Genomic DNA, 134,341 nt, shown 5'->3' on the forward strand with positions numbered 1-134,341 from the left:
TTGCAAAGGGTGTGTTAATGGGATGTTACAATACTGGAGTAGTTGCAGTTTAGAAGTTTTCCAGTAAAGTTAAAGTTATAGTAATTCTTTCTTTTGTTTGCACTTTAACTGTATGGTGAGAATAAAGTGTGTTTTGCTTGAAGCCAAGTAGTGTGACCAATTGAAATACATCTGGAACACAGTATATTACACTATAAATAAAATAAAAGCTAAGGTCTTAGACTGTCTCCTTAATATAGTTGAAGCAAGTTTGGTCTGGTCCATAACATCAGTTATTGAGCTTTTAGGGGACCTGATAGCAGCAACATTATGACTGGGTCTGATCATGCTAGAAAGGATGGATCCTCATTTCTGTGAATGGATCTTCATTTCTGTGCATTTCTTAATAACTAGGTCAAAGTACACATACGCAGATAGTAAGCTACCTCCATTCTTCAGCTGCCTCACTCCCATCCTCTTGAACACCATCTCCAGACCACAAGGCCCCTCCATCTTGTTCTCCACTAATCTCCTCCAATCTCAATCTATGCAAACAACTGAATTTCCTTTCCATTACCTAACATTAATTTTCTCAGCTCGGGGAAGCCCTGATGGAGCATCAAAGATCCCTGTGCAAATACATATTTTTTTAACTTCACTCGTGGGATGTGAGGGTCACTGGCTGGGCTAGCCTTTATTGCCTATACCTAGTTGACCTTGAGAAGATGGTGGTGAGCTGCCTTCTTGAACCTCTGCAGTTCATGTGCTATAGATGGACCCACAATACTGTTAGGGAGGGAATTCTAGGATTTTGACCCAGTGACACTGAAGGAACGGTGATTTATTTCCAAGTTAGTGTGGTGAGGGGTTTGAAGAGGAACTTACAGGTGGTAGTGATGTTCCTTTGTATCTGCTGCCCTCATCCTTCTAGATGGAAGTGTTTATGGGTTTGAAAGATGCTGTGTGAGGCTGTGTGCCTCTTATAGTGATAATCACTGCTGCTGCAAAGCATCAGTGGTGGAAAGAGTAGATGTTTGCAGATGTGGTGACAGTCAAACCAAGTACCTGCATAGATGGTGTAAAGCTGCTTGCATATTGTTAGAGCTACCCTCATCCAGGCAAGTGGAAAGTATTCTATCACACTCCTGACTTGTGCCTTGTAGATAGTGACAAACTTTTGGGAGTAAGAAGGTGAGCTACTCAATGCAGGATTCCTAGCCTCTGACCTGCTTTTGTGGCCATTACATTTATATGGCTAGGCCCATTCAGTTTATGGTCGATGGTTACCCCCAGGATCCTATTACTGGGGAATTCAGTGATGGTAACATTGAATGTCATGGGGTAAAGGTTAGATTGTTTCTTGTTGGAGATGGTCATTGCCTGGGACTTGTGTGGCATGAATATTACTTGCCACATTTCAACCCTAATTACATAGGGTTGAAACCCACACTAATTACATAGATAAATAAATAATAACTAATAACTAACTAAAAAAAGGATGTCATGACAATAATAATAACTGATAACACAGCTCAACAAAGCAATAGCCCATGACCATCAAGCGCATAAATTTATAAATATTCATATGTTCGTAGTTCCTCCACTCTGGATACCAGAGTCATTTAACAGAATTGCTATGGCTATTCAAAGGCTCTTATTGATATGGCAGACAGGTCTGTACCCAAGTGCTCCAAAAGGGGTGCCACATCTTATAAAAATTCTCAGTTTTATGGTGCACCATACTCGTAAGAAAGTCTAAGGGGATGTGTTCCATGATTAGCTTACACCAACCCACCAGCCCCGGGGATTTTCAGACACCCACTCTAATAGAATGTTCTTTCTTGTACAAAACATGAGTATAATGAAAAGCCTTTGTGTGAATCTAATAGAAGTGAACTAATAAGGCAAAAAAAAAGAAGAGATACCGTGTCCATCTCCACCTCCACCTCCATCCCCAAAGCCTTCTCTATTTTGCCTACCACAGTGCTTCAGTATTCCCGCAGCCTGTGGCAGGACCAGAGACAATGACTGAGTGTGCCCTTACTCAGTCTGCATTTTGGACACATTGGAGATGCTCCCACTTTAAATTTAGCGAGGCAGTCTGGGGCCAAATGGACCCTGTGGAGAATCTTCAACTGCAAGGCATGGGTTCTGTTGCAAATCGAGATCCTTCTTGCATTTTTCCAGATATCCCCCCATACTTCAGAAGAGATCTCAACATCCAACTCCCTCTCCCATACCTTAGAGAGCCATTCAGATTTGTTCGAGAGACCTTCTCCCAGTAGGTGACGAAAATTGCTAACAGAAAGCGTACCCTCAGGGCTCAGCACCCTCTTCTCCATGTCAGACCTATAAAAATCAGTTAGAAATGTGGATTCTTTTTGTATGAAATTTCTAATTTGAAAAAAAACGGAAGAGGTCCCTACTGGGCAATTCATATCTCCAAGCCAACTGGTCAAAGGTCATCAGTGTGTCCCCTTCAGGCACATCCTTAGCTGCCCATAGTTTAAACCTCGGGTCCACCATCCCTGGCTAAAACCCCGGCATACCCACTATGGGTGTCAAAAATGATGGTTTGGCAATATTGCTCTCATTCTGACACATTGGCCACCACACCTTGACAGTATTAATAACTATTGGGCTGTGATAATACTCCTTAACTGGTCTCATTTTGTCCAAGAACAGCAGGCTAGTAAGGGGGCATCTTGCCTGAGCTGCTTCAATGTCCAACCAAAGTGATTAGGGTCTCCCCAGGCTCAGTCACTCATGTAGGATAGCAACGGGTTTAATTGATAGCTTTTGATATCTGGGAGGTCCACTCCTCCCAGCGTGTAAGGAAACTGCAGTCGAGTCAGTTTAATTAAGGGCCGCTTGCGATAACAGATAAAGGGACTGAACCAGCCGTTCAGTCTTCTGAATATTTACTTCATAAAAAGGCTCAGGAAGCATTCACATAGGATACAACAGACGGGGCAGAATGTTCATTTTAATGAGAGCTATCCAACCTAACCAAGATTTCGGAAGCGCCTCCCATCTACGAAATTCCTCTCAAATAAATTGGTTTTAAATAGCCAATCTAAGACAGGGGTAATAAATATAATTAAGTAGAGAAAGCCCTCCTGCAACCAGCTAAAGGGAGATCGAGGTTCGCCCTCAGGATCAGGCAATCTCGGAAGACCATCCGCAGGCATGGCGTCTGATTTCACAAAATTGATCTTATAACCTGAAAAGACGCCGAACAGATTGATGCATTGTATCAGGAGCAGCACTGAAACTGTCGGGTTTGATAAAAACGCAAGGACACCATCTGCATACAATGCAATCTTATGTGACTTTGTCCCCACTTCTGGAGCAGATATATTGGGATGCCTACATATTGCCTCTGCCAACGTTCGAACAACAATGTAAAAAGCATGAGGGACAGCCTTGTCGACTGCCTCTACAAATATTGAAACTGCTTGGCCATACACCATTGGTGAGGACCGCAGCAAGAGGGTTACTGTACAAACCGTCCACCTACCTGATGAAGGTTCTTTAAAGTATAAAAAAGATATGGCCACTTGACCCGGTCAAATGCCTTTTCTGTGTCTAAAGAGATCACAAATCCTTGTACCGATTACTGTTGACAAACATGGTAAGTAAGTTCCTGGCATTATTCAACAATCTGCAACCTGTTATGAATCCCGTCTGGTCCTCCTTAATGCTGGAGGCCAGTACAGTTTCTAGTCTTGGAACCAAAGCCTTAGATAGGGCTTTGGAATTGACATTCAGGAGTGAAATGGGTCTATAGGAAGCACAGTCCTCCAGGGCCTTCCATTTTTTTAAGAATGAGAGAGATGTTCACCTCTCTTAGTGATGGTGGGAGGAGGCCACGACTATGTGAGTCATTAAACATACTAAGCATCGGTCCTGACGATATAAATATATAGAACTCACTGGAGAGGCCGTCAGAACCCGGCGCCTTTCCATTCTGGGGCTGCCTCACAGCCTGTTGCACCTCTTGCTCTGACAACGGGGCATTGAGGAGAGATTCTTGTTCAGGTGCCACTCCCGGAAGGTCCAACTTCTTCAATAAAGTCTCCATCCTAACCCACCCATCCTCACAACTTTCAGATTAAAATAGTTCAGAGTAAAATTTCTGAAATACTTCATTAAGCCTGTTAGAATCATGGGTTAAATTTCCAGTGTCCTGATCGAGGTAATGGCTTGGGGAGCACTCCTTTTCCTGGCAAGATATGCTAAGTACTTGCCCAGCTTATCCCCATGCTCAAACAGCCTTTGGTTTGCAAATGTAAGCACCCTCTTAGCTGTCTGTGTGAGCAGGGAGTTCAGTGTGGACCAAAGTGCTGCAATGCTCTGCAGTTTATCCAGCGGAAACCTTTTCAACTACTTTCAGACACGTTCTGAGCAAGTGTTACTGTTTACCTGCCTGCCGTTTCTTACTGGCTGAACAGGAAATAATTAACCCCATAGCATAGGCTTTAGCAGTTTCCCAAAGAATGGGTGGGCTACTGGCCAAGCCTGAATTAATGTCCTAAAAAGTCCTGAATTCAGTAGACAAGAATTCAATAAACTTACTATCCTGGAGAAGGAAGGAGTCCAATGGCCAATGCCTCAAAATTACCATAGTATCCTTATTCTTGACTATTAAATACACTGGGGCATGATCAGAAATAGTGATATTGCCAATTGTACTTGACACCACTGAGCCCAGATGTGCTGCAGGGGTAAAAAAAAAATCAATTCTGGTGTGGCATTTATGTGGATTCGGGAAGAACATGAATTCCTTACCAGTAAGGTGAAAGTGCCTCCAAACATCTGCCAATCCCAGTTCAGCACACAAATCCCTTAATTGCTTAGATCATGAAAAAGATATCGGAGTGCCTTTGGGCAATCTGTCCCACTGCAGGATCGATTAGACAATTGAAATCCCCCCCCCCGCCCCGCCCACAATAATATGCTGTGATGCAAGGTTAACAAGTCTAGAAAGTGCACCTGTCAAGAACTTACGGGGGTGGGCAGGGGGACAGTAAGCATTTAAGATCCTGTATTCTTCCCCATGTATCAGAACTTTAAGGATTACAAATCTCCCATGTGTGTCTTTAATACATTCCAACAAATGGGAGATTCTTTCTAACTAGAATGGCCACCCTTCTACTCCTTGTATTGAAAGATGAGAAGTAAATCCTGTCATACCGATTCTGTTGCAGTTTCAAATGCTCTGCATCATCTAGGTGTGTTTTTTGCAATAAGGCAACATCCACCCTCTCCCTTCCAAGACTGGGTGGGAGTCTCTTGACTGGTGAGTGACTCCCCTTAATGTTCCAGGTGCACCACTTGAACACATCCTTAGCTATAACCTTCTCTAGCACCATTTAAACTTCAGAAAAGGGGAACTCGAACTATAGATCATGGAGCTTCAATGCAAGAAAACCCACAAAACCCAAAAGCTACACAAACTAAAATAGCTACAGCCAACAAATCTACAGAACTTACAAAAACTACATCCACCAAAAACAAAAAAAAAATAATCACCAAAAGCACTGATTAGAACTTACCCCCCATTCAGAGGGGTAACTTCCCAACCATCCTCTCAACTCCTACCAGCTCGGGCTATGTCACATACACTGGTAACCCGGTAGGAAAAAAACCCACAAAAACAAAATTTGTACTGTTAGCAATTAAGTTAAAAATAAATACGTCACCCATCCCTTGGTATAACTTAGTTTAGAGATTAAAGGTAAATAATCTATCCATCCCGAGCACAATTTAACACAACTTATTACCAACAGAAAGGAGACTCCACCAAGCCCTCTTTAAAGAAGAACAAACCCGAACAGCTCTGTCCTCTGCCTATTCAATTAACTGATTTAAGTCAGTGTGTCCACAAAATTCCTCTCTTTCTCTGGTGAGTCGAATCAATGTATAGATCCATTAAGATTGATCCGAAGGACCGCTGGATATCTTAAAGAATACTGGATCCCAAGCTCTCTCAATCTCTTCTTGACGCCATCATAGGACTTCCTTCTCTGGATCACCACCGCCAAGAAGTCGTGAAAGAACATAATCCTGGAGCCCTCACACACCAGTGCTGTTGGATCCCTCCCCTGGGCTCTGGAAGCTTCCAGAACTCTCTGCTTGTCTTTATAATGATGGAACCTTTCCAGAACAGGGCAGCGGCACTGGTCCATGCCTGGCTTTCATGCCGCGACTTGGTGGGCTCTCTCAATCTTTAACCTTCCCTTTTCAGTCTCCAAACTAAGGAATTCCGGAAACCACTTCTCGAAGAACTCCACTGGTCACTCACCTTCTGTCCCCTCTAGTATGCCAACAACACACAGATTATTTCTTCTGCCCCTGTTTCCGAGATCATCCATCAGATCCAACAGACCATGAACTTGCATTCCAGGGTTTCAATCTGGCTCTTGGAGGAGTCAGTCTCTGCCTCTACCCCTGCAGCCCAGTGCTCAAGCTCATTGGTCCTTTTTCCCCAGCAGCATAGCTGATACAGGAGCCAGCTTCTCCATGATTTTTTTCTTTGATCTGCTTCCCCAGGACCTCATGAGATTTGGCCAGCTCCTCAACCAGGGTCTGATGAGTAAGCAAGCCCACTGCTTCAGTGGCCCTGGCCCTGGGCGAGCTTCCTCTGTTATTCTGCGTTCTCCTGCAGTAAAATCAAAGGTAAGTAACTTTTTCAGGTTCTCTAGCTCTTTCCCTGTGCTTTTACTCACATTAACATAGATGGGACAGGTTACAGCACTGTCGTGTTGACGTTGTGGCGTGGAGCCCAGCAAACACGATCCTAGCAGGACACCCACCACCTTGGATCCCCAAAAGGGGGCTTTTTAACCCCATGAAGTCGGTGTTGCCTTGAGTGGATAAATTGATTCCTTCTCAGAATTCCTTTTAAGCTAGGTCCCCATCACAGGAATCATCTCCAAATCACAGTTGGAAATACGTCGCTATTCAACTATTGGGTTAAAATCCCCCAGAACTCCCTCCTCGTCAGTAAGACAAAGGCACCTTCACTGCGTGGGACTGGAGCAATTCAAGAAGGCAGCTCATCACCACCACTATCTTCTCTAGGGTAACAAGTGACTTCCCCACCCGCTCCAAAATCAGACAATTAACTTTTAAAACGCTTAGAGATCCATAGACGGAACTCACAAGTCTCAAAGTTTTCAGGAAATTACTTTGGGCAGAGATTTTCTTGCTCTGCTGAGCAATTAATTCCACTCTTACTTTGAAACACAGAGTGAAAGGAGGCAGCAGCTGGGACCCAGTACGCACACCTGCCTCCCAGCCAAGCTTCCCCCTCACTGCCAGAACCCTTGAACACATGCCTGCCTTTTGCCATGCTTGAGCCAAAATAAGCACTGAAAGGTCCCACGTGATTAATTCACTGGACCCCATGCGACAGATGTCCGTCCCTCTGCCTCTCCATCCCTTTGTTTACTCAGGCTGAACAGAAAGTGGAAATGTTGGAATCGAAATCTCAAATGGGCGCAGGCCCAAGAACAGTCATTAGTCAGTGCCAAACTGAGTTGAGGAGACCTGAGACATTTTCCCCCCAAATCATTTCCTAGTGCTTTAGAAATGCGGCAGTGCAGTAATCCTACATAGAAACCTAGCCACTCAGAGCAGCAGCAGGCTATTCAGCCCTTTGAGCTTGCTCTATCATTCAATATGATCATGGTTGATCATCCAACTCAGTAATCTGTCCTTGCTTTCTCTCCATACCCTTTGATCCCTTTAGCCATAAGAACTATACTGAACTCCTTTTTGAAAATGTTTTGGCCTTAACCAAGAATTCCACAGGCTCTCCACTCTCTGAGTGAAGAAATTTCCCATCATCTTAGCCCGACATGGTCTACTCTGTATCCTTAAACTGTAACCCTTGCTTCTGGAGTCCCACGTCATCAACATTTCCTTCCTGCATTTAGCCTGCCTAGTCCTGTTAAAATCTTAGAGGTTTCTATGAGAGATCCCTCAACTTCTAAACTTGAGTGGTTATAGTCCTAATTGATCCAATCTCTCTTCATACATCAGTCGTACTATCTGTCCTATCCAAATACCTCATGCACTTCACTCTGTGAGTCATTTGGAAGTGCAGTGATTATGTTTTCCAACAATCGCAGTAAAGTCATTTTGTTTCTGTGGTTCAGTTGATGACACTCACCTTCTGAACCACATGGTCCCAAGTCTCACTTGAAACCCAGGCATTGCAACCAAGGCTGGCACTCCAGTAGTTGAGGAGCTGCTGCACTGTTAGAGGTGCCATCTTTCAGATGAGACCTTAAGCTTTCTACTTGTTCAGATGGATGTAAAAAAGTCCAATGGCACCATTACAAAGATGAACAGGGGGAGTTATTCTCCAGTGCCCTGACCAATGTCTAACCCTCGATCAACATCTCAAAGCAGATCATATGGTCATCATTGCATTCTTAATAAAGCAAAAATATATGGCGGTGGAGTATGGATGCTAGTCTGAGATGTCAACCAAAGCAGAGGAAGCAGATCGTACAATAAACAAGGCTCCTTAGATAGCACCTTCCAAACCCCAAAAACTCTCACACAAGAGTGGCAGATACAAGGGAACACCACCAAATGTAAGTTTCCCTCCAAGCCACACACCATCCTGACTTGGAAATATATCACAGTTCCTTCAGTCAAAGGAACTGGGTCAAATTCTTGGAACTCCATCCATATCAGCATTATGTAACTACTTACACCTGATATACTTCAGTGGTTCAAGAAGGCAGCTCACCATCACCTTCTCCAGGGCAGTTAGGGATAGGTAATAAATGTAGATCAGTGACGCCCAGATCCCATGAATGGATATTTTAAAAATCAGCAATAGTCAAGGGACGTGATTTATTTGGGTGATGAGAGTTGGTTAGGATGCAAGGAGCACTTCATCTCTGAAGGTCAGTGCTTCCCACAATGCACCATTCCCTCAGTACTGTTTTGAAAAGCCACTTTAAATTCCAAGGGTCAACTTTGATCTGTGCAGTGTCTGCAACTTTAAGGAAGCTTGTATCTGTTGTGCTATTTTATAGTTTGTCCATCCATAATATACAGTGTTGGCAAAATTAGTATTTGATTGGGTTATTTTATACCATTTACATAATAAATATATATAAAGGTTATTAAATGGCTGTTCTGATTAGATCCTTTGGCTCTGATTAAACCTTGAGACTATAATGCCATGAGGGCCCTCCTGTGGTACAATAGTAGTGTCCCTACCACTGGACTGGGAGGACCAGAAGGCCTGGGTTCAAATCCCACTTGCTCCAGAGGTGTACAATAATCTCTGAATAGGTTAAAAAAGATCACTTCACCATAAGGGCCCTCTTGTGGCGCAGAGGTAGTGTCCCTATCCTTGGACTGGGAGGCCCAAGTTCAATTCCCCCCCCCCCCCCCCCACCCCAGGAGGTGTGTAATAATATCTCTGAACAGATTGATTAGAAAGATAGGTTAAAATAACCACTTTGCTTATTCATACAACAGCAAGCTACATTAGCACAAATCAATGGCCATTGCCACCAAACCTTTCTGGATTAGTAGTGCTGGAAAAGCACAGCAGTTCAGGCAGCGTCCGAGGAGCAGTAAAATTGATGTTTCGGGCAGAAGTCCTCCAAACCTTTCCTCTCTGCTTCACAGCCCTCTGCACTCAAACTGCTGTTATGCCATACTCTCTCCCCCAGCAACACGTTGCAACTCATAGAATGAACATCACCCAGGGCAATCCTCACTCCAAGTTTTAAATGTCCCAGCAGGTTTGAATATTTCACCTTCAAATATAGCCCCCCAGGAAATCTGACAGAATTCAATCTTCTGCTGGGGCAGTAGGATTGGCGACTTACAGTCTTATCTCTGTCATCTGAATCATTCTATGTGCTTGATGTGTGGATGCCAGTCACCCCTTGGTATCTCACCCAATGAAATGTGTGTTGACCTTAAGAGAATGGAGGAGGTGAGCTGGTCCAACATGGGCACTGATTCTGCCCTTGGCTGATGTCCACACACAGGCCCCTATGGAGGTGTTACTGATGATTCAATTGTGGGAGCCACATGCTCCTTAATCCGAGACCAACTCACTCAGCATCCAACAGTGATCAAACCTGGCCTGTATGACTCAGACTCACACCAGCTGCCATTCAGTATCATTGTTGTGGTATTTTGTGCAAAACATGCTACAGTTCTATCCAGGTAGTGTAATTACTAGGCAGCGCCTCTACCTTGCTAGTTATTACACTTCGTAGAATTGTTTCTGTCATTCATTGTTGGAATGTTTCTAGTATTTATCAAGCAAATACACACCTTTCCAAAGCTACATAATGTCCAACCCGTCCAAATGACTAATTACTTCCTTTGTGGCTGTGGGCAGTATCCCTACCTCTGAGCCAGAAGGTCCAGGCTCAAGTCTCACTCCAGGACTGAATGGCCAAAGATGGTGCATTAACAATGCAGCCAAACAGATTGAGAATCAACTTGCAAATCCTTCTGATACAAGTAGCAGGAGAGCTCTTCCTCAGCCAGAACCATGTGGTAGCTGCAGTGCAACAGCCTCCCCCACATGAAAAGACTCCATCCACAGATACCTGCCAGGGGGCCACGTGCTGTGGCAAGTGTTCTCCTTGCTTTGAGTGGCTGCCAGTAAGAGAGAAACTTCCCTGAGGTAACCTAAAGAATAAAGCTTAACTTTTCATTAATTTCCAAATACACTTCCATTAATATCTGCATTTGCTCCATAGCACGATAAGCTGAAAGAACAAGGAATCCAAAAGTCGATTTATCCCACCTAGTTTCTCATCCAAACACTTCAGCCTTGCATCTCTGCAAAAACGGGTAATCTTACCATCAACTCAGTTGCACTTTCTCAACATAAGAAATAGGAATGGGCCATTTAGCCCCTCAAGCCTGTTCCACCATTCAAGGTGGATCATGGCCTCAACTCTGCTCGTGTGGCTATCCCTACCCAACCTTTGGTTCTTTTAGAGATCATGACTTTTGAATATATTCAATTACCTAAACTCTACTGCTCCCTGAGGCAGAGAATTCCAAAATCCTCCTCATCTCTGTTTTAAACACAAAGATTCCTTAAAGGGAAGGAAAATGAGGGGAGATTTGACAAAGTTGGACAAGATCGCAACAGTTTCAGTTAAAGTAACACAACATGACAACAACAGTGGAACAAAAACCGGCGAACAGAACACCAATTTAAGATCTTGCATAAGGGATGCAGGAGGAACGTGGAGAAGAATCTTTTTATATGGCAAGTGCTAATGAGCAATGATCGTACTGAAAGACATGGCAGTTTCAATGGGCTGAATGGCCTGGCCCTGTTCCTATGGGCTGTCCATGAGGGTGGTGGAAGCAGAGACAGTGAATGAGTTCAAAAGGAAATTGGATGGCCTCAAGAAGAAAATGAACTGGCAAAGTTATGGAGATAGGGAGGGGAGATGCAACTGACTGGAATGGTCTACAGAGGGCGAGAATGAACTCAATGGGCAGAGTGATGGCCTCCAGCTCTGCTGTAATGACTCGGTGTTCTCTGAAAGCTTCACAATGCTTCACAGCCTTTGATGTACTTTCCTGAATTGTGGTTGCTCTTGTAAAGTCGGAAATGTGATGTCCTGTTTGTGCATAGGAAGATCCCACAGCAACACTATGTTAATAGCCAGCCAGCCAGCCTTAATGATATTAATTCAGGGACGAATACTGGCCCAGACAAAAACTCCCCAACCTTTCTATGATACGATACTGTAGAAGCTTTCTTATCAACCCTGGAGGCCTGACAGATCTCCATTTATTATCGCATCTGTAACAGCACCTCACATATTGTAGCAATCTCTCAGTACTGCTCTGGGTGTGGAGGAGAGTGGGATTGTTAGCATTTCTCTGCTAACAATGTGAAGAAGGTTGGTTACACAAAACCTGGAGTACTGTATGTAGTTTCAATCTCCTTATCTCTAGAAAAATATCATTGCCATGCTTGGGAGCTCAACAAAGGTTAATCAGACTTGATCCAGGGTGGTGGACCTGTCCTAGGAAGAGAGATCAGGCAACCTGAGCCTGTATTCTCTAGTGTTTTGAAGAATGAGAGGTGATCTCATTGACACATACAAAACACTTAAAGGGATTGACTGGGTAAATGTGGGTAAAATGTTTCCCCTAGCTGGGGTAGTAAAGAACCAGGGGGGCACAGCTTAAAAACAAGGGGGTGCCACTTAGATCGTACACTTTGGGAATTCTCTACCGACTGTTTAGGCTCAGCCTTTGAATTGAATTGAATTAGATTTATTGTCACTGCTTGAGGTAGAGATTGATAGGTTTCTGATTAGCAGTAGCGTACAGGGTTAGATTCCCTACATTATGGGAACAGGCCCTTCTGCCCAACAAGTCCACCTGGCCCGCCAAAGAGTAATCCACCGAGACCCATTCCCCTAACCTATATTTTCCCCGACTAATTCACCTAGCACTAGGGGCAATTCGCCTGACCTGCACATCTTTGAATTGTGGGAGGAAACCGGAGCACTCGGAGGAAACCTGTGCAAACACGGGGAGAATGTGCAAACTCCACCCAGACAGTCACCCAAGGTGGGAATTGAACTTGGCTCCCTGGCACTGTAAGGCAGTAGTGGTAACCACTGAGCCACCATGCCACCCACTAAAGGCATTGAAGTGTTCAATCAGCCATGATTGTATGGAATAGCAGGACATGTGAACAGACTGAATGATCCAGTTCTGTTTCTATGTTCCTAACTTCCTGAGGTGGGATTTGGGCTACAGCCTTTCTGACATAGAGTCACATGTGGGTACCACTAACATTTCCAAGGCCCCTCTCTACCTGATGATAATCAACCCAACTTCTTTTCTCCTCCTGCTTGACGCCTGCCTGGAACAAAAGCTTGGCAAAGCAAATGTCTCAGTTTTTAGTTGAAACTTCCTTTGTGTCACAAACGCAACACGCATGGTAAGTGTTTGTTAGGGGAGGAAAATAAATCAACTAGAGCCAAGACAAGTGACAAGGACCAAGAATTTGCATAATTGTGAATATAACAATGAATTAATTATGCTGACAGTTCTTTCTCTTTGTGTGTGTTTGTGAAATTTTTCTGTCACCAGTGGGTGATGTTATAATTGGTATTTGTTTAAGGAACTAACCTGCATAAATAGGCTTTTAGTTCTATTTCATCGGTGGCTAAGCGGGTTGGGACATTTGCCTCTCAAACTGAAACATTGCAGAGTTACTGGTGAAGGGGTTCAAAAATGTTTGTTTGTGTAAAGAAAGCCAGGTTCAAGATGTGTATTGCAAATTATTGCTCTGGCTGATAATGGACTAGGTTGCTTAAAAATCTGAGACACCCTTAAAAATTGCTGAAACACTGCCAAATCTAGATTAGATTAGATTCCTACAGTGTGGAAACAGGCCCATCAGCCCAACAAATCCACACCGACCCTCCGAAGAGTAACCCGCCCAGACCCATTTCCCTCTGACTAATGCACCTAACACTATGGGCAGTTTAGCATGGCCAATCTACCTGACCTGCACATCTTTGGACTGTGGGAGGAAACTGGAGCACCCAGAGGAAACCCACGCAGACACAGGGAGAGTGTGCAAACTCCGCACAGACCGTTGCCCGAGGCTGGAGTCGAACCCTACTGTGAAGCTGCAGTGCTAACCACTGAGCCACCATGCTGCCCTGTCAACGGATGAATCAAGAACTAGTTGCCACGGAAGTTCAACTTGAAAAACCTGGGGGTCTTTGAAATAAAAATGGATGCATGCAGTGGGTTAGAACAGACTGCAACACCATCACAGTGAATGGCCCCAAAGATGTGCAGGTTAGGTGAATTGGCCATGCTAAATTGCCCGTAGTGTTAGGTGAAGGGGTAAATATAGGGGAATGGGTCTGGGTGGGTTGATCTTCGGAGGGTCGGTGTGGACTTGTTGGGCCAAAGGGCCTGTTTCCACACTGTATGTAATCTAATCTAATCTAATCTAATCATTATACCCCGTGTCATTGGCACCTTATAGAGTCATAGAGGTCTACAGAGTGGAAACAGGCCCTTCAGCCTGTCTTGCCCATGCTGCCCAGTTTTCACAATTTAAACTAGTCCGATGTGTCTGTGTTTGGTGCATAACCCTTCATACCTATCACATCCATGTACCCCTCTAAATGTTTCTAAAATTACAAAATTATACTCACCTCCACCACTCCCTCTGGCAGCCCATTCCAGACCCTCACCACCCTCATTGTGATAAGACGGCCCCTCTGGACCTAGGTGTATCTCTTCCCTCTCTCCTTAAACCTATGCCCTCTAGTTTTAGACTCCCCTACCATAGGGAAAAGCTGTCAGCTGTCTACCTTATCAATGTCTCTCATGATGTTATAAACCTCTATCAGGTCACTCCTCAGTCTCCCATGCTCCAGGTGAAAAGAGTCCCGGACAATCCAGCCTCTCCTTAAGACTCAAACCTTCCAGTCAAGGTAACATCCTAATATTTCTTTTCTGTATTCTTTTTAGTTTAATGATATCCTCCTCCTTTTTTTCCTTTGTGAGAAGCACTCACCCTTTCTGGGAAACCTTTCCTTACCTCCCTCTGAGACAAGCTATCTTAAACCCTCTGGAAATATCCCAACAGGTATCAAGTCCCGTTCACCTGTCACCCCTGGTCTACATGATCTCCCTTTCCCGCAAGATCTCATTACTGAAGTTCTCATCATTCTTTCCACATTCTTGCATGGCCCCACCATTCCATTTCGTTTTACTCTCCTGCAGCCTGACATCTCTGCCAGATCTCTGCACTTCTCCAGTTCTAGTTTCCTGACATATCCCTGATTTTAATCTTGGTCTTCAGCTGACTATGCTCAATGCTCTGTAATTCACTCCCTGAAACTTTCCTTCACTCTTTGTCTTCCTTTAACCTTTCTCCTGCCATCATGTTCCCTCATTTGACCCAAGTCAAAATTCTGTTGGATACTAATGTCCTGTAGGGAGCAAAACTGCCATCCCTACTTGGTCTTGCCTACGTGTGATACCAGACCCAAACAATGTGGTCAACATTTAACTGCCCTCTAGGCAAATAGGGATGGACAATAAATGCTGGCCCTGATCTGATACATTAATGAAAAAAAAAGCTAACCCTCACCTGGAGCATCTTGAGGCATTTTTACTAGGTTAAACAAGTTATACAAATGAAAATTGTGCCAGTTTCCCCTCCCCCCACCTTGTCTCAGTCGATTCCCTCGAACTCAGCACCGCCCTCCTAACCTGCAATCTTCTTCCTGACCTCTCCGCCCCACCCCACTCCAGCCTATCACCCTCACCTTGACCTCCTTCCACCTATCGCATCTCCATCACCCCTCCCCCAAGTCCCTCCTCCCTACCTTTTATCTTAGCCTGCTGGACACACTTTCCTCATTCCTGATGAAGGGCTTATGCCCGAAATGTCGAATTTCCTGTTCCTTGGATGCTGCCTGACCTGCTGCGCTTTAACCAGCAACACATTTTCAGCTCTGATCTGCAGACCTCACTTTTTACTCCAGTTTTACAGAAGGCAACTGTTACATCATGTGCAAATCCAGCTATGTGGCAAGCTATGAGGAGTATATCTGAAGCTGAGAAGGGAAAAGGGAGACAGGGACTTTTCTGAACAGAAGTTTCTCTGATAGTACTTACAGAATACTGTAACAAAAAAAGACATGTACCAATGGTGAAGTAAGGCTGGAAGGTCCATCCACTGTAGTCAACTTTAATATGAAAGAAATGTGAGAGACCTTGAGTGTGCCTTTCAATCAGGTTTCTCAATTTAAGTCAATTTTTGCATCCAGAATTATAACATCCTGTGGAAGCAGGCCATTCAGCCCATCGAGTCCACACTGACCCTCGATAAAGCAGCACACCCAGCCCCACATTTCCCATGGCTAATTAAACTCGTGGCACATTCCTGGACAATTTCCGATGGCCAATCCACCTAACCTGCACATCTTTGGACTGTGGGGGGAATCTGGAGCACACAGTGGAAGTCCACGCAGACACGGGGAGAATGTGCAAACTCCACACAGACAGTCACCCGGGGCTGGAATTGAACCTGGGTCCCTGGTACTAAAAGGCAGCAGTACTAACCACTGAGCCACTGTCTGCCCAGAATGTATCAGGTCTCTCCACGGGCATTTGTGTAGCTTGTCCAAAACCAGTGCTAATAGGAGTACACTTGTATCTTTGAAAGAAGCTTTGCTTCTGTTTGCCGTGAATGGGATGCAGAGGTTTGTTGGTTTTGGGTGCACAGCCAGTGTGATAGCACAGACAGAATGCCAATAACAAGCTCCAGAGACTCCACAGTCACAGCTTTCCCTCTCACTGCAGTTTCATTATGAACTCTGATAGGGCTCAGCAGTTACTCTTTCACAGCTGCTGCAAGTGTTTTAAGGCACGTAATGCTAATCAGTTTTCACACACACACAAAAATAAATTCTAATTTGGTTGGTTTGGCTAGATTAGTCATTCTGGCTATTAACAAGACAACAGCATATGTGGCTATTGAACAATTTCACAATATTAATGATACATGTTAAAGTACAGACAATGAATGATGTAAGTTTTCAAATTGGGAATCCCAGATGCTAGCAAGTCCAATTGAGGAGCCCAGTAGTTTTGCAATGTCTTGCTTCTATTCAACTATCAAAAATCTCCCCAATTCTTGACTTGCAATTTCCTTGATGCTTTTATGATATTAATGAAGTGAGTGTTTTCTACAATGAAAACCTTCTGCAACTAAAACTGTCTTTGAGAAGTTGGGCAAATTATTTGCCCTGAGATATAACAAGGTGTGACAGAGTGGGTAGAGGAAGGGTGTTGCTGTAGTCCCTGGCATTGTTTCAACACTGCAAGAGCATTTCCCCCACACAGGTTGGGAACCCTACTTAAAAGAGTCCGTAAACCATTGATGCATTCACATGTTTAATTCACTTTGGGCGCATCATGTTTCGGTCAAGGTTAATTGAGTAGCTCTCTGCTTCTGAATCACAGGGTTATGCATTATGCTCCAGGACTAGAGAACATCTGGCACTCCAGTGCAGTGGCCAGGGAGTGCTGTACTGTCAGGGGTGTTGTGCTTCAGATGGATAAGCTAGGGTCCATTTACCGATTAGGGTGAACATAAAAGATCCTATGGGGCTATTTTGAAGAGCAGGAGGGATTGTTATCGCTCAACCAACATTGATGATAAAAAGATAATGTGGTCATCATCACATTGCCATTTGTAGGAGCCTGCTGTGTGCACCATGAGTGCATTTTCTACTTTACAACCATGAGTGCACTTCAAAAGCAGTCCATTGGCTCTAAAGCACTTTGAAATGTGTAGCAGCTGTGAAAAGTGCTATGCAAATGTAAGTCTTTATTTTTATTTCTGATGGAAAATGGGATTAGAATTATTAGGTACTAGTCTTTGATCACTGTAGAATTGATGGACTGAAGGTGCTTTTCTTGTGCTGTAGACTGCTATGACTCTATAACAATGACATGATCAATCTTAAGATTTACTCTCTCACTCAAAATGGGGAAATTCACAACATTGAGATCATAGAATCATAATGTTCCTACTATGTGGAAACAGGCCACACGAACCCTTCGAAGTGCATCCCATCCAGACTCAACCCTATCCCTGTAACCCTGCATTTCCCATGGCCAATTCACCTAACCTGCACATCTTTGGACTGTGGGAGGAAACCCACGCAGACACAGGGAGAATGTGCAAGCTTTCTAGTCAGTCACCCAAGGCTGGAATCTAACCCAGGCTTGGTTCTGTGAGGCAGCAGTGCTAACCACTGAGCCACCGTGCCATGCCAGATCTAGCAGAGTAATTGTAGAGAAGATGTAAGTGTGCCTTGAAGGAGGGTTAGCTAGAAGCTTTCAGATTTATTCACAACAATGGTTTCTTCTGTACAGTCTTGACCTATTCTAAATGAAAGCAATGGTTCCTCTAAGGCAAAAGGTAGTGGACTCAAGTTATGCTCTTCATTAGCAGCCAGCTGGCTGGGTATGAATGGATTCAGTCAGAGTTCTGACTGGTTTCTATGAGTCAGTTCAATATCCGGTAGTCCGCTTTTTAAACCAAAGATTTACTATAGTCCTGAGAAAGGGATATGCCCGAAATGTTGACTCTGTTGCTCCTGACGTGCTGTGCATTTTCCAACGCCACACTTTATCGATCCTGACTCTCCAGTATGTGCGGTCCTCACTAGCTCCTATTTACTATAATTCCAATCAAGTGTATTTATTTCTATTTCAGATTACCAGTAGATTCATGAAGATAAGTGCTTAAATGATGCACCATAAAGTACAAAATGTCACTGTGACACCCCCAATAATATCTATTGAAGTAGAGAATAAAATGAAGAACTGGTATTAATATACTGCCTTCATGACCTCAAGACATTCCAAAGTTCATTGTAATTATTATTCACTTTAGAAATTTAGTCACTGTCGTAATGTGAAAAAAAGGTGACTGCCAATTTGCACACAGCAAGCTCCCAAAGACAAATAAGTGACTGGATAATCTGTGTTAGTGGTGTTGCTCAGCACTATAGTCACCCAGGGAACTAAGAAGAAAAAAAATGCAAACAGAAATCGCTGGAAAAGCTCAGCAAGCCTGGCAGCATCAGTGGAGAGAAATCACAGTTAAGGTTTTGGATCTAGTGACCCTTCTTCAGAGCTTAGCAAAATGTCCCCCTCTTCAAAACAAATCCACAGAATTTTATTATCTCCACATAGGAGCACAGGCAGAGCTTCAGTTTTATAACTCAAAGGCGAGCTGTGCCCCCTACTCCCCTCCCCCAGCAATGTAACATTCCCTCAGCACCGCACTGCAGCACCAGTCTTCATTTCTGTGCTCGAGTCTCTGGGAGGGAAGTGGGATGGTAAACTTGAAATCACAACTTCCAACATACGAGAAAACACAGCTCCGAACTCAGGCACAGCCAAAAGGAAGGTAAAAAGAAGACAGACGTCAACACCGAATCTATTTAATTAGCAAATATCTACTTATATATTCCATTATTGATTGCTGGTGAGCTACTGCCCAGAGAAGTGCTTTCCAACTGCTTCAAGGAAACCTACATTTAAAATTCAAGTGCCTTTCCCTTGAGAGAGATTTAAACACAGAACAAAATACTGTTGAACTGGCTCACTGGACCATTGCTTATTTGTTACTGGCAGATTTCCTGTGGCACTGCTCATGATCCAATGGATGAAACTCTGCTTTAGGACGGTTGGGGCATCATAACAAATACTTATCTACCTGATTATCTGTTAATATGAAATCTCATCAAATCTCCAGCTTCTTTCTTCTCCATCAAAAGTAATTCTGGAAACAAGATGATACCCAGTGTCCTCAATCACAGGGTGAATGGATTGTACAGCACAGAAGGAGGCCATTCAGCCCATCTTTGAGAAATCCACTGCCCAATTCTTTCCCAATAGCCCAACATCTTTCCCCTGCAGGTCCACATTGAATAGATGTTTTGAAAGTTCACTAAACAACCTGCTCCAAATATCCCTTCAGCCAGTGGCATCTGGATGGGTATATGAATAGAAAGGGTTTGGAGGGCTATGGGCCAGGTGCTGGCAGGTGGGACTAGATTGGGTTGGGATATCTGGTCGGCATGGACAGGTTGGACCGAAGGGTCTGTTTCCATGCTGTACATCTCTATGACTCTATGACTCCTGAGGTTCCCCTCCAAGCCACACACCATCGTGACTTGAAATGATATCAACAATTCATTCACTGTCACTAGTTAAAAACCCTGCAACCCTCTCCCTACAGTGGGCATTCCGACCCTCCCTGGACTGCAGCCGTTCAGGAAGGCAGTTCACTCACCTTCTCTGGGGCAGTTTGGAATGAGCAATAAATGCTGACCAGACTAGCAATACCCACATCCTATGAATGCATAAAGAAAACTCATTGTTCATAAAAAATACTCATAATTTCCTCTCTGGTTCTTTAGCTGATTACTGTTAATCTGTGCCCTCTGGTTATCAATCCTCTTGCCAGTGGAAAGATTTTGTCTTTACTTACTTTAACAAAACCCTGAGTTACTGCCATTGCCTCTATTAAATTGACTTTCCCATTTAACTCCGTTCACTTGACCATCTAGTCCGTACTCCCTCATATGTTTATCAACGCTTCCCTTACGTGTGTCATTCACTTAAACCACTTTTTACGATCATGAATTTTAAATTCTCACGATGCTATAGATGAGAATATTTATCCAGAATTCTAAAATTTTCTTTTTATTATTTAATTATTATATTTTTATTATTTATATTAACTTATATTCAAGTTAAATAGTAATTGTTAATCACAGACTGAGGAAGCAAGTCAAGAGCAGATCTTATCCTGTACCAACACACCCCACTCCATCTCCCAACCTCAATCCCACCCTCGCTCTCCCCTTCTGCTGAATCTTCTGTAACCGACTCTTGGTCACAGGAGGTATTTGATGTGTGAGTGCGGCTGTCAGAAAACTCAAGTTGTTTAATGAATGACAGACTTTCTCACAAAGCAGCAGCTTTCAGTCCCTGAGATATTTGCTGAGGGTACCTTTAGAAGCTATCAAAATGATCACCAGTTAAGACAGGACTTGAGTGAAATAATCTAGTGTGGGAGCAGTTGCATAGTGGCAATGCTATGGACTCATAATACAGTGGTTTTGAGTCATAAATTCAATTCTCACCAATCCACCTAATGGCTTTTTTTAAATTCAATATCTCTGGACCTCGGAGTGTCTAAGAAAAATAAACAAACAGCAAAATTACCTTACAGAGATTTATAAAATCATAAGGGGCATGGATAGGATAAAAAGACAAGGTCCTTTCTCTGGGGTGGGGGAGTCGAGAACTAGAGGGCATAGGTTTAGGGTGAAAGAGGAAAAATTTAAAAGGACCTAAGGGGCAACTTTTTCACACACAGGGTGAGTGTATGGAATCAGCTGCCAGAGGGAGTGGTGGATGCTGATACAATTACAGCATTTAAAAGATAACTGGATGGGTACATGATCAGGAAGCGTTTGGAGGGATATGGGCCAAGTGCTGGCAAATGGGACTGTATCAGCTTAGGGTATCTGGTCAGCATGGACGAGTTGCACCAAAAGACCTGTTTCTGTGACTCTATGACGGTATGATATGGGCATCGCTGGGTAGGCCAGCATTTATTAGCCATCCCTAATTGCCCAGAGGGCAGTTAAGCATCAACCACATTGCTGTGATTACGGAGTCACACATAGGCCAGACCAGGGAGTATGGCAGTTTCCTTCCCTAAAGGACATTAGTGAACCAGACGGGTTTTTCCGACAGTTGTTAATGGTTTTTTTGTGGTCACCATTAGATTCCTAATTCCTGATTTTTGACAATTGAATTCACATTTGACCATCTGCCATGGCAGCATTCAAACCCAGGTCTGCAGAACATTAGCAGGATCTCTGGATTAAATAGTTTAGCGATAATGTCACCAGGCCATTGCTGTTTAGTCGTGCAGAATTACAGTGCTGCTATAAAATAACACATTTTGTTGACGTTTTTCGTCTTGCACCCGTTAGGATAATTTAAAGAATGCCAACGTGAAGGTTTATTCCTTAGGGCAATGCCTTGACTAATCAGAGTCAATCTGCCTGGTTTAAGTTTAATTAAAGCTTGACAGTTAGGTGGAGATGATGGTTTCATGGTATTATTGCTAGATTACTTATCCAGTGATTCAGGTAATATTCTGGTGAACCAAGGTTCAAATCTTATTACAATAGAACAAAGAATTTGAATTCAATAAAAATCTGGGTTTCAGGGTCTAATGAAGATCATTGCCCCTTTCTCCTGGGGAAAATCCTGATTCATTAATGTCTTATAGGAAATATAACTGCTGTCTTTACCTGGTCTACATCCAACCCCAGAACAATGCAACTGTCTGTTAGCTACCCTCTGGGCAATAAGGAATGAGCAGTAAATGCTTGCTTTGCTAGTGATGCCCATATTCCATAAATTAATCACTAATTGTCAGCTATCATCTGACTGATACATTCCTCATGGCAAAGCATCTGACAAACAGAGTTCTGAGGAAGGGTCACTCGACCTGAAACGTTAACTCTGATTTCTCTCCTCAGGTGCTGCCAGACCTGCTGAGCTTTTCTAGCAATTTATGTTGTTGTTTCTAATTTACAGCATCCTCAGTTCTTTCAGCTTTAATCAATCAGAGCCCATTTGCCAAAAGATGACCATGCTCTCCTCATGCACTGCAAAGATCTTGTTCCCCTTTACATTGCTATTCTTGCGAATTGTCCTGATGAGTGCAAAATGGAATACTTTCATAAAATGTGCCTTTGTTCAGTAATAATGAATCTAAAATAAAATGCTGGCCTTATTAATTATGATCATGAAATTACCAGATTATTGTGTAAACAAAGACATCTGGTTCACTGAGCAGAAAAATAAACCAAAAAACTGTGGATGTCGGAAGTTTCTAAACCGAAACAAAAACACAACTGTTCTTAAGAAGAGTCACTGGACCTGAAATGTTAACTTTACTTCTTCATCACAGATGTTGCCAGATCTGCTGAGTTTCTACAGCAATTTCTGTTTTTGTTTCTGTTTTGGTTCAATGATGTTCTTTAGGGACATTCTTAACCTAACCCTGTCTGGCCTACATGCGAGCGCAGACACACAGCAATGCAATTGACTCTTAACTGATCTCTGAAATGACCTAGCAAGCTACTCAGTTGTATCAATCAGTACATAGAAAGCATTGTGAGCAGACAATGGGTTCACTATGACCTTCCCAAGGGCACTTAGGATGGGAAGCAAATGCTGGCTCCTGCCAGAAGTGCTTACATCCCAAAAATGAATAGGAAACAAATATGACAGGGCACACTATCCCCTTGTCAAGTAATACCAAATATTAGCTGTTACATACTGAGGTGCAACTGAAGCATATTTATTAAGAGTTTTCCAGAAAGTAATCTATTTATGGTGAATTTTGATACCTCAGTTTTTAGAAATAAGTATGTTTCATCACTTTCTCCTGCAATCTATTTGTTCCCAAATTCAAAGCTTGCTATCAGTTGAGAGTTACCTCTCTCCAGATCATTTCATCTTTGATCTACAAAATGAGCCCTAGGCTTCCTAATAACAGAAAAGCAGAAATGAAAGACTTGTACTTACATAATGTTCTTCATAACTTCAAGAGATTGCAAACCTTACTTCTTCTTGAACTCCCAAGATAGAGTTACTGTTGCAGAGTGGCAACTGGTTTGTGCACAGCAAGATCCCACAAACTGCAGAGTGATAAGGACCAGACAATGTGTTTAATTGATCCTGGTTGAGGACTGGGTTGCTCTGAACTTTTCATTTCTCAATCTTCTGATTTATTCCTGTGATCGGTATTGCTGGTTCTTATTTCTTTACTTTTCTAATTCTTTATCCTAAGAATTTGTACTGAAGAATCTGTACCTAGGCACCTCGTTCCGAAGATAGCACCTGAAGTGGCAACTTCTAAAGTTTTCACTGCACAGTCAGTTCTGCTATAACACATTAATTCTGTTCTCATGCAATCTCATGGATAAGAAAATCATGTAACAGCAGTACCATTTAAACTAATGGGACCAGGAAATCATGTTATAACCAATACACACTTTAAAATTTTGCGCTTTAGAAACAGTGTCCCCAATTAATCAATTGTGTTATAGCGAAATTGTGTTAACAAAATGCGCATTATAGCAGAATGGCCTGTACTCATTTGAGCACATGTGACAATAAAGCTAATTTAGTGTTAAAACTAATGATGGGACATTGGGGAGAACTCACCTACCTTTCTTGGATATAGCTGCATAGAGACAATTACTTCTACCTGACAATGCAAACAGGACATTGGGTTAACATTTCATCTGAAAAAATAACACATCTGATGGTACAGAGCTCCCTTAGCACTGCATTGGAGTGTTAGTATATTTAATGCACATTTGATGATGATCGTTACGATGATTAATGTCAGTGTCAAGCAGTCCTGGATCAGGACTAGAACCAAGTTAAGATACTTTAGTTAAAACTTTAGTTAGGCTGCATTTGAAATATTGCATGCAGTTCTGATCACCACACTACCAGAAGGATGCTGATGCTTTTGAGAGGGTGCAAAGCAGGTTTATCTGGATGTTGCCTGGTCTGGAGGGTTTTTGTTATGAGGAGAAGTTGGATAAACTCTGACTGTTCTTTCTGAAACGACGGAGGCTGAGGGGTGACCTGATAAAAGTCTACAAAATTATGAGAGGCACAGATAAGGTGGAAAGTCAAAGGTTTTCTTTTCCCCAGGAGGGAAAGGTCAACTACAAGAAGGCACAAGTTCAAGGTGAGGGGGGAAAAGTTTAGGGGAGAAGTGTGGGGAAAATGTTTCACCCAGAAGGTGGTGGGGGCCTGGGACACACTGTTAATGGAGGTGATGGATGCAGGCATGTTAGCAACATTTAAAGTGTATCTTGATAGACACATGAAGGGGAGGTGAACAGAAGGTTACAAACCACACATATGCAATAAGTAGCAGATCTAAATAAGGGTTAGGAATCAGCACAGGCTTTGTGGACCAAAGAGCCTGTGCCTATGCTGTGTTGTATTGCACTGCGTATTGTATTAGATGTACTGCAGTCTGAGATAAATACAGAAAGTGTTGGAGAAAATTATCAGGCATGGCAGTATCTGTGAAGTAAGAGAAACAGAGTTGATAGTTCCAGTCCAGCGTCATTCTTCACAGAGTGGTTACAGTACAGAATAATATCATTTAGCCTTTGTTTCTGGGTCAGCTCTCCAAATCAGCAAGCCTTCTGTAAGTGTTGAAGGTTTGCAGCTTTTATGGTGGGTCTGAGAGGAACATAGAACGCAGACAGTACAACTCAGGAATTGGTCTTTCGGCCCATCATAACTGTTCCGATCATGTTGCCATTCTAAACTAATCCCACGTGCCTACACAGGGTCTGAATCCCTCAGTTCCCTGCCTATTCATGTGTCTGTATAAATTAGATTAGATACTTACAGTGTGGAAACAGGCCCTTCGGCCCAACAAGTCCACACCGACCCGCCGAAGCGCAACCCACCCATACTTTTACCCCTTTACCTAACACTATGGGCAATTTAGCATGGCCAATTCACCTGACCTGCACATCTTTGTGACTGTGGGAGGAAACCAGAGCACCTGGAGGAAACCCACGCAGACACGGGGAGAATGTGCAAACTCCACACAGTCAGTCGCCTGAGTCAGGAATTGAACCCGGGTCTCTGGTGCTGTGAGGCAGCAGTGCTATCCACTATGCCACCGTGCCGCCCTAATGTTGCTATTGTATCTGATTCTACCACCTCCCCCAGCAGCATGTTCCAGGCATTTACCACCCACTGTGTAAAAGACTTACCTCGCACATTTCCCCCTCTCATCCTTAAAACTATGCCCCCTGGTATTTGACATCTCCATCCTGGGAAAAAGACACCGACTATCCATTCTATCCAAGCCCCTCATAATTACACATACTTCAATCAGGTCACCCCTCAGTTTTCAGTGCAGTCACAAAAGCAAACCAAGTTTGTCCTTATAGTTAATACACTCCAATCCAGGCATCATCCAGGTAAACCTCTTTTTGCACCATCTCCATGGCCTCCACATTCTTCCTATAGTCTGGCAGCCAGAACTGCACACAATACTCCAAATGTGGCATAACTAAAGTTGTATACAGCCGCAACTTGCCAACTTTTATACTCAGTGGCCTGACCGATGAAGGCAAGCATGCTGTATACCTTTTTTTAACCATTTGTACCACCTTATCCATTTGTGTTGCCACTTTCGTAGAGCTATGGATTTGCATCCCAAGATCCCTCTGTATATCAATGCTCCTAAGCATTCTGCCATTTACTGTGTAGTTACCTCTTGCTTTTGACCTCCCAAGTTGCATCACCTCACACTTGTCCAGGTTAACTCCGTCCGCCATGTTTCTGCTCAACTTTCCAACTGATCTAAATTCTGCTGTATCCTATGACAAACTTCCTCACTATCCACAACTCCACCAATCTTTGTGATGTCTTCAAACTTATTAATTCAAATAATTGATACGTATTACAAAAAACAGAGGTCCCAGCACTGATCCTTGTGAAACACCATTGGTTACAGACTTTCAATTGGAAAACAACCCCTCCACAACTACCCTCTGTCTGCTTTGACCTAGCCAATTTTGTATCCAACTTGCCAAGTAATCATGGATCCCGAACAACTTAATCTTCTGAACCGGCCTCCCATGAGGGACCTTGTCAATTGATTTATTAAAGTCCATGTAGAATATATCCAAAGCCCTACTGTCATCAATCATGTCATCACTTCCTCAAAGAAACTCAATCTAATTTGTGAGACAAAATCTCTCTCCACAAAGTCTATCCCTAATACACCCATTTTTTTCTAAATGTGAGTAAATCCTGTCCCTAAGAATCTTCTTCAATAATTTCCCTACCACTGAGGTGAGGTTCACTGGCCTATAACTACTTGGATTATGCCTGTTCACCTTCATCCACAAAGGAACAACATTGGCAATTCTCCAGTCTTCTGAGACATCTCCTGTAGCTAAAGAGGATACAAAAGTTTCTGTCAAAGTTCCAGCAATCTCCTCCCTTGCCTCCCTCAGTATCATGAGACAGATCCCATCAGATTTTGGGGACTCATCTAGAGTCATATAGTCATACAGCACAGAAATAGATCCTTTGGTCCAACCAGTCCATACTGAACATAATCCCAAGCTAAACTAGTCCCACCTGCCTGCTCCTGCCCCATATCCCTCCAAAACTTACTTCAATGTTTTTCATTACCAGTTGTTTGCACTAATCTTAACATAAAGAAGGGGAAGGTTTAGGGTTATCAGGGTGAACAGACAAATGAGATATCCTATTTTCCAGTAGGGCAAAGAGTCCTTTCACACAAACAATTAGTGAATCTGGGCCAATTGCAGTTTGAAAAGGAACTGGATAGGAAAAGGAAAGATTAGATTACTTACAGCGTGGAAACAGGCCCTTCGGCCCAACAAGTCCACACCGACCCGCCAAAGCCCAACACACCCATACCCCTACATATACCCCTTACCTAACACTACAGGCAATTTAGCATGGCCAATTCACCTGACCTGCACATCTTTGGACTGTGGGAGGAAACCGGAGCACCCGGAGGAAACCCACGCAGACACGGGGAGAACGTGCAAACTCCACACAGTCAGTCGCCTAATTGAACCCGGGTCTTTGGCGCTGTGAGGCAGTAGTGCTAACCACTGTGCCACTGTGCCACCCACAGTGTGGAGAAAGTGGGGAGAAGTTGGGATTGGAATAGATACCCCAATGCCTCGTGCCCACATGGGGTAAACAAAATGGCTCCCTTCTGGAACAGAAATTTCTCCAGTTCTGGGAAATTACTGCGTTGGACCTAACTCAGGGACAACACTCCCCTGATGCAGGATCCTGGTCCAGAGGTCGCATATTGGGTCCACCAGGAAAAACATCTCTTTGGCAAGAGGAATCTTTCAAGTAAGCACAGGTCCAACCAGACTAACCACCCTATCTGATTAAAGAATGGAATTGGATGTTGAATTTCAAAATGACAGAGGGGGAAATCAATATTAAGTGGAATTTCATCCTAATTAATGATTCTATTGATTATGAAAGCAATGGGTCATGTAATAATGACTTTCTACCTTTAGTTGAAGCTAATGATTTTATCAATATTAATCAGCCTGGAATATTTATAATCACATGCTTGTGACCTCTAGAGGCAGGATAAGACTGTTGATGAATCTCTTCACTCTTTCGGACACTATAGTTATTGACCTACCCATTCCCTTGTGCGCTATTTTCACACAGTCATTAACCCAGTCAAAACAAATAACAGAAAAACCTGCATTCATATAGCATCCTTCAAAACCTCATGACATGACTAAGCATTTTACAGGAAATGAAGTACTTTTGAAATTTGTCATTGATCGCATGCAGGAAATGCAGCAGCCAATTTGTGCACTGAAAGATCCCATAAACAGGCATAAGAGATTGACTAAATTATTTATTTCAGGCATATCAGTGAAGGAATAAATATAAGCCAGGAGATGGGGAGAACTCCTTTGCTTTTCTTTGAAATAGTGCACTCGTATATTTCATACCCCTCTGATAGGACCGACCCTTGGTCTGGAGGTGGCAGATTTCAAGGACTTGAGCACATCATCGAGGCTGATGGTCCAGTGCAGTACTGAAGGTGTGCAGCACTGCCAGAGGGTCAGTCCTGAGGGAATGCTGCACTGTCAGAAGGTCAGTATTGAGGGAGTGTCGCACTGTTGAAGGGTCAACACTGAGGGAACGCTGCACTGTCAGAAGGTCAGTACTGAGCGAGTGCAGCACTGTCAGAAGGTCAGCGCTGAGGAAGTGCCGCACTGTCCAAGAGTCAGTACTGAGCGAGTGTCGCACTGCCCGAGGGTAAGTGCTGAGGGAATGCAGCACTGTCAGAGGGTCAATATTGAGAGAGTGTTGCACTGTCGAAGGGTCAGTGCTGAGGGAGTGCAGCACTGTTGGAGAGTCAATACTGAATTAATGCAGCAATGTCAGAGGGTCAGTACTGAGGGAGTGCAGCACTGTCGGAGGGTCAGTACTGAGGGAGTGCAGCACTGTCAGAGGGTATTTCAGATATTACACCTCTCAAATGGCCGTAATAATATTGCAACACTGTTCAAAGAGGAGATTCCCTCCATCTAGCCCTGGCCAATATTTATTGCTCGACCAAAGCAGCGCCTGAGACCCGGGTTCAATTCCCGACTTAGGCGACTGACTGTGTGGAGTTTGCACGTTCTCCCCGTGTCTGCATGGGTTTCCTCCGGGTGCTCCGGTTTCCTCCCACAGTCCAAAGATGTGCGGGTCAGGTGAATTGGCTATGCTAAATTGCCCATAGTGTTAGGTAAGGGGTAAATGTAGGGATATGGGTGGGTTTCGCTTCGGCGGGTCGGTGTGGACTTGTGGGGCTGAAGGGCCTGTTTCCACACTGTAAGTAATCTAATCTAATCAAAGTAGGTTATCCAGTCATTATCACATTGCTGTCTATGGGAGCTTGCTATGCACAAATTGACTTGTGTTTTGCTGCCTAACCTGCTGTGCTTTGACCAGCAACACATTTGCAGCTGTGATCTCCAGCATCTGCAGACCTCATTTTTTACTTGTGTTTCATACATAACAACAGCATCGAGAGGCAGCATGGTGGCTCATAGCACCAAGTACCTGGGTTCAATTCCACCCTCGGGCAATCGTCTGGGTGGAGTTTTCACATTCCCTCCCTGTGTCTGTGTGGGTTCCTCCGGGTACTCCAGTTTTCTCCCGCAGTCTAAAAATGTGTATGTTCGGTGGATTGGCCATGGGAAATTACCTATAGTGTCAAGACATGTGCAGGCTAGGTGAGTTAGCCATGAGAAATGTAGGGTGATAGGGTTGGTCTGGGTGGAACGCTTTTCCGAGGGTCAGTGTGGACTCAATGAGCTGAATGGCCTGCTTCAACATTGTAGGGATTCTATGATTCTAACTAAGCTTCAAAAAGTTGCTGCAAAGCACTATGAGATGTGCTGTGAAAGGTGCTATGGAAATGCAATTCTTCTTTCTCAATCGCTTTAGTGTGGTGATGGTGAGAAGGATCCGCACAGTCAGTGGGTGAGTTTGCAATTGTAAATCTATTTTGTGAAATTGAGACCTTTCTTGCCACTGATTTACATGTCTGAAGCTGCTGATATAAAATCATTGCAGCATTCTCATATTGATTTGGCCACTTCATCCTACTCTACCCCCTCTCGACTCGCTATCCCCCCCACCCCTCCAGTCAGACAGCGGCAACATTGAGAACAGCTTTTTCCAGGTCTCTGTGCATTGAGGTTCCAACTGGGAAAAGCAGAGAGTTGGAGAAAGAACAAGTGAGTGAAGATTAAGAGGCTTGGAGCTAAAAGGGTTCAGCCTGTAGCCTACTGGCCCCATCGCATTAGTCATTTGATTAGAACTTCCTTCGGAGATCTGAAAGAGTTTTGTTGCTCAGAGGGGAAGAAAAAATACATTGCACTCAGAGGGAGAGAGCCTTTCATAATAACATCAGGGCATTCTAGAGCACTTTACATCCAGGAAGGTGCATCTTATTAGAACTGCAATCACTTTTACAGCATAGGGAAGCCAGCAATGTGTGCACAGTGAGATCCCACAGCAGAAAAAAAAAGAATATTTATGTGGGATAGTTACTGTGTATTTAGGTAAAGCCACCCTAGTCCCATCCCGGCAGAAGAGAGAGACAACTAGCAGTCGTTTAAGCTGAGGGACACCACACCTCAGGCAAGGGGAGAGGGAACCTGCACAGTTATCATCACGCTGCATTGCAATCCAGCTGTCCAGCCAACTGAGCAAACCAACCCCCTACCACATGGTTACTCTTGCATGCAATGTTGAGGGGGTACATCACTGGCAAGGGCAGCATTTATTTCCCTTCCTTAAATTGCCCTTAAACTGAGTGGCTTGTCGCTCAGCTGTTTCAGAGGTTAGTTAACCACATTGCTAGGCCAGACCAGGAAAGGGTGGAGATTTCTGTTCTTAAAGGGCATTAGCGAAGCAGACATAGTTTTAACAACAAGCAAAGACAGTTTCATCATCACTGTCACTAGCTTTCAATTCCAGATAGAATTGCATTTAAGTTTCACCAACTGCTGTAGTTCATTGGTCAGACCATTGAATACAGGAATTGGGACATTGTGTTACAGCTGTACAAGACATCTCTAAGGCCACATTTGGACTACTGCATACGATTCTGTTCACCCTGCTACAGGAAGGATGTTATTAAATCAGAAAGGGTGCAAAAAGATTTACAAGAATGCTGCTGGGACCGGAGGGTTTGAGTTATAAGGAAGGGCTGGATAGGTTCGGACACTTTCCTCTGGAGCGTAGGAGGCTGAGGGATGACTTTATAGAGGTTAAGAACATTACAGCGCAGTACAGGCCCTTCGGCCCTCGATGTTGCGCCGGCCTGTCATACCAATCTGAAGCTCATCTAACCTACACTATTTCATGTATGTCCATATGCTTGTCCAATGATGACTTAAATGTACTTAAAGTTGGCGAATCTACTACCAATGCAGGCAAAACATTCCATACCCTTACTACTCTGAGTAAAGAAACTACCTCTGACATCTGTCCTATATCTATCACCCCTCAACTTAAAGCTATGCCCCCGCGTGCTCGCTGTCACCATACATGGAAAAACGCTCTCCCTGTCCACCCTATCTAATCCTCTGATTATCTTGTATGTCTCTATTAAGTCACCTCTCAACCTTCTTCTCTCTAACGAAAACAGCCTCAAGTCTCTCAGCCTTTCCTCGTAAGACCTTCCCTCCATACCAGGCAACATTCTAGTAAATGTCCTCTGCACCCTTTCCAAAGCTTCCACATCCTTCTTATAATGTGGTAACCAGAACTGTACACAATACTCCAAGTGCGGCCGCACCAGAGTTTTGTACAGCTGTAGCATAACCTCATGGTTCCGGAACTCGATCCCTCTATTAATAAAAGCTAAAACACTGTATGCCTTCTTAACAACCCTGTCAACATGGGTGGCAACTTTCAAGGATCTGTGTACTTGGACACCAAGATCTCTCTGCTCATCTACACTACCAAGAATCTTACCATTAGCCGAGTACTTTGCATTCCGGTTACTCCGACCAAAGTGAATCACCTCACACTTGTCCGCATTAAACTCCATTTACCACCTCTCAGCCCAGCTCTGCAGCTTATCTATGTGGGTCTCTCTGTAACCCACAACATCCTTCATCATTATCCACAACTCCACCAATCTTAGTGTCGTCTGCAAATTTACTAACCCACCCTTCTACACCCTCATCCAGGTCGTTTATAAAAATTACAAACAGCAGTGGACCCAATACTGACCCTTGCGGTACACCACTGGTAACTGGACTCCAGAATGAACATTTCCCATCAACCACCACCCTCTGTCTTCTTTCATCAAGCCAATTACTGATCCAAACTGCTATATCTCCCACAATCCCATTCCTCCGCATTTTGTACAATAGCCTATTATGGGGAACCTTATTGAACGCCTTGCTGAAATCCATATACACCACATCAACCAGCTTACTCTCATCTACCTGTTTGGTCACCTTCTCGAAGAACTCAATAAGGTTTGTGAGGCACGAACTGCCCTTCACAAAACCATGCTGACTATCCCTAATCAAATTATTATTTTCTAGATGATTATAAATCCTATCTCTTATAACCTTTTCCAACACTTTACCAACAACTGAAGTAAGGTTCACTGGTCTATAATTACCAGGAGTGGCTCGACTCCCCTTCTTAAACAGGGGAACCACATTTGCTATCCTCCAGTCTTCTGGCACTATTCCTGTAGAAAATGACGATTTAAAGATCAACGCCAAAGGCTCGGCAATCTCCTCCCTGGCTTCTCAGAGGATAAATCCCATCTGGCCCAGGGGACTTATCTATTTTCACACTCTGCAGGATTTCTAATACCTCTTCCTTGTGAACCTCAATCCCACCTAGTCTAGTAGCCTGTATCTCATTATCCTCCTCAACAACATTATCGTTTTCTAGAGTGAATACTGTCGAAAAATATTTATTTAGTGCTTCCCCTATCTCCTCTGACTCCACACACAACTTCCCACTACTATCCTTGATTGGCCCTAATCTTATTCTTGTCATTCTTTTATTCCTTGAATACCTACAGAAAGCCTTAGGGTTTACCCTGATCCTATCCACCAACAACTTGTCATGTCTCCTCCTGGCTCTTCTGAGCTCTCTCTTTAGGTCTTTCCTGGCTACCTTGTAACCCTCAAGCACCCTAATTGAGCCTTCACATCTCATCCTAACATAAGCCTTCTTCTTCCTCTTGACCAGAGATTCCACTCCCTTCATAAACTTCCCTGCCTGACAGATACATACTTATCTAGGACACACAGGAGCTTTTCCTTGAATAAGCTCCACATTTCTAATGTGCCTATCCCCTGCAGTTTCCTTCCCCATCCTATGCTTCCTAAACCTTGCCTAATCACATCGTAATTGCCTTTCCCCCAGCTGTAACTCTTTCCCAGTGGTATACTCCTATCCCTTTCTATCACTAAAATAAACATAACAGAATTGTGATCGCTATCACCAAAGTACTCACCTACTTCCAAGTCTAACACCTGGCCGAGCTTATTACCCAGTACCAAATTTAATGTGGCTTTGCCTCTTGTTGGCCTGTCTACATACTGTGTCAGGAAGCTCTCCTGCACACACTGGACAAAAACTGACCCACCTATAGTACTCGCACTATAGTGTTCCCAGTCAATATTTGAAGTCCCCCATGACAACTACCCTGTCTCTCTCACTCCTATCGAGAATCATCTTTGCTATCTTTTCCTCTACATCTCTGGAACTATTTGGAGGCCTATAGAAAACTCCCAAAAGGGTGACCTCTCCTTTCCTGTTTCTAACCTCAGCCCCATACTACCTCAGTTGATGAGTCCCCTAACATCCTTTCTGCAACTATAATACTGTCTTTGACCAACAATGCCACACCTCCCCCTCTTTTACCATCTTCTCTGTTCTTATAAAATCAAGAGAGGTTTAGATAAGGTGAATAGCCAAGGTCTTTTTCCAGGGGAGTCCAAAGCTAGAGGGTATAAGTTTAAGTTGAGAGGGGAAAGATTTTAAAGGGATGTTAAGGGCAACATTTTCACACCAGAGGATGGCTGTGTATATGGATTGGGCTGCTAGAGGAAGTGGTAGAGATGGGTACAATTACATCATTTAAAAAATATTTGGACAGGTACATGGATAGAAAGGATTTAGTTGGATATGGGCCAAATGCAGGCAAATGAGACTAGTTTAGTTTGAAAACCTGGTCAGTATGGATGAGTTGGACTGAAGGGTCTGTTTCCATGCTGTAAGACTTTGTGATTCTAATGGGATTTGAACCTGTTGCCCCCAGCATATTTATCTAAATCACTGAGTTGCTAAGCTGAACAATACTATCATGACACCATCCTCTCTCTGACAAACAGAGGCAGCAGTGTGTACCATCAAGATCCACTACAGAAATTTACCATGGCATCTTCCAAACCTGCGATCTCAACCATCCCCAAAGACTAGAGCAGCAAACTCAAGGGACACCACCAAGTTCCCCTCTGAGCCACACACAGTGCTGACTTATAAATATAATCGAGGTAAAAGCAATGACTGCAGATGCTGGAAACCAGATTCTGGATCAGTGGTGCTGGAAGAGCACAGCAGTTCAGGCAGCATCCAACGAGCAGCGAAATAGACAAAAGCCCTTCATATAAATATAATCCCCTTTCCTTTGCCGTCACTGGGTCAGAATCCTGGAATTCCCTTCCTAACTGCTACATGGACTGCAGCAGTTCAAAAAAGCAACTCACTATTGCCTCCTCCAGGGTAATTAGGAATAGGCAATAAATGCTGGTCCAACCAGTGGCACTTACATCCTCCCAGTAAAAAGATGAATTTAAAAAAGTGTTAGTACTCTGTAATATAGTCCTTATTTTTTAAAAATGGTTGGGAAGAAGAAATGCTGGAATTCAGAGGAAGCAGTGTGTTCTTGTTCAGAATCACTAGAAGGTCAATGTACAGATATAGAAAGTATTTAGGAAAGTAAACGGCATTTATATCAAGGGACTTTTCATGTCCAGACTTTGATGGAGATATTCAAACAGTATTACCTCTACTCGGTCATCCAATTTCCAACTGAGTTGGTAGGATCTTTTCCCTGGTTGATGAGGAGGGTGCAATCACAATAAATAGTCAGTCACTGAACACTGTGGTGTGCAGAAATAAGTCAATGGATCTTTGGGATTCACCAACTCTGTGGATGCTCCGTCACTGAGCATGCTCAAGACTTGGAAGACGATGAACTCAGTTGACTGATTTGCTATGTAGAGTGATACCAAAAGCGTGGATTCAGCTCCCACACTGACTGAGGTTGACGTGAATCTTTATCCTTCTCAACCTTTATCTTCACCTGACCCTCAGGTTAAACTCACCACTGGTTCTCTCTCTCTGATGAGAGAGTGGGACTATGGAAACTTTACAGTTTTTATATGCAAGACAGAGATCAATACATTATTGGACACTAATGAATCACGGATTGTGGGAGTTGTGCGGGAAATTGGAGTTAAGGTGAAAATATTTGATCTAAGCAAAGGGAGGAGCACACAATGTGATTTTTTTTTGGTTATGTTTTTAAATACAGAACTAGACAATCTGTGTTTTTCTTTTAGTGATGTTGGTTAGTGATGTTGGTCCAAATTCTGGGCCAGTGCTGGAACAGGCATCTTAGAGACTGGGAACAGTCCCATGACTGAGCAGGAGGTGAGGACTGCGCAGCAAGGGATATTCGGAGCCACAGATGGTACAATGTGGCCGTGGGTTCTGAACATTTGGCGCTATCTTTAGGAGGCTGCCTCAGCCAGAGGAACTGCTCGCTCATTGCTAAATTTAAATGTTCAGAATCCCAGCTGCAGACTTTGTGCTGAGTTCAGAACAACAGAGAAACTTCAGCGGCTCAACGGGCAACAAAGGAAAACTGCATTTACGTAGCACCGTCAGCAGAGCCGAACATCCCAAAGCACTTTGCACGCAGGAACTATCGAGTCAAATTCGACATGGGGCCATGAAGCGACATCAGCACCCAGAATCTTGGTCCAATGAGAAATTGTTAAGAAGCATCTTTATAAAGTTCTGGAATGTAAGACTTAGGGGCAGGAGTAGTCCCTTCAACCTATAGCTTGCACTGCTGTTCAGCAAGATCAAGGCAAGCTGCTGCCTTCCACTTTTCTGTTTGCTCTTCAAATCCCTAGATTCCCTTGCCCCTCAAAAATATCTCAGTTATGAATAAATTCAACGCCCCAGTCTCCATTGCTTTTTAAAAAAGTGAAATCCATAAAGTTATGAGCCTCATCGTCCTCCATCCTTAAAGGGTGACCACTTATTCCAAAACTGTGCCCCCTCATTTTCATCTCTCCCCCCCCCCCCCCCCCCCCCCCCACCCATCTACCTTGTCAAATCCCTTCAGAATCTGCTAGGCTTCAGAGAGATCACCTCTCATTGTTCTACAGTCCAATGGAAAAAGCCCAATTTGTTCTCATGAGATAAACACCTACATCCCAAGGGAGTGTAGAAGGTTCAAGGTTCAAAAGACTGAAGGCATGGCTGCAAAAGAATAGAATTTATGGGAATGTTGAGATCTTGGAGGATTGCAAGGGCAGGAAGAAGTTCTAGAAATAGAGATAGGGAAAGAGACCATAGGGGAACTGGACGGAAGATGAGGACTTAAAATCTATTGATGATGCTGGACCAGGAACCATCAGCTTGGTGAGCACAGGAGCGATAGGTAAGGTATGGACCACAGAGGTTTAGGTGAGCTGCAGGTTATGGAAAGCATGGAGGTCAGCAGACCATTCAGTAGAGCATTGACACAGTCGACACTGGAGATGACAAAAGCAAGGATAATGCTCCATCACAGGGGAATCATAAAGATAGGGTGTAAAACATCCCAGAAAGAACCAATGAGTTTTCAATGTGATTAGCTGCAGCTTATAGGTTTGATTTCCCATCTCTGCTGAGGTTACTGATCTCAATTGATGTGTCATTGGGGTCGCTAAATTGCCTTCAAAGCTCTTCTGTCAGGGAATTACTAATTAACCCCTGCTCTCGTTCTCACTATTGGATATTTCACTCAATCTCTAAACCTCTCTGTCTCTCTCACACACTTACTTACATTGTTTATTAACCGATCTCTCTCTTGTACCCTCTCTCACTTCCACTCAGTCTCCCACTCTTTCTCTCTCATCTTTTCCAACAATTAGAGCTAAGGGAGCTGATGTCATTTAGAGACAGTGACCAATTTACGTGGTGTTCTCAGTATTTCCAAATAGACTAAAATCTGCAGTGTCTAGCACACCTCCAGGAACCAGGTACAAAGAACATATGGTGAGTAAGAACATAGCAACTACTGTACTTGGACAATTATGAGCTAAATAATTTTGAACTAATAATTGATATAAAACCCTCTAGTAATAATAGAATAATTACCATTATTATTAGAGCTAATTAATAATAGCCTCACCATTATTAAAAAAAACACTTTAAGGTTTTGTCTTTGGCTCAGTGGGACAATGTGGACGACAGTTTGAGAGACTGAGCCATGAAGTTCTAGGGATGTCCTAAATACAATTCCCAAGTTAGCTAATCTCAATCAGAGTGGCAGTGATGCTCCAGTTGACCTCGCTGAGTTATAGAGGGCAAAAGTCAAAGGATATTCGCCACCAGGATCTGTTTTGGGACCACTGCTGTTTGTCATTTTTATAAATGACTTAGACGCAGGCATAAGTGGATTGGTTAATAAGTTTGCAGATGACACTAAAGTCGGTGGAATCGTGGACAGTGTGGAGGAATGTTGCAGGGGGACTTGGATAAACTGCAGAATTGGGCTGAAAGGTGGCAAATGGAGTTCAATGCAGCTAAATGTGAGGTGATTCACTTTGGGAAGAATAACAGGAAGGCAGAGTACTGGGTCAATGGAAAGATTCTTGATAGTGTGGATGTGTAGAGAGATCTTGGAGTCCATGTACATAGATCACTGAAAGTTGCAACCCAGGATGATAGTGCTGTTAAGAAGGCATATGGTGTGTCAGGTTTTATTGGTAGAGGGATTGAGTTCCAGAGCTGTAATGTCATGCTGCAATTATACAAAACACTAGTGTGGCCGCACTTGGAATATTGCGTACAGTTCTGGTCGCCTCATTACAAGAAGGATATGGAAGCATTAGAAAAGGTGTAGAGGAGATTTACCAGAATGTTGCCTGGTCTGGAGGGAAGGTCGTATGAGGAAAGGCTGAGAGACTTGGGTCTGTTCTGATTGGAAAGAAGAAGGTTAAGAGGGGATTTGATAGAGACATACAAGATGATCAGAGGATTAGATAGGGTAGACAGTGAAAGTCTTTTTCCCTGGATGATGACGTCAGCTTGTACGAGGGGGTATAGCTACAAATTGAGGGATGATAGATTTAAGACAGATGTCAGAGGCAGGTTCTTTACACAGAGAGTGGTAAGGGAGTGGAATGCCCTACCTGTCAAAGTAGTTAACTCAGCCACTTTAGGGAGATTTAAACAATCCTTGGATAAGCACATGGATGATGATGGGATAGTGTAGGAGGATGGGCTTAGATTAGTTCACAGCTTGGCGCAACATCGAGGGCCAAAGGACCTGTTCTGCGCTGTGTTGTTCTATGCTCTATGATATGGTGGTACATTGGTTATAGTACAATCTGAAGAATGTGAGTTGCAGCCTTCCGTGGTGTTTTGACAGTTTGAATTTGATTAAAACAAAAAGTCTGTAAGTAAAAGGCCAGGAGCATTAACCACAAACCTGTTGATAAAAATTGATTAACATTCTTTAAAGAATTGGAAAGAATGCTGTATCTTGAAAACTCTGCTGACTCTGAATAGAAACCAGTGGTAGTTAACTCTCAGACAGTAAGGACTGCAGATGCTGGAAGTCAGAGTCAATCGATGTGAAGCTGGAAAAGCACAGCAAGTCAGACAGCATCCGAGGAACAGAAAAGTCAACAGTTTGGGTCAAAACATTGACTTTCCTGCTCCTCAGATGCTGTCTGACCCGTTGTAGTTAACTCTCAACTGACTTCCAAGGTGGTCTATTGTTGGGTCAATCACTTTCTGTCCTGCCTGTTGGGTCTCTGAAGCCCTGTTCACTGTCTGATGCATCTCCAGGGTGTCTATACATGTGCTGTGCTCCCCACTGAACCAATTTGCATCCAAGGAGGTCTCAGCACCAGGGTAAATCAGGCTGGTCAATAAATATCAATGAATAGACCTCCTGAGAATGAATATTAGACAAAATATTCAGTCACATTGCCAACATCTCAGTTTGTTCTTCAGAGAATGCTGGATGAATTTTGGCCTGTTGATACACAGGCTGTCAATCATTGTTGGAATGAAAGCTTGAAGAATTGGAACATTTCTACCGTTCAATGAGATTCTGGCTGATTTGTATTTGTACTGCATCCACCATCATCCAGAATCCATTGTCTAACAAAGCTCTGTCCATCGCTGATTTTGTCCATACAAAACCAGAAATTGCTGGAGAAACTCACTAGGTCCAGCAGCATCTGTGAAGAGAAAACAGAGCTAACATTTTGAGTCCAGTGATCCTTTTTCAGAACACTGGCTTAGAATGGTTAATTGAGTCAGCATCCACTGCTCTTTGCAGGATATTGCTTGTTAACGTCTCTCCCTGAATGATATAGAGATGTTGGTGTTGAACTGAGGTGGACAAAGTCAGAAGTCACACCGCACCAGGTTATGGTCCAATAGGTTTAGATTAGATTAGATTAGATTACTTACAGTGTGGAAACAGGCCCTTCGGCCCAACAAGTCCACACCGACCCGCCGAAGCGCAACCCACCCATACCCCTACATTTACCCCTTACCTAACACTACAGGCAATTTAGCATGGCCAATTCACCTAACCCGCACATCTTTGGACTGTGGGAGGAAACCGGAGCACCCGGAGGAAACCCACGCAGACACGGGGAGAACGTGCAAACTCCACACAGTCAGTCGCCTGAGGCGGGAATTGAACCCAGGTCCCTGGCGCTGTGAGGCAGCAGTGCTAACCACTGTGCCACCGTGCCACCCGTTTACTTGAAATCACAAGCTTTCAGAGCACTGCTCCTTCCTCAGGTGAAGCCATTTTACCTGACAAGGGGGCAACACTCCAAAAGATTGTGATTTAATTTAAATCCTTTGAACTACAACCTGGTGTCATGTGACTTCTGACAAACTCTTGAATGACCTTACTCTGTTTTGAGGCTATATCCCTTTTGTCCTAGACTCTCATCATCAGTGCAAATACCAGAACTCAGCTGAATCTATTTTGGTGTGTGGTTTGGAAGGGTACTTGGATGTGATGCATCTGCTACCCTCTGTTGCATTCTTATTATCACAAACATACAATTATATTAAAAACTTGGGAAAATAATTTTATGGGGATTTTTATTTGAAGATAAGACTACATCGATATTATGATATCTGTAACATTGCGGAGACATATTCAACCTCCATGATTTCTGTTCTTTTATGACTCAGAATCATGGGAATAATACATCACATCCTGTCTCAAAGGTAGTGATTGGCATCAGTTTAAGGAGGCACCATCTCTCAATCACATCAGAGCCCTCTGGTTCTTCTAGCTATTGGAGGCTGTGTGCTTAGGAGTTTCTGTCAATGGCAGTGTTAAGGGTGTAGCACACTGCATCTTGTAAATGATACTCACTACATCCATGGACTGCCAGAGAGTAATCATATCAGGTGGTGGATGGAAGTCCAATCCAACAGGCTACTTGTCATGGATGGTGTCAAGTTTCTTGACTGTTTGTTGCAACACCATCGAGAATGTAGCACTGGAAAAGCACAGCATGTCAGGCAGCATCCGAGGAGCAGGAGAATCGACGTTTTGGGCATAAGCCCTTCATCAGGAATGAGGCTTGTGGGCTGGGGGGCTGAGAGATAAATGGGAGGAGGGTGGGGTTGGGGGGGAGATAGCTGAGAAAGCGATAGGCAGGTGAAGTTGAGGGAGAAGGTGACAGGTCGGGTGGGTGGAGCGGATAGATGGGAAAAGTGATGGGCAGGTCAGGAGGGCGGTGCCCATGAGGTGTTCTACCTCCGGGCATCGGGGTCACCCATCCAGGCAAGTGGAGAATGTTCTGGACTTGGGCAGTTTAGGTGGGGAGAAATGTTGGGTATTCAGCCCTCAGCACAGAGTACTCAGACTCTGAAATGTCCTCATTGCCTTGGCATTTATATGGCTGGACCAGTGGTATTTATTGTCAGTGACAACCCTCAGGAAGCTGATGATCTAGGAGCTGGTGATGCTCATGCTATTGAGTGCCTGAGCTAGTCCAGAAGCAATTAACACAGGGCAATTCAAGGATAGTGAACCTTGGCTGATCAGTAAGTGTGAGCACAGGTTAAATGGGAAAAGATAGCACAGGCTACTCAGGGAGAGGGAGACTGGAGTAAGCAGAGACAGATTTACAAAAGATTTTGTTTAACAATTTGAATTATCTGAGCAGCACATGTAGACAAACAGAATGCAACAGATTATGTAATGTATTGATTGTCAGAAGACATTATTAAGACACAAAATTGGCAATTTAAATTATAACAACCCCACAGGGAATTGAAATCAAGCACAGGCTTCTCTCTTGAGCCCTATTACTTTCTTGCAATTTATCGAAGAAAATATAAATGAGCCTCTTCAGATCATTGAGGTCTACATAGTGTTTTGTCCCCTGACACCCCCCACACCAGCTCTGACACACACACACACACACACACACACACACACACACACACACACACACACACACACACACACACCATTTGCAAACAGAAGAGGAACATCACGTCGGCTACACCACAAACATGGTCAGGGGCACATGGAATTCCCCACAAGTTGTGGGTTCAAGTCCCACTGCATTGACCTGAATATGAAGTCAAGGCCAGCAGAGGTTTATTTTTAACTTGTTCGTAGCAAGTAGACATCACTGCCCAAGGTTAGCATTTTTTGCCAATCATTCATTGCCCTTGAACTGACTGGTTTGCTGTGGCACTTCAGAGGGCAGGAAGAGTCATATTGCTATGGGTCTGGAGTCACACATAAATTACACGAGAGAAAGATTTCTTTCCTTGGAGGACGTTAGTGAATCAGATGGATTTCTAAAACCATCAGCAATGATTACATGGTCACTATTACACCAGCTTTTAATTCTGGATTTTGTTAAATTCAAACTTCACCATCTACCCTGGTGGGATTTGGATCAACACCAACCTTGACCCTAGCCTAGGCTTCTGGATTATTTAGCTGAGTGATATTTCCACTACACCACCACCTTCCTACTGCTGTGCTGTGGGACAGAACTGTCTTTTGACTGAGATCTTTAATCCAGCGCTCTTGGGTGGGTGTAAAAGATCCCCGGGCATTAATCTAAAGGAGAGCAAGGGAGTCCTTCCTAGTTTTCTTGCGAATGTTATCCCTCAATGAACATCACTCAAAACAGATTGTCCAGGAATTTACTGTGCACAAATGTAACTGTTGTGCTTTCTGCATACAGCAGTGACCATATTTCAAAAGTACCTCATTAGCTGTAAACTGCCTTTTCTTTCCTTGTACCTTGTTCAGAGTGGGGGCTCCATACAAGCTCTGCACCCCTATTGCCCAACTCTGCTTAAGATTTAGACAGAATTGCAAGTTGCAGGATTAAACTGCTGAAAGGGTCGGAATTGCACATTATGCTTAGAGCTGAGCTACCCACTACTGTCAGCTTCCTGCTGGGGGGGCTGGCTCCTAACAGCTGCTGGGTACATCTCGGCTTGAGCCAAACGATTAACTTTATAATTAAATATTTCACTAAGTGTGGAAATGCTTTTAAGCAATAAGAGACAGGCAGGAGTGTAGCAGGTTGGTAATTGATTTTTATGCTGCTTGTCATCCATTATAACCCATGACAACACTGCAAATCTGCTACTGCGATTGAGTCAGATCTCCTAGACTTCACAGTCGCTGCTCCAGGGTTTAGACCAGCAATTCTCAAAGTTTTGCAGCAACGGTGCATTTCACGAGCACATATCACTGCTTATAAAAGTGGAAGGAAGGTGCATGTATAAAGCATCTTTTAGGGCCTCAGTTCATCCCAGATTGTTTTCCAGGCAAGAAGACAGGAGCCAGTCAGTTTGTGTAGAGCGAGCTTTCAAAATCAACAATGCAAAACCCCTAAGACAGCACCTTCCAAACCCACAACCACAACTACTCTCGAAGGACAAGGGCAGCAGATATGTGGCAACACTGACATCTGCAAGCCACACAATATCCTGAGTTTTTTTTAATTTGTTCCTGAGTTGTGGTATTGCTGTCTGACTTAGCATTTATTGCCTAGCCCTAATTGTCTATTGACTGGCTGGCTAAGGCCAGAGAGCAGTTAAGAATCAACCACATTGCTGTGTGTCACATGTATACCAGACTGGGTAAAGCTTAATAAAGATTTATTTCTTTAAAGGATAAATGTGTCCAAAGAGGTAGGCTTGAGAGGAGGAGAGAGAGGTGGAGAGGATGCTATTTCATTCAGTAATGCCCAGTTGGGGGTTAGTTGGCTCAATCAGCTGGTTTGTGATAAAATTTGATGCCAACAGCATGGATTCAACAGCCAGACAAGCTGAGTTTACCATGAAGGGTTCTCCTTCTCAACCTCTCCCCTCACCTGAAGTATGGTGAGCCTCAAATTAAGCCACTACCAGTTGTCTTTCAAGAGAGAGCAGTCCTATGGTCTGGCAAGACAATCAGCAGTGATTTCATGGTTGCCATTTGGCTAACTTTTTAATTCAAATTTTCCTTTACTGAATTCAAATTTCATCATCTGCTACAATGAGGTTAGAACTGAAAACGTGTTGCTGGTTAAAGCGCAGCAGGTCAGGCAGCATCCAAGAAGCAGAAGATTCGACGTTTCGGGCATAAGCCCTTCATCAGGAATGAGGAAAGTGTGTCCAGCAGGCTAAGATAAAAGGTAGGGAGGAGGGACTTGGGGGAGGGGCGATGGAGATGTGATAGGTGGAAGGGGGTCAAGGTGAGGGTGATAGGCCGGAGTGGGGTGGGGGGCGGAGAGGTCAGGAAGAAGATTGCAGGTTAGGAGGGCGGTACTGAGTTCGAGGGAATCGACTGAGACAAGGTGGGGGGAGGGGAAATGAGGAAACTGGAGAAATCTGAGTTCATCCCTTGTGGTTGGAGGGTTCCCAGGCGGAAGATGAGGCGCTCTTCCTCCAACCGTCGTGTTGTTATGTTCTGGCGATGGAGGAGTCCAAGGACCTGCATGTCCTTGGTGGAGTGGGAGGGGGAGTTAAAGTGTTGAGCCACGGGGTGGTTGGGTTGGTTGGTCCTGGTGTCCCAGAGGTGTTCCCTGAAGCATTCCGCAAGTAGGCGGCCCGTCTCCCCAATATAGAGGAGGCCACATCGGGTGCAGCGGATGCAATAGCCGATGTGTGTGGAGGTGCAGATGAATTTGTGGCAGATATGGAAGGATCCCTTGGTGCCTTGGAGAGAGGTAAGGGAGGAGGTGTGGGCGCAAGTTTTGCATTCTTGCAGTTGCAGGGGAAGGTGCCGGGAGTGGAGGTTGGGTTGGTGGGGGGTGTGGACCTGACGAGGGAGTCACGGAGGGAGTGGTCTTTTCGAAACACTGATAGGGGAGGGGAGGGAAATATATCCCTCGTGGTGGGGTCTGTTTGGAGGTGGCGGAAATGACGAAGGATGATACGCTGTATACGGAGGTTGGTAGGGTGATAGGTGAGAACCAGTGGGGTTCTGTCCTGGTGGTGGTTGGAGGGGCGGGGCTCAAGGGCGGAGGAGCGGGAACTGGAGGAGATGCGGTGGAGGGCATCGTGGATCACGTCTGGGGGGAATCTACGGTCTTTGAAGAAGGAGGCCATCTGGGCTGTACGGTATTGGAACTGGTCCTCCTGGGAGCAGATGCGGCGGAGACGAAGGAATTGAGAATATGGGATGGCGTTTTTACAGAGGGCATGGTGGGAGGAGGGGTAGTCTAGGTAGCTGTGGGAGTCAATCGGTTTGTAGTAGATGTCTGTGTTGATTCGGTCACCCGAGATAGAAATGGAAAGGTCTAGGAAGGGGAGGGAGGAGTCTGAGACGGTCCAGGTGAATTTGAGGTCGGGGTGGAAGGTGTTGGTAAAGTTGATGAACTGTTCAACCTCCTCGTGGGAGCACGAGGCAGCGCCAATACAGTCATCGATGTAGCAGAGGAAAAGGTGGGGGGTGGTGCCAGTGTGGTCGCGGAAGATGGACTGTTCCTCATATCCTACGAAGAGACAGGCATAGCTGGGGCCCATGCGGGTGCCCATGGCAACTCCTTTAGTTTGGAGGAAGTGGGAGGATTGGAAAGAGAAGTTGTTCAGGGTGAGAACCAGTTCAGTCAGTCGAAGGAGGGTGTCGGTGGAAGGGTACTGGTTGGTACGGCTGGAAAGGAAGAAGCGGAGGGCTTTGAGTCCTTCGTGATGGGGGATGGAGGTGTACAGGGACTGGATGTCCATCGTGAAGATAAGGCGTTGGGGACCGGGGAAGCGAAAATCATGGAGGAGGTGGAGGGCGTGGGTGGTGTCCCGAGCGTAGGTGGGGAGTTCTTGGACTAAGGGGGACAGAACCGTGTCGAGGTATGCGGAGATGAGTTCGGTGGGGCAGGAGCAGGCTGAGACAATGGGTCGGCCGGGGCAGTCAGGTTTGTGGATTTTGGGCAGGAGGTAGAAACGGGCGGTGCGGGGTTGTGGGACTATGAGGTTGGAGGCGGTGGCTGGGAGATCCCCTGAGGTGATGAGGTTATGGATGGTCTGGGAGATGATGGTTTGATGGTGGGAGGTGGGGTCATGGTCAAGGGGGCAGTAGGAGGAGGTGTCCGCAAGCTGGCGTTTGGCCTCAGCGGTATAAAGGTCGGTGAGCCAAACTACTACCGCGCCTCCCTTGTCTGCCGGTTTGATGGTGAGGTTGGAGCGGAGGGAGTGGAGGGCTGCACGTTCCGAGGGTGAGAGGTTGGAGTGGGTAAGAGGGGTGGACAGGTTGAGTCAGTTAATGTCGCGGCGGCAGTTGGCTATAAAGAGATCGAGGGCGGGCAAGAGGCCAGCACGGGGTGTCCAGGTGGATGGGGTGTGTTGGAGGTGGGAGAAGGGGTCGTCAGAGGGTGGGCGAGAGTCTTGGTTGAAAAAGTAGGCACGGAGGCGAAGGCGGTGGAAGAATTGTTCAATGAGGTTAGAACCCATGTTCCTAAAACATCAACCTGGGTTTCTGGATTACTAGCCCAGTGATATTACCACTGCTCCACTCCTTCCCATAGCTTCCCCTGACTTGGAAATATAACACTGTTCCTTCAGTGTTGCTGGGTCAAACTCCTGGGATTCCTTTCCTGCAGCATTGTGGGTCTACTGACACCAAATGGACTGCAGCGAATCAGGAAGGGAGCTCACCATCACCTTATCGAGACATTTAGGGATGGACAATGAATGTTAGTCCAGCCAATGATGCACACATCCCCTGAGATTAAAAAAAATGATACTGACCAGATACTTGCATCTTTTTAACAGCAATGTACATTGAAGGATAATTATTAACTCATGATACTTGAGGAGAGATCACTCTCCTCTTTGTTTTCAAATAGTGCCACAGAATCTTTTATAAACTCAGTTTAGCATTTCATTTGACAGATAGCCCCTCAAACTGTGCAGCTGTCCTTCAGAACTGCATTGGAGTGTCAGCCTTGAATTTGTGACAAGATCTCTGAAGTGGGACTTGAGTCTACAACTACCTCAGAGAGGAGAGAGCCATACCAATTACTAGAGCTAATTTATAACCTGTGTTTGCTTATAGACATTCCTACATGCTAACAAATGAATCAGAAACAGGAAAGAGGCCATTCGGCCCCTCAAGCATGCATTGCCTTTCAATAAACCACACCTGATCAGATAGTGCCTTCAACTTTACTTTCCTGTCTGTCCTCCAGTACCTACTGACTTCCTTGTTAGTCCAGAGTCCATATCACTCAGCATTAAAAATATTCCATGACTCAGCCTCCACGGTTCTCTTGGAAAAATGAAAAAATATTCTCCTCATCCCATCTTCAGTGGGAGATCCCTTATTTTAATACTGCGTCCTTTGGTTCTAGTCTCTCCCACAAGGCAAAACATCCTTTCAGCATCCATCCTGTCATGTCTTCACAGGATCTAACTTGTTTCAATGAGACTGCCTCTTATTCTTCAAAATCCAATGGATGCATTCAGTCCTACCTTCACTTAAGAGCTAAACTCTTCATCTCAGGAAAAAGTCAAGTGAGCCTTTTCTGAACAGTTTCTAATACAATTATTCTCTTTCTGAAATAATGAGATCAAAAACTGCAAGCAGTACTCTAGATGTGGTCTCAGCAAAGCCCCTGTACAACAGCCATATTTTTATATTCCATTCCTCTTGTAATAATTGAGAATATTCCATTTGTCATTCCCAATTTTCATCATCTGACTATTAATAGCTATATCTCCGATCTTTGGGTCCTAAAGTGTGGAAGTTCCCAATAACTACCTACCAAAATGTCAAGAGTGTGGTGCTGGAAGATCACGGCAGGCCAGACAGCATCCGAGGAGCAGGAGAATCAACATTCCGGGAATGAGCCCTTCATCAGAAACTTGTCCTGATGAAGGGCTCATGCCCAAAACGTCGATTCTCCTGCTCCTCGGATGCTGCCTGACCTGCTGTGCTTTTCCAGCACCACACTCTCAACTCTGATCTCCAGCATCTGCAGTCCTCACATTCTCCTAGTCCTTAAAATGGGCCTCTTTGACCCAGCTTTTAACTACTGACACTAATACTTCTGTACATGGCCCAGTATCTCACTCTGTTTGATAAATCTCCTGTGAACTGTGTCATCTGACTATGTTAAAGATGTTATATAAATGCAAACCCTTTTTGACACTGTGGGGAAACATCATAAAATGGCAGCCCGAATACTGAATGTTTTTGTACAACTGAGGCAAGTGAATAAATGAAAGACTTTGCAAAAACAAAAGAACTGCAGGTGCTGGAAATCAGAGACAAAATCAGAAATTCCTGAAAAAACTCAGCAGGTCTGGCAATATTTAAGGAGAGAAAGTAGAGTTAACATTTCGGGTCCAGTGATTTATGCTTTTATGAAAGACTTTACAGAAACTGGAAAATGTCTGCACTGAATAATGGCTGTTTTTGAGATCCATCCTTACGGCTGAAAGAAAGGTAGCTTAAAGCTCCAGTAAAGCACTGTGGGGATTTGTCACACACTGTGTTGACATGCAATCTTGTCTTTGGTAGGCTTGGTCAGGAAGGGACTGTGTCAGACCTTGAGATCATCTCGCAGCAGGTGGAGGAGGAGAGCCAGTGCATCGCCCCTGTGCAACTTGTCAGCTTCGGCTATCGCGACCTGCCCCTGGCTGCACTTGACCTCTCGTTGGCCGGGTCACAGCTACTTTCCAACATGGATGACGACGATCAAAGAGAGAGGTGAGCAGGTCATCAGACATTTCGGCTCCTTTTTTTTATCTTTGGGAAAAGAAAGCTCTTTAATTTGATATCTTCCTACTGGTCTCAACACTTATAGTTGTTCATTAGAACAGAACTTGAGTATTGCTGATAGAAAGAGAAATGCTGTTTTCATCAGGACAGATGCAAGAATGCCAAATTTCAAAGGGAGCAATAATTTAGACTGCATGAGATAAGGGTGCTGATTATTCCTGGATACTAATCCACCATCATGCAGCTATCTCCGAGCACAACCTGCAGGGTCAGTCATGCCTCTGGCTGAGTTTAGTCTAAAGGTCCCCCCTTTTTAATCCTGACCCTCGACTGAGGTGTAGTGAGTTGAGTCAGCACACAAGTAAACCTTCCATCCATCTATACTTTTCTCTGCCTTGGGAAGGCAGCCAATATCATCAAAGACCCCTCCCAACCCGGTTCTAATCTCTTCAAATCTCTTCCGTCGGGTAGGAGATTGAAAACTGTAAACATGTGTACCGACAAATTCAAGAGTAGCCCCTTCCCCACTATTATCAGATTTCTGAATGGACCTCTCAAATTTTATATTTAAAGGTTGATGTTGCTGTCTGTGCACTCCTCGGCAGCCATATTTTTTTAAATAGAAACCCTACAGTGTGGAATCAGGCCATTCGGCCCTACAAGTCCACACTGAGCCTCCACAGTTTGACCCACCCAGACCCATTCCCCTATTACTCTACATTTACCCCTAACCAACAGCTCCCTGGACACTATGTGCAATTTTACCATGGCCAATTCACCTAACCTGCATATCTTTGGATTGTGGGAGGAAACCGGAACACCAGGAGGTAACCCACACAGACACGGGAAGAATGTGCAAACTTCACACACACAGTCACGCGAAGCTGGGATTGAACTTGGGTCCCTAGCATTGTGGGCCACCATGCTGCCCTAATATTGTATTCCACACTCTGTTTATTACCCTAATACACTTTGTATGGTATGGTCTGCCTGTACTAAACACAAAACAGATCTTTTCACTGTACCTAGGTACATGTGATAATAATAATCAAATAAAAAAAACACCAGTTGTCTATCTCACTCTAATGGGAGAGCAGCCCTATGGTCTGGTAAGTGACTTCACCATGTCATTATTTAACAGTGAAAGATGCTTCAAGAACTGTGTAGTTCTACTCCTAATTCCCATGTTCATTAAAGCAAAATAGCTCAGAAGATATCCCTGGCTTCTGCTTATTGAAATTAAAGAGGATAACTTCTATTCTCCAAACTACAGGCAGTAATCCAGCTATTATTCTGAGACAAATTGTAATTTGATTAATTGCAATTTAAATTGTTGTTGCACTATTACGTCTGTGATTAATATTTAACAAGGCACCACCACGTTGACAATCAATTTTCCCATCAACAGCAAAGCCCAATGAAGGTTTCCTTCCTTCTGCTAGTTACTGAGCATTGCCTGGAAGTGATTAATACAAAATTACTTTGTACCAAAAGTGATTGAAATAATATCAATTGATTACCTTGAATATTGGATGAGAGCACGATAATTTATTGCAGCTCATGTTTTTACCAAAGATGTCAAAGCAGGTGAAACCTTTTCAGAAAGTGTCCCAAGTGAACAGGTTGAAAGAAAAGCATTTTGCATTAACATAGCACCCGCCACCTTCCCAGGCTCTCTCAAAGCTCCTCACAGCCAATTGATTTAACACTGAATTTGAAGTAAAGTTGCTGTTATAATGTGGGCAAATGAGGCAGTCATACAGTCAGAGTCATGGAGTCATACAGCACAGAAACAGACCCTTGGTCCAACCAGTCCATGTCAACTATAATCCCAGACAAAACTAGTCCCACCTGCCTGTGTTTGCCCCATATTGCTCCAACGTTCCTTATCCAAATGTCTTTTAAATGTTCTAAGTGTACTGCACTTCCCCTGGAAATTCATCCCACAGTCATTTTCTTTCACAGACAGCAAGATTCCACAAACAGTGATGAGACAGATGATCTTACCATCTATTTAAGTGGGGTAGATGCCAGGAAATGCTGGGAAATATTCAACAGGTTAGAAAGCAGCTATGTGAGGGAGTGATGTCAGATTTAAAGTTTCAGGTCAATGACCTTTCATCAGAAGAAGGACATGTCAAAGATGATCAATTTTTAAGAAAATATTCAGGGCCAGAGAAACAAGAGGGAATGAACAGAAATATAGAAGTCTGTGTTTGGATGGAGAGCAGCAGAGGTTGATTGTTAATAGGGACAATAATAAAATGCAAAAAAGGAGGTGACAATGAGACAAGAACAAAAGAGGTTTTTAAGGTTTTTGTGAAGACCTGTAACTTGGGTTGTGGGTGAGGTAATTGACTGGCCCACCGAGCTGCTGGCTTATCATGTAGATGTTTCATTACTGCGCTAGGTAACATCATCAGGGTGAAGCACTGTCATTCTGTTCTGCTTGGTTTTTTATGGAGACTGGTCTGGTGGGCTGAGTGTCACTTTCCAAAGTGTGACAAAGTAACCATTCTAGGACAAGCTAACTAGACACACGCCGAAGACTTCTTGGAAACCTGGTTTTCAACCAAAAAGACCATCAACAAACACCTAGAGATAGACCCAGTGTACAAACCGCTACAGAGAAGGCCCGGGATTGAGCACGGTAACAAAGCATCTACATAATAACCCAGCACTCGGTGAGCTAACCAACTCCCTCAACCACAGAGGCAGGAATGGTTACAACAGAATGTCAAAGGTTATTTTGACTAAGTACTGGAGACTGGATATAACTCAAAGTAAAGTCAAAGTACTATGGATTCTGGAGGTTTGAAAGACAAACAGAAAGGTTTTATTGGGTAAGTAATGGTCTAGTGATTTTAGATTTGGGAATCCAGAAACACACGTAATGTTGTGCGGATCTAGGTTCTTAATCCAGATGGTGAAATTTGAATTCAATAAAAATATGGAAACATAAATCTAATGGTGACTGTGAAATCGTTATCAATTTTTAAATTCTTTGATGGGATGAGGATGTCACTGGCTGGGCCAGCATTTATTGCCCATCCCAAATTGTCCAGAGGGCAGTTAAGAGTCAATCACATTGCTGTGGGTTTGGAGTCACATGTAGGCCAGACAAGGTAAGGTCAGCAGTTTCCTTCACAAAAGGACATCAGTGGGCCAAATGGGTTTTTCCAACAATTGTCATTAAAAACCCATCTGATTCACTAATGCTCTTTAAGGAAGGAAAAACTGTGGTCCTTACTTGGCCTACATGTGACTCCACACCAACAGCAAGGAGCCTAACTCTTAACTACCCCCTGAAATGGCCAAGCAAACCACTGAGTTGTCTCAACCACTACAAAGTCTCAAAATAGGAATGAAAGCAGATGGATCAGCTGATGTCAAATAGGCAACAGAAAAAATAAAAGGCAAATGCACCCTTGTCAATTATTAAAGCCCACCTTACTGGGGACTAGTACCAAAATTGGGAGGGCTCTCTCACAGAATATTCAAGTAGCAATGTGACACTTGTCCAGAGGAGTGTAAGCCCCTCAAGAACAAAACTCTCTTTTGAACTATATTCTGCATTTATGAATGGTCGTACATATGAAGGAAAGCCAATATTAGTTTATTAAACATAGCATAGTCCAGCTAATATGTGCAACATGGTTAATATAGCACATACAATGCAGTCCCATGTATCCAATGCAGCAATACAAAATTAAACAACAACAGAAATTGCTGGAAAAACCCAGCAGGTCTGGCAGCATCTGTTGAGAGAAATCAGAGTTAACGTTTTTGTTCCAATGACCCGTCTTCAGAACGATATGAAATAGAAATACAGGTACAAAATGAAAGTTTGGGCAAGACTTTTATTCTCACTTTATCTGGTAGGAGGATTATCCTACTCACCACGTTGAAAGGGTCCAGAAAGGATTGACAAGGATGTTGCCAGGGTTGGCCTTCAGCTATAGGAAGAGGCTGAATAGGGTGGGAGTATTTTTCCTGGAGTGTCAGAGGCTGAGGGGTGGCCTTATAGAGGTTTATAAAATCATGAGAGACATGGATAGCATGAATAGCCAAGGTCTTTTTCCCAGGGTAGGGGAGTCCAAAACAAGGGGGCATAGATTTAGGGTAAGAGGAGTAAGATATAAAAAAGACCTAAAGGGTAGGTTTTCCATACAGATGGTGTTGCATGTATGGAATGAGCTGCCAGAGGAAGTGGTGGAGGCTGGTACAATTACAGCATTTAAAAGGCATCTGGATGGATACAAAAATAGGAAGGGATAAGAGTGATATGGGCCAAATGCTGACAAATAGAACTAGGTGAATTTAGGATATCTGGTCGGCATGGACGAGTTGGACCAAAGGGTCTGTTTCATTGCAATATGGGCAGTACAGTGGCTCAGTGGTTAGCATTGTTGTCTCACAGCACTAGGGACCTGGGTTCAATTCCAGTCTAGGTTAACTGTCTGTGTGGAGTTAAAAATGAGGTCTGCAGATGCTGGAGATCACAGCTGCAAATGTGTTGCTGGTCAAAGCACAGCAGGTTAGGCAGCATCTCAGGAATAGAGAATTCGACGTTTCGAGCATAAGCCCTTCATCAGGAATAAGAGAGAGAGCCAAGCAGGCTGAGATAAAAGGTAGGGAGGAGGGACTAGGGGGAGGGGCGATGGAGGTGGGATAGGTGGAAGGAGGTCAAGGTGAGGGTGGTAGGCCGGAGTGGGGTGGGGGCGGAGAGGTCAGGAAGAGGATTGAAGAGCTTCTGTGCAGAGGAGATGACCTGGGGGGTGCAGTGAGAGAGGGACTCACTGAAATCCTTGTAGAGGGAGGAAGAGAGCTTCTTCAAGGAAGGCATCCTTGTAAGAGGATTCGCAGTAGGTTAAAATCTTCGAGTAAAAAATGAGGTCTGCAGATGCTGGAGATCACAGCTGCAAATGTGTTGCTGGTCAAAGCACAGCAGGTTAGGCAGCATCTCAGGAATAGAGAATTCGACGTTTCGAGCATAAGCCCTTCATCAGGAACCTACTGCGAATCCTCTTACAAGGATGCCTTCCTTGAAGAAGCTCTCTTCCTCCCTCTACAAGGATTTCAGTGAGTCCCTCTCTCACTGCACCCCCCAGGTCATCTCCTCTGCACAGAAGCTCTTCAATCCTCTTCCTGACCTCTCCGCCCCCACCCCACTCCGGCCTACCACCCTCACCTTGACCTCCTTCCACCTATCCCACCTCCATCGCCCCTCCCCCTAGTCCCTCCTCCCTACCTTTTATCTCAGCCTGCTTGGCTCTCTCTCTTATTCCTGATGAAGGGCTTATGCTCGAAACGTCGAATTCTCTATTCCTGAGATGCTGCCTAACCTGCTGTGCTTTGACCAGCAACACATTTGTCTGTGTGGAGTTTGCAAGTTCTCCCTGTGTCTGTGTGGGTTTCCTCCCACAATCCAAAGATGTGCAGATTAGGTGAATTGCCCATGACGTTCAGGGATGTGTAGGTTAGATGCATTAGTTAGGGGTAAACGTAGAGTAGTCAGGGAATAGGTCTGGATGGGTTACTCTTTGGAGGATTGGTGGGGTCTTGTAGGACTACAGGGCCTGTTTCCACACTGTAGGGTTTCTAATTCAACACTATGATGCTATACACAATTCTAACAGTCTGTGTTTTGCAGTGAGTTACCCATTCTGTCTGTGTGTCTCTATGTATGAAGCTTCAATATATCGCTGTGTGATTACCTTGGGAAGTATTGTCAGAGGGTATGAATATTTATGAAGTTTAGACAATAATTGACTTTTCCTTGCAGGTTTGCAAAAAGGAAAAGTAATAACAGTCCCTGCCTCAGGCCTACATTGTGGTTTTACAGACTGATTTCAACTCACTGTTGAACACTGACAGGCTGATTCCAGAAAAATCAATGTGCTTGCCTTGCTGCCTCATTGTCATATACTGAATAGAAATGACTTACAGAGAAAAGAAGATGATTATCTTCACTGATAATAGAAGAGACCTTACTCAAAAGAAATAGAATGGAAAGGAGTGGAAAAGACATGAGGATAGGAAGTTTAAAGGCAGAGAGTATCTTGCGAGTGCTGAATAGACACACATATGCACATACACACACAGAATACAAAGCTCCTTTTCTGTGTATTGCCTCTCTGGGGACTAGAGAGGAAGCAGGCAGCAGTTCCTGCTTATTTAATTAGTGTGCAGTGTAACTTATCTTGAAGGAGCACCCAGGAGAGGCCTACAGGGCATCTTACTATCTAACAGGTCACGCACTCCCGTCTACTGCAGGGAATGCTTATTGCAGCAGCAGCTAAGGCACCTCCACTTAATTCACTTCTTTCAGGATTTGATTTAATAGCTTGAAAATTGTGATGGTGTGTTGCTTGGGTGGCTTTTCATTTTCTCTGTCCAGTCCACAACTGCAGAATTAATGTCCGCAGGCATCTTCAGTATTGAATAATTGGTTGCTTATTTTTAATCCTCCTGATTTCTCCCCTTTTCCCTGTTTTCTGGAGCACTCAATAGGCGTTGGTGTTCTGTCTGGCATTGTGAACAATACACTCAATGTGTTGAATGTAGCATAGTCACATATGAAACATCATCAGTACGTTGAATGTACCACAATCAGTCCATCCAACAGGTATCCCTCATACAATATCATGAAAGGAGATGATTTGTTCATAACCAGATTTCATGTCTGTGGGATCTTGCTATGCGCAGAATTGGCTACTGCATTTTCTAGGGTGCGACAATTGCAGTGACTGGACTGAGCTAGTTGATGTTATGGACCAGGCCATAGCCCTTATAAACATTTCAAGAAAGTAGCCCAGACCCTAACTTTGCTAGTTGTTTCAGCTGGTGTAATGTGGATATTCCAGGAGGGATGCAACTGGTCAAACCACTTAGATTTAAACAAAACGATTTATTTACAAGATTACCAGATGAAACACAAACAAAAGAGAACAGAATACCAAATAACTTAACCTATCCGAAAACCCAACAGATCGTCCCAACTTAATGATGCTGTTCCAGATACTTGCGACAATCCTCATGTTGCATTGTTGGCACAAAAGGTAAAATCAAACCCAGGGTCTTACAGGAGAGATTTCAGAGAGAGAGGAGGATCAGCATGGACCTGCTTCTTTGGGTCCAGCAGTTTCAAAGCTGCCTGACTGCTTTCGGTGAATAGCCAGACTGCCCAAAACCAAACCAACCCAGAGAAAAGCTGAGCTAGGAGAACTGGCCACTTCCCTTTCATTGCACAAGTTTTTTTTAAAACTTGAAAGCCTTTTTTCTAGGCAGTATCTGTTAGCTATAATCAAGCTGGCCCTAAGGCCTATTGAACTTAAACTTTTCAGAGTCTGTGTCTTCTACAACTTCTCTGGGAAAAAAAGCCAAGGACAGCATAAGCTTGTTAAAGGAGCAGCATCATCACACTGGTTAGGGTCCATGTACCATCAATGTGTCAATAAAATATAATTTGGTGACAGGATATCAGCCTCTATGGAGTTATCTCACAACAGCTCACCCCTGTGCTTTCCCAATGTCCCATGACATGGGACCATCGACCATAATGGATTTTGATCTCTTTTTTTTAGATTAGATTAGATTACTTACAGTGTGGAAACAGGCCCTTCGGCCCAACAAGTCCATACCGACCCGCGGAAGCGCAACCCACCCATACCCCTACATTTACCCCTTTACCTAACACTACGGGCAATTTAGCATGGCCAATTCACCTGACTCACACATCTTTGGACTGTGGGAGGAAACTGGAGCACCCGGAGGAAACCCACGCAGATACGGGGAGAACGTGCAAACTCCACACAGTCAGTCGCCTGAGTCGGGAAATGAAACCGGGTCTCAGGCGCTGTGAGGCAGCAGTGCTAACCATTGTGCCACCGTGCCACCCACGGTGCTTCCAGAGCACTCAAGCCCTCTCCTCCTCCAGCACACTTCATCACTCCCACCCCTCTACCCAATGCCTCATGTTCACTCTGGGGTTGTCAAATGGGATCCCCCACACCTCAGCATGGTTGCTGAAGTGACCAAATGATTGGCCTTTTCATTGTGAAACCTTGACTGATTGTGCTCCTGGCAAACGCCTTGAGGCACATTACAGACAGGGAGGACTAATGTAAGTGCAAGTCATCATTGCTGGTGCTGAATGCCTCTAGCAGTTACCTAAGCTGGAACAAAGCTCTAGGTGGATCTCATGGGGTCTAGGTTCACTGGTTAAGGATGGCACTAGGTTTGTGGACAACACAACAATAGATGGTGAGGATGGCACAAAGAATCCATAGAGGGATATAGACAGATTGAGTGAGTGGGCAAAAACCTGACAGGTGGAATATAATGTGGGTGGCATGGTGGCTCAGGGGTTAACACTGCTGCCTTACAGCAGCAGGGATCTGGATTCGATTCTACCCTCAGGCGACTGTCCATGTAAAGTTTGCACATTCTCCCTACGTCTGCATGGATTTCCTCCAGGTACTCCGATTTCGTCCTGCAATCCAAAGACATGTAGGTCAGGTGGATTAGCCATGCTAATTTGCCTGTGGTGTCCAGGGATGTGCAGGCTAGATGGATTAGCCATGGGAAATGTGGGTTAACAGGGTTGGGGTGAGCTGGCTTCTTACTGCTCCTGGTGGGCAGTGTTGGTAACTTTTGTTTTTATTGATTTGCTGAGGAGTCTATTTAAAAAGAAATAGCTGACTTCATTCTCAGTGTGGTATTGAATTCCAGACAGGGAAAGGTTCCAGAAGTGTAAAGTGGAAGCTGATGTTTGTACTTGACTATAGATTTACAATAAACTCTAAGTGTTTTGGTGCCTAGTTCACCATACAAAGGTAAAGTCACCATTCTCTTACAACACCATAGAACTGTTCTCTTAGACAGTCATACAGTATGGAAACAGACTCTTCAGTCGGACCAATCTAAGCCGACCATAAACCCAAACTAAATAATCCCACCTGCTTGCTCCTGGACAGAAAGAAGATCACCATGCTTTGGGTGAAGGGAGAGTCCTTCATGGTAACCTCAGGCTGTGTGGCAGTTGAATCCATGCTGTGGTAACATATTGTATCACAAACCAGCTGTCCAGTCAAGTGAGGCAGCTAACCCCCACCTAGACATCACCTTATGAAATAGCATCCTCTCTATCTCTCTCTCTCTCTCCTCCTCCTCTCAAGCCACCACTTTGGAGACACTTCAACTTTTAAAGTCTCATTATGTGGCTCAGTGTAAAATGTTGTTGATAGTCCTCCTGTTTAACATGTTGGGATGTTTCACAATATTAAATGTTTGAACAAAATGCAAGTTAGTGTTGAACCAGGGCTTGCCAGTTTGGATAGTAAATCCATTCAAGGAGCTTCTCTATTTGTTAAGCTCTACCCTTTCCACTGTCCGTCCATTGGATTGTTTGTATAACCGAAAGTATTTGATTATCAACGTCATTCCTGCCCCATTCCCTGATATCTATCCAACTCATTTAGAAAGAATTAAGTTGTCTCAGACTCTGCTGTTTAGACTGCAGATCAAATTCATATATAGATTCCTACATTTGAGGTGAGCTAATTATAAACTTATGCCTTCCATTTCATAGCATGGGGTGAGACACCTTGCAACTGCATCATCTGGATCGTTCAACAACTTAATGGCTTCAATCGTGACTGTTCAAAAGTTCAGCAGAAGCAAGTTCTGATTTCATCATAACTTAAAGCCCCAGATCCACTTGTATCAACCTTCACTACACCCTCCCAAATGTTCAGCCCACTTGGAAGGGCCTTCACATCAGCAATGCAGTATGCCATTCAGCCCCTCTGGTTTGCTCTGCCATTCAATAAGATCATGGCTGATCAGATTGTACCATCAACTGCACCTTCCTGCCGACCACTTTGAATCCCTTGTATGTCAAATATCTATTGGTCTCTGCCACACTGGGCAGCACCACAACTGGGTGAAGCAATGAACATTTGTATGTTGCAGTACAATGTCACTACAGCTGCCTATATTAAAGCTGGCATTGCCACTCTTAATGATGCTGGGCAGCATGATGGCTTAGTGGTTAGCACTGCTGCCTCGCAGTACTAGGGACCTGGGTTTGATTCCAGGCTTGGGCGCCTGTTTGTGTGGAGTTTGTACATTCTCCCTGTGTCTGCGTGGGTGCTCTGGCTTCTCTTACAGTCCAAAGATGTACAGGTCAGGTGGATTGGCTTTGCTAAATTGCCCGTAGTGCCCTTGGATGTGAGGGCTAAGTGGGTTAGCCATGAGAAATGCAGGGTTACAGGGATAGAGGAGGGTCTGGTGGATGCTGTTCAGAGGGTCTGTGTCAACATCAATGGGTCTAATGACCTGTTTCTACACTGTAGGGTTCCTATGATTCTATCCATCTTAAAGATGGCACCATTCACATGCCCACAGGCTGAAAATGAGCTCCGAGGCATTACCAGAAAACTAGGAGTTTCTTTCTGACACATTTGGTTTTCCACTGAGATGCAATGGATCTTATTTTGTTTGTTATTGAGTCCGATCTGGTGCTCCTTGTTTTAGTGCAAGATTCCTATGATCATTAAGATATGGTGTTAAATGAGGATATTGGCAAAAGCAACAGATGAAATAAGTGAATACAATATTTCATCGCTTGAGGCCTACACTGAAATCCAGTCCGAACTGTAGTGAGGCTCAGAACAGTTCTGTCTGTCATCACACATTTCCACACCAACCAAATGGATGCAGTGATATTGAATTTCAGCCTGCATTGGACAAACACACACCAGAAAAGTAATCACATGGAAAATGTAAGGTAATTCAGAATAGTCAGCATGGATTTGTTAAGGGAAAATCATGTTGAACTAACTTGCTGGAGGTGTTTGAACAGGTAACCGAGAGAGTTGATGAGAGCAGTGCTGTTGATGCGATGTACATGAATTTTCAAAAGACATACAGTACTGTGCCATATAATAGACTTGCAAGGAAAGTGATAGGTCATGAAATAAAAGGGATAGTAGCAATGTGGATATAAAATTGACCACTTTTTGAACATAGAATATAGAATAGTACAGCACAGTACAGACCCTTTGGCCCTCGATGCTTTGCCGACCTTTTATCCTGCTCTAAAATCAAACTAACCTACATTTTACTATCATCCATGTGCCTATCCAAAAATCGCTTAAATGTCCCGAACGTATCTGACTTTTCTACCACTGCTGGCAGTGCAATCCAGGCACCCACCACTCTCTGTGTAAATAATCTATTTCTGTCATCTCCCTTAAACCTTCCTCCAATCACCTTAAAATTATACCCCCTTATGATAGTCATTTCCGTCCTGGGAAAAAGTCTCTGGCTATCCACTCAACTATGTCTCTTATCATCTTGTACACCCCAATCAAGTCACCTCTCATCCTTCTTCTCTCCAATGAAAAAGCCTTATCTCCCCCAACCTTTCTTCATAAGACATGCCCTCCAGTCCAGGCAGCATCCTGGTAAATCTCCTCTGTACCCTCTCTAAAGTTTCCACATCCTTCCTATAATGAGATGACCAGAACTGAACACAATATTCCAAGTGTGGTCTAACCAGGGCTTCATAGAGCTGCAGCATAACCTCGCAGCTTTTAAACTCAATCCCCTACTAATGAAAGCCAACACACCATACACTACCTTATCAATCCTATCAACTTGGGTGGCAACTTTCAGGGATCTATGGATATGAACCCCAAGATCCTGCTGTTTCTCCACACTGCCAAGAATCCTGCCTTCAACCCTGTATTCTGCATTCACATTCGACCTTCCAAAATAAATCACTTCATACTTTCTCAGGTTGAACTCCATCAGCCGCTTCTCAGCCCAGCTCTGCATCCTATCAATGTCCCATTGCAACCTACAATAGCCCTCCATACTATCCACAACTTCACCAACCCTCGTGTCATCGGCAAACTTACTAACCCACTCTTTCCACTTCCTCATCCAAGTCATTTATAAAAATCACAAAGAGCAGATTTCTGCGGAACACCACTGGCCACCGAGCTCCAGGCAGAATACTTTCCATCTATTACTATCCTCTGCCAATTATGTATGCAGACTTTCAAATTTCCCTGTATCCCATGCCTCCTTACTTTCTGCATGAGGCTACCATGGGGAACCTTATCAAACACTTTGCTAAAATTCATATACACTACATCCATTGCTCTACCTTCATCAAAGTGTTTTATCACATCCTCAAAGAATTCAATGAGGCTTGTGAGGCATGACCTGCCTCTCACAAAGCTATGCTGACTATCTCTAATCAAGCTATGCTTTTCCAAAAAAACATAAATCCTGTCTCTCAGAATCCTCTCCAATAATTTGCCCAGCACTGACTTAAGATTGACTGGTCTCTAATTCCCAAGGTTATCCTTATTTTCTTTCTTGAACAAGACAATAACATTTGCCACCCTGCAATCATCTGGTACTACTTCAGTGGACAGTGAGGATACAAAGATCATCGCCAAAGGCACAGCAATCTCTTCACTCACTTCCCATAGAAACCTTGGGTATATCCCGTCTGGCCCAGGGGCCTTATCTATTCTTATGTTTTTCAAAATTTCAAGCATATTCTTACCAACTTCTTCAGAGATGTTATTACAAATGGAGTAGGTTGGATTTGAACCCAGGCCGTTGAGCTCCAAAGTAGCAACATTACTACCAGAGCTGCCGTCTCTGAACAAGGTGTTAAACCAAAGGCCCTTTGCCGTCTTGGGTGGGCTTAAATATATCACGGTACAGTTTGGAGTAAGTGCATTCTCCTCAGCATCACAGTCAACACTTACCTCTTAGTCAGCATCACAAAAACAGATGATCTGGTCTTTATTGGTGTTTCTGGGATCTTGCTGTGCACAAATGGTATGCACCATTTCATAATTACACCTACACCATCAGAAACGACTTAGTTAGCTGCAAAGGGATTTAGGACATCCTAAGGCTGTAATAAAAAAACATATGAAGGCAAATCTTTCTTTTTACAATGTGCAACGTTGCACACAATAAGTTTAATTTTGACCAAAGGACCTCACCTATAGGTCACCTTAACTGTGAAAGATGGTTTAGCACGGATGGCAGAGCACTGCATGAATGTCCTGATGCACTTCAGATATAAGGTCTCCAGCAAATGTGAACACAATTGTGGAGGATGGGACAACCTACAAGAGGAAGCTTCTGTAGCATGATCCTGTAAGAGGGGTTTCTGAGCTACACTCCAGAGAGTTTCATTGCGAATGGCTCTCGGGGTCTAAATAAACCCTGGTTTGCTGGAGAAAGGCAGACAATGTCCATCCGAAACAACAGATGGCTGTCATCAGTGCCAACATGGTAGGCGAAAGTTACATGGCCCATTTAAACACTGTTAGCATTGTATTAACACCAACTGAATATTCACTCTGGGATCTCAATGCTGCCCAACCCAGAATCTACCCAGAGCTCTCAGTGTTACTTCCCTTTCACTTCTTGCCAGCTCCAACATGATGTATCTCAGCCTTGAAAGAGGACATTCTCCTATTCAACCCATTCTGTCCATTCCGTGAGATAATGCTTTATCTTTATTCGAACATGACCCTTAATGCTCCTGCTTACCACTACGTAATAAATGAATCCCAGGCCTGAAACTAGACCCAAATCCTTGTCTTGGCCATTCTTTTATTTACAGAGTACACTACAAATTACAGACTAAATAAGAACCAACAGAATTGCAAATGCTGTAAATCCAAATCACAAATAGAAAAGCTCAGCAGGTCTGGCAGCATCTGTGGAGAGAAATCAGTTAACGTTTCAGGTTGAGTGACCCTTCCTGCCTTCTACCGGCTATCCCAGTGTGGCAGCAGTTTCTCCTTACGAGAGTTGTAATTAAATAATGTCTTCCTCCTGGGTATATATAACTAATCTATCATTAAAAAATGTGTTTGTTGTCTTGCAATTAAATGACCGCAAATAGGCATAGTGACACTCACTAACTCTGTGCCCCTCTCGGCCCTGCCTCCCAGCTCGAACTGGCTGAAGCCTTGCTGTGGGAGACGGACAGCTGTCTGGCAAGTGGTCCTACTCAGCGCTGGACTCAACTGCTTCCTGGTAGCGTCCGTGGTCCTGGTTGTCCTCCTGCTAACGCTGGAGCTCCTCATCGACACCAAGTTACTTCAGTGTGAGTACAGTATGACCTTACCCGCTCAACCTTCCCTTCTCCAGTGGAAAAGCTACGGCCTGTTCAGTCGTTTCTTGGTAGTCATCATCCCTTTTCTCTCTTGTTGAAGTTACCAGCGCATTCCAGTTTGCGGGGATCATTCACTGGATAAGTCTTGTCATCCTCTCTGTTTTCTTCACTGAGGTAAGCCGTTGCTATTTGTTAAAAAGCGTTTCATATTTGCTAATGACTGTGCAATACTATTTACTATCTCTCCTGTGGCACTACTCATATTAAAATAGCAGATGCACTGATTTGGTACACCATTCATTTCCAGTTGAACATACTGGCTTCATCACACGGCTGGAAAGGGACTAAAGGGCCAGTTGCTAAACTGGTTGATAATAGAACAATAGGAAAGTAAATTGTGAGGAGGATGTAAAAAGGCTATAAACGAATGTAAATAAGTTAAGAGAAGGGCACTGCTCACTTGCCACTCAACCACCACATCCCACTATAATGGACGATTATACCAGTACACATTGATGCTTACTCTACTCTTAGCTGGCCCATCTCAAAATGCATGCCAACATGTTACCCTCCTACATCATGAACTTTAATCTTCTGTAACAATTTTTAATGTGGCTCCTTACCAAATGCCATCTGGAAATCTAAGTTCAATATATCCACCAGCTCACCTTTATCCACAGCATATGTTACTATCTCAAAGAACTTCAATAAATTGGTCGAAATATGATTTCTTTTATAAAGTCCATGTTGACTTTTCCTGATTACCTTGAACTTTTCTTAGTCTCCATCTACAACGCTGGTGGCTCACCTCTTCCTCACAATGCTAGGGACCCGGGTTTGATTCCACCCTTGGGTGACTGTGTGGAGTTTGCACATTCTCACAGTGTATGCATGGGTTCTCTCTCGGTGCTCTCATTCTCCCCACAGTGCAAAAGAGTGCAGGTTAGGCAGATTGGCCATGGCAAATGTGGGTCTGGGTGGAATGCTTTTCAGAGGATCAGTGTGGACTTGAATGGCCTGCTTCCAAACAGCAGGGATAGTATGATAATGTCTCCATCGTGCTCCTGAGGACAGGTGCCAAATTAACCGGCCTATTGTTTCACGCTTTCTGTCTCCCTCTCTTTTTTTGAAGTTCATGAATTCAACCCAAAAGTGTCCAAGAAACAGGGAGCAAGCAAAAAAAAACCCAGCAAAATGAACAATAGCCCTCACCAAGTCCGGCTATGCAAGGACATATAAGGTGAACAAAGGAGCTTCATTAAGTTTTGTCCCTTTTTCAGAGAATAAGCTTCATAGAAACACAAAGGCTAGAATGGGACATATAGCCCATTGAGCCTGCTCCATCATTCAGTTAGCTAATGGCTGATCACCTAACAACATCATTGTCCTGCATTATCTCCATATCCCTTAATGTTGCGAGATTCCTAAATCTGTCAATCTCTGACTTGAACAGACTCAATGACTAAGCTTCTACAGCCTCTGGAATTGAGAATTCCAAAGACTCACCCTCCTCTGAGTGAAAAACTTCCTCATCATCTCAGTCCTGAATGGTCTGTAGTCATGAGAGTTTGGAAGGATGAAAGAGGATTAGACTGAAATATATCAAATTCTAACAGAGCCAGTAAAAGTGAGGACTATAGTGCTGGAAATCAGAGACAAAGAGTGTGGTGCTGGAAAAGCATAGCTGGTCAGACAGCATCCAAGGAGCAGGAGAATTGACATTTCGGACATAATCCCGAACGTGTTTCGGGAATTTCTAATGAAGGGCTTATGCCCGAAATGTCGATTCTCCTGCTCCTCAGATGCTGCCTGACCAGCTATGTTTTTCCAGCACCACACTCTAACAGAGCTAGACAGGCTAGATGCAGGAGAAGTTGTTTCCCATGCTTGGAGAGTCTAGAACCAGGGTTTGCAGTTTGAGGATACAAAATAGACCATTTCGGACTGAGGTGAGGAAAGATTTCTTCACTTTGACGGTGGTCAACCTGAGGAATTTGCTACCACAGGAGGCTGGGTTACTAAGTATATTCAAACAAGAACTCAATAAATTGTTAGATATTAAAGGCATCAAGAGATTTGGAGAGAAAGTGGGAATTGAGCACTGAGAGAGAGGATCAGCAATAATCAAATTAAATGGTGGAGGAGCTTTGAAAGGTCAAAGAGCCTACTCCTGCTCATTTCTATGTTTATAAATGGCTTGTCCACCCTACATAAGCCAAAATCAGGAGTCTCTATGGAGAATATTTAGGCTCAGTGCCCATCCCAGTGAATTCAGTTTATACACTTTGTATATGGCTGCTGATTGGAACTGCAGGGTTGAACAAACTTAGGGGTATCTTAGCACTTTCACTCACCCTGCTGGTTGAAAATGGTAATGTCACACCAAGGCCCAATGGACCATAACAGTACACCACAGCCATCTCTCCCCACACCTGATCGGGAAATGCTTTGGGGTTAAAATCGTTGAACTGCATTGTGGCCTCCTGACATTTAACGACCTTGTCATGGAGTAGGATATTTAACTTCTGGTCAATATAACAGAATTTCCTTTCCTCCCCAGAACATAACTCAGAAAAGTCAGAACATTTACATCAGGGAACTGCTCAAAAAAACAGACAGCGCGTGTATGCTGTGTAGGTCTTGATGCACGGGAAGGCTAAGTCTCTGTTGTGTTCTCTCTCTATCAGACTGTCTTCAGGATTGTGGTACTTGGCATTTGGGACTATATTGAGAACAAACTGGAGGTGAGTTGTGCATTTAACTCAGTGCGCGTTTTTGCATGTGTAGCCATGTCCAAGGTCTAGAACATCAGAACTAGATCAAATATATTACTCTTCATTGAAATTCTTGCCTCTCAACCTGCACAGAAACCAGTGCTGCGTTGCCTGATCTGTGAGGAAGGAAAACAGTTCATGAGATAGCAAAGAGGGGTCTTTTCTGTATCCTCCTTGTCCAACAGTTACAAGTGCAGGGAAAGAAACAATTTTATATTGTCAACATGTCTATGCTATGGCCACCAGTGGCACCAAAAAAATGGAATAAGGTCAGCTATTCAGCCCATCTGATTCATACTAGCACTTGAGTAAACTTTGGCTTACCTTTTTGCTCTATATCCGGTTTAAAAACCACCACGTTTCTTTTTAGATTATTTACAGCGCGGAAACAGCCCTTCGGCCAAACAAGTCCACACCGACCGTCCAAACCCATTCCCCTAACACTACAGGCAATTTAGCATGGCCAATTCACCTAATCTGCACATTTTTGGACTGTGTGAGGAAACCGGAGCACCCAGAGGAAACCTACACAGACACAGGGCAAATGTGCAAACTCCACACACAGAGTCGCCTGAGACAGGAATTGAACCCGGGTCTCTGGCACTGTGAGGCAGCAGTGCTAATCACTGTGCCACCATGCTGCCCGTTTTGCTTCAGCTGGAAGATGAGAAAGTAAAACAACTTTTGCTTTCAAGGGATTCTTGACTGGGGCAGGGATGGCAGAGAGTATCAGGTTAACATCACAACAAGTAACAACTCACCTGGACCAGTTACAGGAGCTAAGGAGGTTGAAGACAACTTAATCTGGATGTTTTTATTTTCCCTTTTTGGCCTGGGTTTTTTAAAATACCCTCCTGGGAGATGACATGATAGGTATGAGAAGTGGGAGTGAGTCATGAGTACAGTCTATTATCATGGTGTGTAGGGCAGGCTCTAAGAGAAAATGTGATCTTTCCCTGTCCATCAATTTTGCATGTATGTACATTTCATCACCGGGTATTTGGCCATGTAGCTGGGATTTGACCACTGACCTCAGACTGGGGAAGGTCCCAATCAGAGGTGTAAAGCCAGAGGTAGGACTTTGTGCAGATGGGAGAGTTGCATTTTTTGTGTACCACCCCAAACCTTTCACTCACCCAGCAGGAATGGCTAAGTCTAGAATCCAACCCAATCCTGGAACTGATTCCATTGGAAAAGCAATGTGATTATACATCTCCATTGGGTCGAGCAGCCAATCACGTTTCCATGGAGATGTATGCTGCTGAGTTCTTGCAAGGGAGAACACCATGGATACAAGCAGGAGGAAGGAATAATGATGGAGACGAAGTAACATTTGCCTTTATCACACACGGGGACAGGCATATATACAGAAAAACACATACATACATACAAGCACACAGACAACCATACACACAGGAACAGATATATTCACAGAAAAATGCACACTCACATCAAACACATGCACAGACTCACACATACATATACTCAGAAAAACAACACAGAGGCACAAAAGCAAAAATATATGCATGAAAATCACATACACAGAATCATATAGACTTAGACAGACACACACAAAAGGGCAGAGATGTACAGACAGAAAAACACACATACATGCCAAACACATGTATAGGAACACACACACACACACACACACACACACACACACGCCTTCCATCCATGTTTGACTCAAATCTCAATCCCATTTCAGAAAGAAAACGATATGATAACGCAGCGTGTTTCCTGTTCTCAAAATAATTCTGTAAGAAATCATTAATAGAAAGCAAGCTATGCTAAGCAGCCCTGCTGCAATGGTAAATTGGCACTGTGCTCATTAACAATACGTCCAGAGTTACAATTCGTAGTTAACTGAGACTCGCTTGTTGACCCCAGCTTGAAGTGGTGCATGGGGATAATTATACACCACAGGACATTAAACCGAGTGGCTGTTTCCCTGTTCATTCTTCTCTGCTTAAACGTGTCTCAGTGTAAACACAGCAGCTTTATCTTAATAATGAAAGGAAAAGCTGCAAAGCCTAGAGATCAGAGTTCAAAACAAGAAAATGCTAGAATTTTTAAAAATTGTTCCTGGGATGTCACTGTCTGGACCAGCATTTATTGCCTGCCCCTACTTCCCCTTTAGAAAATCATGTGAGCTGCCTTCTTAAACCGCTACAGTCCATGTGCTATAGGTAAATCCATAATACTGCTAGGGAGGGAATTCCAGGATCTCGACCCAGCAGCAGTGAAGAAACATTCCCACGTCAGGATGGTGAGTGAATTGGAGGGGAATTTGCAGTAGGTGGCTTTCCTATGTGCCTGCTGCCCTTGTCTTTAACACAGAAGTGGATTGCACATCAGCTTGAGTTTGCTTCCTCTCCCAGCTTGCTTTGTGGATAGCAGACCACGTAGAAGAAGAGGAGCAAAGTATGGGTGTGTCCCTGACTCAGTCTTATACATCTATCCATCCCACATGTTTATAGCAACCCACTGACCCATTTACCCACTCAGGGGGAGGTGGTGGCCTGTTGGTCCAGGTAATTAATATTTTCGGGACCTGGTGTAGATGGAATTTGAATTCGCTAAAAAAAAATTAGTGTCTAATAATGACCATGAGTCCATTGCTGTTTGTCAAAAAACTCATCTGGTTCACTAATGATCCTTATCTCGTCTAGTGTGACGATGCTGCTCCTTTAACAAGGTTATGCTGTCCTTGGCTTTTTTTTTCAGAGAGGTCGTAAAAGCAGCGATTCCAAAAGGTCTAGGTTTGAAGGTTTTACGGCCAGATGATAATAGCTAACAGATACTGCCTCAGGCAAAAGGCTTTTAAGTTTAAAAAAAATCTCGCACAATGAAAGGGGAGTGGCCAGTTCTCCCAGCTCAGTTTTTCTCTAGTTTGGTTTGGTTTGGTTTTTAGCAGACTGGCTGTTCACTGAAAGCACTCAGTCAGTTTGAGGCTGCTGGACCAAGAAACAGCTACTTGGAAGAAAGTTTTCCATGCTGAGTCCCTTTGCCCTCTCTCTCTCTCTCTCTCTCTCTCTCTCTCTCGCTCTCTCTCTCTCTCTCCTGTAAGACACGGTGTTTGATTTTTCCTTTTTAGCCAAAGGCTGTTTATGGGAGTTGTTGCAAGTATTTGGAACAGCATCATTAAGTTGAGATAATCTATTGGGTTTTAGGATAGACTAAATTATTTTTTATACTGTTCTCTTTTCGTTCAGTAATCTTGTAAATAAATTCTATTTTGTTTAAAACCGAGTGGTTTGACCAGCTGCATCACTCCTGGAATATCCATGCTACACCTGCTTAAAACAACTCGCAAAGTCAGGGTCTGCATTTCTTCCTTGAAATGTTTTGAGGGGGTCTGACCTGATCCATAACACTAGCCTACATGTAACTCCATACCCTCAGCAATGTGGTTGACTCTTAAATGCCCTCTGGGCAATTAGGAATGGGCAATAAGTGCTGCCTGGTCAGCAATGCTCTCATACCATGAGTGAGTACAAAAAAAAACCCATGGGCACCCAAATACTCACAATCTCTTTAAAATCCATGGGCATCAATTGCAAGACCAAGATTTTTTGCCCATCCTTACTTGCCCTGGAATTGATTGGCTTGTAAGTGCCATTTTAAAGGACAACTAAGATTGCTGAGGGTGTGGAGTCACATGAGGACTAGACCAGGTAAGAACAGCAGATTTCCTTCTCTAAAGGACATTAGTGAACCAGATGGATTTTTACAACAATTCATCATCATCATCATCATCATCATCATCACTAGATCAGCTGTCAATTCCAGATTTATAATTTGAATGTCAATTCCACCAGATACCCTCAGAACATTAAAATAAAAGCAAATTACTGCAGATTCTGGTAGTCTGAAAGAAACACAGACAATGTTGGAGAAACTCAGCAGGTCTGCTATCATCTGTGAAAGAAGAAGCAGAGCTTTGAGTCCAATGTGACTGTTCTTCACAACTGTTCTGAAAGGGAGTTCATACCAAACTCAGTACATTAACTTTGTTTCTCTCTCCATAGATGCTGCCTGACCTGCTGATTTTCTCCAACATTGTTTGTGTTTGTCCTCAGAACATTAAACTGGGCCTCTGGAATGTGTTGAAAGCCATAGTTAGATTATGTATTAATACTGTATTTAAGTGCCGCACATTTTGACTCTAGAGATACAGATGGGGTCACAGGTACGTTTCAAAATCATGAGGAGCTGGACTGAGTAGATAGCCAGAAACTATTCATGAAAGGATACAGACTGAAATGGCAAAAATTATTTAAATTGGCAAAGGAAATTTAAAAAGGTGTGAGAAAAGTCTTGTTCATGCAGCGAGTGAGTCCAAAACTAGACAACATAGGTTTAAGGTGAGAGGGGAAAGATTTAAAAGGGACCACCTGTTCACACAGAGGGTCGTGCGTGTATGGACTGAGCTGCCAAATGTGATGGAGGCTGGTACAATTACAACATTTAAAAGCCATCTGGATGGGTACATGACTATGAAAGGTTTAAGGGGGTACAGTGGCTCAGTGGCTAGCATTGCTGTCTCACAGCGCAAGGGACTCTGGTTCGATCCCACCCTCGGGCAACTGTCTGTGTGGAGTTTGCTCATTCTCTCCATGCCTGTGTGGGTTTCCTCTGGATGTGCTGATTTCCTCCCACTGTCACAAAGATGTGCAGGTTAGATGGTTTGGCTGTGCTAAATTGCCCATACTGTACAGGGATGTGTAGGTTAGGTGCATTAGTCAGGGGAAATGTGGAGTCATAGGGTAGGGAAATGGGCCAGAGTGGGATACTCATAAAAGGGCCGATGAGGACTTGTCAGGCCAAATGGCCTGTTTCCACACTGTAGGGATTCTATGATATGGGCCAAATGTTGCAAAATGGGACTAGATTAATTTAGGATATCTGATCAGCATGGACAAGTTGGACCGAAAGGTCTGTTTCCGTGCCGTGTAACTCTATGACTGAATGTTTCAATATAGGCAGCATCTCGTAAACACAACCCTGGCAAGGCAATTTAGCAAACCAGTTTTATCCTCATGTGCTTATTGTTTTCCAATTCAACCTAAAGAAAGAAAAAAAGTCTGCCTGCTTTATCTCAAAGAGTACAAACATCTGTCTAAGTCTTCACCAGCAGTACAGAGAGAGAGAGAGAGAGAGAGAGAGAGAGATTTATTGGTTAACTCCAACAGCCAGCTAATATTATCAAAATCAAACTGAAAGCAAAGCCCAAAGACCCTTGGTTCTGTGTGAACCTGACCCTGTCCACTCCTGTGTCTTTTGTTTAACTTGTAAAAATAACCCAGGGATAACTCAAAAGCTGTTACCAACTGTCTGTCAAAAGGAGATTTTCAGTACCACTGTGATAATATCTCTCTGCAAGAGAAACAGGACAGAACACATCTCTCTTAAAGGCCCAGGACCATCACAAAGTGTGTCTCAAGTCAGGGTGGAATTGAATAGATTGCAGTGACCATTTTGCGTTCGAAACACACATCGTCCATATCCAAAAAGGAAAAATTATGAAGTGTTATGGTGTGAAGGCTGGCCAATGGCACTAAGCAAGCAGTTCATTCGAAAAGCCGGTGTAGTCATGATGGACTGAATGGCTTCCTTTAGTGCTATAGCAATTCTCTGATACTATAATGTCTGATTCCCTGTGGGCATTTTGCACATTGCAGGTGTTTGATGGTGCAGTCATCGTCCTGTCATTGGCTCCCATGGTGGCCTCGACTGTAGCAAATGGACCCAGCAGCCCATGGGATGCCATCAGCCTAATCATCACCCTTCGCATTTGGAAGGTCAAACGCATCATTGACGGTGAGTAGGTGGCACTAATGGTAACGTTGTGGGTCAATTGAATTTTATTGACAATGTACTTTTTCTCTGTTACCTCGGCAGTGAATGGGAAACGTCTCCACAGCATCACTGAAAAATACCTTGTGTTCATATTAACACTTCACAATCACATTGCCTGTGTCTTGAATCAGGAACAATCAGAGAATTTTAAAAAAACACAATGTTTTTTTCACTCATCTTCTAACCATCCAGCTCGATGCATGATACATGCAATAATAGAGCATTGACTAATCACAATCTCAGCCTCATTCATTGGCTTACAGGCATGGAATGCAGTAAATGCCCATAGAATCTTAATTCCAAAGACAACTGCATTGCTTTTTTATCCCAATACATTTGTTCTTAGGATATGATCCTCACTAGCAAGGCCGACGTTTCGATAATTTCTCACCAACCTGTTCAGAGCTTTTATCACACACTTTTGGAGCAGGTGGGACATGAACCTGGGCCTCCCGGCTCAGAGGTAAGGGCACGACCACTGCATCACAAGAGCCCTCCAAGGCCAACATTTATTGGCTGTCTGTAATTGCCCTCTGTGTGATTCATTTGGCAATTTCAGAGGACAATTACCAGACAACCACGTTTCTGTGGGTATGTGCTAACATGTTAACCAGACTAGGTAAGGATGGCAGATTTCCTTCCATGAAGTAAAAAGTGAGGTCTGCAGATGCTGGAGATCAGAGCTGAAAATGTGTTGCTGGTTAAAGCACAGTAGGTCAGGCAGCATCCAAGGAACAGGAAATTCGACGTTTCGGGCTCTGGCCCGAAAAGTCGAATTTCCTGTTCCTTGGATGCTGCCAGACCTGCTGTGCTTTAACCAGCAACACATTTTCAGCTTCCTTCCATGAAGGACATTAATAGGTCAAATGGGTTTTTACAGCAATGTGGTAGTTTCATGGGTGTAACAAATGAGAGCAGCAGTTTAACCCAGATTTATTAATTCATTTAATTTATATAGCACCAAATGCCATGTTTGGATTTGAACTCAGACTCACAAATATTGATCTAGACCTCTGGATTACTGGTAATCATTAACATTGACTCTGTATATGATGCTTTAGATTGCTATTGTCTGGAGACAATTAATGGAACATCTGGGGTTACATCAGAAAACATTTCTTCATACAAAGGAAATTTCAAATGGCAAAGGTACGGCTGAGGATGCTTTAGGTCATGGTAACATCAGTAGACCAGCTAGCTAAAGTCCCCTGCTAATGGTCTGGGGATGCTGGTTCAAATCCCAGCAGGACAACTGGTGGAATTTTAATTCAATTAATAAAATCTGCAATTGAAAGTTAGTCTCAGTGGCCCATGAACTGTACTTATCATTATAAGACTCACCTGGTTCACGAATGTTCTATAGGAAAGGAAATCTGCCTTTCATGGCCTCCATGTGACTCCAGACCAACAGCAAAATAGCCAACTCTTAATTGCCTCTGAAGTGGAGTTAGTAACCCACTCAGTTCATGGGCAATTGGGGGGGGGGGGAGCAAATGTTGGTACCATTAGTGACACCCATATCCCATGAAAGCATAAGAAATGGCTTCTTTCTGCACTGTAGGGATTCTATAATTCTGTAATACGATGAAATACTACATCTAGAAGCCAATTAAAAATATCAAAGCTGAAATTGATTGATTTTTGCTGAGTAATGATTTTGAGAGTTGGAGAAAAATGGTAGGCGGATGGATTAGGAAATAATTCAGCTGTGATGTAATTGAATAGTAGATCTCCTCCTATTCCTATGAAGTGTGACATGAGGACGGGCTCATGTAAAACAGTGATGTCCCTGCACTGGAAGAAGCTGACACAGTGGGGCAGGAATTTACAAATGCATTTAGGAGTGGCCACGGTCCCCCAAACACACACACACACACACACACACATACACACACACACATACACACACACACATACATGCATACACACACACATACACACACACACACACACACACACACACACAAAATAGCCTAGTGGTACTATCAGTGGACTGTTAATCCAGAGACCCAGGTAATGGGATGGCATGGTGTCTGTGAGGGTTTCCTTCGGGTGCTCTGGTTTTCTCCCACAATCCAAAGCTCTGCAGGCCAGCTGAATTGCCTGTCATGTTAGGTGCCTTAGTCGGGGTAAGTATAGGAAAAGGGTCTGGGTGGATAAATCTGTGGAGGGTCAGTGTGGAGTTGTTGGGCTGAAGGGCCTATTTAGATATTGTAGGGAATCTAATCTACAGGGGCTCGAATCCCACCTTGGCAGATGGCGGTATTTGAATTCAATAAATATCTGGAATTAAGGACATAATGACGACTGTGAATCCATTACCAATTGTTGGACAAACCCATCTCATTCACCAACATCCTTTAGGGAAGGAAACTGCCATCCTGACTTGGTTTGGCCTACGTGTGACTCCAGACCCATAGCAATGTGGTTGACCAATTAGGGATGGGCAATAAATGCTGCCTAGCCAGCGATGCCCTCATCCTGTTACATAATAAAGAAAAAAAAACACACACACTGTGACAGCATGCCTTAGATTGGCAACATAACATCATCGCACTCATCTCCCAAAATACAAAAGGCAAGTGGGCACTGCGATCAGGATGCCATCTGCCACACGGCCAACAGCTGAGTGGTATTGTCATGGAGTTTTTAATCTAGAGACCCAGGTAATGTTCTGAGGACAGTGATTCAAATCCTGCCATGGTGGAATTTGAGCTGAAAATGTGTTGCTGGAAAAGCGCAACAGGTCAGGCAGCATCCAAAGAGCAGGGGAATCGACGTTTCAGGCATAAGCCCTTCTTCAGGAATGAGGAAAGTGTGTCCAGCAGGCTAAGATGAAAGGTAGGGAGGAGGGACTTGGGGGAGGGACTTGGGGGAGGGGCTTTGGAGATGCGATTGCTGGAAGGAGGTCAAGGTGAGGGTGATAAGCCGGAGTGGGGTGGGGGCGGAGAGGTCAGGAAGAAGATTGCAGGTTAGGAAGGTGGTGCTGAGTTCAAGGGATTTAACTGAGACAAGGTGGGGGGGTGGGGAAATGAGGAAACTGGAGAAATTTGAGTTCATCCCTTGTGGTTGGAGGGTTCCTAGGCGGAAGATGAGGTGCTCTTCCTCCAAGCTCTTCCTCCGCCCCCACCCCACTCCGGCCTATCACCCTCACCTTGACCTCCTTCCACCTATCGCATCTCCAATGCCCCTCCCCCAAGTCCCTCCTCCCTACCTTTTATCTTAGCCTGCTGGACACACTTTCCTCATTCCTGAAGAAGGGCTTATGCCCGAAACATCGATTCCCCTGCTCTTTGGATGCTGCCTGACCTGCTGCGCTTTTCCAGCAACACATTTTCAGCTCTGATCTCCAGCATCTGCAGTCCTCACTTTCTCCTCCATGGTGGAATTTGAATCTAACTTTAAAAATCTGTTATTAAGAATCTAATGAGGACCATCTTCAATTGTTGGGGAAAACCACTCAGGTTCACCAGTGTCTTTTAGGGAAGGAAACCACCATCCTTTCCTGGTCTGGCCTACATGTGACTCCAGACCCACAGCAATGTGGGTGACTCTTAACTGCCCTCTGGGAATCCCCGCATAGGGATGGGTTGCAAGTGCTACCTTCGTCTGTGATCATCACATCCTGTGAATGAACTTAAAAATTGAAATTGCCAACTAACAAGCTATCAAGGTTGTTGATAATATGTTGCCCACTGCATTTTTCAAGCAGCTGACATGAAGAGATTTGAGAGCATAATAATAGGGCAGAAGAAACAGCCTTCTCCCACAGGACAATGACTGGATTCTGTTTGTTGTTCTGTTATGGGATGTGGATGTCATTGGCTGACTGTTGTTTTCTATACCAAATATCCCCTGCACAGAATGGCTGGCTGGGGCTATTCCAGACGATGGTTAGACATCGACTATGTTGCTGTGGGTCTGGAGTCACATATAGCCAGACTGGGTAAGGATGGGAGATTTCCTTCCTTGAAGCACATCAATAAATAAGATGGAATTTTACAGAAATCGACACATGTTTCATGGTCACCATCAGTGGGACAAACTTTCAATTCCAGGTTTCAATAGGTAAATAGAAATTCCACTAGCCACTGCAGTGAGATTTGATTTCATGCACCCCAGAACATCAGCTTGATGTCTACAATAATAGTCCAATAGCATTATCATTATACTACTGTCTGTCTGACAATTGACCCTGTTGACTTGAGTGTATCAGTGCAGCTATGGAATTGATTTTCATACGAAAAGAGCAAATTAGCAAACAAAAAAATCCTTTCCCTTGGCTGCTTGCAGCAGACATGAACCTGGCTACAGTCAATGAGTACATCTGTCCACTGAAATGCTAAGTTTAGCTCAATTTCAAAAATAGTCTGCAACTATCCCATTCTGCAAACTAAGAACTCATTCCAGAATTAAACAAATGAAGGAAGTGCAGTGACAGCAAAATATATTGGGCAGATGTGGCTTTTATCCAGTTTCAATTAAGTGGCAGATTTTCGATATTAAAATTAACAAGCTGTGTGCTTTTTGGACTGGGGAATCAATTCAACCCGTACAGTTCTTCATTTTTACACTCAGTAATAGTTGCTGTTCTAATTGTGTTCCTGCAAAGAAACATCAGCAATCTACAAGGAGCACTTGACAATGGTTAGATGGAGACCCTACTTTTCGTGAATTAGAGATACTGACTGTTGCAGTTATGTGATCCCACCACACTGACACCTCATCCAGGAGCAAGCTATCGAAATGTGTGCCTTCACAGTTGAGTGATGGCAGGCTGCTCAGCTGAAAAAGGCATCACCAGGAGGCCCAAAACCTGTCCTCCTCCACTACCCACTCTCATATGTTTGCTGGGTGATGGTCACAACAACAACTTACATTTAAGTAGCATTTCCCATGCAGTGAAATGTCCCCAGGACTGAATAAAAGCCAAGATATGACACCAGTCCACCAGTGGACATGTTAGTTCAATGGCTAAAATGTTTGTAAAAGAGATGCGTTTTAAGGATTGTCTTAAAAACAGAAGTGAGACAGTGAGCTAATGAGGTGTAGACAGAATTAGGGAGCTTACAGTCTCAGAAACTGAAGACATGACCATGAAGAGGTTAATACCTGTATTAGGAATTCGCAAGAGGCCAAATAAAGAGAATGCACATATCTTAAAAAGTTGTTGGGCAAAAGAATATTAGAGTGAAGGGAGGGGCAAGGCCGTAGAAGGACTTAAAAACAAAGAGAAGAATTTTAAAATCAGGACTTTGTTTGACCAGGAGTCTTTGTAGTTCAGCAAGAACATGGCAGTGAGGGAAAAAGGTCATGTTGCCTGTTATAACACAGGCAGCAGAATGTTGGATCACTCCAGGATTATAGAGGGTAGAACAGAGAAGACCAGCCAGGAGTGTTTCAGAATAATCAAGGAGCAACAGAATCTTAAATGGTAGCTTCAGCATCAGATAAGCAGCTACAGGGGTGAACAGTTTTATATAGGTGCAAATAGGAGACCTTAGTAATGGCACAAATATGAGATCAGAAACTTGTGGAAGACCTAAACGTGGCATCAAGATTGCAAACAGGCTAAACATATAAATAGAAAGCAGGAGACAACAGCTTCGCTTCACTTGGAGGTCGCCACTGATGACGTTACCTAGCCAGGTAATGAAACGTCTGGATATCAAGCCTACAGCTCAGCGAGCAAATCTACACCCTAAGGCGAAACTAACCTTAGACTGTTGCTAGGGAGAGGGAGGATAATGTTAGCTAGGGACAGAGTTAGGAGCAGGAACCAAAAACAATGTCGTCAGTTTCTTAACTGGATAGAACTGCAGAGCCACAACAATTGTTCATCTTTTCTGCCCTTCATCAGCCAGTGGAACTGGGACCTACTCTACACAGCAACTAGTATCTCACACAGCTAGCCAGAGAGCAAACCTTCTGGTCTATCTGCTGTCAGTCAGGACCCAGTGGATAGTACCACTCTCTGACCACAAAGGTTGCAGCCTTAGGTTCCACTACAGATTCAAAATCAAGGCTGACAATAACAGAGCACTGCTGAGGGAGGATTGTGGTGTCATAGAGTCATAGAGATGTACAGCACGGAAACAGAGCCTTCTTTTGGATAAGACATTAAATCGAGATCCAATCTGCTTCTCCAAGATCCATTGGTGCACCTTGAGCAAGAGTGAGGGATTTCTGGCCAGTGTGTACCCTTCTACCAACACCAATTTCACAAAAGAATTCCAAATTATTCTTGTCTGTGGGTGCTTGCTGTGTACAAATTGGCTGTTGTCTTCTCTACATTAAAGCAATGACCACCACCGCAAGCACAGCTCATTGTGAAGAGTTTTGAGATTCTCTCTTGCCTAGGACCATCCAGGCTGGAGAGGAAGCACCCACAAATGTGACAATCATCTTGAGTTTGTCTGATGGTGTTGGCTAAGTACAAACAGTGAAGGGAATATGCGAGAAACCGAACATTCCACAAGATTGCCTTATCAAACAGCCCCATCTCCAACAGGGAATGTCACTCTACACAGACTGCAGAAAGAAATGATTGAAATGCAAGTCTTTTTTTTTAATGGCGGTTTCTCCCCTCTTCCCCCACCCAGCTTTACTGATTGTTGTAGATGTCGAGAGAGACTAACAAAGGTAAGTTCTTCCACCACACTCTTTCTGAATCAGAAATATCCTCCTTTAATTCCTTTGATTGCATTAATGCAGATTATGCTGCATTTCAATTGCAAACTGTTTTCCCAAACTGTTCATCAGCAGAACTGATATTTATGAGCACATGTTTGCTAATCAGCATTTGGAGCTGTTCATTAGGAGCAAGTGGAATATCATTAACATTTACTCTGTGGTTTATGAGTCTAGCTTAAGGGGTAATCAATGTGGATGACAAATTTATTTTTTTTAAGTCTAATTTAAAATTTAACAATCAACCTTTACAGAGAAACAGTCAGTGTGGAGGGGCCATGTGGTTGCAAACTATTTCAAAGACAGCCACCCTAATCAACTGCAAAGAATGTTCAGTTGTTACTGTATATAGACAAGTATAAGAGCTTCAGAAGCCAGTAAGTCTCTCAAACCCATTCCAGCACTAAATTAAATCAAAGTTGATCCACATCTTAACTCCATCTACCCACTTTCATTCCTAGCTCCTTAATATACTTCCCCTCTACCACTCTCACCAATTGAACACCCTCCCCATCTTGAAAAGTTATTTTTGTTGATGGTGGGATGGAAGATTTGTTCTTCCCTTTTTTTTGTGAAGAGTATTTTCTTACAGCATTCCTGAACAGTCTAGCTCAAATTCTACTTTTATGCCCTCTTGTCCTACACCCCTCCAACCAGAAGAAATAATTTATTTCCATCTACCCACCATGATGTAAACTGACCTAAATCTTGTGTTCAAATATCTGGACTAGGATTTGAACCTATCATTGTACCTCGGGGGTGTCTACGCCTCGTGGACTGCAGCAGTTCAATTGGGCAGCTCTTGAGGGCCATTCCAGGATGGCTGATACATACCCACATCCATGGAAGAATTTAAAAGAGGTGGGAATCATAGAATAGAGTAAAAAGTGAGGTCTGCAGATGCTGGAGATCAGAGCTGAAAATGTGTTGCTGGTTAAAGCACAGCAGGTTGGGCAGCATCCAAGGAACAGGAAATTCGACGTTTCGGGCCAGAGCCCTTCATGACCTGCTGTGCTTTAACCAGCAACACATTTTCAGCAGGGAATCATAGAATCCCTACTGTGTGGAAGCAGGCCATTCAACCCAACGGGTCCATGCCAACCCTCCACAGAGCATCCCACCTAGACATTCACCCCCCCCCCTACCATTTCCCATGACCAAGCCACCTAACCTGCACACTATGAGCAATTTAGTCTGATCCACCTCAGCTGAAGATCTTTGTGACTGTGGGAGGAAACTGGAGCACCCCGGAGGAAAGCTGTGCAGACACGGGGAAAATGTGCAAACTCCACACAGACACCTGAGAATGGAAACGAACCCTGGTCCCTGGTTTTGTGAGCCATCATGCCGTCCTTAAGAGTGTGAGTGAGTGTTAGCCAATTAAGGAGAGGGGAAGAAAAGAACAAGTGAGGGGAAGTTGTGACCCGGGAAATTATCCTTTACTGATTGGCCTGTGTAACTCCGCGGGCATAATACATTTGAAGACCCATTGAAAATTTCATTGTTGTGAATGATTGCGCTCAGAATGGTGCTATCCGTGGTGCTGAATTGTGTAAGTGAAATGCATCGCCCAATCGCTGGTGCTGACATTGACAAATATCATTTCCAGTCCCGGCAATTACAAGGCCCGCAACACACCTAAAAAATATCTTGCTGGAATCCTCTCACTGCAGCCCAGCCTCTCCTACTTTGAAACGCAAATCCTGCAGTCTCTCTCCCTTCATTCTAAAGATAGTCACCGCTGTTGTTGGATATACGCATCTTGTACAGTACTCACTGTTACAATGAAGACGGTGCCAGTCATAGAGTCATACAACGTGGAAACAGACCCTTCGGTCCAACCAGTTCACGTCGAACATAATCCCAAACTAAACTAGTCCCATCTGCCTGCTCCTTTTCCTCAAAACCATTCATTGTCAAAAACTTAACTTTCAACTGTTGTAACTGTTCCCGCATCCACTGCTACCCCAGGAAGTTCATTCCACAAGCGAACCACCCTCTGTGTAAAACATTTGCCTCTTATGTCTGTTTTTAAACCTCTCTTCTCTCACCTTAAAAATATGCCCCCTCATCTTGAAATCTCCCCATCGAGGAAAAAGATACCTGCAATTAACTCTGAGATGATCAGATGTTAAGCAGAGCTCCTTTGTTCCACAGCAGAAACAGAAATAGCTAAAGAAACTCAGCAGGTCTGGCAATATCTATGGACAGAAAACAGAATCTACGTTTCATGTCCAATGAGCCTTCTTTACTTCTTCTCCAGTAATTTCTGATTTTGTTTCAGATTTCCAGAATCCGCAGTTCTTTAATTTCTTTCTCCTTTGTTAGGGGACGGGAGTGGGAGGGAAAGGAGATCAAAAGCTGAGTGGAATCCAATTTCATTACCCTATACACTTGTATTAAAGTAGAGAATTTGAGATGAAATCTTCAATCAAAGTGTGTGGGGCAGGGGGTGGTGGTTATTGGCATTTACATGACGTACTTCCGAAGGGGTTGAATTCCATGTCAGGTCTTTGGATCTGCCGATAATGATGAGAACCACTGGTCGCTGTCCATGGTCCTGCATTCAGCAGGGAGCTGCTGCCTTGGGCTGTTTACTGGTATGTCTAATGTTTAATGAAAAAACAGCAATTGTGAAAAAGATATAAGACCGACCGCCCACCATCACCACCACCAACATTCTGCTCCCAAAACTAACACAAGGTATATGAGAAATGAAGACTTTTCGAACTAAAGTCCAAAGTCCAACTCATATGTAAGATCGACTCTCACTTGTATTATACGGTAGCCTCTTTGCTGATCGAAATTAGTGGGAAATTATCAAAACCACTGATTCTGGTTCATAACTTTTATGGAAAACTTGCATTTATGTAGCACCCTTCACCACCCCAGGATGTCCCAAAGCATCTTACAGCGAATAAAGAATTTTCGAAGCTTGGCTACTGTTATAACGAAGCAAATGAGACAGCTAAGGTGTGCATAGCAAGTTCCACAAATTATCCCCCGAGACAATGAACAGATAGTCTGTGAAAGAAAATAAACATTAATTGGTGTACTGACTTGAAGGGCAGACTATTTGAATTGTTTATATTTTAGATATTCCCAAACAGTGCATTTAAGAACGTTTTGCCTGGTTTGTCCCAAATCAGACAGAAACATTCCTATTACTATACTTTGCAATGTGTCATGGACAGGAAACATGGCTTTGATGAAAATTAAACGAGAATGTTAAAAGGGGGAAGCCTGAGGTACCAACATTGAAACTGCTCCTGGTTATGTTATTGTCTGTGAGTCTATACCCTGTGAGGCACATTGGCTGTGAAAGACCTCAAACTTCTCTCATGAGTTCCAAACATGGATAGAACCACAGGAAAGAGGAGTCAGGCAGTTACATCAATCTATTACTCACCCCCATCCTCCAGCACCAACCATCTGACCGTATCCAGTCTAGACTGTGTGGCTGAGCCACACTAAACACTGCAGTAGGTCCAATCAAATTAATTCAATTGCAAAGAGCATCCAGGACAAAGCAACTCACTTGATTGGCACCACATCCACAAACTTCACTAATCCACCACCGACTATAGGTAGCAGCAGCATGTACCATCTACAGGATGCACTGCAAAAATTCCCCAACATTCCTAAGACAGCATCTTCCAACCCGATGCTGATTGTATAGTTCCCAAAGGGCTTCATGGTAACTAACAGCCCAGGACACCCTAATTTGATCAACCCTTTCTTATCCATTGTCAACGTTTCACAATAGAACAACAGGATGGACTTTGGAACCTTCCAACTCATTAAAAGCAGCTTAAACCATCTATACTAAAACAGGTTTGGGGTGTGATGTTTTGAAGTCATTAGAGAATCGCAGGGAAAAATAGGTGGCTCATGCATCTACCTTTACTTAGTTTGAATTTAAATGCTAATTGTAGGTAAGGCAACTAGCAATTCATTACTTAGCACAACAGTCAGGGGCGCACAAGTGCCCACAACTCAACCCAACGTCATTCACATTGAACTAAAAATGCTTAGCAAGTCTGGCAGCATCTGTGGAGAGAAATCAGAATTAACATTTCACGCCTCGTGACCCTTCCTCAGAACTTTCTCTGATTTCGCTCCACAGATGTGGCCAGACCTTTTGAACTTTACCAGCAATTTCTGGTTTAGTTTCTGATTTCCAGCATCTGCAGTTCATTCAGTCTTTATTTTAAAAAATCACACAACACCAGGTTATAGTCCAACAGGTTTATTTGGAAGCACTAGCTTTCGAAGCGCTGCTCCTTCATCAGGTGGTTGTGGAGGTTATGATCATCAATAGTTCATTTTGTCATTCATGTTGATCCTTTGAGTCCTTGTATTCTGGCCCCCTCTGGTGGCAGAGCTCATGAATGGTATGCTTGCCACTCATTTTACAGGGACTCAAATCAGCAACTCAATTGCTTGGAATTTCTTCTTTGCAGACTGAATTCTTTTAGTCCACATTTGGTGCTAGCAGTAAGGAATGTGAACAAAAATAAAGGGTTACTGGCCCACAGAAGTCTTTATCCTGCACCTGTGTAGTTCAAATGTTGTGAATGATTCAACCTCTACTATTCCACTGAGAAGTGTTCCAATATTCATTCTGAATATTAAAGTTAAGTCTTCCGGACTGACTATAAAGCTTCAAAATGCATAACACTCCTGTATTGTTGAAGCAGTTTTCTGCTTTCAATTATTAATAGATGGCTGAAAGCTCAATTAAACTTATTAACACTTCTATTTTTTGGCACCCTGAGGGACCAAGGGTAATAAAGCTCTAACAGTAGTTCTGGTCTATGCAATCTCTTTTGCTTGAGGTCCTCTTTAAATATACTTTACCAGGTCTTCTTTGGCCAGACCCATTGTCTATTCCCATCTGAGGGTGTCCATTCGAATGCCAATGTGGCAGAGTGTGCATCCAGAAGTTGAAGTTTGTGTCCTTTCAGTCTCAATCAACTTTCCCTCACAGTGTCCTGTAGGCACCTCCAACTAATCCTGTGTTAGCTCTTCTACATTAGTGACATCCTCATTCCAAATGATTTACAGGATTTAAGCCCCAGGTTGAAGAGGATTCATACAGGACTCAAAACATCAATTCTACTTCTCTGCCCACAGTCACTGTCTGACCTGCTGAGTTTCTCCAGCACTTTCAATGTTTTGTTTATCTCTGATGTGGAGGTGCCAGTATTGGACTGGGTGAACAAAGTTAAAACGATTGTTCAATATATCACATCAGTTGTATGACACTTTGATCTTTTACTATAAATTCTGTGTCCTATGATCCTACCCCACTAGCTGTCTGACATAGGAGCAGCTTGTACATCCAAATAAATCTGTGTGATTTTTAACTTTGTTCATCTCTGACTGCCTTTGAGAAAGTAAGGAGAAGCAGACATTTGGGCCAATTGCAGTCTATAGGGTGTAGGTGCACCCACAGTGGTAGGAGTTTGAGGATTGTAGCGATGATGAAAGAACATCAATGTATTGCCAAGACAGGCTTGTGTGAAGCTTGGAAAGGCACGTGGAGGTACTGTCATTCTCTTTGCACATGCAGTCCTTATTCTCCCAGTTGGTAGAAGCCTATGGTGTAGTTCACCCTCTGGTCAATTCTTTGATGTGATCATTTTTTATGGAGAAGTGTATGTTCAGAGTGGCAGCAACCAAGATTGAAAAATGTAGGAGGCAAAAAAGATAAGTGAAGCAGTTGAATTATGGTGATTCCAAGTTTGAGTTTCAGAAGTCTGAGGAATTGGAGACTGAGGGAGTGACGAGAGTGCCTCTTTTGGCAAAGGAAGATATGAGACAATAAGCCACTGTGGATTGCAAGGTCCTAGGCTCTATTCCAGGGTTTCAGCACATTCAATGCAGTAGTGAATGAGCTAGGAACTGGCTCTCCGATGAGATGTCAAACCAAAGGCCTCTCTTTGGGTAGATACAACATTTTTTACAATAGTGCAGTTTTGAAGAAGAAGAGATGACTTATTTCTGGTACCCAAGTCAACGTTTGTCCCTCAGTCAAAAAGAAACACTTACCTGGTCACTACCATGTTGCTGTTTGTAGAAGTTTGCTTTGTGCAAACTGACTGAGGTGTTTCCTACAATACAACAGTGACTGTACTTCAGCAAAGGACTTCATTAGCTGTAAAGTATTTTGAGTAGTCCAGTGCTTGTAAAGAATGCTTTATAAATGCAAGACTTTTTTTTTGCAAAAGCAGATAGATTGTGGAAAATGCTGTCTGGTGTATTCATAGGCAAGTAAGACTGAAAGTGGAAAGTTCAAAGAACTGTTCTGTACCAACTAAATAGAAAAAAAAGTTAAGAGAGCCCGTTATTATAAAATATTCAGAGATGAGAGGCATAATCTATTAAATGCTAGATACTTTCTCTAACAGCCATTGAGCCCAAGTTTACAACACTTGAGAAATACCAGATCCTGTGTAAAATTACTCCCCGATTCAATCTGCTTCTCCAATTCATTTTTTTAGTGAATCTTTGAGCAGTTGAACTCTTTCCCCCAAATCTTCAATCCATGTTCAGCACTAACTAGTTTCGATTTACACCTTCGCAGTTTCCTGTGCCATGTGTGGTCTTGGTGGAGGCTTGGTGGATATTGTGGGCTCATGATTTGGTCATGGATGAACAATCCAAGAGGCGAAGGGTTTAAATCCTACAGTGGCAAGTTAGAAAATTGGTCATTGATAGCTGCCATCAAATAAAGTGATTGTAAAAGGGCACTGGGCAAATATTCAACTGCACTGAACCCCTTCAGGAGAAGGGATCTTTCATTAATACATGGTCTGGTGTACAGCTCCAGACTACATGAAATGAGGTCCTATTTTTGTCCTCTGCAGTCCAATATCAATGATAGAATGATCTAACCCAAGAAGAGGTCACTCAGCTCATCAGAAGGACTTTCTATTAAAATCCCACTCCCCATCTCTGTCCCAAGAGCCAAGCAATTTTCTCCCCTTTACGTTTATATTCATTTTACGTTTGACAGCTAGTATTGCATTAAAAATGTACCATCCTATTAGGCAGAGAATTCCAAATCAATATAGACCTCAGGACAAAATTATATTTCCTAATCTCCCTCTCTGCTTCTTTTTTAAACATACTAAGTCTGTGTTCTCTGTTTATCAACAGCCCCCTGTTATTGGGAAACAGTTTCTTGTTATTTATTGGATCAAAATCCTTCATTAATTTGGAAACTTTATATTAAATCTTCCTGCCAAACTACACATACTCTAAGTCCGGTGCTTGTCCTCTGCAGAATAAAGGAACATGCTAAGGTATTATGTCTTATTAAATGAAACAAAAGCACGGGGGAGCAATAGTTCCATGGTGTTTTCTCCATGGCAACAACTTAACCAATCAGAACTGCCTTGTCAATCAGTCAGCACTCTTTCCTCATGTAGTATAAATTGGTGTTCCCTCTGTAATTTGGCATTCTTGCAGCTGTCCTGATGAGTGCAAGACAGAAAGCTTCAACATCATATCTGCAGCAATAATAAAAAGAAGCTCACCTGTGTTGAGTGGTCTGATGATCTGTATCATTTCCTCAGTCTGTAATCTGGCTTTGATAAGCCTATGGCTGTCACTCTTTCAGCTTACGTCCTGCCAGTTAAGGTGGAGATGGAGATGGTCGTCCAACAGTACGAGAAGGCCAAACAGGTCAGAGAGGAACAACTTGAACGACTCACACAAATTTGTCAGGAACAAGCTGTAAGTATGATCACAACAGAGAGCCAGTGTTTAGAAAGCACCTTTTACAATCCAAGACATCCCAAAGTGTTTTACAGTCAATTATGTACTTTTAAGAGTGTGTAATCATTGCTGTAATCTAGGAATGAAGGGAAAGAAAATGTTTAAGAAATTTTTGATGGTGGTACCTTTGGATGTGTGACTTATGATGGGCTGAATGGCCTTTATCACACACACACCAATTTTGGTGACACCAAAGCAAAGATTAGAATTAAAACTTCATGAGCCTGAAGTTTTTGTGGGTACAACAAGCAAGTATTACAGCCACACTGGAAAGAAAGAACTGCCTTATTATTGAGGATAAAACTTTAAAAATCAGCTTAAATATTATAAAGTACATTATAAAAATATAAATCCCTCAGATAATTTTGATTGAGTTCATCAACTTGGTGCAGTGGCTGTACTATTATTTCCTGACAGCAGAGGGCGGTGAATTCACACCAATCTTTTGAATACTGCTCTCTTATGCGAACAATGTCTCCACCCTCCATGGAGTTTATTTTTTGAGTTCCGCATGATTTGCATCCTAATACAATGTGGAATTTGATGATGTGTTCAATGCACACAGAAATTTATTACTTTATAACTCTAAAATCAGAGACAATTCTTTCCCTCAACCTTAACCCCTGGAACTTAACCAACTAAAATAGCACTTCTCCCACTCAAAGTGCTATGCCAATACTTATTGTTCAATCAACATCACTAAATGTTCTCATTGCTATATGTGGTAACTTGTGTTAAGTGATTGCTGTGTTTCCTATGTTAGAATAGCGCTGACAGTACAGAAGTGAATGCAAGGAAATTTAATATGCCCCAGGGTCAGGAAAGGTGCTATATAAATGCAAGTATTTATTTTCTTTCCGATCTGCTATTACCCTAGATCAATGTTGCCCCACCCACTATCTGGGTGCTCTTTGTCACAATCACTCCACTGCAATATCACACGATAATCTCCCAGTCACTGTTTCAGGATCACTCTTTCCTGCCTGCTGTGTTTGAGGGTTCAATTGTCTGTGTTCAATTTGTGAGTTTGCTCACGGATCCAGGCTCACTGTGTTTGATTGCTGATCCTGGGCGTTGACTCAGAGCAAACAGATAGTTAACAGTCACCACAGAAATCAGAACTGGGATAAACATTAACTGAGACTCTTTTTGTAATTGGAGAGAGATTATAAAAACACTTGATTTTCACTTAGAAACTAGAGTCATGCTTGTGTTTTTCTGAGGAAAATCAAATATTAAAATTTACTAAATTCCCAACCTTCCAAAGTCTCTGAAAAATACATCCAGTGGAAAGCTTTTGTATAAATGTGAGATTTTTTAGTAAAGATAAACTCACCATAGTTGTACCAGATCATAGGGCTGCTCTTTCATTAGAGACAAATAACTGATGGGTTTAACCTGACAGTCACCAAGACACGGGCAAGGGAAGAGGTTGAGAAGGAAAGTCCTTTATGGTAACTTCACTTGGTGGGGGAACTAAACCCATGCTATTGGTATAATTGCAAGCTAGCCAATTGAGCTAACCAAGCCCCCACTGCTCTGATGGTAATAAATATCTCATGATAACACACCTCTGCATTTGTATCCAACGTATAGTTTGAAATCAGACAGCTAAGAGCCCACCTAGCACAGCAGGACCTGGATCTCGCTGCTGAAAGGGAGGCTGCTATGGAAATGCACCATGTCTGGAACAAGCAGAGCAGCAAGTTTCAAGTCGTCGATGGCTCAACCACTGGAGTGTCTGATGATGAGAGTCCTGATGGCATCATTGATCCACGCCAAACACAAAGTAAGGAAACTGGCAAGTGTCCGTTTGCACAATCCTGCCCGTTTGGAAACGTAAATCTTACTAAACTAAGCAGACAGCTATAATCCCATCAAGGTTGAAATTTGGTGTGCACAGCAGAGGTTCCTTTTTACCCCTGGTGAGACGTGGGTGTTACTGGCAGGGCCAGTGATAATTGCCCATCACTAGTTGTCCTTGCAATGGTGGTGAAGAGCTGCCACTGCAGTTCATGCAGTTTAAGAGGCAATTTAGACGGACTCAGGAACAGGCAGGAAATAGAGAGATAGGGACCATTTGCAGACAGAGGGGGTTACTTTAGAATGTTATCATGGTCAGCACAGACATGGTAGGCTGAATGTCCTGTTCTTGTGCTACAATGCGCTATGTTCTTTGTTCTATGTAGGTAGACCCACAATGCCATTAGGTAGGAATTCTAGGATTTTTATCCTGTGACACTGAAGCAATGAAGATGCATTTCCAATTCAAGATGGTGAGGGGCTTGGAGGGGAACTTGCAGGACATAGTATTCCCATGTGTCTGCTGCCCTTGTCCTTATAGATGGTAGTGGTCCTGGGTACAGAAGGCTAAGTATCTTTGTTGAACTGCTACAGAGTGTCAGTGGTGGAGGGAGTGAATGTTTGTGGATGTGGTGCTGAGATGAAGCAGAGCAAAGCAAGAAATTCTCTTGCCTGCAATCCTAAAGTTTTAAAACCTCAGCCTGGACTTTAGGAGTCTGGAGATTGTGGACTGAAGGAAAGACCTAGACATCTGAAACTGGTTTCATTGTCACCATTGAAGGCAAGCAACAAAGGTTCACTGGACTTCTTCCTATGACATCAGGCCTGTCCTATGAAGTATGAAATAAACTGGGCCCGTATTCTGTCGAGTTTTGAAAAATGAGAGGTGATCTCATTGAAATCTGCAAATACTTAAAGGGGAGATAGTTAGATGCAGTTAAGATGTTTCCTCTGGTTGGTGAATCTAGAACGAGGGGACACAATGTAAAGAAGAGGTGATACCATTTATGTCCCAAGATGAGAAGAAATTATTTTTATTCAGACAGCTGTGAACCTATGTAATTCTCTGCCACAGAAGGTTGTGGTGGTTCAGTTTTTGAGTATGTTTGAGGTAGAGATTGATAGATTTCTGTTCCATGGATGCTGTCAGACCTGCTGAGTCTATCCAGCATTTTCACTTCAGATTTCTAAGCTCCGCAGTATTTTGCTTTAGTTTGAGTAGCAAGTATCTTTTATATCCAACAAGTTAGTGGTTAGCACTGCTGCCTCACATTATCAGGGACCTGGGTCCAATTCCAACATCATGTCTGAGTGATTTTCCTCTGAGTGTTCTGGTTTCCTCCACAGTCCAAAGATGGGTAGATTAGGTGGATTGGCCATGGGAAATTGCTCACAGTGTCCAGGGATATGTTGGCTAGGTGGACTGGCCATGTTAAATTGCTCACAGTGTCCAGGGATGTGCAGGCTAGGTGGATTGGCCGTGTTAAATTGCTCACAGTGTCCAGGGATGTGTTAGCTTGGTGGATTAGCTGTGGGAAATGCAGGGTTATAGGGTTGGGTCTGGGTGGGATGCTCAGTAGAGAATCAGTATGGGCTGAATGGCCTGTTTTCCCACTACAGGGATTATAGGTTTCAAGTCTTGGCATGGTTTTGACCCAAAATTGCAAGTTCAGAAACAGGGGTACTCCTACTGAGCTATGTAATGGAAAATTAACAAATTTAACATTTACTGTGAATTCTGAAAGAGAATGCATTTCTAAACTTAATACTGAACTTTGTTGAATTCTGCAATTAAGGAGACAGCTTGTCTTTGTGTGAACTTTGTAAACATTCAACTTGACCTTGTGACAGTTGAATTCAGCAAAAAGCTAAGGGAAAACATAAGAACAGTTATGTCCACAACAAGGGACTGAGAAAATAACAATTTAAGTTTGCCCAATCTTTGCCCTTGAGAGCGTGATAAGAATGGTACAAGAAGAGTATGTGAATTATGCTCAGGGCCCCTTACATGAGGCATCTGGCCAAATGTATTGGGTTGGTTCTGCAGAATCTGAATAAAGCTCTTTTCTTTGCTCTTGCTCACAATTGAGTCAAGTCAATTTAATTTTCATGACAGCTACAATAGTGATCTTACAGTATGTTATAGTTCTGAGGAGAAAGTGAGGTCTGCAGATGCCGGAGATCAGAGCTGAAAATGTGTTGCTGGAAAAGCGCAGCAGGTCAGGCAGCATCCAAGGAGCAGGAGATTCAATGTTTCGGGCATAAGCGCTTCTTTAGTTCTGAGCCTTTTCCTTTGTATAAAGTTTCAATATTACAGCTCATTGGGAGTATTGCAATACAACAGTCCACCTTAGAAACATTTAGAGCAACTGGGGAATTTGCAGGCGGTAGTATTCCCATGTATCTGCTGCCCTTGTCCTTATAGATGGTAGTAGTCCTGGGTGTGGAAGGCGCAGTCTAAGTATTTTTGTTGAACTGCTATAGAATGTCAGTGGTGGAGGGAGTGGATGTTTGTGGTTGTGTTGATGAGATGCAACAGGGCATAGCAAGAAATTCTCTTGCCTGCAATCCTAAATAATCGCTGATCATAACCATCAAAGGAAATATTACACATAATCTCATCACCAAGAATATTACAATACTTCTTGTCACAGGAGTTAAAATTATTTATTCTATTATTATAGATATTGCAATCTGTTTCCCACAAGCAGCATCAAGGTCTATCTCACAATTAGAATTGCTACAAATCGGTGTTGCTCATATTGACTCTGTTTTTCACTCCACAGATGCAGCCAGACCTTCTGAGTTTCTCCAGCACTTTTTTTTCAGATTTCCTGCTTTTATTCAAAAGCACGGTTTTTGAGTGTGCTGAAGCAGATCTTTTACTAATCTGAAAGCTGACTTAAAACCATGAATTTGTCATTAAACACTATAAGCATGAATCCAGAACTGATACCTAGATAACCATTGCCTGATGATTGTGATTATCACACAAACTACAGTACAACTATTCATTAACTGAACAGCTAAAAACTATGGACAGTGGGTTCGAGAATTTCCATTGTACAGACCTTACTGTGTTTCAGATGTACCTACTATTTTAATATTGGGAGCTCTGCAGATGGGCCTTGAAACTGCATTGAAACTTAACACAATTGCAGTTATCCATTTGAGTCAATAAACCTCTTACTTCAGGACCTTGGACAGCAAATAATATTCTGCCTCATGCTGTAGCTAGTTACTTGAATGCCCAGTGTCAGTGCCATCGACTGTATATAACCTACTGTTCTAAGCATGCAATAAATCAATGGCCATTGTCAGTAGAAACTGTGGAGTGTCTGGCTTTAAACTGCATTTAAATAGGCAGCAATAGATTGTGAGTGACTCGTTTGTAGGACCACATTAAAAGTACTCTAAATGAATACAAATCATTGTTATTTTATTCAGGTTACTATTCCCCAGCTTTCACTTCTCTCATTCTCAGAGATCTTATCTGTTTTCCAAAAATGCTGTACCAAACATTTCAATCCCAGACTTTGTTTAATAACCTCACACTTCACCCACAAAACAGGTAATGTTCACTGCACTGGCATTTTGATAATTTCATAAGCCTCATTAAAGATGTTAATTTTCTTTATTCTGCCTTGGAATGTGAGTGTCACTGGCAAGGCTAGCATTTGTTTCCCATCTGTCATTGTCTTTGAACTAAGTAACTTACTGGACCATTTCAAAGGGCAGTTAAGAGTCAACTAGAGTCATGTATACACCAAGACAGGTAAGGATGGCAAATTTCCCAATTTAATGACAATCGTTCATAGTTGTCTTGTCACCATCATATGGTGAACTTTCAATAAATCAATTCTTTTAAGGAATAAAATTCCACCAGTTGGTGGTGGTATATTGGGATTTGAACACACCCTTCAGGGAATTGAATAGCACCTCTGGGTTGCTCATCCAATAACATTACTGTTAAGCCACCATGAGGGGGCTCCACCTTAGGACAAATAAAAGAAAAATTTCTTACTTTCAGAGAGCTGTACAACTTTGGAAAACCACCACAGAAGGCAGTGAAGGTGGGCTCATTGTCTATTTTTAAGAAGCTGGAAAGACTCTTGTTAGGCAAAGGAATCAAACGTTATCAGATATAGATGGGAATGTGAAAATAAAAGTACAAGCAGATTAACCACAAACTTATTAAATGATGAAGCAAGCTCCAGGGTTTGAATGGAATACTGCTTCATATATTCCTTCACTAATTGCCAAGTTAAATGTTGTGAATATAGTTGACAAGTTGGATGCGATAATCTGAGGACTGCACTGTATTCACAATCCAGTCTGTCTTGTGCAGTATAAAGAACATGCTTTTTATTGTAGCCCTTCTATTAATAAGATAGCCCTGATGAATATATAGTGTTAATACCTCACTTCTGGTTTTCTGAAATAAGTATTTGGATTCAAAGTAGTTACTAACAACATCCCAAAGGGGATTGACAAAGGAGATGGAGAGAAGGTGGTTCCCCTTGTGGGACATGGGAATGAGAGGTCACAGTTTTAGACTAAGGGGTGGTAAATTTAAAACAAAGATGTAGAGGAATTACTACTCACAGTGTACCTGTGGAATTCACTACTCCAGAGTGCAATGGATTCCAGGACACTGAAAAAGTTTGAGGAGGTAGATTTTTCATTAGTCATGGGTTGAAGAGTTTTTTTTTTATATAGATATTTTTATTGGGAATTTAACATTTTGACAAATTTACAAAAATAAGCAGAATTTTCAAGCACAAACATTAATATAAAAATAGATCTTAAATATATAATCATCAAAATTCAACTAATCCACAATCATCCAGAGTGTATAGTTGAGTCGCTTACATCCTTCAAATAAGAGAAAATGTTCTCTAATACACTCATAACAGTATGATTAAAAGGAAGCTATTTCCAAACAATAAGAACAAACAAAAAAAAATTAAACATGTTTGAATGGAGATCTTCCCCCTTGTTCTCAGGGGGCCTTACTACCTTTCCAACGTTCCACCATATCCTCTCCCAAACAGTGTCCCACCCTCGACCCGGGCGCTCCTTAATAGGATTTAGATATAATACCGAGCTAGAGTTAACAGTGAGCACCGCACCCCCACCCCACCCCACCCATACCTGAGTATATCTAATAGCATCAATACCACGTACAAACACACATAACTATAAAATTACAACTCCAACAGATTACAGTTAAGTATAATAACATAGCAAGGAAGACAACCCCGCTCCCAGAGGCAAAAGTAAAGTAGAATAAAGTAACCATTTCTCCCCACGGAGTGTGGGAGAGGCAAGCCAACATAAATTGTCTCTTACGATTTATTTAACCGAGTCTAAAAGTTTCTTGGCCTCTTCCGATGATCTAAAATTATACTTGGATCCTTCGTGGGTAAAGCATAACGTCGCTGGGTAGCGTAAGGTGTATTGAATATCTAAGTCCCTTAAACATTTCTTCACCTCATCAAACGCCTTCCTTCTTCGTGCCAAAGCCGGGGAGAAGTCCTGAAATAACATAATCTTGGATCCTTCATGAATCATAGCTTTAGGATCCTTTCCAAGCTTTCTGGAGGCATCCAGGAGTATCTGCCTCTCCCTATAACTCTGCAGCCGGAACAGGACCGGGCGTGGGCGCTGGTTTGGGCCAGATCCGCGTACTGCGACCCGGTAGGCCCACTCCACCCTTACCCGGTCAGTTTCAGCCCCCAGGTTTAAAATCTGCGGCAGCCATCGCTCCAGAAATGCTACTAACTGTTCTTTCCCTTCTTGCTCTTGAAGGCCCAGCAGCCGAATATTCTTTCTCCGATTTCTGTTGTCAATATCATCGATGTAAATTTCAAAGGCCCTGACTCTCTGCTCCAGAGCTCTCACCTGTTCTGCAGCTGTTTGAGCTGCAGCCTCGGAGGTCGTGGCCTTTAGTTCCACCCCCTCCACTCGGCCCTGCAGCTCTTCCATGGTTTGATTCTGTTTCTGCAGCTTTTCTTCGAATGCATTCCATCTCTGTCTGGATTCTGCGATGAAATTGACGAGTGTCGATTCCAGTCTAGCAATCATCTCTATAAGGCCTGTTTTTACATCAGCTGCAGCCAGAGGAGAGGAGGGTGGGGGAGGGGTCTTTGTTTTCTGAGAGCTGCGGGGTCCCTTTGATTTACTCATTATCCACTCAGTATTAGACTATTTAAATATAATATTCAGCAGCTAATTAAGATTAAAGAAATTTTTTGGGTGGTTTGGCAAGTGTGGTGGGGACAGGAAACCCACTTTACCCAGGTTTTGGGAAGGGCTCTGTAGACTCAGACTTGCTGAGTCGCCGCCATCTTGGATCTCCCATGGGTTGAAGAGTTATGGGGAGCGGGCAGGAAAGTGGAGTTGAGGCTGATAAGATCAGACATGATTGTATTAAATGGTAGAGCAGGCTCGAGGGGCTGAATGGCCTACTCTAACTCATAGTTTTTTTGCTAACAACAGTCGACTGGTTTAAAGGCTTGAAATTTGGTTCCAATGTCTAACTTGAATGAAATGCAACGGTAGAGAAAGAGAGAGAGAGAGAGAGAGAGAAGCTTTTCTTGTTGAGTTTCTGCCAAGTAGTCAGGCAGCATGTAAACAATGAATCCTGGATGAGTGGAATGTGAAATCTTTTTACACTGAGTATCTAGTGTAATCCCAGCCTTTCCCATGTATCCACATCAAGTCCTGAGGAATGGCCCCAGGCTACACCAAGGCATCCCTTTAGAAATGAGACATTAGCAAAGTACATGCTTCTGACTGAGGGCATTTAGACGAGAGTGGGGCCAGAAAAGCTTTTAATGCTCTGTGGAACCCGGGAAACCAGTTATGTTCTCTTTGTATGTCAGGTTAGATTGTCATCTCTAGAGTGCAGCTATTTCAGGTACAGAGTGCTCAGTGGTTTGGGTCATGTACTGAGGGGATTGTGGTCCACAGAAAACATCTGTTTCTTTCACCTGACGACTACAAGCTGCTGTAAAAGAGGGAGGCCGCAGACTCCCGGGGACTGGCTGTCATCACTGAGATAGGCTGAGCCCCTGCCACCCCACATCAATGTGAGAGTACCTTACTGAGACAGCAACACTCAGAAGGAAGATTACATCTGCGATGATTGTCATTGAAGGAAAACCTTCCCCTCACTGTCCCAGCATTGAACAAGAAAGCGCTAAGTGGTATTTTGCTTTCTTTTTTGTTCTGATTAGTCGAGATGAATAAGAAATTAAAGATGGCTTTTTTTTTGTTTTTGCAGACATCAATGTTTGAGATTTCTCAGTTTCTCCACTAACCTTCACACCCGAATCCCAAGATAATGATATTGCTTCTCCTTTCTTCCTCCTTCCTGTGGTGATTTGGTTTAAGAAGGAAGCTGGGTTAGACAGCCCATTACTGAAACCCAAAGGGAACTACTAAAAGGCTGCCAATCCTGTCCTTCCAAATTCTTTCTCCTCCCTGAGAGCGAGTGAATGACTAACTGAAGCCTGTTGTTGTACCACCACCACCCACAGGCTATCTTTTGTCCTTATTTATTTGACCTCCTTCCTTATTTATTTGTCCTTATTTATTTGTCCTTGACCTCCTTCCACCTATCACATCTCCATCGCCCCTCCCCCAAGTCCCTCCTCCCTACCTTTTATCTTAGCCTGCTGGACACACTTTCCTCATTCCTGATGAAGGGCTTATGCCCGAAACGTCGAATTTCCTGTTCCTTGGATGCTGCCTGACCTGCTGTGCTTTAACCAGCAACACATTTTCAGCTCCTTATTTATTTTCCTTTGTTTTATTACTTTAGTGTGAAGTGTTCTCAAGTCCACTGCTAACTGTCCACCATTGCACTTGCACTTGTAGCAAAATCCAACATGCGTTTCCCTCGTGCTATAACTTGGGAGAGAAATAAGATTCTAATGAGCTCTAAATGATCTACCTTATGCCACTGGACAGAGGTAATTCTCCCACAACACCTCTGTCAGACAACATTTTTGCTCCTGTTTTTGACTCATAATTAGGTTTGTTTAAGAATGTAAAAGTAAGGCCTCTTCTGGAATACTGGGTCAAGTTCTGGCCGCCCTGTTATAGGAAGGATATTATTAAGCTGGAGAGGGTTCAGAAGAGATTTAGCAGGATGCTGCTGTGTATGGAAGGTTTGAGTTATAAAGGAAGGCTAGATAGGCTGGGATGTTTTTCACTGGAGCGTAGGAGGTTGAGAGGCAACTTTATAGAAGTTTATAAAATAATTAAAGATGTAGACAGAGTTAATGGCAGTTGTCCTTTCCTTAGGATGGGGCATTTCAAGATTAGTGGGCACATTTTTAAGGTGAGAGGAGAGAGATTTAAAAAAGGCATAAGAGGCAGTTTTTTTACACAAAGTGTGTTTCACGTGTGGAATGAACTTTCTAAGGAAGTGGTATTTGAGAGTACAATTACAACACTTTAACAATACTTGAATAGAATAATGAACAGGAAAGGCTTGGAGGGATATGGGCAGCCCTTGGAGTACAGTGTTAAAAACAGCAGCACCTTTCCAGTGCACTGCCTGTCCTTTGTACCCATTCAAAATGTATCAGAATACATTTGCAAGCAGATGAGAGGTGACTTTATTGATACATACAAGATGATGCAGAGACAGATTCAATATGGAAAGGTTGCTTCCCTCTTAGTCGAGGATCAGATGACATCATCTTAGAATAACACATTAAGGCGGAAATAAGGAGAAATTTCTTCTCTCTGAGGGAAGTGAATCTGTGGAATTCCTGACCACAGAGGGCTGTCAAGACTATATTCAAGGCTGAGACAGACATATTTTTAATCAGTTCAGGAAGCAAAGGTTTTGGAGAAAAGGCAAGAAAGTGGAGTTGAGGATGATCAGATTAGCTCTCCAACGATGGGCCTTTGAATGTGGGCAGGATCATTCATAATTTTCCCTCCTTTAGCCTGTGGGAACTCAACAACATTATATTGCATTTGTATAACGCCTTTACTGCAGTAAAACAGCCCAAGGACCTTCACAGGAACTTTCTTTGGTCACAAATATGCAAGTCTCTCTTTTTTTGATTTGGCCAGGGCTTTGTTTTTAATTCATCCCCTTTCATGGACTTGGGTGGATGTGGGGGTGGCTGAGGATTCTAACATGACAGGCGCAGTGAACAATCATCTATCTCGTACAAATGGATGAGGAAAGATGTAAAGAAAAGTAACTTTTAACGGTTCATGAAGTCTTAAAAGGCACTCATGACTGGAAATGGTTAATGCTGTAAGTTTGATTATGCTGGATCTTACTCTCTAAGTAAATTCAGATTAAGGATTCAATCAATTTGGACTGAGAGAAAGAGGAATTTCTTTGCTCAGAGGGCTGCAGATCTTTGCAAGTCTACCCCAGAGAGATGTAGATACTCTGTCATTGATACATTCAAAGCTGAGATCCTAAGAGTTTTGGGCATTATTGGATTTAAAGGATATAGGTATCAGGGAAGAAAGTAGAGTTAAGGTAAAGGTCAGCCATGAATGTATTGAATGGTGGAGCAGGCTAAAAGGGCTGAATGGCCTATTCCTGTTTCTATTTCTTCAAGTCACACAGAAACAGACCCTTCGGTCCAACCAGTCCATGCCTAACATAATCCCAAACTAAACTAGTCCCACCTGCCTGTTCCTGCCCATATCCCTCCAAACCTTTCCTGTTCAATATTCTGTTCAAACATTGTTTAAATGTTGTAATTGTACTTTCAAATACCACTTCCTTAGAAAGTTCATTCCACACGTGAAACACACTTTGTGTAAAAAAACTGCCTCTTATGCCTTTTTTAAATCTCTCTCCTCTCACCTTAAAAATGTGCCCACTAATCTTGAAATGCCCCATCCTAAGGAAAAGACAACTGCCATTAACTCTGTCTACATCTTTAATTATTTTATAAACTTCTAGAAGGTTGCCTCTCAACCTCCTACGCTCCAGTGAAAAACATCCCAGCCTATCAGCCTGCCTTTATAACTCAAACCTTCCATATACAGCAGCATCCTGCTAAATCTCTTCTGAACCCTCTCCAGCTTAATAATATCCTTCCTATAACAGGGCGGCCAGAACTTGACCCAGTATTCCAGAAGAGGCCTTACTTTTACATTCTTAAACAAACCTAATTATGAGTCAAAAACAGGAGCAAAAATGTTGTCTGACAGAGGTGTTGTGGGAGAATTACCTCTGTCCAGTGGCATAAGGTAGATCATTTAGAGCTCATTAGAATCTTATTTCTCTCTCAAGTTATAGCACGAGGAAAACGCATGTTGGATTTTGCTACAAGTGCAAGTGCAATAGCGGACAGTTAGCAAGTGGACTTGACACTTCGCACTTAAGTAATAAAACAAAGGACAAATAAATAAGGACAAAAGATAGCCTGTGGGTGGTGGTGGTACAACAACAGGCTTCAGTTCGTCATCCACTCACTCTCAGGGTGGAGAACGATTTTGGAAGGACAGGATTGGCAGCCTTTTAGCAGTTCCTTTTAGGTTTCAGTAATGGGCTGTCTTGTTAAAATGGACTGAAACATATAAATGTCTGTTAAATTGCAATACTTCTGAGCAAAATATAGCCCTATCTGCTGTCACCATATCATTAACCTGACCATAGAGTCCCTACACTGTGGAAGCAGGCCATTCAGGCCATCAAGTCCACTGAAGAGCATCTCACCCAGACGTACAACCCTACTCTATCCCTGGAACCCTGACTTTCCCTTGGCTAATACACCTAACCTGCACATCTTTGGACTGTGGGAGGAAACCAGAGCACCCAAAGGAAAACCACACACATACACAGGGAGAACGTGCAAACTCCACACAGACAGTCACCTGAGGGTGGAATTGAATGCAGCTCCTTGCCACTGTGAGGCAGCCATACTAACCACTGTGTCAGCCATGCTATAAAGGCAGCAGAGAGAAAGTTTACAAGGATGATACCAGAAGGGTATATTTTACACTGTGGATGCTGGAGATCTAAAACAAACACAGAGAATGCTGGAGAAACTCAGCAGGTCTGGCTGCATCTGTGGAGAGAGAAACAGAGTCAACATTTCCAGGCCAGTATAGAACATAGAACATAGTGCATTACAGCGCAGTACAGGCCCTTCAGCCCTCGATGTTGTGCCGACCTGTGAAACCAATCTGAAGCCCATCTATCCTACACTATTTCATTTTCATCCATATGTTTATCCAATGACCATTTAAATACCCTGAAAGTTGGCGAGTCTGCTATTATTGCAGGCATGCATTCCATGCTCCTACTATTCTCTGAGTAAAGAAACTACCTCTGTCATCTGTCCTATATCTATGTCCCCTCGTGCTAGCCATCACCATCCAAGGCTCTCCCTGTTTACCCTATCTAACCCTCTGATTATCTTACATGTCTCAATTAAGTCACCTCTCAACCTTCTTCTCTCTAACAAAAACAGCATTAAGTCCCTCAGCCTTTCCTCATAAGACCATCCCTCCATACCTGGCAACATCCTAATAAATCTCCCCTAAACTCTTTCCAAAGCTTCTACATCCTTCCTATAATGTGGCGACCAGAACTGTACAGAATACTCCAAGTGTGGCCGTACCAGAGTTTTGTACAGCTTCAGCATAACCTCGTGGCTCCAAAACTCAATTCCTCTACCAATAAAAGCTAACATGCCTTCTTTACAACCTTATCAAACTGGGTGGCAACTTTCAAGGATCAATGTACATGGAGACCAAGATCTCTCTACTCACCTACATTACCAAGAATCTTACCATTAGCCCAGTACTCTCTATTCCTGTTGCTCCTTCCAAAGTGAATCACCTCACACTTTTCCACATTAAACTCCATTTGCCACCTCTCAGCCCAGCTCTGCAGCTTATCTATGTCCCTGTGTAACCTGCAACATTCTTCGGTACTATCCACAACTCTTCACCAGAAATGAACAGTGAGTTTTGAGAAGATTTGTAGCTCAGGTTCAGATTTTAGATGTAGGTTTGCTCACTGAGCTGCAAGGTTCATTTCCAGACGTTTCGTTACCCTGCTAGGTAACATCTCCAGTGGGCCTCAGGTGAAGCAATGCTGAAAATTCCTGCTTTCTCTTTATATGTTGGGGTTTCTTTGGGTTGGTGATGTCATTTCCTGTGGTGATGTTATTTCCTGTGGTGAAGTCACTTCCTGTTCCTTTTCTCAAGGGGTGATAGATGCTTCGCCTGAGGCCCACTGAACATGTTACCTAGTAGGGTAACGAAATGTCTGGAAATGAATCTTGCAGCTCAGCGAGCAAGCCTACACCCAGGACTGAATCGTGTTGCAATTTGTTTATATAGTTTTAAGAGATGCAGAAGAGGAGCAAGGGGGCAGATGGTGTAGAGGTCCAGTGCAAGACCCTTATGGGTTGTTAATTGTGGTGAGAGAGAAAAAGGTATGTAAAATGGGTGTAAATTAAGGTGTAAAAGGGAGTGAATAGATCTTCTCTGCTAAGAGTAAAGAAGACACCAATAAATCATGGCTGGGGGTTGGGAAGGGGGAGAAAATTTAAGCTCGGTGGAGAAGACATGTCAGGTGGTCAGTTTCTGACGTGTGGCTTTCAATATTGAGCTCTAGAGGCTATAAATTGTCTAAGTAGGAAAATAACATGTTGTTCCTCCAGCTTATATTGGTATTTTCCTGAAACACTGCAGTAGGCTCCAGACAGAAACATTAGCACGAGAGCAAGGGTTTTGTTGAAATGGCAAGCAACTGGGAGTTCAGAATCATTCCTACTGACAGAATGGAAGTATTCCATAAAGTGGTTGCCTAGTCGGAAAAAATAATCACTAGACTCAAAATGTTATCTCTGTTTCTCTCCCCATTGATGCCGGCAGACCTGCTGAGTTTCTGCAGTCATTCCTGTTTTGGTTTTGGATCTTCAGCATTCGCAGTTCCTTGTTTTACCTAGTCTTTACGATTGTAAAGGATACTGCACTGAGAGCTTTGTATAAACCCAACAGGACATTAAAGAGAGTAGAGGGAGAAGGAGTCAAGCAGGGCTGCTGGGCAACATTGCTATAGGTATGGCACTGCCCTATGTGGAAGCCATGAGTGGATAGTAAAGAAATAACTTGCATTTAAAGATCATAGACCCCATTTAAATAGCACCTTTCATAGAATCCCTACAGTGTGGAAGCAGGTCATTCAATCCACACCAACCCTCCAAACACCCAGAGCCATCTTATCTTTCCCATGGCTAACCCACCTAACCTGCACATTCTTGGACACTATGGCCATTTAGCATGGCCAATCCACCAAACCTGCACATCTTTGGGCTATGGGGTGAAGCCAGAGCATCTGAAGGAAACATACACAGGCACAGGGAGAATGTGCAACCCCCACACAGTCACCCCAGGGTGGAATCAAACTCAAATCCCTGGCACTGTGAAGCAGCAGTACTAACCACTGAGCCACCGTGCCACCCTATGTCACAACCTCAGGTTATCCAAAAGTGCTTTTCAGCCAATGAAATATTTTAGAAGATTTGTCATAAGTCTAATGAATTTGAGAACCTTACAGACTGAGGAAATGGGTGCATGAGCGAGTTCTAGGTCAGGTGATCAGTTCAATGTTGCAGCGCAGCCCAGCAGAGAAAATGATCCTGATAATGATAGACAGAAGCTGAAAGCGATGTTTACCAGAATAGACCGATGAAATGATTCCCAGTTCTGATGAGGTGGGATCTGCACAATGTGCTTCAGTTGTCACTATTTATCTTGCAGAAGCTGTCACCAGAGATGATATGAACAATTACATCAGCCAGTATTACAGTGAACCCAACAGCGGTGAGTACTCAACATCCCATGGTCTATCCCCCTCCCTCCTCACCACAGTCTCTTCAATTCAGCTAAAATCGTGTTCCAATTTGTTGGCATTAGGAAGCTTTAGTTTCCCCTGGGCTGCAAACATCTGGTCTCTGTTGATGGAAACAAAAAGATGGGCAGCATTTTAGAGAAGTATTTGACACATAAAGAGTGATCTAAATATAGGGTAAATCCCTGGCACTGGACCATTCAGCCCCTCCACTCTATTGTGTAAACACTAATCATCTGAACACATGTCATAATCAAGGTCACTTGTTGCTCCTGATTATGATCGAACTGAATAACAATCCTAGAATCACAGCCTAACAAAACTTACAGGCTCATTCAACCAATATTACATTAACCATTGCATTAATGGAGACGCAATGGTATTATTGCTGGACTAATAATCTAGAGATTGTGGGCGGCACGGTGGCACAGTGGTTAGCACTGCTGCCTCACAGCGCCTGAGACCCGGGTTCAATTCCCGACTCAGGCGACTGACTGTGTGGAGTTTGCACGTTCTCCCCGTGTCTGTGTGGGTTTCCTCCGGGTACTCCGGTTTCCTCCCACAGTCCAAAGATGTGCGGGTCAGGTGAATTGGCCATGATAAATTGCCCGTAGTGTTAGGTAAGGGGTAAATGTAGGGGTATGGGTGGGTTGCGCTTCGGCGGGTCGGTGTGGACTTGTTGGGCCGAAGGGCCTGTTTCCACACTGTAAGTAATCTAATCTAGGTGATGCTCTGGGGACCTGAATTCAAATCCTACCATGGCAGATGATGGAATCAGATTTCAGTAAATATCTGGGATTAAGAGTCCAATGGTAAATGTGAATCTATTGCCAATCATTGGGGAAAAACCCATCTGGTTCACTAATGCCCTTCAGGAAAGGAAACTTCCATCTTTACCTGTTCTGGCCTACATGTGACTCCAGACCCAATAGCAATGTGGTTGACTCTTAACTGCCTCTAGGCAATAAATACTGGCCTGGCCAGTGACATCCCTATCCTGTGAATGAATAAACAAAACCTGTGTGTTTTGAAGGATTGATTGCCCCATTAGCTAGATCAAGCTCCAAATGAATTTTGTCCCTTTATCAGGTATAATGTGTCCGTTTTGGGAACTGTACTAACATAGAGACGCTAACTGAAGATCTGTGGAAGAGAAAGAGAAGCCACTGAAATGTTGAAGCTTAAGATTCCATCACAGACAATAAGACAAATGAAGAGGGGGCTTTGAAATTGCATGAAAAGAAATACTCCAAAAGGTGACATGCAGAAAAGATCTGCATTTTGGCCGTTCATTAGATCAGAGCTGAAAAGCTGCAGAGATCTCTTCTAAGGGGTATTTTGGAGGGCAACAGGAAGAGGGATTGAGCGGGGTGTAGCTGGGTAACAAATGTCCTGATGAGCTGTAGAGAATGTGTGAGGGTGGCCCTAGACAGGTAACAGTAGCACCACAAAAGGAGACATTGGGACTAACACATGGTTAAGTCTGTGGGATTTATTTGCTCTTCAGAAACTAAGGCCCACGTATTTAGATTGTAATGCAACACAAGAGATCAATATAAATGTATGCCCTACAGGAATGCAGAGGAAGTTCCAGATCTTATTTCCCCCGTTAATGATCCTGGTGGTTTCCTCTGGGTTTGTTTTGGCCTCTCTTGGTGAATTATTTTGAGAGAAAGAATGACGAAAGGCCACATTCCAAAAATGCACTTCCACCAATGTCATTTATTGCATTCGTTGCTCCTGATGTGGTCTCCTTTACAGTGGGGAGACTGGACGCCTTCTCGCAGAGTGCTTCAGGGAACATCTCCTGGACACCCGCACTAATCAACCGCACCGCCCCGTGGCCAAACAGTTCAACTCCTCCTCCCATTCTGTCAAGGACATGCAGGTCCATGGCCTCCTCCACTGCTACTCCCTCACCACTCGACACCTGGAGGAAGAACGCCTCATCTTCCGCCTCAGAACACTTCAACCCCAGGGCATCAATGTAGACTTCACCAGTTTCCTCATTTCCCCACCTTACCCCAGTTCCAAACTTCCAGCTCAGCACCATCCCCACGACCTGTCCCAACTGTCAATCTTCCTTCCCACCTCGCAACTCCACCCTCCTCTCTGATCTGTCACCTTTATCCCTTCCTCAGACCACCAACTGCAATCTCAATTACCTTCCCCCCACCCCCACCCCCTCCCATTTATCTCCCCCACCCCCAAGGTTTCCAGGTTCATTCCTAGTGAAGGACTCCTGCCCGATATGTTGACTTTCCTGCTCCTCGGATGCTGCCTGACCTGCTGTGCTTTTCCAGGACCACTCTAATCTTGACAACATTCCAAAAAGGCTTGCAGTTCTAAAGAAGGATACGGACAAATCACTGAGGGTGACAGGGCAGCCAGATAGGACAGTTAATAAAGCATACTGTATCTTAGACTTGCGGAATTGAGTTACAGAGTGCGGTATCAATGACGTAAGGATAAGCTTGTATAAAACATGGCTCAATCTCAACTGAAGACTTGTGTCCAGTTTTTGACACCACACATTAGGAAAGATGTGCAGGTATTAGAGATGGTACAGAAGAGACTCATTGACACAGTCCCAGGAGTGAGGAATTTTAGTTATGAAGATTGGAGAAGGTAGGACTGTTTTCCCTGGAGAAAATGAAGGAAGTTTGATTGAGGTGTTCACAATTACAAGGGGACAGAGCAGGTAGGGAGAAACCATTTCCAATTGTGGAAGGATCCAGAACCAAAAGGACATGGATTTTAGATGATTGGCAGAAAAAGCAATGGCAACACAAAGAGAACCTTCTTCATTTTCACACAGCAAGTGGTTAGGATCAGGAATGCACAGCCTGAGAGTGAGGTGGAGCCAGGTTCAAACAAGACTTTCAAAAGGAAATTGGATCATTACCTGAAGAAAAAAAGGTTGCAGGACTCCAGGTGAAAGGCCAGGGATTGGTGAGTTGCTCTTGTTTAATGCCAGCATTGAGATGATAGGCTGAGTGGCCTCCTTCTGTGCTGTAACCATTCAATGATTCTAAGATTACATGATAGGAAGGACTTTACAAAGGGGTTAAGTTTTTATGCTGGGGCCATTGTGGTATGGGACAGGCTTGCTGGATAGCTGGTGCATCCATCCCCATCCTCATCAGAAGGTGGCAATTTGGCCCTTCAAACCCATATTGGCTCTCCTCCAGAGCAAATTAGCTGTTACTACTGCCAAGTTGAAATATCTGCACAGAGGCCGGTATCCTGTCACCAAGTCATCTCTTATTTACATGTGCACAGTACACTGGCTGTGGACTGCCAGCTCAGAATCAGTCCCTGTGTTCAGGAAACTCTCTGAATCACCTGTTTATTTTTTTCTCTTTTCTTTTTCTTTTATTTAAAAACAAGAGCAGAGTCCTTCGCTCACATTGATCCAGTTCCCTCAGAGGCAGAATTTCCTGTTTATTTTAGTTTCAAGGAACAAAACACTTCAAAATAAACCCTTCCTCCTCAATGGGAAGACACCAACAGAATCAGTCTCCTCCCCTCTTTAATACAGTGGGAAAGAAGAGCAGAGTCCTTCACTCCACACTGATCCAGCTCCCTCAGACGCAGCTCTCAGAGTGAACAAACCCTCTGACACCCCTGTTCATTTTTTTCCCCTCTGTCGTCACTGAAGTAACTCCACAGAGGCCGGTATTCCATCACCAAGTCACCCTTAACCTCCTGTCTTTTTTTTAAACATTTTCTACTTTATTTTTTTCTTTTTTTTATTATAATTAACCTCCACACTACCGCCTAACTGCGGTAGTGCTTACTTTTCCCCAGCACCCATGGTGTGTGTGAGTTTGCAGGTGTGAGACACAGTGAGAGACACAAAGTGCACGAATCTTTATTCAATTTCCACCACCAGGAAGATAGGAAAACACCCGGGTGGTCAGTGACAAGCAGTGCCCTTCACATCAAAGGGCAATGCTGTGTGATCAAACAGTGAAGGGGAGGGCAGGGACTAAATCAAAATAGAACCTCCTGTCTATCTCTGTCCGTCAGGGTTTCCTGATTGGTCCAGGTTAACAATCCCAATCAATGAGCTCATAGTCAATGAGATCCATCTAGTTCTAATCACTACACGTACCCTTTCCCATGGCTCTGCAGATGCTTTTCCCTTCAAGCATTTATTTACTTGCCTGTAGAAAGCCAAAATTGAATTGCTCTGCACCATACTCTCAGGCAGGCTAATTCAGATCCCAACTATTGGCAGCATAGAAACACTTTTTCTTTATGTTGTCTTTAGTTAAATCCATATTCTCTAGTTTTGTCAATGGAGACAGTTTCGGTTACATTTCCAATGTTACACAGTAAGAGATGTCGACTCTGCAGACAACAGGTTTAGGCTCGGCTGTTACCTGACCAAAATGCCTAATCACATCATTAAGACATCATACGATCAGACTCCTAAAGTGACAGTTCACTATAGTCATCAAATTCACAGCAATTTCTCCATCTTACTGTGTCCAGATGTCTTGTAGTTTCGAACACCTTGATAACATCGCCTCTCAACCTTCTTTAGGGACAAGAGTGTGATGCTGGAAAAGCACAGCATCTGAGGAGCAGAAAAATCAACATTTTGGGCAAAAGCCCTTCATCATCCTTCAGGGAATCAATCCACTCCTCCAATCTACCTACACAACTTTATTGTTCCCATTGTGCTTTTGCTGACTTTAATGATGTGCCTTCAAAGCTCAGCGCTGTTGAGCTATCTAATGTCTGTAGGGAATGAGGTAGCCAGGATTTGTATAAAGATTTAAGGTGGAATGCCTCAGGACCAAGTCAACCCTCCTGTAGTGGAGTCAGTGCTTTGATAACTGAACCAGAAAGGTTCATGTTGTGCCTGGATTACATTAACAATAAATCCACATATCTGGTTCACTAATGGAACTGCGGTGACTGGACCCATTATCACAAAACTATGATTCTTCACATTGAACCTCAAATGATCCTACAGATCAGCTGCAGTTTACCCTTCTGACTAGAGAATCTGCACATTTCAAATGATTCACTTCCAGCACTGTCTCTGGATAAAATTGCAAGTGCCAAACCCTTACAGTGACCAAACTGAGCCTTGGCACTTTGCACTTAAATACATGATCCGTGTCCCATAAATGAGACCCTGCCCTCAGTACTGGGCAAACAGAAATCATACAAGGATAAGTTTCTTAATAATTTGGTAAGGAAATTCCTAAAAATCATGGTGCAATGTGGGAACCACAGCAGCCAATTTTCACACAGCAAGCTTTCACAAAACAGAAATGTGAACTTGATTTGATCATCTGCTTCAATGACATGGCTTGAAGAACAACTATTGGCCAGGTGACCCAGCAGATATTCCCTGAAACAGCACTGCAGGATTTTACCTGGGCGGCTGTTATAATTGAAATGAAGGCCAAGTATATCTCATTGGGTATGAGATTCCTGATTGGAGCTGTTAACCTGAGTCAGCCAGGGAACCTTGGCTGACAGATATAAACAGGAGTCTCAGCAATTGGCACTACTCTAAGGACTGGCTCTGAATTAACGGGTCAGTCTATGTACTGTAAATGAAGGGTGACTTGGTGATAGGATACTGGCCTCTGTGGAGTTATTTCAGTGGAAGACACAGCCTTGGTATAATTTGTTATCTGAAAGCCGGCACCAACAGGCTGTCCAACACTCCCTGTATTGTGCACTGACATCCCCAGAGGGAAGTTCCAGTCTACAATCTGAGGAAAGAGCATCACCACCAGCGTCACAGCTGAAAAAAAATCAACAATAAAGGGCAAAGCTTTCTCAAGAGTCAAATGAAGATTAATTCTCCACCAATCCACATCAATTCCATAATTATTTTTCCTTTGCATCCATCATGCATTAGTTCATAACTGTCTGAAGATACATGTGGTGGTTGAAAATTGAATGAAAGCTCCTTATCAATTGGCATGAAATATATTTAGTATCTGGAAACATGAGGAAGACTGAACTCCAACGTGAGAAAAGACTCTTCGGCCTTTCGACTCCAGACTATCAAAATTCCATGTCTGGTCATTAATTCATGGCCTCTCACCACCAGTAACACCTGTTCAGAGAGCACTCCTTTTCATCAAAGATGTGTCTCATAGTGTCATTAACAGCTCTCCATCTCTCCTTGGCCCTGAACAGCTATTGACCCTTTTATAAGTGACAGTAATCCAAAACAACCATCTTCCTTTGAAGGTGTACAATGGGCTGAGGTGACTGATTTCAAGGATGTAATGTAATCTCTGGATTTGAATGTCATTTATAGAGCTGCTGCTCACAGATTCTGACAATGTCTGAATCCCTTGATTGGATTACCACTATGTAATCACTTTCAGGTATCTATTATTCTATTTATAAATCATCCGAGTTGCTTGATTAGATTACTTTTTTTTTCAATTACTCACAGCATCCATTATTCCATGTTAAAATCATTTAGTCGAATGCTGCATGTAATTGCCCTGGTGTTACGTGACTAAGGTGCAGGCACCAAGCTCTGAGTCAGAGTGTTACAGATTCAAGTCACTTCTTTAGACTTGAGTATAAAAAATTCCAGGCAGCATTGTCAGTGGAGCGATCTTTACGAGAGGACATTAATCCCAGGTACGGAGGGTTTATCTCAGGAGGAGAGGTTGAATAGGTTGTGCCCGTACTCATTGCAGTTTAAGAATGAGAGACAACCTTATTGAAAAATATAAGCTTCTTACAGGCTTGTTTCCTCTTGACAGAGGGACATAATCTCAGAGTAAGGAGTCACTCAGCTAGGACAGAAATGAGAACTTTCTTCTCTCAGAGAAAAGTAAATCTGTGAAATTGTTTACCACAGATAGAGACTGGGTTGTTAAGTATATTCAAGACTGAGCATGACAGGTTTTAAATTAGTAAGGGAATCAAGGGTTATGGAGAAAAGGTAGGAAAGTGGAATTGAAGATTATCAGTTCAGCTGTGATCTCATTGAATAGCAGAGCAGACTTGATGGGCTGAGTGGTCTCCTTCTGCTCCTACATATTATGGTCTTTGTCTACTTCCTCAGATGGACAGGAAGAATCCCTTGGCATAATTTGAAAGAAAGGAAGTTTATTCCTCAACGCAGCTCACAAGATGAATTCTCCTGCTCGTGAAAACTCAATAGGCTCAAATTGTCTGTCCCGTTTCCTGTGTTACATCAGAGACAAGACTTCAATGGTGTTTCACTGATTGGTAAAGCACATTGAGACGTCTTGGACTAATGTAGGGCCCCAGAGAAATGCAAGGGCTTTCTCCGATGGTGCTTTTGCACCCCAGAAATATACTAATGATGGGGATGGTGGCATAACAATAATACTACTAGACCTTGTAATCCAGGTTAATGCTCTGGGAATATGTGCTCAAATTCCACTTTAGGAAACTGGTGGACTTGGGATTCAGGTAAAATCTGGAACTGAAAGCTAGTCTTGGTGATCCTGGCCTGGAAACTATCATTGAATGTTGTTTTTAAAACCCATTTGATTCTGTTCCTAGGAAGGGATATCTGCCATACTGACCCAATCTGGCTCACATGTGACTACAGAACCACAGCAATGTAGTCAACTCTGAAACGGTCTGGAAAGACACTCAATTTTAAGGATCTCTAGAGATGGGCAGCAAGTGTTGGCCTTTCCAGGATTCTGTGAAAGAATAAAGTGAGCATTGCAAATCTGAAACTGCTTTACACCAGTATTAAATTTGGAGTGAAAATTGGGTTTCAAGGCCTGTGCCAGTTACAAAATAAAACAGAGGGATTTCCTCCTCCAAATGGTTCCAATCCATTCTTATAAGTGGGGGTTTACAGGATTCATAAGTTGCTTATACACACTCAATCTCAGGCTGATATCAGGTGAAATATCCTCAACTCATTACTGCAGCTGAAATACTTAGTGATTTTGTGTGTGGCGATAACTGTGCTTGTCTTTCTTAGATATGGGAATTCCAGAAGGTACCTCCCATGTTATCACAACTGCTGCCATCGATGTCCATCTCCCCAGCTCCCTTCACAATGCCTCGTCTGACCTCTTGACAGTGGAGACGCCTGCAAAGCTCGAGAGGGCGAGCAGTTCCGTGAGCGATAATTCAGGCAGTGCCTCCAGATCTATAGACAGCACCACCACACAAGCCCAAAGCATCAGCAGCCAAACCCTGGGCTCCTCCACGGACTGCAGCACAACCAGGGAAGCATCGTCCGAAAGCTACCTGTTGGAAAGGCCTGAGAAGGAGGTGGGAGTGCACCAGGACAAAAGGGTGGTGGTGCAAGAACTCCTGTCCACCTTATCAGAGGATACGTGCCTGACTCAGAAGGGTCTGGACCCAGTAAACCTCAAGCTACCAAGTCCACCTGGGTCCACTAACGCCAGCCCAGAGCTGGGACATAGGGTTAACATTTATAACAAAAAGAACCAGGACCATCTCTGTGTGCACCCAACAACGCCAGTCATCCAGATACAAGGCAACGACATCTCACTCGAGGAAAAGTACAGATTCCTGGAACCTACAGAATCTACAGTGAACAGACTGCCAGAGTCTTAGTCCTCATTGTGCCCAGAACAGCACTCCCTATGCTTCAGGCATTGGGGGTTCTTCTGATCCTGGCAATCACGGATCCATCATCGGATAGAATTCAGGAAACGGGATCCCACGTCAGGTTATAGTGAAGAATGTTTTGCCATTGGCACCATCTCACATGCTGAGTAGATGCAAAACAGTGTGACAAACAATTACTTTTTTTACATTTTGAATGTGTGTCTTTCCTTTTTCTTTGTAATGTCTGTCTTGAAGTGCTGAACATGACATCATTGGAAGAATGAGCTGGGAGAAGTTGCACTCAATGGACAGCAATGGACCACGAGTCAATGAATGTTTTTGTAGTGAGATGAAGACCGTACTATTGGTTTCAGTGAGTCCTAATGGTCATATTACTGATGGTTCAACCTACCAATTGAAGGTATTGTGGCACAGTGGTAATGTCACTGAATTAGCAATCCAGAGGCCCATACTGAATCTCTAGAGAAATGAGTTCAAATGCCATAGGGGCAGGAGGAGGGAAATTTAAACACAGCTAATTTCTGAATATTAATACTTGTTATTAAATGCCCTTTTGACAGGAAATTTGTTGCCCTTATTCAATTTGACCCACGTGTTTCAAATGCACATCTACACTGTATACAATTGACACTTAACTGTCCATTTGCAGGTAGCTCACCACCATACTCTCAAGGGGCTTTGGGGGTAGGTAATAAATGCTGGTCCAGCCCATAACCCCCACATCCCATAAATAAATTTTGAACATTTACTGTTTCTGATAATCAGCAATGCTTAACCAGTTTATGCTACTTGTACTCATCTGCTTTTTTTAAACAGGGTATTAACCTCCAAAATCACCATAAAATAGTTAACATGGAACATCTCACAAAAAGAGCTTTGAGTTTAACAATACAAACAGTAATATTCCAGACCCCTGGTGTTTAAATATTAAAGATTTAGAACTGTTCCAGATGTTGGAGAAAAGAGGAGTTGAGGGTTATCAGATTGGTCATTATTTCATTGAATGACAGAGTGGTCTCAATAGGCTGAATGGCCTACTTCTGCTGCTGTACCTTATGGACTTATGGTGTGAATTTGAAGTTGAAGGTTGGAAATGAAGATATAATCAATCAGCATCTGATAGAGAAAACATAAAAATAACCAGAAAAATATTGTTTTCTTTTCTCCTTTTGGAGGAAACAGACACTTGCAGAATGCTTTACATTAAGATTTTCCACATTTGTGCATTTTTCTCATCTTGAAACACCAAAATATTGTGGTGTTGGGGATGGAATATGGGCAAGAACCAATTGCTAAAAATCTCTCTTTAAAGTTGATTGAATGTCAGTCCCAACAGCGAGCAGGTCTGGGACTTAAGCCAGCCCAATAGTGAACTGTTTTTTGTGTTTTAAGAGAAATACTTTCTGATGGTTGAAAACATTCTTCGTAAAACCACTTGAAGGAGCTATCCTTCAGCATACTTTGCTGTCTTTTGATTTGATTTGACTTGATTTTAATGAGGTTCAACGAGTAGTTCATCGGGGTCTCTGTAGGTACCTGAGCAAAAATAGTTGTCCCAAAAGATGACTTACTGTCCAGAGCTCTGGATCCCACCCTCAAAGTAATTCTGTTCATAAATATTTGTCATTTAAATACTGATTCACAATACTTTAAATATTGGAGGCTCCCAAGCACTGAGGATGTCACCTAGAAAGGGGGCGAAACGTCTGCAACACAAACTCCCAGCTCAGCGAACAGAACCACAACAACGAGCACCCAAGCTACAAATCTTCTCCCAAACTTTGAACAATACTTTAACCCTCTGAAAATATAATCAAAAAATTAGGCTGATTAAAAAGTTAATTTGTAAGAGTCCAGAGTCCTGATGTTTCCCTATTAAATAAAAGTTCAATTCAATTTTCTTTGCATTTTCTTCACACCAGTTAGGGGTTTGCTCTCCATCTGCCTTTAGATTTAACAGTCCAGTTCTTGTGTGTGGGCTGTCAATAACCCTCAAACAGTGAAAACTGATCTCCAAAGCTGTGTCTGTATTTTCCAGTCTGATTTCTCACTTGCTCATTTTACAGGGTGCTAAACTGTGAGCTGGTGACTGGAGATGTGGAAAATTTCAGCAGCAAAGTCTTTTTAATGGAAGACCAATCCTTCCCTGGTTTACTACCTTGGCCTGTGATGCAATGGCATTATTAGTTATCAAGGTTGTTACAGACATCATCTGACTTTAAGCCCTGATTCCGCCTCTACACCAGGAGAGCAGTGAGTGGCAAATGAAGGTAAATTGTTATGACACGGGGTAAACCCCTCTGCTAACTTAAACCAGCTACAGAGAAAACATTCACCGCCGTAATCTGTTAAAATTCAAGAGGCAAAGAACTATCCCAGAGGTCACTATTTAAGGTAAAAATTAACAGTTTTATTCTTTAAGTCCAACAGAGAATGTTAAAACCAACAATTATTTACAACTCTTTCTCTCAAAGCTATCTTTTACCTCCCACTACAATACTAATCCAATAAAAAAAAGCCCTGATGAAGACTTTAAAAAGTAATGTTACAAAAATCAGTCAGCTTTGTCAATTCTACTTTGTAGATTTTTCTCTGCAGATTTTCTCTCGGTCAATTTCGATGTTCTGCTGCTCAAACCTCTTAGAGACAGGTATTTTTCAGAGAGCTCTTCAACTAGCAGTCTATATTTGTGGGTGTCCTTGGCAGTTCGCCTTCTAACTGTTCAAGATATCTGGTTTTATACCCCAAAACATTAAATTGTTTGATTGGTTTTAATATTATCAAAATGGTAAATTCAAATTTGATTGGATTTTGCTATCTTGGGGCATAATTTAAACTGATTGGCCAAATTTGAATTTGTTTTTGTTTCATAGCAACTCAGCTACAGCTATTTGTTTCCCAAGTGTTACATTCTTACTTTGTTCAGGACTCTCTGTGCTTTTGTCAGTCCTTGCTAGTTTTTAAACTCTCTTAAAGGTACAATGCACCTCTACACCTTCAGAACAGAATCGACTCTGGCTCTCAGTCTGCCCACTTGTCCAGCAACCCTTAGGATGCAAAGGTCATGCATCACCAAATTAAAACACTTACTGACTGGATGGCCAGAGCAGAAAAGAACATTATAGGAACCTGTTCTCTTGCTGTTAAAAAATGAAAATCAGTTAGAAACAATACTGTTGCACTGGATCATAGAGTCATAAAGTTATACAGTGTGGAAACAGACCCTTCAGTCCAACTCATTTGTACCAATGAGATACCCTAAACTGATACAGTCCCATTTGCCAGTACTTAGCCCATATCCCTCCAAATCCTTCCTATTCATGAAACCATCCAGATGCCTTTTAAATGTTGTAATTGTACCAGCCTCCACCATCACCTTTGGCAGCTCATTCCACACACACACACACACCACCCTCTGCGTGAAAACATTGCCCCTCAGAGTCCTTTTAAATCTTTCACATTACCTTTGAGCCATTTCCAATGGCAATTTGGGGCCCCTCCTGCAAAGTTATCTGTGCTAAAAAGGATTTATGTAAGCTGGTGAAAAATTAATCAGAGTTCTTTGTAGTTGAAGTTCTGTGGGAAGAGCTCTCTTACACAAAAAACATTTTCTTTCAAACCAGGACTCATTGGTTTCAAACCAAGGCGAACCAAAGACTGTAGCCTATAGAAGCCAGGTGTTTGTACTTGTCATAAACCCAATTAAGTTTGAATCTCATTAGTGAGTGGATCACTCAGTAAACTGGCGGGGACAGAGAGGCTTGATATCCCATGCTAGTTTGAGTTAACTGGTTACAGTTGAATTGAGCTTGGTATAGCCAGACTAGTGAGGGGGAAACTGAGCCAGGATTCTAATTGGTGACATCTTTAAAGCACACACATATCTGTGGGTTGAGAGTTGGTTTCACCTTGTGTGTGATGCCTTCCAAGGTCAAACAGCTCACCAATACCTATGATCCAGCAGCAGGGTACATGAGGTGATCACACATGAACAGGGCTGCCAGTGACCTTTGCATCAAAAACCAAAAGTGTCAGAAAATAGAGTAACATTGGGAAAAACAATACATTCATTAAAATAAACTTGAATTATTGAAGATTATATTTGAAAAATAATTTTAAATGGGACTTTATTGTTCAACAACATTCTAAATGAGGTAGCTCTATTCTTGAATTGAGAAAAAGCTGAGAGGGTGCCTGATGAAAATGGAAGCTTACATTGATAGGCGAGAACAAACAGAGTGAATAACTATTTCATTCAAAGAATACCGAGCTCAATAATCCTCTAAGTACAACACTGACCCAATAGAGAGGAGGAAACAACAGTGCATTTAAACACAGGCTGGAGAAAAAACATACAATGACTGTTCCCAGCTGCACTGTTCTCCGATTGCCAGATAAGAGCCATTATCAAGGTGATTTAATTTAAGGTTAGAGGGTTTAATTTTGGGGACAGTGATGTGACCTGATACCTGCACCTGCATGTGAACTATATGCAGTACACCCAGCCCTGCATTTGTAACTGAAATGCTTCATTTATAAGGTCTCAATTCTGTATGAAAAAAAGGAATTTATATTGCAATGAGCAATTCTGGAGAATATTATTGAATCTCTTTTAAATAAAAAAAATCTTTTTGATTGATTACAGCAATTGTGTCAATTCTTTTCCTGTGTTTTTCCAATCTCCTTCCTCAATATATTGACAAACATCTCCAGCCCCTCGCCCCCAAGTAGCCATTTTTCAGTTCATAGTTGATGGGAAAGCACCAGACTATTTGACAGCAAGAGCATCACAGTCAAGCCTAATCCTATTTTCAATTGGTATGTACACTTTTCAGTCTGATTTAACAACTTGGAATTTCAGCTGAATTTTCTCCTGCAGTTATGAGTACACATTACATTCCGCAAATAATTCGACATTCAAGGAGAAAGTGAGGAGTGCAGATCTGGAGAGTTAGAGTCGGTAGTGTGGTGCTGGAAAAGCACAGCAGGTCAGGCAGCATCCGAGGAGCAGGAGAGTCAATGTTTCAGGCATAAGCCCTTCATCATAAATGTGAAGGGGTAAGGGCAACTGAGGGATAAATAGGAGGCTGGAGTGGGACTGGTAGCTGGGAAGGCCATAGATGAATGCAGGGGAGGGTAATTGGTATAGGTCGGTCAGGAGGTTGGGGTTGTCAGATGGGAGGGTGGAGTGGATAGGTGGGAAGGAAGATGGAGAGGTAGAACAGGGCAAGAGGGCGGTGGTGAGTTGTGGAGTTGGATCTGGGCTGAGGTGGCAGGAGGAGGGGAGATTTGGAAACTAGTGAGGTTGATGTTGATGCTGTTGTGGTTGAAGGGTCCCAAGGTGGAAGATGAGGTGTTCTTCCTCTAGTTGGTGAGAGGCTTTGGTTATAGGCATTCATGCCAACTAGTCTATGCTATGCACAATCCAAATTCTACTCCTACAAATGCCGTCCCATTAGTTAGCTCATTAGTGCAGGAATCAAAACTGACGCTTTCTATTCTTAATGATTTATGATTAGAATGGAACGGAATGAGCTTTATTGGCATGTTTATAATATGGAAACAGGCCCTTCAGCCCCATAAGTCCACACCGACCCTCTGAACAGTAATCCACCCAGACCCAATCCCCTACATTTTACCCCTGACTAACCCACCTAAGATAGCAGGCAATTTAGCATGTCCAATTCACCTAACATAGGCATCTTTGGATTGTGGGAGGAAACCAGAGCATCTGGGGGAAACCCATGCAGACATGGGGAGAATGTGCAAACTCCACACAGTCACCCAAGGTGGGACTCGAACCTGGGTCCTTGGCACTGTGAGGCAGCAGTGCTAACCACTGAACCACCGTGCCACTACACAGAAAAACAGAAAAATAAAAGTGCAGTGTTGCAGAAGTAAAAGTTCAGAAACAATGATCTTCCAACCCAGTCCACACTAGCACCTAGCCTCCTGTCCGGATTGGGCTCCTCTGGTACCAGACCATACCAGGCCTCAAGGTACATAAAGCAAGGATTAACTCACAGATAACTGTAGTTCCTGATTTCAGAAGTTCATCTCCACTTACGTAGTTCTTCTGGCACAGAGAACATTCCAAGACTCTTGAAACAGACACATAAGCTGAGAATGGAGTGATCCAGTGAGAGTAGTGGCAGAGGTTTATTTGAAAATGTGGCTTTTCAAAGAGAGTCATCAAGGCGGAGAGAGTGTCACAGAAGTTGACAGGGTTTAAGAGTTGGGAATTCCAGAAGGTGAGTTGAATTAGATGAAAGTACAGCCTTCAACAAAGAGTTGACGGACAAAAGGTTGGAAAGGGAGGATGGAAGAGCTCAGAGGGAAGACAGTGAGATGGAGGAGGCTTTTTACAAAATATTTTCTTATCAACCTGTTCAGAGACAACATCATACACTTTTGGAGCTGATGGGTTAGAACCCAGGCCTCCTGCCTCTGAGGGAGGGACACTACCACTGCACCCCGAAGGGCCTCCATCTTCTTCTCTCGATATTTTCTAATCAACCTGCACATACATGTTTAGACACACTTTCAAGGCACGTGGGACTTGAACCCAGGTCCTCAGCCTCAGAGGGAGGTGCACTACCACTGAGGCTATTGCATTAGGAGAGGACAGGGGGGTGGAGAGATTTAAAGACAAAGATATGAATGAGAGTATGAGTGGTTAATTACCAGGGGCACAGGTTTAGGGTGATTGGTGGAAGGAATGAAGATGGCAGGTATCCAGAATTGGTTGCTTGGTTGATGTAGATCTTTCAATTCATTTCAAAAGAACATGAAGCTGCAGCTGAAGTCTGCAAGGTTCCAGACCAGTTGCTGGGAGGTTGGATTAGAAACAGCTGCTCTTACTTATCGCTGGTGCAGACACAATGGGCTTCCTGCACCATACATTTTCTTTGGTTCTAAAGCTGATATGATCAATCTCAAATACAGTCGAATCATAGAATCTCTACTGTGTGGAAACAGGCCAGTTGGCCTATCAAGTCTGCACTGACCCTCCAAACAACATCACTCCCAGACCCACCTACCCACCCCCTACCCTACCCTATTCTCATAACCCTGCATTTAGCATGGCCAATCCACCAAACCCACACATCTTTTGACTGTGGGAGGAAACCCACGCAGACACAGGGAGAATGTGCAAACATTGCATAGAGAGTCACCCGACAAGGGTGGAATCAAACCTGGGTCCCTGGCACTGCGAGGCAGCAGGGCTAACCACTGAGCCACTGTGCCAGGAGACTTCTTAAATGGGTAGTTGCACAGACCATAGCTTTCCACACATGATGCCAAAGCTCAACTGAGAATTTTTTTCATTCATTCATGGGATATGAGCATCACTCGCTGGGCCTGCATTTATTGCCCATTCCTCGTTACCTTAAGGAAGTGGTGGTGAGCTGCCTTCTTGAACTGCTGTGACCATTTGGTGTAGGGCGAACACAGAGAGGGTGCGTTTTCAGGATTTTAACCTAGCAACAGTGAAGGAACGATGATATATTTCCAAGTCAGAATGGCGAGTGGCTTGGAGAGGAACTTGCAGGTGGTGGTGTTCCAGTAAGATGGCATCAGAGCAGCGGTCCTGTGCCCAGGACACAATCACTCAATCTGTCCACTTTTCTTTTTGTTGCATTTCTCTTTTATTCTCTTTCCCCTTTTATTGCACTCACCTCTCATGAAGAGCCCAGTTGCAACCATGGCATCGACAGTTGTGACTGAGCCCACCGCAGAGTCGTGGCAGAGGATTCCGGTAAAGGGGCGGCAGAGGAGCTGGCAGAGGGACATGTGCAGGACCTGGTTTGGCTGCCACATTGACGGAGGCGTCAGCAAGGTAGGCCCAGCGATTTAAGATGGTGCCTGAGGATCGGTGACTTTGATGTTGGTTGAGTCTGACGCTAGTGGCAGCAAAACGGTAGCAGAATAGGCATCACAGTGACAGTCCAAAGATGTGCAGATTAGATGAATTGCCATATTACATTGCCCATTGTGTCAAGGGATGCGCCAGTTAGGTGCATTAGTCAGGGGAAATGTAAAAGTAATAAGGTAGGGAATAGAACTGTGCAGAGGGCTTCTGTGCAGAGGAGATGACCTGGGGTGTGCAGTGAGAGAGGGACTCACTGAAATCCTTGTAGAGGGCTTCTGTGCAGAGGAGATCGGAGTAGATCTGGGTAGGATACTCTTCAGAGGGTCGGTGTGGATTTGTTGGGCCAAATGGCCTGTTTCCACACTGTAGGGATTCTATGATGTTGGCGTAAAAGGTGGCATATTTGGTTGGCGTCGCAATCAGAGATATTGGCTTCAGTTCCAATAGACTAGAATGGACAGTGATGCAGGGTGTTAGTGGGCCCAGAGTCCATTGCAAACAGAACACAAGGAAGGAGGAAGGTGACTCTGTTTTTACTATATCTCTTATATCATGATTTCAGTCTTATATTTTAATATCCCTATAGTGTGGAAACAAGCCATTTGGCCCAACAAGTCCAGACCAACCCTCCAAAGAGCATCTCACCCAGCCCCATTCCCCTACCCTATTACTTTTACATTTCCCCTAATGTATCTAGCTGACACATCCCTGGACACTATGAGCAATTTAGCCAGTTCACCTAACTGCACATCTTTGGACTGTGGGAGGAAACCAGAGCACCCAGATGAAACGCATGCAGACACAGGGAGAATGTGCAAACTCCACACAAACAGTCGCCTGAGGCTGGAATCAAACCCAGGTCCCTGGTGCTGTGGTGCAGCACTACTAACCACTGAGCCACCGTGCCACCCTAAATATCTTCCTTAAGTCAAAATGGTGTCAGAGCACAACAAAATGTTACACTTTTCACTGTAAATAAAGTGAGAATAAATCATTCAAATTAAATGTATCTTTTCCTTCTAAGTGGAAGTAGTCATGGATTTAGAAGGTGCTGTCTAAAGAGCATTTGGAGAATTTCTGCAGTGAATCTTGTAAATAGTACACACTGTTGCTATTGAGTGTTGGTGGTGGAGAGAGTGAATGTGGTGTTAATCAAGTGAGTTGTTTTATCCTGGATGTTGTCACGATTCTTGAGTGTTATTGGAGCTCAACCCATCCAGTCAAGTGGGGAGTATTCTATCCTGATGTGCACTTGGTAGATTATTCGGGAACAAAGATAGATATTGTTGGAAAGATTCAGCAAGTCTGGTAGTACCTGCAGGCAGGAATCAGACTTAATGTTTCAGGTGAAGTGACTCTTCCTCAGAACTCAACCTGAAACATTAACTCTGATTTCTCTCCACAGATGCTGCTCGACCTGCTGAGCTTTCCCAGCAGTTTCTATTTTCGTTTCAGATTTACAGCAACCGCCGTTATTTCAGTTTTTAGATGTTTCTGGAAGTTAGGGAGTGAGTTACTCACTGCAGGATTTCTAGACTCAGACCTGCTCTTATAGCTACAGGGTTTATGTGGTTCCGTTTCTGGTCAATGGTAAACTCCTGAATGTTGATGGTAGGCAATTCAGTGCACAAAACCACTCTTTACTGTTTCTGGAAATAATGGAAGGACTGCTGTAGAAAGCGGTGTAGAAAAAACATCTGGGTTTCAGATTCATTGAGAAATTCAACTTATCTCTGAAATTAATGCCTGTCATATTATCCAAGACAATCCACTTCTTCTGATGTACAAAGCTGAGGACAATTGATCAACAGCTCATTTAAAATCATCCTCACAATAATTGCTGCTTATGACTTGTTTTAATCAAGTCGCCAATTTTGCCTCAGTGGCATTAATTCTCCTTCAATGAGTCAGGACAAAGGGCCTGTTTCCACACAGTAGCACGCTAAGTGAGAAGATGCCAGAAACATACCCTTCAGAGTGTTGCATGAAACATTAGATGAAGGTCCTTCCTTTCCTCTTGAGAAGACAAAAGATTTATAAGAGGGAGGATGTAGAGTTCTCCATGTGGCCTGACCAACATGTATCCCTCAATAAATATTACCAAAAAGGAGAATATCTGGTCATTCTCCTCGCTGTTATTTATGGGACCTATGATTGCATGAGTGTCACTCATCACCTATCCTGCCAAGCCTGAGTGCTGGTATGGTTGTGTGCGGACAGGCTGTTTCAGTGGCAAATTGTACTGCACATTGTAATCAAAAATTAACATCACCATTGTTGACCTTATATTTGAGCAGAGACTGGGAGAGTGCAAGTACATCAAGGTCCAATAACCAGTAGTCCCAGGATGTTGATTTTCATAAAATCCCAGTGTGGAAACAGGCCATTCCAACAAGTTTACACCGACCTCCCAAAGAGCATCCCAGCCAGACCTATCCCTCTACCCTATCCCTGTAACTCTGCATTTTCCGTGGCTAATGCACCTAACCTACAGATCCCTGCACACTATGGGCAATTTAGCACGGCCAATCCACCTAACTTGCACATCTTTAGACTGTGGGAAGAAACCGGAGCACCCAGCAGAAACTCACACAGACACGAGGAGAATGTGCAAATTCTACACAGACAGTCGCCTGAGATTGGAATCGAACCCAGGCCCCTGGCGCAGTGAAGTAGCAGTGATAACCATTGAGCCACTGTCCTGCCCATTTTAGGAGAGCTCATGAGCATGATTACCTAATATGGGAAGTCCACCACGTATAGCAATTCTCTGATAGATTATTAAGTGTGTTAAGAAGCATCAGTTTCCATACGATACATTAGTTAATCAGATAAAGTAAATATCTGACCTTGACAAATGAGAACACTTCATCAATCCTGAATTCTGTCGAGTGCAGGAACACAGGGAGTGTTCATCTCTGATGCTGTGCAGTCTTTGATCGTAACAATCTGTGTTGTTCCCTGAAGTTAATTGAGGGGAACCCTTGGTCTTTTCCCAAGAAAATGGTGATCCCCGGATTCCACACTAACCCCAGCCCGGTCTCTCTCTCTCTCTCCTCCCTTCTACCGCTATTGATAAACCTCCTTTTGGGCCCATCAACCACCTGTCTAAACCCTCTTGGCCAAATGATCCTGGACAGCAATTCATGATGCAGGTTAATGATTGTCCCCTTGACCCCACCCCTCCATTTGAACATATGGCAGACAATAATTTTTTTGGTTCACATTTGTAGAAGGCTAATTATTGCTGTAACATGAGGTCTCAAGCTTTATATGGAATGCTAAGAGAACTCTGAAATAACATTTAAAAGACATTTGGATAACTTTATGAATAGGAGAGGTTTGGAGGGATATAGGCCAAGAGCAGGCAGGTGGGACTAGTTCAGTTTAGTATAGGAACATGGTTGGACTGAAGAGTCTGCTTCCATGCTGTATGCCTCTATGACTTAATGACGATCATATTATAACTACTGTAAAATACCATTATTATACATGGTTTAAGCAAATAAAGTGCAAGATTCAATTTGAGTATGATTCTGTGTAAAGCTGGGAGATGACTGTTCACTGTTAAACTAGATGGGACTGTTACTGTCAGCCATTGATTTACGCAAAACTTATTCTAAATGAGTTAGCACCTGCAGGATATAAAGGGAAAAGATGTATGGAAAGAACTTGAATTGCAATTCTGACACAAAAAAATCATAAATTGCTGGAGAAACTCAACAGGTCTGGGAGAGAAAACAGGGTCAACGTTTCGGGCCCAGTGACCATTCATCTGAACTAGTCGTAGTGAGGAAGTTTTTGGTCGTAACAGTGTGTGTTGTTTCCTCAAGTTAATTGAGGGGGACCCCTGATCTTATGCTGAATATGGGGAGTATTGGGGTCATAAAGGAATAAACAATAGGTGGAGATGGAGCCCAGAGTGACAGAAAGAGAGTTAAGCAGACAGAGGGATGGATAATGGTAAACCAGGGAGAAAGAAAAGCTGCTAACATTAAGTCTGACATTGTACAATTACTCTACACAGACAGAACATGCAAAATATAAAGGAGATTGGAAGAACCCTTTGGGAGAAACTAACTGGAGTTCTGTGCCTATTGTTATGTTCCAGTAATGACCTAGAATAGGTCTGTCAAGCTTTCTCCAGCTTAAGCACTGAAAACACAAGTAATAGTAATGCTATGCTACAAAATTAATAAAAGATTAACATTTAATGGCGCCACTCAAAGCATTCAGGAGGAGCTGTGATCTTATACTCTGGTATTTCAACACTGGAGACTGATTATGATTATACCATTAATAAGCCAAGAGCACTTAAGCTCAAAGGGGGAAGTGTAATCATTCCACTTAGCAACACAATCCTCAATGCTATACAAATGATTGTATCTATACACTTACTGGTGCCTCTTGGATCTTTTTTCCTGTTGTATTTCCTGCTTTAAAGCTGATTAGAGACAGCAATGCAATAATAAGTTGATAATTTCTTTCTGGATGTGGTTTGGGAGGCTCACGTTAGCCAGAACATCCCTATTCTTTTTTCAAAATAGCGTCACAGAGTCCGTTACATCCAGCTTAAACATCTGGATCAGATTAAACATCTGAAAAATGCTATCTACGACAGTTCTGCAGTGAGGTGACAGCCTAGACTCTGCCTCAAGAATCTTGAGTGGAACTGGAGGCCAACCTGCTGACTGAGGCAAGTGTGAGATGCACTAAGTCAGGGCTGAGACCACCCAACCAGCCTTCATTATATCACACTTTCAACTGGCGCCACTAATACCTGGAGTGAGAAAGATGTCTCATGGGGACATGTTAGACAAGCTAGACTTATGTCTGCTGGAGTTTACAACAATAAGGGGCAACTTATTGTTCAAACACTGAAGATCCTGAGGGGTCCTGTCAGGGTGTATGTGGAAAGGGTGCTTCCTCTTGTGGGAGAATCTAGGGAAGATTATTTAAAAATAAGGAGTTGCCCATTTGAGATAGAATCAGATTTTTTTTTAAATCACAGAGAGTCATGAATCTTTGGTGCACTCTTTAAAAAGCCATGGAAGCAGAGTCTATGATTTTTTAAAGACAGAGGTAGATAGACTTTTATTAAGCAAGAGGTGAAAGGTTAACAGGATAGGAGGGTATCTGGAGTAATCAGATCAGCAATGACCTTACTGAATAGGAAAGCAGGCTCAAGGGGCTATGAGGAAGAAATGCTTCCTCAAAATTAGCTCTGATCGGTCTAGGTTTAAAGCTCCACTCCCTTCTATACACACCTCCACCAAAAGAAATAATACCTCTCCGTCAACTCTTCTAATCATCTTAAACATCTCCATGAGGTTGCCACATAATTTTTACATATAAGAAAATTCAAATCAAATCTGGACAACTTAGTCTCATACTTTAGCCCATTTAGAGCCTGTACTATTCTGGTGAATCTGTACAACACCATCTCCCAATGTTGATATATTTGAAAGTGTAGTGCCCAGAACTGTACACAATGCTCTAAAAAATTTGTAGATTTTTTTTAGAAGAATACCCAACCTGCCCACAACTTTGGCACAATTCTTGAGCAAGTAAGACTTGAACCCAGATCTCCTGGCTCAACCATAGCAGCACTACCACTAATCACAAAAAATACAACCAGAGACTTACAGACTTTTTGAAAAAATACAACTTGTTCAGAGACGTTGTTACATGTGTCTGGAGCAGGTGGAATTTGAACCCATACATTTTGGCTCAATGGTAACATGACTACCATTGCATCACAACAGTCAAACCAGAGACTGATATACTATAGCTCTCTTTATAGTAGCTCAGGTGAGAATAATTGACAACCTACAAACTGGGACATCTGATCTAACTGATGGAGTTGCCATTGTTTTAATTTGTTCTGCCATCAAGGTACCTAATTCTACAGTTATTCTAACACCAATGGTAATATCTTCACTGGACAGTATCTTTAATTGCATATTAGAATAGGTGGTGGTTTAGTGGTAATGTCAGTGGACTAGTAATTCAGAATCTCAGGCTAATGTTCTATGGACATGGGTTTGATTCTCACCACAGCAGATGGTGAAAACTGATTTCAACAAAATATGGAATTGAAACCTACTGTAATGGTAACCATGCAGTCAGCAAAACTTATCTGGTTCATTAAGACCCTTAGGGAAGGAAATCTGCCATTCTTACCTGGTCTGGTTTACATACGACTCCATAGACACACACATATGGTCATCTTTTAACAGCCCTTTGAATGGGTGAGCAAGCCACTCAGTTCATGGGCAATTAGGGATGGGGCAACAATTGATGGCTTAGTCAAGGATACCCACATCCCGTGAAAGATTTTGAAAAATATTTGTTGAACTGCACAGAAGATCAGCAAACTTGATCAGTAAAGGGTTCACAAATACATGCTCTTTTTAAAAAAAAGCAAAAATTGCCTTATTTAATTTTACTGATTATTTGAAATGTTCTTGTGACGCCTGGAATTCTCAGTATTAAGCACCATTGTCAACACCAACTCATTTATCTGTCTCTCCTCCTCCCCTGAATAATAGAAACCTTCCATTTCAAGGAATTCCATAGCTTCAGATCTATCAAAATTTGTTTTGCCTCCTAATTGAGTTACTAGTTAAGGCAAACTAAGTGAATTAAAGACCTATTTTAAAAATATTTGAAATTTATCACAAGCACTTTACTCTCAGTACTTCATGAGTATTATCTTCATTCAGCAGAATGCAGTTTGTAATTGATACCATTCCTTGTTGCACATTTTTACAGTGAAGACAATAAGGCATAAGAGCAGAGGTAGCCACTCAGCTCATTGAGGCTGCTCTGCCATTCAGATGATTCCTGATCTGGTAATCCTCAAATCTACTTTCCTGTTTTTTCCTTATAATCAATTCCTTTGCTGATTAAAAATATCTATCTCATACACATGAATATACTTGATGACCCAACTTCAGTAGACCCCTGCAAAAAAGTACACTGCGGATATACTACCTTCTAATCAGGGAAATTTCTCCACATTTCTGTTTTAATAATGATGTGGAGGTGCCGGCATTGAACTGGGGTGGACAAGGTAAGAAGTCAGATGACACCAGGTTATAGTTAAGCAGATTTAGTTGAAATCACAAACTTTCAGAGCAATGCACCATGGTCAGGTGACTTCATCTTGTTGGACTATAACCTATGTCGTCAGAATTCATACCCTGTTTTAACAAATGCAACTCCTTATTTTGAGATTATGCCCTCTGATCCTAGACTAAAGGAAACAACATATTTGCATCATTCCTGTCAAGTCCCCTAAGAAACTTTATGTTTCAATAAATTCACCTGTCTTTCTTCTAAATTCCAATCAGAACAAACAGGCTCACTCTACTCAACCTATCAAAAGATAGTACCTCTATACCAGGCATCAACCTCCAATGCCAGTACATCTTTCCTTCTTTAAGCGGCCCAGCACTAGTCAGGGTAGGAAACTAAAACAGAAGTTGCTGGAGAAACACAATTCCATAGCTGCTCCCAGACCTGCTGCGTTTCTCAGTAATTCCTGCTTTTGTTTCATATTTCCAGCATTCACAGTTCTTGGCTTTATTTTACTGCTCAGGTCATCCAGTTGTAGCTTGGCTCATGGTTGGCATGGTTTTAGCAAAATCGCCCTATCTTGAAACTCTATTTCCTAGAAATAAAGGCTAACATCCCATTTGACTTCCCCATGACCTGCTAAACTCGGATTCAAGCTTTTTGTGATTCATGTTTGATGACTCCCAAATGCCTCTATTCTGTAACTTTCTGCAATTTTTACACATTTAAATAGTATTCAGCTTCTCCAATCTTCCTGCCAAAGTGCTAAACCTCATATTTTCCCACATTATACTTTATCTACTAAGTCTTTGCCTACTCACTCAACCTGTCTAAATCCCTTTGCAGACTATCATCCTCTCACTTACTTTTGTACCATCTGTAAATTTGATTATAATAGATTGACTTTTCTCATCCAAATCATTAACATATGTATTAAATAATTATGGCCCCATCACTGATCCCTGTGCAACTCTACTAGTTACAGTTTGCCATCTAGAAAATGGTCCCTTATCCCAACTCTGTTTGCTATTACTTAGCCAATCCTCTATCCATGCTAATATACTACCTCCAACACCATGAGTTCTTGCCTCATTGAAGCAGAAAAATGCGTAGTACCTTGTTCTCAAAATCAAACGTATTAGCAAAGTTGTGTTAGCCGAGCAAGAGGCCTTGTTAGAACCATCTAGTCAATCTACGCTCACAGACCAGAGGAAGGACTGGTACACTGTATAGCTGAGAGACATGCAATAGATTGAAACAGTTCAGCCACTTTTCCAAGTATGATGTCTCAGCCCTCATGGTGAATTTCATTATGAGATCTTCTTTTGTCCATACGGCTCAGCAGCTCATCGATTTAAACAATTGAGCCATCAGGGAACATTGCTCCAATTTCTTAACTCTACTCAGGCTAGGTGTAAATTTGGCAAGACATTTAAAAAGATGTTTACAGGTATTGAACATCATCACAGTTGGAGGTAATTACCATTCTATTGCTTTGCTTTTGTCACATTATGGCTAAAATAAAAGGGAAAAGTGATGATACATTTTAACATAGATGTATAAATTTCTGGTCTTGTGATCTGGTAAGCGTTACCAGAATGATTGGTGGAAGCAGGTTAAGTGGAACTTTGGAAGAGGAATTGCATTGATACTAGAAAAGGAAAGTCTTGGATATAAAAGACCCCAGAAGAGAAGTAAGGCTCTAATTAAACAGCTTCTTCAAAGAGCTAGCACAACTACAATGGCCTCCTATATTGAAAGATTCCATGATGCATTTCAGTATCATCACAATATCAATTTGAACATAGCATTTATATTTTAATCTATGCCCTATTGGTCCTTGGAGGATACCTTGATTGCAGCCAGCCAGATTTATCCAGTCGTTGGAAGTGTGATGTTGCAGGTGAGGCAGCATCTGAGGAGCAGAAGATTCGACATTTCAGGCATAAGCCCTTCATCAGGAATGATGCCCAAAACGTCGAATATCCTACTCCTTGGATGCTGCCTGACCTGCGCTTTTCCAACACCGCACACTCAACTCTGATCTCCAGTCCTCATTTGCTCCTGGATTTATCTAGCATGCAACTCTCCTGACACCACCTCAGGTGAACTGACTACATCAGTGACTCTAACCAGGAGCTGAAAGCATGGGGAAACACAGCATTTTTGGACTAGTGAAACTCTCTGTTACTTTGCAAGTTGAGATGTTAGCAATGTGACACCCAAGGGACAGCACGGTGGCTCAGTGGTTAGCACTGCTACCTCACAGCGCCAGGGACCTAGGTTGGATTCCCACCTTGGGTGACTATGTGGAGTTTGCACATTCTCCCCATGTCTGCATGGGTTTCCTTCCACAATCCAAAGAGGTGCAGATCAGGAGAATTGGCCATGCTAATTTGCCCATAGTGTCAGGTGCATTAGTCAGGGGTAAATATAGGTTAGGGGAATGCGTCTGGGTGGGTTACTCTTCAGAGGGTTGGTGTGGACTTGTTGGGCCCAAGAGCCTGTTTCCATACTGTAGGTACGCTAAACTTCACATTGCTGAAATGTGTCCCAGTTTCTGATAAACTTAGCAAACGTTTTCAACTAAACAAGAATTAGTGAGATGTTCGTGAATAAAATTGTGCATTAACAATAATTGAGAACCACTGTTAGGATCTGCCATCTTTTAAATGAATAAACCTCAAATGCAACCACTAAAACTATGTTGGACAAAAGGGGTCCTTTTGCTTGTATCTATCTATATCAGTTCCATCTTCCCCCACAACAAAATCACTGTTAATTGGTTTTGTCTCAACACCTAATCCTGGCAACTCTTCAGCTGTCAATTAGCTAACTCGTCTAAAAGAAAAAATGCCGGTAAATTTCAGTTTTCAATTTGGTCTGAGTCTTGATGCCTCTCCACTTTCAGGTATCAAATTGTTATCTTGGGTTTACTCGGTTCTGTTGAACATTTTCATATCCAAGCTTTCTCCATTACAGGATTAATTTGTGTAGGGGACAAAATCCAAGGAAAAATGTTGTTGAGTATTATTTTCTAAAAGAGCATAGCTATATATAGTTTAGCAACTAGAAAAAAATTTTGAAGATAAGTTATGGGCATCGCTGGATATCAGAGTGCATATGGGAAAATTAAAAAAGTGAAATTCACAACTAATCTTGGAGGAATCTGTTTGGGAGAGGTCACAACACAGAAACAGATAAGTGATTATTTTAAGTGTGGTTACAGTAAGTCTGCGGTAGTAAGTACAATGGGTTCTTTCTTGATTGTTATATTGAGATATGTCTCTTGATTAAACTTAAAAATATAAGCGATAAGTATTAATTTAACCTGGAGCAGTGTTTTGTAGAGGAATAACACAGAACTATTTTCTGGGTCTGCAGGCTGAAAGAAGCAAAAATGGCCTTTAGTAGAGCGATATGCTGTTCTTGTCAGATGTGGGAGTTTAGGGAGAGTTTACGTGTTACTGGAGGATTATATCTGCAATAAATACCATTGGTTGTGAATCCTATCAGATCGAATGAATCGTTTGGAGAGACAGTTAGAGACATTGAGGAATTTACAAGAGCAAGGGGATGTGATGGATGGCAGTTATAGAAAGGGAGAAAAGTTGAAGATACAGTCACATAAATGGGTTAACTCCAGGAAAGGTAAGAGAGGTAGGCAGCTAATGCAGGAGTCTTCTGTGGCTATCCCAATTTCAAACAGGTATGCTGTTTTGGAAAATGTGGGGGATGTGGGGGAGTGGGGGGTATGGATTCTCAGGGGAGCATAACATGAACAGCTAAGTTTCTGGTATTGAGACTGACTCTAATACAACGAGGGGTATGTCGAGTTCCAAAAGATCAGTCGATTCTTTAGTCCAAGGTAAAGACAGATGTTTCTGTGGCCAGCAGTGAAAAATCAGAATGGTGCGTTGTTTCCCTGGTGCCAGGATCAAGGATGTCTCAGAGAGGGTGCAGAATGTTCTCAAGGGAGAGAGGGGCCAGCAGGAGGTCATTGTACACATGGGAACCAATGACATCGGAAGGGAAAAAGTTGAGATTCTGAAGGGAGATTACAGAGAGTCAGGCAGGAAGTTAAAAGGGAGGTGCTCGAGAGTAGTAATACCTGGATTACACCCGGTGCTATGAGCTAGTGAGGGCAGGAATAGGAGGATAGAGCAGATGAATGCATGGCTGAGGAGCTGGTGTATGGCAGAAGGATTCACATTTTTGGATCATCTGAATCTCTTTTGGGGTAGAAATGACCTGTAGAAGAAAGATGGATTGCACCTAAATTGAAAGGAGACTAATATACTGGCAGGGAGATTTGCTGGAGCTGCTCGGGAGGATTTAAACTCATAAGATGGGGGGACTGGGAAAGGGATCAATCTGAGACTGGTACAGTTGAGAACAGAAGCGAGTCAAACAGTCAGGGCAGCAAGGACAAAGCAGAGAACAGATTAAACTGTATTTATTTCAATGCAAGGGGCCTAACAAGGAAGGCAGGTGAACTCAGGCCATGGTTAGGAACATGGGACTGGGATATCATAGGAATTACAGAAATGTGGCTCAGGGATGGACAGGACTGGCAGCTTAATGTTCCAGGATACAATTGCTACAGGAAGGACAGAAAGGGAGGCAAGAGAGGAGGGGGGGTGGCATTTTTGATAAGGGATAGCATGACAGCTGTACTGAGGGAGGATACTCCTGGAATTACATCCAGGGAAGTTCTTTGGGTGGAACTGAAAAATAAGAAAGGGATGATCACCTTACTGGGATTGCATTATAGACCCTCTAATAGTTTGAGGGAAATTGAGAAAATTTGGAAGAAGATCTCAGCTATCTGTAAGAATAATAGGGTGGTTATGATAGGGGATTTTTACTTTCCAAACATAGACTGAGACTGCCATAGTGTTAAGGGTTTAGATGGAGAGGAATTTGTTAAGTGTGTACAAGAAAATTTTCTGATTCAGTATGTGGATGTACATACTAGAGAAGGTGCAAAACCTGACCTACTCTTGGGAAATAAGGCAGGGCAGGTGACTGAGGTGGTGGCAGTGGAGGAGCACTTTGGGGCCAATGACCATAATTCTCTTAGTTTTAAAATAGTGATGGAAAAGGATAGACCGGATCTAAAAGTTGGAAATTCTAAATTGGAGAAAGGACAATTTTGATGGTATTAGGCAAGAACTTTTGAAAGCTGACTGCTGACAGATGTCCGCAGGTAAGGAATGGCTGGAAAATGGGATGCCTTCAGAAATGAGATGAGTCCAGAGAAAGTATATTCCTGTTAGGGTGAAAGGAAAGGCTTGTAGGTATAGGGAATGCTGGATGATTAAAGAAATTGAGGGTTTGGTTAAGAAAAAGAAAGAAGCATATATCAGGTATGGACAGGATAGATCAAGTAAATCCTTAGAAGAGTATAAAGGCAGTAGGAGTATATTTAAGAGGGAAATCAGGAGAGCAAAAAGGGGACATGAGATAGCTTTTGCAAATAGTTAGGGAGAATTCAAAGGGTTTTTACAAAATACTTTAAGGACAAAAGGGTAACTAGGGAGAGAATAGAGCCCCTCAAAGATCAGCAAGGTTGGTCTTTGTGTGGAGCCGCAGAAAATGAAGGAGAGACTAAATGAGTATTTTGCATCAGTATTTTCTGTGGAAAAAGACGTGAAAGATATAGAATGTAGGGAAATAGATGGTGACATCTTGAAAAATGTCCACATTACAGAGGAGGAAGTGCTTATTGTCTTGAAATGCATAAAAGTGGATAAATCCCTAGGACCTGATCAGATGTTCCTCCAGAATTCTGTGGGAAGCTAGGGAACTGATTGCTGGGCCCCTTGCTGAGATATTTGTATCATTGATAGTCAAAGGTGAGGTGCCAGAAGATTGGAGGTTGGCTAACATGGTGCCACTGTTTAAGAAAGGTGGTAAGGACAAGCTAGGGAACTACAGACCAGGGAGCCTGACGTCGGTGGTGAGCAAGTTGTTGGAGGGAATCCGGAGGGAGAGGATGTACATTCTTTGGAAAGGCTAGGATTGCTTACGGATAGTCAACATGACTTTGTACCACAAACTTGACTGTTTTTTTGAAGAATGAACAAAGAGGATTGATTAGGGCAGAGCAGTAGACGCGATCGATATGGACTTCATTAAGTCATTCAACAAGGTTCCCCATGGGAGATTGGTTAGAAAGGTTAGATCTCATGGAATACAGGGAGAACTATCCATTTGAATATAGAACTGGCTCATAGGTAGTAGACAGAAGATGGTGGTGGAGGGTTTTTTTCAGAATGCGATCAGTAGAGTGCCACAAGGATCAGTGCTGGGTCCACTACTTTTCATCATTTACATAAATGATTTGGATGTGAGCATAAGAGGTATAGTTAATAAGTTTGCAGATTACACTAAAATTGGAGGTGCAGTGGACAGCAAAGAAAGTTACCTCAGATTACAAGATCTTGATCAGATTGGCTAAGAAGTGGCAAATGGAGTTTAATTTGGATAAATGCGAAGTGCTTCATTTTGGGAAAGCAAATCTTAGCAGGACTTATACACTTAATGGTAAGGTCCTTTGGAGTGTTGCTGAACAAAGAGACCTTGGAGTATAGGTTCATAGTTCCTTGAAGTAGGTAATGAGATAGTTGATACACGAATTATAACATTCTAAAAGAACATTAGATTTAGGGAAGGTTCCATTTGATTGGAACTGAAAATGTGTTGCTGGAAAAGCGCAGCAGGTCAGGCAGCATTCAAGGAGCAGGAGAATCTCCTGAAGAAGGGCTCATGCCCGAAACGTCAATTCTCCTACTCCTTGGATGCTGCCTGACCTGCTGCGCTTTTCCAGCAGCACATTTTCAGCTCTGATCTCCAGCATCTGCAGTCCTCACTTTCTCCATTTGATTGGAACACAGCAAATGTAACTCCTTTCTTCTAAAAGGGCAAGAGTTAGAAAGCAGAAAACTTCAGACTAGTTAGTTCAAAATCTGTCATTGGGAAAGTGTTAAATGCTATGAAAGACATTATAGCACGGCATCAATATGGTTTTGTGAAAGGGAAATCTTAAGTCATTTATTAGAATTCTCTGAAGGAGTAATAGATGCTGTGGAACAAGGAGAAACCAGATGAACTGTACTTACACTTACAGAATGTATTTGATAAGGTGTTATATCAGTTTATTGCAGAAGATAAAAGTTCATGGCTGTGGGATAATGTATTGAAATGGATAGAAGATTGGCTAGCTAACAGTAAACAGAAAGTAGATATAAATGGATCTTTTTCTGGTTGGCAAGATGCAACCAGTAGTGTGCCACAGGGATCAGTACTGGGGCTTCAATTTTTCACAATTTACTTAAATAACTTAAAAATGGGTAAAAAAGTAATTTATGAAAAAGACATAAGGAGGCTACAGAAGTATATACATAGTTCAAGTTAGTTGGCAAATTGATTTCTGGCAAACAATGTGGATGGGTGGAAATACCCATCTCGTCAGGAATATAAAAGCAACATGCAATTGAAATGCTATGTTGCAGGCCTCTGAGATGCAGAGGGATCCAGATGCCTGGTGAATGAATCTCAAAGGCTTACATACTGTTACAAGTAAATAGGAATTTTATAATGCACAGGTAAGACAACTTCTGCAGTATCTTGTACAGCATTCCAAAAATACTTAACAGCCATTAGAGTGATTTTGAAGTGCAGTCAGTTTTGCCAGGCTTTGATCAAAATGACCACTGACTCTTCAGAAAATTCTTCCATTTTTATTTTCTTCACCACTGGTTCCCTATTTGCCATTTCTTTGACTGTCCCCCTTGCAAAGTTCTAAACAAGCATTCCTTCAATAAGTGAGAATGCCCACCAAGATCTTGAGCCCCTAATCACCTATAGCAGTAGGATTTCTTCATTCACACTTTCGCAGATTCTGGCCATATTGATGGTTAGGAATCAGGTGCTGACCAATCAAAGACTTTAAGGGAAGACCATTGAACATTCTTGGATGATCAGAAGCTAATCTCACTTACACTCATCCCTTACTAGAAAGCAGGAATGTTAATACAGATGTGACATAAAATTCAGTAAGTTCATTAAATGTTATCAAGAGATCTGATTCCATTTTTTGAAGATTGTCAGCTTATATAAATTAACCTTGAATTGTCAAAGGACATCTTAAGGAAAAGGAGTAGAACAACAACATTATACCTATGTGGAGCAGGAAATTTGATTGGAGTCATACAGTCTGGAAGACTTTCAATGAGAAGTCATAGAGTCTAGTCTGAGAAAGGGATAAATACATTTTTGAACTGAGAGCATTTTTTAAACATCATTAACAGGATGTAGACATCAGCGGCTGGGCCAGCATTTATTGCCATTCATAGAAGATGGTGGAGAGCTACATTCACAAATCCTGTAGTCTACTTGGTGGAGGTGAATGTGTAATACTGTTAGGGAGGGTGCTTCATGATTTTAACACCGAGACAGTGGAGAAATGCCAACAAGTATTTCGGGGGGGGAGTGGATTTTGCAAGTACAAATACATGGTATTCACATCTGTTTGCTGTCTTTCCCCTTCTAGATGGTAATGACCATGGCTTTGGAAGATGGTTTCTAAGGAAACCTGAGACATGTCTAAAAGGCAACAGATTAGAGTGGTGCTGGAAAAGCACAGCAGGTCAGGCAGCATCCGAGGAGCAGGAAAATAGCCCATGCTTCCACTCTTTCTTTGCAATTCCTCTCAGTAAGAGCTTGAGCTACAAGCTCACCAAGTTATTTTTACCATCTGGGAAGCGTTTGTGGAGTGGACTTTCCTGGAAACTATCCACTGTCTGAAGCAAAGGGAATTTGGCCAACTATAACTGTTTCAGGAAGATACCTGTGTTAGTAGCTTATGGGTGCAGAACGACTTTGGAATCAGAATACTATTTCACATAATCTATGACTTAGCCTTTTCTTCATGAGTTTATTACCTGGCTAAAGTACTTTAAAGTTAACATGGCAAGGTTTCCATTTATCTGTTTCTCCTCAAAAATGTCAGATTTTGATCTTTAAAAAATAAACTATTTGCTTAATTCAAACTATCAATTATCCTTATATCTTTAAGTTGATTTTTGGTAATAAACCAGTTATTTTTTCTTCTAAAGAAACCTGGCTGACTTTGTTCTTAATATGCAACCTGAACCTCTGAGACCTGTGTAAGTGATCATCTCACAAGTCTGCTTAAATTAAAAATGTGCAGTGTCCAGCAGAGAGGTGTGACTAGGAAAATAGAGGGATCCCTCCAACCTGGATCATAGCATTGTATAAAATAAAATTTGGTTCTTGCTAAACCAAATGACCTTTGCTTGACCCATTCAAAATGCTGGATTTTTAACTTATAAGAAATTATATCATGAAAGAACAAATTTGTTGTCTGACTTTCACTGTCTCAGGTCATCCCAAAGTACTTTATAACTAATTAAGTATCTTTAAAGGACAGTCACAATTACAAATATATAGGAGAACTTTTGCAGCCAACCTTTGCACAGCTAGGTTCTGAAACAGTAATGTGAAAAATGTCCTTTTAATTTGTTTGTTAGTGATGCTCATAGAGATATAGGAGTTAGCTGAGCATCACGAAAACTGCCCTGCTCTTTGAACAGTTTAATGGAAT

The 134,341-nt window shown here is 43.0% G+C and overlaps 1 protein-coding gene across 1 annotated transcript; it reads left to right on the top strand.

The window, feature by feature from the left end:
- The first annotated feature begins 43,336 nt into the window (after nt 1–43,336).
- On the top strand, nt 43,337–109,742 carry tmem266 (transmembrane protein 266). The gene is made up of 10 exons (XM_060853678.1): nt 43,337–43,413; nt 48,032–48,220; nt 62,233–62,387; nt 62,497–62,570; nt 65,084–65,140; nt 70,855–70,993; nt 85,350–85,465; nt 87,104–87,296; nt 101,081–101,143; nt 109,138–109,742. Exons 1-10 carry the CDS (start codon nt 43,337–43,339, stop codon nt 109,740–109,742), a joined length of 1,668 nt encoding a protein of 555 aa, XP_060709661.1.
- Nucleotides 109,743–134,341: the final 24,599 nt, after the last annotated feature.

The sequence above is a fragment of the Hemiscyllium ocellatum genome, chromosome 42 (assembly GCF_020745735.1).
Source record: "Hemiscyllium ocellatum isolate sHemOce1 chromosome 42, sHemOce1.pat.X.cur, whole genome shotgun sequence".
Lineage (NCBI taxonomy): Eukaryota > Metazoa > Chordata > Chondrichthyes > Orectolobiformes > Hemiscylliidae > Hemiscyllium > Hemiscyllium ocellatum.

What these genes read in the sequence shown, in the direction of transcription:
- tmem266 (XM_060853678.1), top strand. Translation starts at nt 43,337, where the DNA reads ATGGATTCAACAGCCAGACAAGCTGAGTTTACCATGAAGGGTTCTCCT. An exon ending in ATATTGAGAACAAACTGGAG is followed by an intron (nt 65,141 to 70,854) that starts GTGAGTTGTGCA and finishes TGCACATTGCAG; the next exon opens with GTGTTTGATGGTGCAGTCAT. An exon ending in TTACAGTGAACCCAACAGCG is followed by an intron (nt 101,144 to 109,137) that starts GTGAGTACTCAA and finishes TGTCTTTCTTAG; the next exon opens with ATATGGGAATTCCAGAAGGT.